The 144,179-nt window shown below is 51.8% G+C and overlaps 1 long non-coding RNA gene across 1 annotated transcript; it reads right to left on the bottom strand.

Annotated features, from left to right (window-relative positions):
* Nucleotides 1–51,209: 51,209 nt before the first annotated feature.
* On the bottom strand, nt 51,210–142,158 carry LOC140407245 (uncharacterized). Its single transcript, XR_011939760.1, has 3 exons — nt 142,066–142,158; nt 136,356–136,440; nt 51,210–52,406 (listed from the first exon to the last, which is right to left on the bottom strand). It is a non-coding gene; the product is annotated as an uncharacterized lncRNA (long non-coding RNA).
* Nucleotides 142,159–144,179: the final 2,021 nt, after the last annotated feature.

Genomic DNA, 144,179 nt, shown 5'->3' with positions numbered 1-144,179 from the left:
TCTGTCCCCTCGTTTGGTGCGTACAAGCGTGAGAGACCGCGAAAAGCGCACAAAATGGCCGCCCTCATCCAGGCTGAGGCCCTGGAGGTGATGAATCACTTGGACCCGATCCGCCTCGTGGGGACCTTGCCACGCTGTTTTAGCCGCTTGTATATGGGAATACCGACTCGTGGCGTTTTCATGTAAGACACAGGTCTCGATGGCGGTCGCTCGGGTGAGTTGCTTTACTTTGAGGAGCTGCTGACGTAGGGGGTCCGACTGAACACCAAAAACAATCTGGTCGCGTATCATGGAGTCGGAGGTGGGCCCGTAGCTGCAAGATTGCGCAAGGATGCAGAGGTGCGTGAGAAAGGATTGGAAAGGTTCATCCCTACCCTGCAAACGCTGCTGGAACATGCAGCGTTCGAAACTTTCATTCACCTCTACGCTGCAGTGAGTGTCAAACTTGAGGAGGACCGTCTTGAACTTCGTCTTATCTTCATTATCTGCGAAGGTGAGAGAGTTGAAAATGTGGATGGCATAGTCCCCGGCCGTGGAGAGAAGAAGAGCAATCTTTCTGGTGTCCGAAGCGCCCTCCCTGTCCGTGGCTTCGAGGAAGAGCTGGAAGCACTGTTTGAAAATGTTCAAGTTGGCCCGAGGTCGCCGGCGATACGGAGCGGCGGTGGCGGGCTGATGTTGTCCATGTCGCAGGATGACGGAATACTGGCGGAAGGCAGATCACTTGCAGGTAGGTCTAAGAAGTGCTAGTATCCCACCAACCTGGTATCATGATGTGTTGGGTGTTCTGGATCACATACAGGTCACCAACACTTGAAATATTGCAACAATATTTTATTGAATCATTAACTGTTTAAACATACTTAAGACTGTAGGTTAATACGATACTAGCTTTAACTAAAGACCTCTGCCTTGTCCTCACCAGTCGATGCACTCAGCACATGGTGAATGTGTTGCAGGCTGTGAGCTCTGTCCTCCTAGCTAGCTGCAACTCGAATGAGTGGGAACTCTGATGCTCCCTGTCTTTATAGTGCGTGTGCTCTCACTGGTGATTGGCTGCGGTGTTGTGTATGTTGATTGGTCCCACTGTGTGACCATCAGTGTGTATCTGCACCATGATATACTGGTGTTTATTATGACAACCGTGCTGCCCTATCAAAAATAGTTTTGAAGAATAATGTGCAATATAAATGTGCAAGTCGGTAATTATATCTGAGCTTTATCAGGGATGGGTGGAGGACCTGGGGCGAAATTCTCCGTTATCGGCGGAAACTCCGCCGATCGGCGCAAAAAACGGCGCAAATCCCACTTGCGTCACGTCATAAAAATGGGCCGATAGTCTGCGGCCCGAAATGGGCTAGCAGCGACGTAACGGGATCCGCGCTTGCGCAGTGGTTCACGCCGTGCAGCGTCAAACGCGCTGCACGGCGTGACGGCTCATAAGGCCGCGCAGCTCCCCCCCACCCGACCGGAACACCCGACCGCAACACCCGACTTGATGGCTGGCCGTCGCTCAGCCCCGAGGTTCGAGTCACGCGATGTGGAGGCGCTCCTGGACGCGGTGGAGCAGAGGAGGGACGCCCTGTATCCCGGGCACGGCCGCAGAGTTGCCCCACGCCACAGCCGGCGTCTGTGGAGGGAGGTGGCAGAGGCCGTCACCGCTGTGGCCCTAACACCACGGACAGGCACCCAGTGCCACAAGAAGGTGAACGACCTCGTCAGAGCACGCAGGGTGAGCCTCCCCCATATCCCCCCATCCCCATATCCCCCATATCCCCCCTCCCCATATCCCCCATATCCCCCCTCCCCCATATCCCCCCTCCCCCATATCCCCCTCCCCCATATCCCCCTCCCCATATCCCCCCTCCCCCATATCCCCCATATCCCCCCTCCCCATATCCCCCCCTCCCCCATATCCCCCATACCCCATATCCCCCTCCCCCATATCCCCCATATCCCCCTCCCCCATATCCCCCCTCCCCCATATCTCCCCCTCCCCCATATCCCCCCTCCCCCATATCCCCCTCACCCATATCCCCCCTCCCCCATATCCCCCCCTCCCCATATCCCCCACCTCCCCCATATCCCCCCTCCCCCATATCCCCATATCCCCCCTCCCCCATATCCCCCTCCCCCATATCTCCCATATCCCCCTCCCCCATATCCCCCCTCCCCATATCCCCCCTCCCCCATATCCCCCATATCCCCCCTCCCCATATCCCCCCTCCCCCATATCCCCCCCTCCCCCATATCCCCCCTCCCACATATCCCCCCTCCCCCATATCCCCCATATCCCCAAGTGAATCCAGCCCTAACCTTAACCTCTGCAATGCACGCGCAACCGATGGCGTGCATTCATATACCTGCCTAACACTGTTGCCTTTTACCCCTGCCACCACCCCCCCCCCCCCAACAGGAGAAGCGCGCACACAACAATAGGGAGCATGTGAGGACTGGAGGAGGGCCCGCTGATGAGAGGCCACTGACCGTACACGAGGAAAGGGCCCTGGAACTGGCTGGCGGACCTGAGGACCGGGAGGTTGCTGATGCAGAGGTCGGGGCCCCACGAGCAAGTGAGCCACCAACAGCCCGTCCCCATATCCCCCCTCCCCTATATCCCCCTCCCCCGTATCACCTGATCACTGCCTGATGTCTAACCATGCATGCTTCATTGTGTGTCGCAGGACCAAACGTCCAGGCACCCATCCCCGCAGATGCAGACCGCCCGCAGGATGCCCCTCGGAGACCACGGGAGACGGAGAGACCCGCACCCTCCAGCATGCGACGCCCGCAGGATGCCCCTCGGAGACCACAGGAGACGGAGAGACCCGCACCCTCCAGCATGCGACGCCCGCAGGATGCCCCTCGGAGACCACGGGAGACGGAGAGACCCGCACCCTCCAGCATGCGACGCCCGCAGGATGCCCCTCGGAGACCACAGGAGACGGAGAGACCCGCACCCTCCAGCATGCGACGCCCGCAGGATGCCCCTCGGAGACCACGGGAGACGGAGAGACCCGCACCCTCCAGCATGCGACGCCCGCAGGATGCCCCTCGCACACCACGGGAGACGGAGAGACCTGGAGCAACAGGGAGACGACACCCCCGTCACGTGCGGGAGCGACCACCCAGCGATGAGGGGGGCAGCCACAGGCCCCCGTCACATCCGAGCCAGGACACCACTACCCAGGACACCACTATCCAGGACACCCCTACCCGGGACACCACTACCCAGGACACCCCTACCCGGGACAGCACTACCCGGGACAGCACTACCCGGGACAGCACTACCCAGGATACCCCTACCCGGGAAGACGAAATACCGGACAGTGACTCAGATTGGATGGGTGGAGACGAACCCCCACCCCAAAGTGCCATGGACTCAGAGTGGGACGAAGAGCACGACACAATGCCACTGCTGTCACCAACACCCTCCACCATCGCAGAAACACTCACCACGGTTGGGCACTTTAGTGATGAGGCGTCTGGTACACTCACTGGTGCGCACAACACAGCCGTCCCGGTACAGCAGGTGGAGGTAGGAGCAGCAGAGGGACCGGGCGGTCGGAGGGCAGCCCAGGCCAAGCGAACATCTGCCGCCCAGATGGATCCCGGGTTCCTGCAGTTACCACACTCACACATAGATCTGATGCAACCACCGACACGGAGACGAGCGAATAGGGTGATGGGTGGCTTGCGGCGGCTGCGGTCGCAGGTGGAGGAGTCCACCCGCGTCCAGGAGCTGGGAGTGGTCCCGGTCATGCGTGCCACCCAGGCTGACACCGCACGGGTGGCGTCCGCGGTGGAGGCAATGGGTGCGACGGTGTCAGACATGGGGAACGGTTTGCGAGGCCTGGGGCCTTCCGTGCAGGCGGCGTCTGTGGCCCAGGAAATGGCTGCCCTCTCACAGGAGGCCATGAGCCAGTGCCAGCGCCAGATGGCAGAGGCGCTCAACGCCATAGCCCAGTCTCAGCAGGCCATGGCCCAGTCTCAGCAGGCCATGGCCCAGTCTCAGCAGGCCATAGCCCAGTCTCTGCAGGCCATGGCCCAGTCTCTGCAGGCTATGGCCCAGTCTCAGCAGGCCATCGCTGAGGGCATCGGCGCCAGTGGCCATGTGCGAGCTGGCGTCGCACTTTCGCAGACAGGGTTCGACAACCCCCTGGGCTCCATGGCTGCAAACCTGCAGACCCCTGTCGATACCAGCACGGGCCTCCAGGACTGGCAGCGCCAGATGTCGGGGGCGCGTCGGATGGCCAGTCCGTTCGCATCCCCCACCCATGTAGAGGCCTGGGGGCCATCGGGCACCCCGAGGGAGGAGGAGGTGGTGTGGTCCGTCCCGGCTCCCTCTGTAGGGGAGGTCCCGGTACACCGCGACACCTCGGACTCCCCCCCTTCCGTCCCAGGTGCATCGGGTGGGCAACGGGCAGGACAGGCTGGCAGCTCGCCATCCCAGTCGCCCGGGCCGCAGCCTGGCCCATCTAGGCCAGGACGCCTCAGGAAACGGCCGCCAAAGGGATCCGGTGTCAGAGGGCAGGAATCACAGGAGTCCACCTCCAGTTCTGCTGTACCGTCTGGGGAACCACGTAGACGTAGTCAAAGGGCCCGTAAGGCCAAACAATTAGACACTGAGTAAGTTGGCACGGGTGCAGGGCACAGATGAGTTTTAGGGGCTAGGGCACGTGCATGAACTCCTTTGGTTATTAAAGTCAATGTTACACCTACCGAAGCTGCCTTTGTGCTCTGTCCAAAGTGTGCGGGCGTGTCATGTACGTTGAGCGCAAGTGTGTGTGTGACGGGTGGTCTTACCTCAGCCCCAGGTGAGTCTGCCCCTTCCCCCTGGGCCGCCATCAACATCCCCCGGGCAGAGGACGGGACCGTGCGCTGCAGTGTCACAGCCGCATGCAGGGATGGTCCGGGTGGATGGTGGTACTGTGGCCATGGGTCAGACATAGTCCAACGATGTAGAGCCAGGAGCTCATCGGAGGCGGGTTGTCATCATCCTCCATGGCCTGCGATAGACACGCGTCCACCCGCAACTGGGTGAGCCCGGCCCGTTGTGCCGCCGGTGGATCGGCAATTGGGGGTGGGGGGGTGGTGTGCATGCGGGTGGGGTGTGTGGGGTTGGGGAGGGGGGTGAGGGTGCTGGGTGGGTGGATGGGTGGGGGGTGTGGGTGGTCGGCTGTTGTCATGGTGTGCGGTCTGTGGCCATACTACCCGATTCCCACGCCCATCTAGTCAGTGAAGCGGGCGTCTATCAGTCTGTCCCGTGCCCGCTGGGCCAGCCGGTAACGGTGGACAGCCACCCGCCTGTGTCTACCCCGTCTGCCCTGACCATTGCCCCCATCCCCCTCATCTGGGGAGGACTGGGCCTCTTCCTGCTGCTCCTCCACTCCGCCCTCCTCTGCCTGCGGCACATCGCCCCTCTGCTGGGCTATGTTGTGCAGGACGCAGCACACCACAATGATGCGGCCGACCCTATCTGACCGATACTGGAGGGCGCCCCCAGAGAGGTCCAGGCACCTGAAACGCATCTTCAGCACGCCAAAGCACCTCTCGATCACTCCCCTTGTCGCTACATGGGCATCATTGTAGCGGTTCTCCGCCTCATTGCGTGGCCTCCGTATAGGCGTCATCAGCCACAATCGCAATGGGTAGCCCCTGTCGCCCAGCAACCAGCCCCTCAGCCGGGGATGGCGTCCCTCGTACATGCCGGGGATGGATGACCGCGACAACACGAATGAGTCGTGTACACTGCCTGGGTGACGGGCGCAGACGTGCAGGATCATCATGCGGTGGTCGCAGACCACCTGTACGTTCATTGAATAGGTCCCCTTCCTATTAGTGAACACGGCCCTGTTCTCTGCAGGTGGCCGCACGGCGACGTGCATCCCATCGATCGCGCCCTGGACCATGGGGAACCCGGCAACGGCAGAGAAGCCCATGGCCCGGGCATCTTGGCTGGCCCGGTCCACGGGGAAGCGGATGTAGCGGTGCGCCATGGCATAAAGGGCATCTGTCACTGCCCGGATGCACCGATGCACCGATGTCTGCGATATGCCGGACAGGTCCCCACTCGGTGCCTGGAATGACCCCGTTGCATAAAAGTTCAGGGCCACCGTAACCTTGACGGACACGGGGAGAGGGTGTCCCCCGCCAGTGCCATGCGGTGACAGGTGTGCCAGCAGGTGGCAGATGTGTGCCACGGTTTCCCGGCTCATCCGGAGTCTCCTCCTGCATTCCCGGTCCGTGAGGTCCTGGTATGACTGCCGGGGCCGGTACACACGGGGCGCCCTCGGGTGCCTCCGTTGCCGTGGGGCCACGACGTCCTCCTCCCCCTCCTCGTCCTGTCGGTCAGGTGTCCCTCCAGCCTGGGCGGCTGCCGCCTGCCCCTCTGCGGCAGCCTGCGCCGCCTCTCTGGCACGCTCCTCCTCCTCCTCCTCCTCATCCAGGGCAACATAGACATGAGCGGCTGCCACCACGGCGGCCAACATCGCTGGATGGTCTGAAAACATGACGGCCTGGTGGGGGGGAGGGGAACGACGACATGTCATCATTGCCCATATCCCCTCCTCCCCCCAGCCAGGTGGCATGGACCGCATGGGTCCAACTGTTGGAGGCTGGCACCTGGCCAGGTGGACCAACTCATTTGCCCTCCCATCACCCACCCCAGCACGGACCCCCTCCCCAACCCCCAACCTCCACCCCAGCACGGACCCCCCCCCCAACCTCCACCCCGGCACGGACCCCCTCCCCAACCCCCAACCTCCACCCCAGCACGGACCCCCCCCCCAACCTCCACCTCGGCACGGACCCCCCCCCCAACCTCCACCCCGGCACGGACCCCCTCCCCAACCCCCAACCTCCACCCCAGCACGGACCCCCCCCCAACCTCCACCCCGGCACGGACCCCCTCCCCAACCTCCACCCCGGCACGGACCCCCTCCCCAACCTCCACCCCAGCACGGACCCCCCCCCCAACCTCCATCCCGGCACGGACCCCCTCCCCAACCTCCACCCCAGCACGGACCCCCCCCCAACCTCCACCCCGACACGGACCCCCTCCCCAACCTCCACCCCGGCACGGACCCCCTCCCCAACCCCCAACCTCCACCCCGGCACGGACCCCCTCCCCAACCCCCAACATCCACCCCAGCACGGACCCCCCCCCCAACCTCCACCCCGGCACGGACCCCCTCCCCAACCTCCACCCCGGCACGGACCCCCTCCCCAACCTCCACCCCAGCACGGACCCCCCCCCAACCTCCACCCCGGCACGGACCCCCTCCCCAACCCCCAACCTCCACCCCAGCACGGACCCCCCCCAACCTCCACCCCGGCACGGACCCCCTCCCCAACCTCCACCCCAGCACGGACCCCCCCCCCCAACCTCCACCTCAGCACGGACCCCCTCCCCAACCTCCACCCCAGCACGGACCCCCCCCCAACCTCCACCCCGGCACGGACCCCCTCCCCAACCCCCAACCTCCACCCCAGCACGGACCCCCCCCCAACCTCCACCCCGGCACGGACCCCCTCCCCAACCTCCACCCCAGCACGGACCCCCTCCCCAGCCTCCACCCCAGCACGGACCCCCTCCCCAACCTCCACCCCAGCACGGACCCCCCCCAACCTCCACCCCGGCACGGACCCCCTCCCCAACCCCCAACCTCCACCCCAGCACGGACCCCCCCCCCAACCTCCACCCCGGCACGGACTCCCTCCCCAACCTCCACCCCGGCACGGACCCCCTCCCCAACCTCCACCCCAGCACGGACCCCCCCCCCAACCTCCAACCCGGCACGGACCCCCTCCCCAACCTCCACCCCAGCACGGACCCCCCCCCCCCCAACCTCCACCCCGACACGGACCCCCTCCCCAACCTCCACCCCGGCACGGACCCCCTCCCCAACCCCCAACCTCCACCCCGGCACGGACCCCCTCCCCAACCCCCAACCTCCACCCCGGCACGGACCCCCTCCCGGCACTCCCCCGGAGCCCAGCCTACTCTAACCACCCCCCCCCCTCCCCCCCCCCCCCCCCCCCGCCGCACACACACACAAGCCGAGACACACCACTCCTCACGCAATCAGTCTGCTGCCACGCCATTTCCTGCCCAGAGCCAACCCCCCAGGCCGTCACTCACCTCCTCGCTGGTCGGCGTGAGCCTGGAGCACCGGGTCACGCCGATGAAAAGGAGGTTTGATTGACGTCGACGTGAACGGTCATCACGTCGACGGGACTTCGGCCCATCCGGAAGGGAGAATATCGGCAGGCCGAAAATCGGCTGCCTTGCGCAGACCCGTGACATTCTCCGACGGCAGCGGCGCCATTAACGCCCCGCCGACTTTTCTCCCTTCGGAGACTTCGGCGGGGGCGGGGGCGGGATTCACGGCGGCCAACAGCCATTCTCCGACCCGGCGGGGGGTCGGAGAATGACGCCCCTGATGTTTGTTTGTCTTAATAGCTCCTGAAATCTACCTTAACTTTATCGTTAACCACTTGTGCCATGCGGCCCTTCCATCCTGCTGCATGAAAAGCTTTGCAAATGTCATTGTAAACTCATCAGTTTTTGCAGTGGCACAGGCCTTAGGTACTGCAGATTGAAATGAATCACAGGGCATTGTTAGGTAATTTGTACATTCTGAATTCGCCCTCAGTGTACCCGAGCAGGCGCCAGACTGTGGTGACTAGGAGATTTTCACAATAACTTCATTGCAGTTTCAATGTAAGCGTACTTGTGACAATAATAATAAAGACGTGTCCACAACTGCCTGTGTTTCATGGCTGGGATTCTCCGAAATCCCGGCCAAGTGTTGACACCGGCGCCAAAATCGGCGCGAGCGATGCCGGCATCAACGGGCCTCCAGGCTTGCATTCACCCCTTCCTTGGGGGCTAGAATGGTGCCGGCGTGCTGTTCACTGCTCTGGCGCCGAAAGCCGGCCCGCCACAGCTGGAACGGGTCCGCACATGCGCCCACCACAGGCGACACGGGTCCGCCATGCGCGCCGTGGGCTTCTCCGTGCTGGCCCCCAGGCAATACGGCGGAACCCTACAGGGGCCCGGTGTGGAGGAACATAGCCCCCCTCCCTGGAATGAGCCCACCCGCCGATCGGTTACCCCCGATCGCGGCCCTGGACACCGTGGAGGAGCCCCCAGAGTCGGCTCCCCCAACCCCCCCCACCAGGACAGCCCCCGCAGCCAGAATGCCGAGGTCCCGCCGGGTAGGACCATACGCAAACGATGGCCCGTCGAGCGCGGAGAATCGCCAGGGTCCCCGTGTCGGAGCAGCGGGAAGGGATTCGCGCACCCCCCCCAGCCAATTCTCCGACCCGGCATGGGATCGGAGAATCCTGGCTGATGAATCAGACCAAGTGGAGAAAGGCAGACATTTTCTAAACAGGAATGGAAGTAAAGTGGGTGGATTGTTAACCGATTGTTAGCTGATCTCTCTCTTCTCTCTAGATGCTTAATGAATTCCATACTTTCCAATCTTTGTACAGGGTGGACCGTACCAACTCCTGACAGTGCAGATGCCTGTGCAGTCCACTTTGTCTTTCTGGCAATGTTATTTTGAAAGAGGAATACTGATTTGGACATTTTCTTTTTCTTCAAATAGTTCCATGAGATCCTTACAGATCCCCACGAGCTGACAAATATGTGTCACTTTAAGTTGGGAAATCGTGTTGCAACTACATAAAACCTTGGTTCGGCCGCATTTGGAGTATTGCGTACAGTTCTGGTCACCACATTATCAGATTGACATGGAAGTTTTGGAGAGAGTGCAAAGAAGTTTCACCAGGATGTTGTCTGGTCTCGAGGGTGTTGGCTATGAGGAGAGGTTGAATATACTAGGATTGTTTTCACTGGAAAGACGGAGGCTGAGGGGAGACCTGATAGAGTTCTACAAAGTTATCAGAGACATAGACAGGGCGGATAGTCAGAGGCTTTTTCCAAGGGTGGAAGTGTCAATTACAAGATGGCATAGGGTCAAGGTGAGAGGGGGAAAGTTTAAGGGAGATGTGTGGGGTAAGTTTTTCACACAAAGAGTGGTGGGTGCCTGGAACGCGCTGGCAGAGGATGTGGTGGACGCAGGCACATTAGCAACATTTAAGAGGCATCTGGATGGTTACATGAATAGGGAGGAAATAGAGGGATACAGACCGAGTAAGGGCAGAAGGTTTCTTTTTTAGTTACGGCATCATGATCGGCACAGGCTTGGAGGGCCAAAGGGCCTATTCCTGTGCTGTACTTTTCTTTGTTCTAATGTCTCACCAGAAAAATAGCAACTCTGACAACGCATTGCTCTTTCGGTATTGCAATGACGTGTCAGCCGAGATTATGTTCTCAAGTTTGTAGTGGCGCCTTGAACACACACTCTCCTGACTCTGAAATAGAATACTGTCACTGAGCCAAGCTGACACTTGAGAAACATCAGATGGGACCTCTTGAGTACATAAGCATCATTTGGGTACTGAATTGTCGTTACATAATTCACTTGTTCATGTTAATGTAACTTATCATGCAAATTAGAAGATGTACATTTAATATACTGCACACCAGTCGTTTTGCACACACCTTCAGTCCTTGCAATTCCCCTTTCTCCCTCCTAAATAAATCTACAAATACCTCATACATATTGCTTGTTAAATGGCCACTACGAGTTTTAGCTGTCATGGGTATGATTCTGCTTGAAATGTCCAGTACACTTTACTGTTAATAGCATGAAAATGAGACCATTGAAGGTGCTGCATAAATATAAATCATTCTTTCTTCTGACATAAATTGGAATGAAAAACTGGCATTTAAGTAAATTTTGTTTTGGAAACTTTTGGTTGTTAAAATTATTGGGGATATAGGTCATGTGAAGAAAGTGTGGCATTTTAATTCTGACAATGGCAACAATTTAGCAAACTCATGCCTGTTTAAAGCTGGCATCCACACAATGAAAAGAAGAGGAGAGAACTTGAATTTAAACCATGCCTGCCATGGCCTCCTGCTTGCCCAAGGGGCTTTACTTTATTTAATTAAGGCAGAAGCACATTTCTTGCAGGGGGATTCTAGTTGAGTGCTTGAATCTTGAAAATGTTTTAAAACTCTGTGGCTTGGGGATATTACTGAAAGCAATTCACTGTGTTGTCTCCTGTACAGGTCTTGTGGAGATTGGCAAAGTAACTGGGTATGAGAGATGAAGCCTGAGACTTTCTCGGGGAACAGATTAAAAATTATGACCAGTAGCTTGGTGAGTGGCCCCGGAAAATCGGCCACTTGCAGCCCTTCCGGAGTTTCTGCAGATCTCTGGTTGAAGTAATAATGACATGTTTTTGGGGAGAAACCTCCCCTTTGCCCATGGGCATTCCACCCTCTAGTTTCTTGTCAACATTGTTTATCATCTGCCTGTCTGTCCCAACACACACACAACCTCTCCCCCACCCCATCCACTTGGTTCCCAGCCCGAATGTAAGTCGGCGTTTGTTCGTCACGAGATTCCACTAAAACTGAATATGTTGCAGTCGAGAAAGGATGGAGTGACGGAGGAGATAAAAGAACAGAAAGACCTTTTGCTGGATACCAGCTGGTGCCGTTTTATGGGTTTACGCTGTTGATAGGGAACCCAAAATGTGGCAGGAAAATATGGCCCAGGAGGTGGCTGAAGATCAAAGTGAGGTTTGTCACGCCTCAATCAAATGAGTCTACGCACATAAATGAGGGGAAATGAAAGGCAAGTACACCTGTGCGCTCAGTGTATGGAATTAGAACATGGGGTTGCAGTATCTGGTGGTACAGGCACCATCTGCTCCAAGAATGCAGCTGATCACTTTATTACCCAAAGATGCACATTATTGCTTGCTTTAGAAGTGAGATGACTGGAGTTGCACAACTACACCATTCATGTCTAATCATTGGTTGCAGCACTGGTGGTTTTACATTTAAATATTGAGTCATTTGAATGAGTGGAATTTGTAGTAATCTTGTTAGTTCATTGGAAACTATTTAAGTAGATTGCTGCCCATGCCACTGTCAGTCCTGTTCAAACCCTCCTTCAATTGCATGTTGACATGGGGTGGACTCAACACCAGATTTTGAAGTGAGTGTTTATTAATTTTTCTGTTTTTCAAGAAGTACCAAAAAATATCAATCATGATTAATGGTCCAGTGTTCTGCACATATCAAAACCTGTTAAGTGTGTTTTCTCCCCCAGGGCGCCAAAGGTCCTTGCTCCTGATAGAGTTCCCTACCTTCCGGGATCCTCGTCCAATTTGCCCATTTTCCTCAATTGCCCCAGGTAGTAAGTGATAGATAAGCAGCAGGAGATTATAAAAAGATCATTCATCGAATGTGGGTTTCGCTGATCAGACCAGCATTTATTGTTCATTCCTAATTGCTCTTGAGAAAGAGGTCATGAGCTACCTTCTTGAACTGCTGCAGTCCATGTGGTGTAGGTACACCCACAGTGCTGTTAGGGAGGGTGTTCCAGGATTCTGATCCAACCATTTCTGCTTGATCCTTTTCACTAAGGCCGTGCCCTGCTCCCCCAAGCACCCATATATATCCCGAATCCTAACATCCCTACCTTATCCGGGAGCAACATTTTCTCCAAAAGCATATAGTACGGTACCTGAGGGAACTAGTGCAGCTCCTTGCGCGCAAAGTCCCACACCTGCCAAAAAGGCCCCAAGCCACTCCAATAAGCCCATGATTCTGCCCATGCTTTCTAACGGGTCCATCACGAACAGCAACAAGTTATCAGCAGAAAGCCTGGTGCACCTTGCCGCCCCCTCTCAATCCCCATCACTCAGCCGACGCACAAAGTGACATCGCCAAGGGCTCAATCATCAAAACGAACAATAGCGGGGACAGTGAACACCCCTGCCTCATACCATGTGCAACCCAAAATACCTTGAGTTTGTCTCATTCGTTCATGTACTTGCCATGGAGGACGCATGCAGCAACCAAACCCACAATACAAACATCGGCCCGGATCAGGACCTCCTCATGATTTCAAACAAATACCTCCACTCTACCCAGTCGAAGGCCTTCTCTGCTCCCATTGACACAATCACCTCCGGCACTCGCACCCCCCCCCCCCCACTCCTTCCCCCCGACAGTGTTATAATTACGTTTAGCAACTTCCTAACACTACTAGAGAGCCGCCTCCCCTTCACAAACCCTGTCTGATCCTCTGAGACCACCTCCAGTACACAACCCTCCAGTCTTCTCACCAATACCTGCACCAGGAGTTTCATATCCGTATTCAGCAGTGAGATGGGTCCATAGGACCCGCACTCCAATGGATCCTTCCCCTTTTCGGTATCAGCGAATATGCCGTTTGTGCCTGTGTAGCCGGCAACTCCCCCTTATCCACCGCTGCATTAAACATGCCCAAAAAGGTGGGGAGGGGGCAACTCTGTCGTGAACTGCTTATAAAATTCCGCTGGGAAGCCACTTGGCCCCAGCGACTTGCCCGACTGCATCATGCTGATGCACTCCATCACCTCCCTAACGGCTTCTCCAGTGCCTGCCTCTTCTCCTTCTCCAACTCTGGAAAGTCCAGCCTATCTATCAACCGACCAACATCAGCCTCCTCCTGCCCCCTTACAGACCCTCATCAAAGGACTTGAACATCTAATTTTTTAATTTAAAAAAAAATTCAGAATACATCACGGTGGCGCAGTGGTTAGCACTGCTGCCTCACAGTGCCGAGGTCCCAGGTTCAATCCCGGCTCTGGATCACTGTCCATGTGGAGTTTGCACATTCTCCCCATGTTTGCGTGAGTTTCGCCCTCACAACCCAAAGATGTGCCGGGTAGCTGGATTGACCACACTAAATTGTCCCCTAATTGGAAAAAATAAATTGGGTACTCTAAATTTATTTTTTTTAATTTAGAGTACCCAATTATTTTTTTCTAATTAAGGGGCAATTTAGCGTTGTCAATCCACATCTTTTTGGATTGTGGGGGTGAGACACATGCAGACACAGGGAGAATGTGCAAACTCCAAACGGACAGTGACTCAGAGCAAGGATCGAACCCGGGTCCTCAGCGCTGTAAGGCAGCAATGCTAGCCACTGCACCACCGTGCAGCCCTTTAAACACCTCATTTTCCTCTCCGGTTCCAACACCACGTCCCCTCCTCCACCTTCACCTGAAGAAGTTCCCGCGCCGCAGCCTGTCGCTTCAGCTGGCGTGCCAGCAGCTTCTCCCCATACTCATACTGCATCACCCCCCCCCGCGCGTGCCCCGCAGCTGACCCACTGCCCTTCCCGTCATCAACCGCTCAAACTGCCTTTGCAACTTCTTTCTTTCCGCCATCAACTCCTTTGTGGGTGCCACAGAGTACCTCCTGCCCACCTCAACTATCTCATCCAGCATTCACCAATGCTCCTACCTCTGCATCCTAACCTTATAGGCCGCGAACAAAATAATTGGCCCCTGGACCACCGCCTTCAAGGCCTCCCAAAATGGGGCTGCCGATACCTCTCCATTGTGATTAAACGCAACATAATTCTTAATCGCCACTGCCACCTTCCCACAGAACTCCTTGTTGGCCAAAAGCCCCAAATCCAATTTCCACCCGGCCTCTGTGCCTGACCCGAACAAAGTCTCACATCTAGTTAGTGTGGGATGTAGTCCAAAATCATTATTCCCGCATATTCTGCCACCATCAGCACCGTAAACCCTGTTTTCTTGTAAACACTGTGGGCGGGATTCTCCGATTGCTGACACCAAAAATCGCATTTGACGGTTGGCCGGAGAATCCCTTTTGACGCTGAAATCGGGGGCAGCGGCTGTTTTTGGATGCTCTGCCCCCTCTAAAGCGGAGTCATCGCTGAGTACAGCGTTGGGACGGCCTAAGGACCCGATGCCCTGCCCCCGATGGGCTGACTTCCTGACGGCGTGCATCACTTGCGGTCTGAGGTTTCATCAACCTCGCGTTGCGGTTGCAGACTGTGTCCAGCGCCGCCACAGTTGGGGGCGAGCCACCAACTTGGAAAGGGTGCCAATCAAGCAGGCTTTTTTGTCCTAGATTGTGTCAGGCTTATTAGGATTGTTGGAGCTTCACTCTCCCAGGCAAGTGGAGAGTATTCCATCACATTCCTGACTTGTGCCTTGTAGATGGTGGACAGACTTTGGGGCATCAGAAGGCAAGTTACTCACCTCAGGATTCCAAGCTTCTGACCTGCTCTTGTAGCCACAGTATTTATCTGGCTAGTCCAGTTCAATTTCTGGTCAATGCTAACCCCAGGCTGTTGATAGTGGGGGATTAAGTGATGGTAGTGCCTTTGAATGTCAAGGGGCAATGGTTAGATTCTCGCTTGTTGGAGATGATCATTGCCTGGCACTGGTTTAGCACAAATGTTGTTTGCAACTTGTCAGCCCAAGCCTACCCATGTCTTGTTGCATTTGGACATGGACTGCTTCAGCATCTGGGGAGTCACAAATGGTGCTGAACATTGTGCAATCACTATTAGGCTATTGGGTTGGATGATCAGCCATGATCGTGATGAATGGCGGAGCAGGCTTGAAAGGCCAAAAGGCCTCCTCATGCTCCTATCTTCTATGTATGTATCAGCAAACATCCCTACTCCTGACATTATGGATGGAAGGTCAGTGGTGAAGCACTAAAGATGGTCGGACCTGGAACACTACCTTGAGAAACCCCGACAGTGATGTCCTGGAATGGAGATGTTTGATCTCCAACAACCACAACCATTTTCCTTTGTGGCAGGTATGACTCCAACTAGCGGAGGGTTTCCCCCCCGATTCCCATTGACTCCAGTTTTGCTCGAGCTCCTTGATGCCACAAATGTTGCCTTGATGTCAAGGATGTCGTGTTGGGTGCTATTAAAGGGTGACATCCCCCCCTTTTTTTACAAAAATATGTGCCTATGTGTTAATAAATATAGATGTGTACTGAACGCAGCTGAATGTGTGTGTGCAATATCTACAACATGTACATGAGGCTAAACTATATACATAGGAAGGTGTCAAGGTGCAAAATAGCAATGAGGTTGTACCATAAACAAAACAAGTGTAAAGATCAAGCATCAAAACGAACTCCTGTAACGACAAAAAGAGAAACATATTAACATTGTGGCATACAACTTTAGTGAGTCCAATGTTCAAACAGGCTCAGAAGTCCAGCCTAGTAGGTGGGCAACGAATTCAGGTTGACCGTTAGGGTGGCACACCATTCATCACCCGGATTGACACTGTTCACTGGCATCGGCTGGTGGGTCCTGCTTGAGGACATCCGGTTCCTGTTAATGACCGCAACATGGAAGGCTACCCGGTCATCTGTATCACAAGTCTGTATATCGTCAGGGTATGACGAGGTGTATGGAGGCTGAATGGTCCGCACGTCCCTGCGAGGCTGGCAGAATTGGGGAGCGTTGGCAGGTTGAGCTGCTCGACAGCAGACAGTGTAGTGGCCCATCTTGCCACAGCGGAGGCATTGTCGGTTCTTTGCTAGACATTGCCGCTTTAAATGTGCGCACGTCGTGACGTCATGGCATTCGTTGCGCCATCGCGCATGTGCAGTTCGGTCCTGCGTAGAGCGCGCCTGCGCGTCATGTCCCTCTGTGTCGACGTTTCTTTTGGCGCGTACAAGCGCGGGAGGCCGCGGAAAGCGTGCGAAATGGCCGCCCTCGTCCGGGCCGCGGGCCGTGAGGAATTTGATCGCCTGGACCCGCTCGGCCTCGTAGGACCCCTGCCTTGCCGATTCGGCCACGTAGGACCCTTGCCGTGCCGATTCGGCCGCCTGGAATTGGGAGTAGTGGCTGGTCACGTTTTCATGGAGGACGCAGGCTTCGATGGCGGTGGCAAGGGTGAGGCTTTTAATTTTGAGGAGATGCTGGTGTAGGGTGCCCGAGGTGACCCCAAAACTATCTGGTCCCGAATCATGGAATCGGAGGTGGCCTCGTAACCGAAGGACTGCGCGAGGATACGGAGGTGTGTTAGGAAAGATTGAAAAGGCTCATCCTTACCCTGCAGGCGCTGCTGGAAGAGGTACCTCTCGAAGCTCTCATTTACATCGACGCTGAAGTGTTGCTCGAGTTTAAGAAGGACCGTCTTGTACTTCGTCTTGTCCTCACCTTCCGCGAACACCAGGGAGTTATAGATGTGGATGGTGTGTTGCCCTGCCGTGGAGAGGAGGAGGGCAATTTTCCTGGTGTCCGAAGCATTCTCCCTTTCTGTGGCTTCTACGAAGAACTGGAAGCGCTGTTTAAACAGCTTCCAGTTGACGCCGAGGTTTCCAGCGATTTGGAGCGGCTGCGACGGGCTGATGGTGTCCATGGCGCAGGATGGCAGATTCCTGAAGATGTATAGGTAGGTCTCACAGTTACTGGGTTCCAATCCTGGTACTATGTCGTGTTGGGTGCTCTGCCACACAGACGAACCAACACGGTTGCAGATGGTACAACTCTGTTTTATTATTATCAATAACAACATCTGTAAACTTGTTACTGTGGTTCATTCATTATCCTTTAACCTGTGGACCTAGCTCTAACACTATCTTGGAGAGGCGCTCAGCACATGGTGAATGGCTGAGTGGCTTGCTGTGAGCTCTGTGCCCTGAGCTGTCTCCTGCTGGAATGAGCGGGAACTGTGGTGTTCCCCGTTTTATAGTGCGTGTTCCCTTGCTTGTGATTGGCTGTGATGTTGCGTGTGTGTTGATTGATCCGTTGATCTGTCCATCAGTGTGTTTGTGTGTTTGCACCATGATGTTTATCTGAATATCATGACAAAGGGCAGTCACTGTTACCTCACCTGGATGGATACAGCTGCAGTAAAACGTAAAAAAATCCCAACCAGAGAAATGCAATCCTCTTCAGTCAGCACTTCACCCAGAAGTCAAAATATCCATCCCTGGCGTACCATGGCTGTTATATGTACTATCTTTCGGTTGTGGAGGTGAGACCCACGCAGGCACGGGGAGAATGTGCAAACTCCACATGGACAGTGACCCGGGGCCGGGATCGAACCAGGTTTCTCGGCGCCGCGAGGCAGCAGTGCTAACCACTGGGCCACCGTGCCGCCCCTAAAGAAAAAAAAGGAAGAATAAGAGGCTTTTCCCCTCCATCTGTCCATATTCTGTATTTCGCTACTGCTGGAGATCTGTCTGTGTTCCCTGGAAGGCTAGAAGTTTGTTCATTTTCAGACAGTTAGTGAAGTTGAGGGAACTCTGTGTCAACATTTTATCAAGGTCTCTGGAGATATTCCCTGGAGATCTAGTGCTTGTGAATCTTGTTACTCTCTGGAATGATTCTATACTGCAGTCATTTGCAGAGAAGTTGAAGCTGTTTCTGTTCCCCAGCTGTTTTATATTAGAGTATTTAAATATCAAATACTCTGACCTAAATTCAAATTATGCATTTTGCTCAGTGTTTAGTAAGTTGCATAATAACAACCCACATAAGTTTAAAGACAATGCAGTTACACTAGTAAAGCTGTATAAAAATTGTGAATATCTTTTGGAAGTATTTCAGCCACAGATTTATCTCCGGTATTGCGTCACAATATGGAACAGAAATACATCTCCTTCCAATGAAGAGTGTTTATTTTAAGGGATTGGTTCTGTATTTTGTATCGCCTGCCACAGACTGTAAAATTAAAAAGGTACACCAGGACTTATTGTCTGAAACAAGAATCAATTATACTCTTCTTGCCTCAAAGAGTGCGACTTGGGTTTTCATTTCATGAAAGGAAATCCATTGGCTAATTTTAAAGTGTTACACGGTATCTTCGTTTGTGAAATTCCTCATTGTGTTCACTTGTCTGGGAAGGGTATGTGGAGACATTGTTCCTATGTAATCTCAGTTAGCAATGTGATAGCCAATTGTTGTCATGCATTAAAGTAAATTGAGTTCTATGTGTGAAAACCTCAGGGATTCTTGAATGCTACAGGATATCATTCCCGTTATTTGTAAGGGGAGATTGTTAAATAATCATTTTAAAACATTCCGCTTCTTCATCAAAAAAACTAAGGGAGATAAAAGTGAAATCTTTGCTTCTTTAGTTGCCGCCAGATTTCTAAAAGATGTCAACCTCCTTCCCTAAGAAACACGCAAAAGGTTTTTAAAAACTTTTATGAGGAGTAAAAGCTCATTCTTGGACAAGCTAGGTATATAATAATAATAATAATCTTTATTATTGTCACAAGTAGGCTTACATTAGCACTGCAATGAAGTTACTGTGAAAATCCCCTAGTCGCCACACCACGGCGCCTGTTCAGGTACACAGATGGAGAATTTAGAATGTCCAAATTACCTATTTTAAATGTTATAGTACTATGCCCAATGCTTGTACCTGATATGCATAAAGCAATCAAATTGATTATCTGAGATCTATAAGGAATCATATGGAATGTTGTCTGCCTCGGAAAAGGTTGTCAGGCAAATCGATCAAGAAGGCATAGTTTTAAAGGTAGCACATTTTAACCTTGCCTTCTATCATTCTCAGCACTGCCCTCTTACTATAACCAGGAATTCATCCACACAACGTAGCTAAGATCCATTCCTACCACTGAATTGCCTCTTCCGATTTTCTGATGTGAAGACTGTGGTTCAAACTGGGATATAGTTCCAAGGGTCCCACCTAGCCTGCCATCCAAATGCCTTTCCACAGTGACAATTCACTTTCCTCTAAGGTCCTCCTTAAAATGTATGGCTTTGACGAAACCTTTGATCATCCCTACACCTTTACATAGAACATAGAACATACAGTACAGAAGGAGGCCATTCAGCCCATCGGGTCTGCACCGACCCACTTAAGCCCTCACTTCACCCTATCCCCGTAACCCAATAACTCCTCCTAACCTTTTTGGTCAATAAGGGCAATTTATTATGGCCAATCCACCTAACGTGCACGTTTTGGACTATGGGAGGGAACCGGAGAACCTGGAGGAAACCCACGCAGACACGGTGAGAACGTGCAGAATCCGCACAGACAGTGACCCAGCGGGGACTCGAACCTGGGCCCTGTCGCTGTGAAGCCACAGTGCTACCCACTTGTGCTACCGTGCTGCCCCCAAGTACCTTGGGACATTTTGTCTAAATTAAAAGTGGTGTATAAATGCAGTTTGTTGCTATTATTGTTAGGCAGTCAATGTTGGTAATATATTTCCTCAAATAAAGGGTCACCTTAAAAGACTGATCTTGTCCTCAGCATTCAACAGGGATCACTGAATATTGAAGAGCTGTTGAAACTCTTTCTATTTCCCCTTATTTAGCTCAATGGTGCTGGGGCCATTTTAATTATTCAAACATTGAAACTGCTAAGATTAGCTAACTTGTCAGAGAACAGGGATCAAGCTTGTTAGCTTCCTGACCTCAATAGTTCAGTTTCATGCTAATCAAAATGTTACTGGAAGCCATTGATGATGTTGGTGATCAAGATTAAATTGTACTGACATCGACCATCTCAATTTCTCTGCTCCTCTCACCCACTCTAATCTGTCACCTTCTGAACATGCTACTCCTCTCACTCAGCTCCAACCCTGACTTTATCATCAAACCCGCTGGTAAGGGTCGGCTGTTGTTGTCTGGCGTACTGACCTCCACCTGGCAGAGGCTGAACGCCAACTCTCAGACATTTCCTCCCACCTCACCCTGGACCATGACCCCACCACCGAGCATCAAGCCATTGTTTCTAGGACTGTCACTGACCTCATCTACTCTGGACATCTTCCCTCCACAGCTTCCAACCTCAGAGTCACCGAAACCCAGACAGCCTGCTTCTACCTCCTCCCCAAAATCCACAAACAGGACTGTCCCGGTAGGCCCATTATGTCAAGCTGTTCCTGTCCCACCGAACTAATTTCTTCCTACCTTGACTCGATACTCTCTCCTCTTGTCCAGTCCTTTCCTACCTACATTCACGATTCCTCCGATGCCCTACATCATATCAGCAGGCACATCTTTGGACTGTGGGAGGAAACTGGAGCACCCAGAAGAAACCCACGCAGACGGGGAGAACGTGCAGACTGCGCACCGACAGCGACCCAGTGGGGAATCGAACCTGGCACTGTGAAGCCATAGTCCTAACCGTTATGCCACTGTGCTGCCCTAGCTCCCTTCCTTCTCCACAGATGCTGCCAGACCTGCTGAGATGGTCCTGTATTTTCTGCTCTTGTTTCAGATTCCAGCATCCGCAGTAATTTGCTTTTAAAATTGCACCAAGTTGAGTTTATAGGAATGTAGTGCCCTCTGCACATTCAAATGATCGTTCTTGTTCAAAACAAGTCTTTGGGGTTACATTGCCTGTCTGGAGTGGTCTTTGTGCTTTCAGATTGATGTCCACAGGGAGCAGTGTAAGAATGCCAGCTACTCATTTCACATGTACTGAAAAAATTATTTCTGTTTACACTGGAAATAAAAATAGATGCCTCATGGGAAGATGCCAAACTTTGGTAGATATTCTGCACAGTCTGGAGCAGTAATTCCAGTCACTCTAATGCAGCATGCACATATAATTACTTAAATTACTCTTGTGATAATGTTTATATGGGCATTTCTGCTTCAGTCATTGCCCATGTAAACATGCCTTCCTGCCCTACATCCAAAGTGCTATAGTTTCACTTACAGTATCAAGCAATTCTGTCCAGGCTTGGGACTGAGGCTACATTTTAACCAAAAAAGATTTCTTTGCAAAGCCTAGAAGCAAATACTACCCACTGGGTTCCTTACCCTTGAACTTTCCGTATTAGTTGTTGTTGCCAAATGTGTACTATCCAAGGAGTCAGAGACACTGAGACTGGATGTTGGAAATGCCCTTTAATTTCTGGGAGTCATGTTAGTACCGTACTGACTGTGGAATGAAGACATCCCTGTACCCAGTACTAATCTTAAAAGAATGATAAACCCAGGGCTTCTGTTCTCCTGATGGGGTACTGAGCTCAAAAGGATTGTAATTTGAAATGGGGCTACAGTGCTGACAGGGATACAGATGGGACTGCAATATTGTCGTGCTGATTATCCGACCCACACTCCTAAACTGCGTGTGCAAAGTTGACCGTAAAATGGCTTTCATGCCATGACCTGAGCATTAGCTGTGGCTCAGTTGATAACCTTCTTACCTCTGGGTCTGGAGGTTGTGGGTTCAAGTCCAGCTCTAGGGACTTAAAGATAAAAATCAAGGTTTTAAAAAATAAATTGAGAGTACCCAATTCTTTTTTCCCAATGAAGGGGCAATTTAGCGTGGCCAATTCACCTAGCCTGCACATCTTTGGGTTGTGGGGTTGAGACCCACGCAGACATGGGGAGAATATGCAAATTCCACGCGGACGGTGACCCGGGGCCAGGATTTAATCAGGGTCCTAGGCGCGAGATGCAGCAGTGCTAACCGCTGCGCCAATGTGTTATCCCGACAAAAATCAAGGTTGACCTTACAGTGCGCTAATGAGGGACTGATAGAGGTCTGTCCTTTTGACGATATGTTCAACTGAGGTCCTATCTATCCTCTCAGGTAGTTGTGAAACATCCCGTAGCACTATTTTGAAGAAGGGCAGCGCTAACCAAAAATATTGACAGCATTTCTACTCTCCTGAGAACCCAATTCTCTCAATTCCAATTTGGCATCCGCATTTCTCATTTGGAACCATTTGTATCAAATTTGATAGTGTGCCCTCAAACCTATCGTGTGAAATGAAATGAAATGAAATGAAAATCGCTTATTGTCACAAGTAGGCTTCAAATGAAGTTACTGTGAAAAGCCCCTAGTCGCCACATTCCGGCACCTGTTCGGGGAGGCTGGTGCGGGAATCAAACCGTGCTGCTGGCCTTATGTGCACTCAATGCTAACCAGGCACGCGCAAATCTGACGTGCACTTAAAGCTATCAAAATGATTTCAAAGCTATCAAATATGCTCAGCAACCTCCATTGGACAATACAAGCAAATTACTTACTTAGAGAATGTGATTTATTCAGTTTGTCATTTATTCCAAGAAGAATTGTTCTGCTATCCAGTAAATGTTTGAGAGAACCACCTGATCTCCATCAGTTACTTCATTTTAGTCTCTGGGTGTAAATTCTCCACCCACTAACCACTCTCCAAGTCTTTGAGTCTAAACTTGCCCCCACCACCCCTTCAATCCCTCCAGCCTGTGCACACTCCCCATTTGCTCCTTTCAGATGCTGTGCCCTCCCCATCCTCCCTCCAGACTCTGTACCCTGCCCCTCCTCCCTCCATCCACCTGCTCTGACCCACCACCCCTCCCGCTATGTACCTCCTCTCTCCCTCCATCTCCTCCCTCGCTTCCTTCACCCATGCCTTCCTCCCTCCTTCCACCTGTCGGAAACGTTGGCTGCATATATTGTCACATTTTGTTGTGATCACTGCAAAATGACAATTGATGGCATTGATGTCTGCTGATAACCTAATTTGACATCGCAAGTGGAAATGATAGCTAAATATTCTATTCTGAGAGAAAATGGAATGGAATGATAGGTGTTATATAATACTAGCCCTGGTCTTTTAGAATCTAACATCTGGAATCAAAGCTAGCATTTCAGGTTGATTACCTTTTACATGACTCGCTGAATATTTCTAGCATTGTCTGTTTTTGTTTCTGATTTTCACCATCCGCAGTAATTGGCTTTTGCTCCTCCCCGGACTGGTTGCCCATAACAAGTTACATTCTGAATAGGTCAGAAAGGGTCAGAATTGGAAAGTATAGACACTGGCATTACAGTGAGTGCTATGATGTAGTATTACAGGAAAATAATAGGGGGGGAGGGAGGCAGAAGAACGGGTTTCCCTCATTTCCGGCTGAATTTAATGGCAAGACCTAATTGACGTTTCTTGTCGGCGAGATGCGTGCAGCCAATGGATAATTGTTTGGAACATGGTCACTAAAAGGGAGAGGAGAGGCAGACGACGGGGTCGGAAAGGGAGGGGATGCTGAGTGAAATTGTACGACTGAGTTTTGGGGGACATTGTAGGCTGATGTTGTGCTGAGGAGGTGGGGTGTCAAAATCGAATGACTCAGTTTTATGGGGGTTATGGAGGGGGTGGGGGGAAGATCAGAAGACAGTGTCAGGGGTAGGGGAGGGTTGGAAGCAAGTTTTGTGAGGATGATGGGAAGCGTCAGTGTTGTCTGGTTTGGGTGGGCGGAGAGATGGGTGGCTGGGATTGGTCGGAGGTAAAGGGCCAGAGTGGGTGAGATGAGGACTGTGTGGGAAATTGGAGACTGCTGTTGGGGTTTGAGGAAGATTGGAAAGTTCAGTGAGTGAGATTGGATGGAAAAGTGGGAGATCAGAGCCCACAGCATGGAGGTACATGGTAGCACAGTGGTTAGCACTGTTGCTTCACAGCACCAGGGTCTCAGGTTTGATTCCCTCTTGGGTCACTGCCTGTGCGGAGTCTGCACGTTCTCCCTGTGTCTGCGTGGGTTTCCTCTGGGTGCTCCAGTTTCCTCCCACAAGCCCCGAAAGACGTGCTGTTAGGTGAATTGGTCATTCTGAATTCTCCCTCTGTGAACCGAACAGGCGCGGAATGTGACGACGAGGGGATTTTCACAGTAACTTCATTGCAGTGTTAATGTAAGCCTACATGTGACAATAATAACGATTCTTATTCTTATTACATTGGAGGGAGGGAGGGATTGGATAGATTTGGTGAAGGGGCATTCATAGTTTGGAGGAAGATCAGATTGCAGAAGGGTGTGTAATTGCAGGGTTGGAGGTGCAGGAAGCAGTTTACTTTGTGGGGTGGGGGGTGTATTTCAGCTCCCCCTGGCCCACAAGCAGTGCTGGAAAGGAACTACCCTCTCCCATGCAGTAGTCCTTGCCTCCGTTTAGTTTGTATTGTTTCTGAGACACAGGAAACGCAGTTGGCAGTGTTAAAGCTAAAATGGAGGAAAAGAAGTACGCAGCCTAGTTAAAATATTTAAATGAGCTACCTGTCTCCTGGGAGCAACTTGGTTGACCCTGTCTCTCTTCCGGAAACACTGGAAGTGTCTGGCTTGAGTTTGCAATGACAGATTTTAGCATTTCTCCCTCACCCTGCTCCCACCCTACATTATTCAACCCCATTTGTTTTTGAGGGTTAAAATTCCCTCCTGTGTAGCTGTCGTACAAAATGGTTCTGTTCCCCACAGCTAAAATCCCTCGACTTCACAATCACAAAATGTCACTATTCTTTTAATTAAGTAATTAGACCTTCTGTGCATAGAACATAACAGCGCAGTACAGGCCCTTAGGCCCTCGATGTTGCGCCGACCTGTGAAACCACTCTAAAACCCATCTACACTATTCCCTTATCATCCATATGTCTATCCAATGACCATTTGAATGCCCTTAGTGTTGGCGAGTCCACTACTGTTGCAGGCAGGGCGTTCCACGCCCTTACTACTCTCTGAGTAAAGAACCTACCTCTGACATCTGTCCTATATCTATCTCCCCTCAATTTAAAGCTGTCCCCTTGTGCTAGACATCACCATCCGAGGAAAAAGGCTCTCACTGTCCACCCTATCCAATCTTCTGATCATCTTGTATGCCTCAATTAAGTCAACTCTTAACCTTCTTCTCTCTAACGAAAACAGCCTCAAGTCCCTCAGCCTTTCCTCATAAGATCTTCCCTCCATACCAGGCAACATTCTGGTAAATCTCCTCTGCACCCTTCCCAATGCTTCCACATCCTTCCTATAATGCGGCGACCAGAATTGCACGCAATACTCCAAATGCGGCTGCACCAGAGTTCTGTACAGCTGCAACATGACCTCATGGCTCCGAAACTCAATCCCTCTACCAATAAAAGCTAACACACCGTACGCCTTCTTAACAACCCTCTCAACCTGGCAACTTTCAGGGATCTATGTAACATGGACACCGAGATCTCTCTGCTCATCCACACTGCCAAGAATCTTACCATTAGCCCAGTACTCTGTCTTCCTGTTATTCCTTCCAAAATGAATCACCTCACACTTTTCTGCATTAAACGCCATTTGCCACCTGTCAGCCCAGCGCTGCAGCTTATCTATGTCTCTCTGTAACTTGTAACATCCTTCCGCACTGTCCACAACTCCACCGACTTTAGTATCATCTGCAAATTTACTCACCCATCATAGCAGAGAAGTAAACACAGGTCTCTGATCCTATCCCCAGTGTGTGCTGAGTTAGTTCACCTCAACAAGATAATAGGACCACAATAATTTGCCTCAGTACCCTGCCCAAGAGGAGAGTCAGTCAGTACACACGTTCTGGATCTATGTCCAGTGACTCCTTGTTAGAAAGTGTCTGATTGTTGTACAAAAACAAGATCAGACTTGGGAATAAGGTTTACCCAGTGGTCTGCTTTACCTTCTCCTTGCTCTCTGTACATTTGGAGCATTAGGGAAATGCAAAGTATTGCTGTATTCCTGCCAACATTCAAATGGGCAGCTTGCACAACAAGGGTGCTGAAACCCAGCTGTGCTGCAATGTGAATCAGCATCTTGGGCATTGAAGGGAGCATTATGATGAACTGAACTCTGAAACTGCTCTTAGTCATACGGGAGTGGGTAACTTAATCAAATAGATTTACTGACAAAAAGTAGAAATTACTGGAATGGAAATACGATAAGATATAATTTAAGTCATTCAACCATGTTCATGCGTATCCAACCAGCCTCCGTGAATTAGTAAGAACTCTAAAGCAACACGCAAATCGCACATTAACGTGGCAATGTGCAGATAATTAGCCTTAGTCATCAAGGGAAGAATAACTCAAGGGACATACATAAATCTGCAATTCAGCATCCTGTGGCCTAGCCGTTGGAGGTTACATAGTATTGCATAGAAAGTGCAACACAGTAATACGTAGGATGGGATTTTCGGGCCCCAACACCAGAGGGCATCGTCTTGGGTGGGACCTGAAGATTTGGAGAGCCATTAAAAGTCAACAGCTCTACAGGTTTTCCAGTCCCGCCCTCGATGATGCCCACCAGCGGCAGGGCCAGAAACCTCCGCCCATTGTTTTCATTCTTGTGTTATGTTCAGTGAAGGCATGTCTTATTCAGAATTTCAATATTGACTGTGCACCTGTGGAAGCCACTAGAACTGTCTTTTTTAAAAAATGGACACTCACCTTGCTATGGTAGCTACCAACGGATCAGGTAATCTTCGCAAATTCAACGCAGACTATCTCAAGCTTCCAGAAAGTTCCCAGTCATGGGTGTTTTCTTTTCCTTTGAATGGACATAGCCGGACAATGCTCCTCTGTGGACTTCAGACCTGCCATTATTTGTGGTTTACTGTAAACACAGAATCAATAAACTCCTAGAATCTTATGGCCTGACTTTTAGGATGGTGAGCAGTTGGTGCCTGCCACCATGAGAGTCGGCGAGGAATGCATCCCTGCCAGCTCTGACAGGCCCACTGCCATCTTACGCACAACTGAGCATTGATTGGCAGCAGGCGGGACTTACGTCCACCCTTGAGTGGGATTCCTGCCTTGGAAAGCTGTTGGCCAATCAGGTTGGGCAATGGCTCTCCAGCCTCTCCATGCACAGCGCTACAGTGGCCAGAAGCGGTACTTCAGTTAAATACCCTGGACTGCACTTCAGTTAAGTACCAGGGGTCCTGAGGGCCCTGGGGAGTAAGGTGGGGAGCGATCTCAGTATCGGGGGACAAGCTGAGAAGGGAGGAAAGGCCAGAGCTCCCAGGTCCCTGAGGGGAGGGTGCCCCAAATCTGAATGGGCCGTCAGATTGAGGCACCCACTTTCCTTCCCTCCCACGGTCGAGAAAGTTCACCTTTTCGATTCAGCGCCCTAATCCAACCGGCGCCCGCGAGCCTAAGATTTGAGGCTGGATGGGAAACAACCCTTAAGTGGCCTTTTAAGGGCCGTAAACCGGCAAGGGCAGGCTTCCCATTCAAGGCCCTGTGTACCCAACTGTGAAATTGCATCTGGGCAGGGGCGGGTCGGATCGGAACCCAATCCATGCAATTTCGAACCCCATCCATGCAATTTTACGCCCCCTTATCACCCCCTTCCCTCCTATGGTTCTCTCCGCAGCCCCCGACCACCCACCCTGCGACTCCGCCCACCCCCTACTTCCCTCTCTTCCCAATGAGTTTTATCTAAAAACCTGGAGACCTGGGCTGTCTGCAGGAGGGCTCCACATGCCGGTGCCACACCAGCTGCAGAAAAGGTAGTGTCACCTTTGTCTTCAAAAGTCTTCAAAAAAGCCTTCCAGCTTGATTCCAAAACTCCAAGTCCATCCCAAAAGAATCTGACCTTCTGATACGAAAACCACAAGTGTTTAGCTTCATGACCCTCTGAACATTCATCTCTCCAAGGCAATCCTGCAACTATCTGGATATCTGGCTTCAACAATTTGACCCCATCTGAACTACTATCCAGGAGTAGAAAGGGACTGCTGGCTCTACTGGGCCTTCAATGACTGATCTACAACAAGCCAAAAATGACAAGGAGTCAGCCAGACTCGAAACATCAGCTCCCTTTTCTCTCCACAGATGCTGTCAGACTTGCTGTGTAAGCCAAAAATGGAAACTGTTAACTATTCTTTTGATCTAATATTTGTAGAAGTGCACTACCTTCTTTAATTGTATCTTCCTTGAATGTGTTGAATGATAGTGTTTAGAATTTCAGGGTGCGTGTGTGAATAAATTATCCTCTTTATTAAAACAGACGGAAGTTTGCTGCTGGTTCCTTAAATTGATCACTTGCTAAAGGGGATTTAGAAGTATACACATCTACAATTCCAAAAAAAGCCATACTGATAACGAACAGGAAGAGAAGTGAATCATGGTGGGGGAAGGGGAGGGGGGGGGGGTGCTCAGCTTCATTTCCTCCCCCATCAGTGGCACTTGAGTTCAAATCCTTCCATGAACCCAACACAACATTTCTCTGTAATCCTCTCCATCCATCCGACCCTCTGAGATCTCTGCTCTCCTCCAATTCTGGCCTCTTGCACATCCTCAATTTTAATCCCTCCACCATTGATGGCTATGCTTTCGGCTTCCTAAATACTAAGTTCTTCAATTCCCTCCCTAAACCTCTCCGCTTTCCATCTCTCTAATTTAAGACATTCTTCAAATCCTACCTCTTTGACCAAGTTTTTAGTCACCTGTCCCAATATTTGTTTATGTAGCTCGTGTCAAGTTTTTGATAACATACAAATTGTTATTGGTCAGGTTAAACGGGTGCTTAATTTTCAAGCAACTTGTCTGTTTTCACGCCCCAGTAACCTTCAAATGCCAATCTATGAGGTCCTGCCATGGGCTTCAATTTTAACTCCTGGGTTGGACTATGGCAAATTGAACAGCTGGCCCTCCCAAGAGCGATAACATACCACATGCAGAGCTTGGTGGGAAGGAACAATCTGGCCATTAAATTCCCTTTTCTTGACGGAATTAAAAATGGAGAGACCTGTAATGAGTTCTTGATACGCTTTAACCCATTTTGCATAATGACACACTCAAAATGACCCCCACTGAGGGGGCTTAAGCATGAAAGACAACCATCTGCCAACCATTCAATTGTAGGGTAAGCAACCACCAAGGAAGGAGGTGGGCTGGGGGCAGCTTTAGCTCAGTTAGTTGGACAGCTGGTTTGTCATGCAGAACGAGGTCAACCGAGCAGGTTCAATTCCTGTACCAGCTGAGGTTATTCATGAAGGCCCCAAATTCTTAACCTTGCTCCTCACCTGCAGTGTGGTGATCCTCAGCTTAAATCACCACCAGTCAGCTCTACCCCTTAAAGGGGAAAGCAGCCTATGATCATCTGGGACTATGGTGACTTTATTATACTCAGTCACCATAATTAAGGGAGAAGAAAAGTATGAGGCAGAAAGGAGAAAGGCAGACATTTATAAACCCTGGTGGTGTAGTGCCACTGTCACTGGACTGGCGATCCAGAGACCCAGGGTAATACTGTGCAGGGATGCGGGCTCAAATCCCACCATGCCAGATGTTTGAATTTGAATCCAATAAATATCTGGAATTAAAACTCTCATGATGACCATGAACTAAAGTCAATTTTTGTTTTAAAAAAATAGCTGGTTCACTGATTTATTTTAGGGAAGGAAATCTGCAGTGTGGCCTACATGTGACTCCAGATCCACTGCAATGTGGTTGACTCTTAAATGCCCTTGGAAATGGCCTAGCAAACCACTCAGTTGTATTAAAACCACTACAAAGTCAATAAAAAGGAAAGAAACAAGACGGACAACCCAACATCGACCTCGGCACTGGAAACGACAATGGCAAACCCAGCCCTGTCGACTCAGCAAAGTCCTCCTGACTAACATTTGGGGGCTTGTGCCTAAATTGGAAGAACTGTTTCACAGACTAGCTGAGCAACAACCTGACAGACTGACAAAATCATACTTTACAGATAACATCACAGACACCACTATTACCATTCCTGGGTATGTCCTGTCCCACTGGCAGGACAGACGCAGCAGAGGTGGTGGCACAGTGGTATACAGTCGGGAGGGAGTTGCCCTGGGAGTCCTCAACATCGGCTCTGGACCCCATGAAGCTCATGGTTTCAGGTTAAACATGGTCAAGGAAACCTCCTGCTGGTTACCACGTATCGGCCACCATCAGCTGACGAATCAGTACTCCTCCATGTTGAACACCACTTGGAGGAAACACTGAGCGTGGCAAAGGTGCAGAATATGCTCTGGGTAGTGGACTCGAGTGTCCATCACCAAGAGTGGCTCGGTAGTGCCACCACAGACCCAGCTGGTCCCGTTCTAAAGAACATAGCTGCTAGACTGGGACTGCAGCAGGCGGTGAGGGAACCAACAAGAGGGAAAAATATACTTGACCTCATTCTCACTAACCTGCCTGCCGCAGATCATCTATCCATGACCGTATCGGTAGGAGTGACCACCGCACAGTCCTTGTGGAGATGAAGTCCCATCTTCACATTGAGGCCACCCTCCATCGGGTTGTCTGCCACTACCACCGTGCTAAATGGGATAGATTCAGAACACATCTAGCAACTGAAGACTGGGCATCCATGAGGCTCTGTGGGACAGCAACAGCAGCACAATTATACTCAGTCACAATCTACAATCTCGTGGCCCGGCATGTCCCCCACTCTACCATCTTTTTAAAAATAAATTTAGAGTACCCAATTCATTTTTTCCAATTAAGGGGCAATTTAGCGTGGCCAATCCACCTACCCGGCACATCTTTGGGTTGTGGGGGCGAGACCCACGCAAACATGGGGAGAATGTGCAAACTCCACACAGACAGTGACCCAGAGCCGGGATCGAACCTGGGATCTCAGCGCCATGAGGCAGCAGTGCTAACCACTGCGCCACCGTGCTGCCCCACCACCATTCTACCATTACCACCAAGCTTGGGGATCAACCCTGGTTCAATGAAGAGTGCAGGATGTCTTGGCAAGAGCAGTATCAGGCATACCCAGAAATGAGGTGTCAATCTGGTGAAGCTAAAACACAGGGCTACTTGCATGCCAGCCAACAAGTGATAGACGGAGATAAGCAATCCCACAACCTATGGACCAGATGCAAGCTCTGCAGTCCTGCCGCATCCAGTTTTGAATGTTGGTAGAGAATTAAACAACTCACTGGAGGAGGAGGCTTCACAAATATCCCCATCCTCAATGATGGAGGAGCCCAGCACATCAGTGCAAAAGACAAGGCTGAAGCGTTTGTAATAATCTTCAGCCAGAAGTTCCAAGTGGATGATCCATCTTGGTCTTCTCCAGAGGTCCCCAGCATCACAGAAGCCAGTTTTTTAGCCAATTTGACTCACTCCACATGATATCAAGAAACGGCTGAAGGTATTGAACACTGCAAAGGCTGCAGGCCCTGACAACATTCCGGCAATAATACTGCACACATGTGCTCCAGAACTTGCCATGCCCCTATGCAAGCTGTTCCAATACAGCTACGACCCTGGCATCTACTCGGCAATGTGGAAAATTGTCCACGTATGTTCTGTACACAAAAAACAGGACAAATCCAACTCAGGCAATTACCGCCCTATCAGTCTACTCTCACTTGTCAGTAAAATGATGGAAGGGATCATCAACAGTGCTATCAAGTGGCACCTACTTAGCAATAACCTGCTCACTGAAGCTCAGTTTGGGTTCCGCCCGGGTCACTCAGCTCCTGACCTCATTATAGCCTTGGTTCAAACATGGACAAAAGAGCTGGGGCGAAATTCTCCGTTATCGGCGGAAAGTCCGCCGATCGGCTCAAAAAACGGCGCAAATCCGACTTGCGTCACGTCGGAAAAATGGGTTGAAAGTCTCCGGCCCGAAATGGGCTAGCAGCGACGTAACGGGATCCGCGCTTGCGCAGTGGTTCACGCCGTGCAGCGTCATACGCGCCGCACGGTGTGACTGCTCATAAGGCCGCGTTGCTCCCCCCCACCCGACCGGAACACCCGACCGCAACACCCGACTGGATGGCTGGCCGCCGCTCAGCCCCGAGGTTCGGGTCACGGGATGTGGAGGCACTCCTGGACGCGGTGGAGCAGAGGAGGGACGCCCTGTATCCCGGGCACGGCCGCAGAGTTGCCCCACGCCACAGCTGGCGTCTGTGGAGGGAAGTGCCAGAGGCCGTCACCGCTGCGGCCCTGACACCACGGACAGGCACCCAGTGCCACAAGAAGGTGAACGACCTCGTCAGAGCAGGCAGGGTGAGCCTCCCCCATATCCCCCCTCCCCATATCCCCCCTCCCCCATATCCCCCATATCCCCCCTCCCCCATATCCCCCCTCCCCCATATCCCCCCTCCCCCATATCCCCCCTCCCCCATATCCCCCCTCCCCATTTACCCCCTCCCCCATATCCCCCCTCCCCCATATCCCCCATATCCCCCCTCCCCATATCCCCCCTCCCCCATATCCCCCCTCCCCCATATCCCCCCTCCCCCATATCCCCCCTCCCCCATAGCCCCCCTCCCCATATCCACCCTCCCCATATCCCCCATATCCCCCCTACCCCATATCCCCCTCCCCCATATCCCCCCTCCCCATATCCCCCCTCCCCCATATCCCCCATATCCCCCCTCCCCCATATCCCCACCTCCCCATATCCCCCCTCCCCCATATCCCCCCCTCCGCCAAATCACCATATCCCCCTTCCCCCATATCCCCCCTCGCCCATATCCCCCATATCCCCCCTCCCCCATATCCCCGTATTCCCCCTTCCCCATATCCCCCCTCCCCCATGTCCCCCCTCCCCCATATCCCCCCTCACCCTTCCCCATATCCCCCCTCCCCATATCCCCCCTTCCCCCATATCCACCCTCCCCAATATCCCCCCTCCCCCATATCCCCCCTCCCCATATCCACCCTCCCCCATATCCCCCCTCACCCATATCCCCCCTCCCCCATATCCCCCACTCCCCCATATCCCCCCCTCCCCATATCCCCCCCTCCCCCATATCCGCAAGTGAATCCAGCCATAACCTTAACCTCTGCAATGCACGCGCAACCGATGGCGTGCATTCATATACCTGCCTAACAGTGTTGCCTTTTACCCCTGCCACCCCCCCCTCCCCCCACCAGGATAAGCGTGCACACAACAATAGGGAGCATGTGAGGACTGGAGGAGGCCCCGCTGATGAGAGGCCACTGACCGAACACGAGGAAAGGGCCCTGGAACTGGCTGGCGGACCTGACGACCGGGAGGTTGCTGATGCAGATGTCGGGGGCGTAGTAGCAAGTGAGCCACCGACAGCCCGTCCCCATATCCCCCCTCCCCTATATCCCCCTCCCCCATATCACTTGATCACTGCCTGATGTCTAACCATGCATGCTTCATTGTGTATCGCAGGACCAAACGTCCAGGCACCCATCCCCGCAGATGCAGACCGCCCGCAGGATGCCCCTCGGAGGCCACGGGAGACGGAGAGACACGAACCCTCCAGCATGCGACACCCGCAGGATGCCCCTCGGAGGCCACGGGAGACGGAGAGACCCGGACCCTCCAGCATGCGACGCCCGCAGGATGCCCCTCGGAGGCCACGGGAGACGGAGAGACCCGGACCCTCCAGCATGCGACTCCCGCAGGATGCCCCTCGCACACCACGGGAGATGGAGAGACCCGCACCCTCCAGCATACGACGCCCGCAGGATGCCCCTCGCACACCACGGGAGACGGAGAGACCCGCACCCTCCAGCATGCGCCGCCCGCAGGATGCCCCTCGCACACCACGGGAGACGGAGAGACCTGGAGCAACAGGGAGACGACACCCCCGTCACGTGCGGGAGCGACCACCCAGCGACGAGGGGGGCAGCCACAGGCCCCCGTCACATCCGAGCCAGGACACCACTACCCAGGACACCACTACCCAGGACACCACTACCCAGGACACCACTACCCAGGACACTACTACCCGGGACAGCACTGCCCAGGACAGCCCTACCCGGGACAGCACTACCCAGGAAGACGAAATACCGGACAGTGACTCAGAGTGGATGGGTGGAGACGGACCCCGACCCCAAAGTGCCATGGACTCAGAGTGGGACGAAGAGCACGACACAACGCCACTGCTGTCACCAACACCCTCCACCATCGCAGAAACACATCACCTCGGTTGGGCACTTTAGTGATGAGGCGTCTGGTACACTCACTGGTGCGCACAACACAGCCGTCCATGTACAGCAGGTGGAGGTAGGAGCAGCAGAGGGCCCGGGCGGTCGGAGGGCAGCCCAGCCCAAGCGAACATCTGCCGCCCAGATGGATCCCGGGTTACTGGAGTTACCACACCCACACATAGATCCGATGCAACCACCGACCCGGAGACGAGCGAAGAGGGTGACGGGCGGCTTGCAGCGGCTGCAGTCGCAGGTGGAGGAGTCCACCCGCGTCCAGGAGCTGCGAGTGGTGCCGGTCATGCGTGCCACCCAAGCTGACACCGCACGGGTGGCGTCCGCGGTGGAGGCAATGGGTGCGACGGTGTCAGACATGGGGAATGGTTTACGAGGCCTGGGGCTTTCCGTGCAGGCGGCGTCTGTGGCCCAGGAAATGGCTGCCCTCTCACAGGAGGCCATGAGCCAGTGCCAGCGCCAGATGGCAGAGGCGCTCAACGCCATAGCCCAGTCTCTGCAGGCCATGGCCCAGTCTCAGCAGCCCATGGCCCAGTCTCAGCAGGCTATGGCCCAGTCTCTGCAGGCCATCGCTGAGGGCATCGGCGCCAGTGGCCATGTGCGAGCCGGCGTCGCACTGTCACAGACAGGGTTTGCCAACCCCCTGGGCTCCATGGCTGCAAACCTGCAGACCCCTGTCGATACCAGCACGGGCCTCCAGGACTGGCAGCGCCAGATGTCGGGGGGGGCATTGGATGGCCAGTCCGTTCGCATCCCCCACCCATGTAGAGGCCTGGGGGCCATCGGGCACCCCGAGGGAGGAGGAGGTGGTGTGGTCCGTCCCGTCTCCCCCTGTAGGGGAGGTCCCGGTACACCGGGACACCTCGGACTCCCCCCCTTCCGTCCCAGGTGCATCGGGTGGGCAACGGGCAGGACAGGCTGGCAGCTCGCCATCCCAGTCGCCCGGACCGCAGCCTGGCCCATCTAGGCCAGGACGCCCCAGGAAACGGCCGCCAAAGGGATCCAGTGTCAGAGGGCAGGAATCACAGGAGTCCACCTCCAGTTCTGCTGTACCATCTGGGGAACCACGTAGACGTAGTCAAAGGGCCCGTAAGGCCAAACAATTAGACACTGAGTAAGTTGGCACGGGTGCAGGGCACAGATGAGTTTTAGGGGCTAGGGCACGTGCATGAACTCCTTTGGTTATTAAAGTCAATGTTACACCTACAGAAGCTGCCTTTGTGCGCTGTCCAAAGCGTGCGGGGGTGTCATGTACGTTGAGCGCAAGTGTGTGTGTGAGGGGTGGTCTTACCTCAGCCCCAGGTGAGTCTGCCCCCTTCCCCCTGGGCCGCCATCAACATCCCCCGGGCAGAGGACGGGACCGTGCGCTGCAGTGTCACAGCCGCATGCAGGGATGGTCCGGGTGGATGGTGGTACTGTGGCCATGGGTCAGACATAGTACAACGATGTAGAGCCAGGAGCTCACCGCAGGGCGGGTTGTCATCATCCTCCATGGCCTGCAATAGACACGCGTCCACCCGCAACTGTGTGAGCCCGGCCCGTTTTGCCGCAGGTGGATCGGCAATGGGTTGGGGGGTGGTGTGCATGCGGGTGGGGTGTGTGGGGTTGGGGAGGGGGGTGAGGGTGCTGGGTGGGTGGATGGGTGGGGGGTGTGGGTGGTCAGCTGTTGTCATGGTGTGCGGTCTGTGGCCATACTACCCGATTCCCACGCCCATCTAGTCAGTGAAGCGGGCGGCTATCAGTCTGTCCCGTGCCCGCTGGGCCAGCCGGTAACGGTGGACAGCCACCCGCCTGTGTCTACCCCGTCTGCCCTGACCATTAACCCCATCCCCCTCATCTGGGGAGGACTGGGCCTCTTCCTGCTGCTCCTCCACTCCGCCCTCCTCTGCCTGCGGCACATCGCCCCTCTGCTGGGCTATGTTGTGCAGGACGCAGCACACCACAATGATGCGGCCGACCCTATCTGACCGATACTGGAGGGCGCCCCCAGAGAGGTCCAGGCACCTGAAACGCATCTTCAGCACGCCAAAGCACCTCTCTATCACTCCCCTTGTCGCTACATGGGCATCATTGTAGCGGTTCTCCGCCTCATTGCGTGGCCTCCGTATAGGCGTCATCAGCCACGATCGCAATGGGTAGCCCCTGTCGCCCAGCAACTGGCCCCTCAGCCGGGGATGGCGTCCCTCGTACATGCCGGGGGTGGATGACCGCGACAACACGTATGAGTCGTGTACACTGCCTGGGTAACGGGCGCAGACGTGCAGGATCATCATGCGGTGGTCGCAGACCACCTGTATGTTCATCGAATAGGTCCCCTTCCTATTGGTGAACATGGTTCTGTTATCTGCAGGTGGCCGCACGGCGACGTGCATCCCATCGATCGCGCCCTGGACCATGGGGAACCCGGCCACGGCAGAGAAGCCCACGGCCCGGGCATCTTGGCTGGCCCGGTCCACGGGGAAGCGGATGTAGCGGTGCGCCATGGCATAAAGGGCATCTGTCACTGCCCGGATGCACCGATGCACCGATGTCTGCGATATGCCGGACAGGTCCCCATTCGGTGCCTGGAATGACCCCGTTGCATAAAAGTTCAGGGCCACCGTAACCTTGACGGACACGGGGAGAGGGTGTCCCCCACCAGTGCCACGTGGTGACAGGTGTGCCAGCAGGTGGCAGATGTGTGCCACGGTTTCCCGCCTCATCCGGAGTCTCCTCCTGCATTCCCGGTCCATGAGGTCCTGGTATGACTGCCGGGGCCGGTACACACGGGGCGCCCTCGGGTGCCTCCATTGCCGTGGGGCCGCGACGTCCTCCTCCCCCTCCTCGTCCTGTCGGTCAGGTGTCCCTCCAGCCTGGGCGGCTGCCGCCTGTCCCTCTGCGGCAGCCTGCGCCGCCTCTCTGGCACGCTCCTCCTCCTCCTCCTCATCCAGGGCAACATAGACATGAGCGGCTGCCGCCACGGCGGCCAACATCGCTGGATGCTCGGAAAACATGACGGCCAGGTGGGGGGGAGGGGAACGACGACATGTCATCATTGCCCATATCCCCTCCTCCCCCCCAGCCAGGTGGCATGGACCGCATGGGCCCAACTGTTGGAGGCTGGCACCTGGCCAGGTGGACCAACTCACTTGCCCTCGCATCCCCCTCCCCGGGACGGACCCCCCCCAACCTCCACCCCGGCACGGACCACCCCCCCCAACATCCACCCCAGCACGGACCCCCCATCCCCCTCCCCGGCACGGACCCCCCCCCAACCTCCACCCCGGCACGGACACCCCCCCAACCTCCACCCCGGCACGGACCCCCCCCCAACCTCCACCCCGGCACGGACCCCCCCCAACCTCCACCCCGGCACGGACCCCACCCAACCTCCACCCCGGCACGGACCCCCCCCCCAACCTCCACCCCAGCACGGACCCCCCATACCCCTCCCCGGCACGGCCCCCCCCCAACATCCACCCCGGCACGGACCCCCCCCAACCTCCATCCCGGCACGGACCCCCCCCAACCTCCACCCCGGCACGGACCCCCCCCCAACCTCCACCCCGGCACGGACCCCCCATCCCCCTCCCCGGCATGGACCCCCCCCAACCTCCACCCCGGCACGGAACCCCCCCCCAACATCCACCCCGGCACGGACCCCCCCCAACCTCCACCCCGGCACGGACCCCCCCCCAACCTCCACCCCGGCATGGACCCCCCCCCCAACCACCACCCCGGCACGGACCCCCCCATCCCCCTCCCCGGCACGGACACCCCCCAACCTCCACCCCGGCACGGACCCCCCATCCCCCTCCCCAGCATGGACCCCCCCCCCCAACCTCCACCCTGGCGCGGACCCCCCATCCCCCTCCCCGGCACGGACCCCCCCCCAACCTCCACCCCGGCACGGACCCCCCCCCAACCTCCACCCCGGCACGGACCCCCCCCAACCTCCATCCCGGCATGGAACCCCCATCCCCCTCCCCGGCACGGACCCCCCCCCAACCTCCACCCCGGCACGGACCCCTCCCCCAACCTCCACCCCGGCACGGTCCCCCCATCCCCTCCCCGGCATGGACCCCCCCCCCCACCCCCCTCCCCGGCACGGACCCCCTCCCGGCACTCCCCCGGAGCCCAGCCTACTCTAACCCCCCCCGCCGCACACACACGCACACACACAACCCGAGACACACCTCTCCTCACGCATTCAGACTGCGGCCACGCCATCGCCTGCCCAGAGCCAACCCCCCAGGCCGTCATTCACCTCCACGCTGGTCGGCGTGAACCTGGAGCACAGGGTCACGCCGAAGAAAAGGAGGTTTAATTTACGTCGACGTGAACGGTCATCACGTCGACGGGACTTCGACCCATCTGGAAGGGAGAATATCGGCAGGCCGAAAATCGGCTGCCTTGTGCAGACCCGTGACATTCTCCGACGGCAGCGGCGACATTAACGCCCCGCCGACTTTTCTCCCTTCAGAGACTTCGGCAACCGGCGGGGGCGGGATTCACGGCGGCCAACGGCCATTCTCCGACCCTCTGGGGGGTCGGAGAATGACGCCCCTGATCTCTAGAGGTGAGGTGATGGTGACTGCACTTGCCATCAAGGCAGCATTTGATTGAGTGTGGCATCAAGGAGCCCCAGCAAAACTGAAGTCAATGGGAATCAGGGGGAAATCTCTCCACTGGTTGGAGTCATATCTAGCTCAAAGGAAGATGGTTGTGCTTGTTGGAGGCAGCCATCTCTGTCCAGGGACTTAACTGCAGAGGTCCTTAGGGTAGTGTCTTAGGCCCAACCATAGAATTTTATAGAGCACAATGAGGCTATCTGAACTCTTACTTTTTTGTTTAAAGGGCAATTTAGCGTGGCCAATCCACCTACCTTGCACATCTTTGGGTTGTGGGAGCGAAACCCACACAAACATGGGGAGAATGTGCAAATTTCACATGGAGAGTGACCCAGAGCCAGGGTAGAACCTGAGATCTCGGTGCTGTTATGCGCCACCGTGCTGCCCCTGGCTGTCTGAACTATGGAGTCTGCACGACCTCAGGGCAGCACGTGATGCAGTGGTTAGCCCGACAGCCTCATGGCGCCAAGGTCTCAGGTTCGATCCCAGCTCTGGGTCACTGTCCGTGTGGAGTTTTCACATTCTCCCCCTGTTTGTGTGGGTTTCGCCCCCACAACCCAAAGATGTGCAGGCTAGGTGGATTGGCCACGCTAAATTGCCCCTTAATTGGAAAAAATGAATTGGGTACTCTAAATTTATTTTAAAAAGGAGTCTGCACAACCTCTAAAAGGGCACTCTACCCAGGCCCCCTTCCCCACTCTATCCCCATAACCTAATCTGTACATTTTTGGATATTAAGGGGCAATATATCATGGCCAATTCACCTAACCTACATGTTTGGACTATGGGAGGAAACCGGAGCACCCAGAGGAAATCCACGCAGACATGGGGAGAACATGCAAACTCCACAATGGGCCAAGACAGGACTCAAATCCAGGTCCCTGGCACTGTCAGGCAGCATTGCTAACCACTGTGCCACTGTGCTTGCCATAAACCATCTTCAGCTGCTTCATCAATGACCTTCCTTCCAACATAAGGTCAGATGTGGGGACATTTGCTGATGACTGCAGAATGTTCAGCACCATTCGCGACTCCTCATACACTGAAGCAGTCCAAGTGCAAGGGTAACAATATTCAGGCTTGTGCCACAAGTGGCAATTAACATTTATGCCACAAAAGTGCCAGGCAATGACTATCTCCAGTAAGAGAGAATCAAACCATTGCCCCTTTACATTCAATGGCATTCAGGCGGTAAAGAAGGCTAATGGTATGTTGGCCTTCATTGCGAGAGGTTTTGAGTACAGAAGCAGGGATGTGTTGCTGCAATTATACAGTGCCTTGGTGAGGCCACACCTGGGGTATTGTATGCAGTTTTGGTCTCCTTCTTTGAGAAAGGATGTTCTTGCTCTCGAGGGAGTGCAGTGAAGGTTTACCAGACTGATTCCAGGGATGGCGGGACTGTCACATGAGGAGAGATTGATTACGTTGGGATTGTTCTTGCTGGAATTCAGAAGAATGAGGGGAGATCTCATAGAGACTTATAAAATTCTAACAGGACTAGACAGGATAGATGCATGGAAGATGTTACCAATGATGGGTGTGTCCCGAACGAGGGGTCACAGCCTGAGGATTCCGGGTAAACCATTTCGGACAGAGATGAAGAGACATTTCTTCACAGAAAGAGTGGTGAGCCTGTGGTACCACAGGAAGTAGTTGATGCTAAAACATTGAATATACTCAAGAGGCGGCTACTTCTAGAACTTGGGGAGAATGGGATCAAAGGCTATGGGGAGAAAGCAGGGTTAGATTATTAAGTTGGATGATCAACCATGATCTTGATGAATGGCGGAGCAGGCTTGAAGGGCCAAAAGACCTCGTCCTGCCCTATCTTCTATGTATCTATGTATTGCCATTACTGAATCTCCCACTATCAACATGCTGAGGGTTACCATCGACCAGAAACTGAACTGGATTAGCCACATAAATACTGTGGCTACAAGAGCAGGTCAGAGGCTAGGAATCCTGCAGCGAGTAACTCGCCTCCTGACTCCCCAAAGCCTGTATGTCATCTACAAGGCTCAAGTCAGGAGTGTGATGGAATACTCCCCAATTGCCTGGATGAGTTCAGCTCCGACAACACTCAAGAGGCTCAACGCCATCCAAGACAAAGCAACCGCTTGACTGTCACCACTTTAACAAACATTCGCTCGCCCAGCAGTGTGTACGATCTACAAGATGCACTGCAACAACTCGCCAAGGCTCCTTAGGCAGCACCTTCCAAACCCACAACCACTACCATCTGGAGGGACAAAGACAGCAGATATCTGGAAACACCATCCCCTGGACGTTCCCCTCCAAGTCACTCACCATCCTGACATGGAACTATATCGCCGTTCCTTCACTGTCGCTGGGTCAAAACCCCCAAACTCCCTCCCTGATAGGACAGTGAGTGTACCTAGACCACATCGGCTGCAGCGATTCAAGGCAGCTCACCTTCACCGTCTCAAGGGCAATTGGGGATGGGCAGGCAATGCTGGCTAGGCAGCGAAGCTTACATCCTGCAAAAATAAATTCAAAAACAACATTTCTAAAATTTACTTTCGAGGGTGTGAAAAGATTTACCATTGTTCTGTAATCATATCTTCTCCAATCTGATTAGAGACAATCTCTGGCTTAATTCAGTATCAGTTAACAATGCTTACAAAGCAATTGGATTGAGAGATGGAGCCTCATCAAACAAATATAAATTGCAACCCAGTCTTAGACATCTCCCGCATCTGACACAATTAAAAATAAGCCTTTTAAGTTTTTATAATTGAGCACTTAGTCATGAATGTAACAAGTGCATTGGTCATTGTAATCCCAGGCCTGCTACATCCAGGGAGGATGCAGGAGCTGAGGAGAGCCCTGCAGGAATATGCTCATTGCAACGGCTGAATCAGAAATTTCTGGAAGGGGCTATTAGCACTGAAGAATCAAGACTTATTTTCTGGAAGGGTTTGGGAACTATTTGCTCCCCACCAAACGTTTACATTTTTGACATGTAATTTGATGCATGTCTCAGCATTTTGGAGTAAACTATAACAATACCGTAATGACCAAAGATAATTTATCTTGGAAGAGTTATAGCTATATAAAAGTAAAATAGTTCCACAGACCTCAATAGAACTTTACAGCGTCCAATTCCTTCTGTTGGGGATTTAACTCATACATGGTAACTTCTCACATTTATTACCAGCAGTTCAGGCCTAACATCCCTGTTTCCCCAGCATGGATTTAAACGTCCCATGCTTATCTGGTGTGAGATCCTTAAGCCATAATGGTTCCATTTTCTGCCATGTGCTCAGTCGTTTCCCATGCGTCAAGGGGCATCTTACCCACCAATAGATGAGGATCCATGTGAGTGCAGCCTGAGTGTCCAGCACCTGACAGAAGACCTGTTCTGCATTTTAAACACTGGGCTGGACTTTCAGGGCAGCACAAGGTTTCACAATGGAAACTTTTAATTGCATTAGTGTTTTATTTGTATCATACTCCATGACTCCAAGACGCTCCCATCTACAAAAGGCAATGCCGCAAATTAAATCTGTTGGGGATGAAGCAGCTTCTTTAGGTGAATGATGGGTGAAGAGACCAATCCGTGGGAAGCAGGCTCTGTCACAAGTGCCGGATGTGAAGTGATTATCCGGTGCCATTGACGATTGTTGTTTTCAATGTTGGAGCCTGTTGCCAAGCTGCTGAAGCCACTGGTTGTTGTGGTGGCACTTGCCGACCCACAGGTAATGTCACCATTTTCCTCTGTCGTCGGCTAGTGGTGTGAAAATCGCTCTTTATGCTCCATTTGCAAGTATCCTCGAAGAGGACATTTGAAAGCCTCTCTGGTTCTTCTGACGCTCCGGCTGGAATTCTCTGGCCATATGCTGGCGGCTGGATTCTCTGGTCCCGCCAGCAGAGCACCCCCACCGACGGGTTTCCCGGCGTCGTGGGGTGATTTCAATGGAAATTCCCATTAACAGCGGTGAGACCAGTGATTCCCGGCACCGGTGAACGGTGCGCCGCCTCCCGCTGCCTGGAAATGTGGGCAGACCAGGGAATCATGCCCTCAGGAATGACTGATCAAAATAATATTGCAGCTATCAGTTCAAACACACCATATCTCTGGCATTCAGGGCTACAGCCATGCATATATCCAGCTCTCTGCCTCACCATCAATGACTCGATCTGTCACACCAAATGCAGGAGCCAAATAGTACAATAGTGCATGTGCAGAAGAAGTAAACCACTGTGTTTCTTTGGGCAGGCTCAGAGGAGCCTGAATCCACATGATTCACTTTGGATGAGCACACAGTGACTCTGAAGTGCTGATGAATGCTTATAATACAAATAACTGGCATAGCCAAATAGAGCATCTTTATTTGTTGGTGAAGAAATTTAAGTTCTTTGATAGAACAGTTTATGATGTGACAATGTAATCATTTTATAAAAATGTTTCCAATTGAGGGTCAATTTAGCGTGGCCAATCCACCTGCCCTGCAGGATTTGGGTTGTGGGGGTGAGACCACGCAGACACTGGGAGAATGTGCAAACTCCACATGGACAGTGGCCCAGGGCCAGGATCGAACCTGGGTCCTTGCCGCCGTGAAGCAGCAGCGCTAACCACTGAGCCACCATGCCGCCCCGTGACAATGTATTCATGATCTTATGGGACCTTTTCATCCCCTGGGCAATATAGTTTGGAGAATTGCTTTGGTTGGCCATTGTAAAGCCTGCCTAATTTTTGTCCCATTGAAATCAATGGAATGAAAACTAAGTGGGCTTTACAATGGGCTGATAATGCCTTCTGACTACCCCATATACAATCAAACAGCACATGAACGAAGGCGTTAAAGTAAATGGGCAACACAGGCCACACCTGAGACACTCCTGGAGTTTTCATAGATTTATAATAGTTCTGGCCCCAAAGGTTCAGCAGGCCAGGATCCTGGCAGATGTGAGAGAATCACTTCCTCCTTTGCAGTCATTGGCATCACTGCAGTTTGCAGGCTCAGTAGGAGAAGTCATTTACATAGGGCCGTCAGATGCCCGTGCCTTCACGGGCACTTCTTCAGTCTCCACCTTCTGCTTGAGACAGGAATATCTGGCGCCTGTTGGAAATTTCAGGGGACCAATCCAAATTTTTAAGAAGCCTCCTCTTTGTGTGTCCCAGCTGCCTTCCTTCGGTTGTCACCCTTTATGAATTCCCAGACTCCCTGCCCCAGCTCCTCCCACGTAGTGTCATTGACCTCGCGAGGGGCAGCCAACCAGGACCTTTAGGAGTCTGCATGAGCTCGGCGTGATGGTTTTCCCTGGAAGGTTCCACCAGACTCCCACTGGAGTTACAGGGGGAATCTGGCAGAACATTTGAGTGAGTACAGCGCTCTCACTGCCAGTGAGCGACAGCTTGTTTCCACATCAATACAATAATAACTCATTTCCTGTTAGTTTCAGTGGACCTGGGATGACATCATTTCATTTCATTTCAGCCCAGGATTTGTGAAATTGATAGTTTCTTGGTTAGATTTCTTGCTCATATTGAGTCTGCTTGGCTCAGCTGTTCTGACTGATGCCTGTGACTCAGAGCTAAATTCAAATTCCATTCCAAGCTGATGCAGTGAAGATTACATTTGGGTCGCAGACTCAGATTTGCTCAATTAACTCCATTCATTGATTCCAACTCTGCTGATTGTGGAGCCAGTGACACTGGTTAAGCATTTGCATTGCAATCCCACAGAAGCATAGTCTCTCCCTTATTTCAATCTGAAAACATGGGCAAGCAGGTTCAAACATGGGCGGAACCTGAAGGCAATGCCAACAAAATAACCTGGCAATACAAGATGCAGTACAACCTTACAAGATCATGGTGGTACAGTAATTAGCTCTGCTAACTCACAGCACCAGCGACTCGCGACCCAGTTTGATCCCAGCTTTGGGTGACTGTCTGTGTGGAGTTTGCACGTTCTCTCCGTGTCTCCATGGGTTTTCTTATCCAAGAGGTGGTTGGACTATATCGAAAAGGTGGCTGTAGTGAAATGCTACCTGCTGGGAACTAGGTTGCCACCTGCTCTAAGTGCTGAAGACTATTTATCTCATCAGTTTGGCCTGGATTCAAACTTAGATCCTGCAGCTGAAAATATAAAGTACAAAAGCACCGTACTGCCCAGCACACCAGGAGACTAATTCAAAACACACATTCATTAAATTTGTGCATAAATTATAGAAGATATCCATTCATTGCTTGCCTTTTTTTTAATACAAAGAAACATTAACTTGCTTGCGCCCACTCTCCCATGGAGAAGTCTCTCAAGAGCGGGAAATTGAAGAGTCATACATGGATCGGGAAACATTCTTTATCATTTTGTCAAATGAACTTGAAGGCCAGGCTCATCACCGACCTTTAGAGGTCGCGGTGCAGTTCAGAATTTTGGCCTCTTTTTGGAACAGTGAAGCCTCACCATTATAATGTGGGCTGATTTATAGGAAGGTGGTGGCAGTATCATGGCTACCACTTGTCTGCCCAGGTAAAGCCCAGTCTGTACAGGGCAAGTTTTCATCTTGAGTTCTTCCAGTGCAAAGAACTGTCTACTGAGAAATGCAGACATTCCAAGGTTCAGGATTTAGTGTGGTGAGGGACACACTAAAGCATGGGCCAGCCACGGCGAAGGTTCATTCAGGTCTAAGGTCCTGCTCCCACTATAGGGGAGGTAATAGCGCAGTAATATTGTCACGGGTCTAGTAATCGAGGATGCTGCTCTGAGTACCTGGGTTTGAATTCCACCAGGGCCAACCACCTTCAGCTGCTTCATCAATGACCTAGCTTCCACCATAAGGTCAGAAGTGGGGATGACTGCACGATGTTCAGCACCGTTCATGACTCCTCAGATAATGAAGCAGTCCCTGTCCAAATGCAACAAGACCTGGACAATATCCAGGCTTGGGCTGACACGTGGCAAGTTACATTTGTGCCACATAAGTGCCAGGAAATGACCATCTCCTACAAGAGAGGATCTAACCACCGCCCCTTGACATTCAATGGCATTACCATCGGTGAATCCCCCACAATCAACATCCAGGGGGTTACCACTGATCAGAAAGTGAACTGGACTAGCCATATTAATGCTGTGGCTATCAGAGCAGGTCAAAGTTTAGGAATCCTACGGTGAGTAATACACCTCCTAACCCCCCCAAAGCCTGTCCACCATCTACAACGCACAAGTCAGGAGTGTGATGGAATTCTCTCCCCTTGTCTGGATGAGTGCAGCTCCAACAACACTCAAGAAACTCAACACCATCCAGGACAAAGCAGCCCACTTGATTGCTCCACCTTCCAAAAACATTCAAACTCTCCACCACTGATGAACAATGGCAGCCGTGTGTATCACTGCAGTAACTCAGCAAGGTTCCTTTGACAGCACCTTCCAAACCCACGACCACCACCATCTAGAAGGACAAGAGCAGCAGATACCTGGGAACCCCACCCCTTGGAGGTTCCCCTCCAAGTCACTCACCGCCCTGATTTGGAAATATATTGTCGTTCCTTCACTGTCTCTGGGGCAACATCCTGGAACTCCCTTCCTAAGAGCACAGTGGGTGTACCTACACCGCAATAACTGCAGTGGTTCAAGAAGGCAACTCACCACCACCTTCTGAAGGGCAAATAGGGATGGACAATAAATGTGGCCTCACCATCATAAGGCCAGAAGTGGAGATGTTTACGGATGACTGCACAATGTTCAGCACAATTCACGTAAATGAATTTTAAAAAGGGCAGTTGGTGGAATTTGAATTCAATAAAAATCTGGAATGAAAAGTTTAATAATGAGGCAGCACGGTGGTGCAGTGGTTAGCATTGCTCTCTCACGGCGCCGAGGTCCCAGGTCCCTGGGTCACTGTCCATGTGGAGTTTGCACATTCTCCCTGTGTTTGCGTGGGTTTCGCCCCCACAACCCAAAGATGTGGAGGCTAGGTGGATTGGCCACGCTAAATTGCCCTTTAATTGTAAAAAATTAATTGGGTACTCTAAATTTTTTTTGAAGTTTAATAACGACCATGAAACCATTATTGTTTTTCATAAAAACCCATCTGGTTTTGGGGAAGGAAATCTGCCATCCTTACCTGGTCTGGCCTACATGTGACTCCAGAGCCACAGCAATGTGGTTGACTCTTAAATGCCCTCAGGGATGGCCATAAATGCTGGCGCGGTCAGCAACGCCCACATCCCATGAACAAATAAAAGAGAGAGCTGAAAGTCCCTCGGGCTGTATGTTTGACATGAAATAATTATTGTAAATATAACATGTAATTGTAAGTATAGTCAGGCATTTTAGAGTGCCACACAATGTATTGAAGGAAACTGATCTGTTTTGCACTTTATTTAAAGTTAAATTTGAGATGTGAGGTAATGTATCATCAAAAACTTTATGAATAACATATGTTATTGGGGAAAAAAGTTTTTCCTGAACAGTGTTCACAGCAAATTAAGTCCAAGCTGCTTATGATTTTCCATCCATTCACTTGAGTTGTGTCTGGTTGTCCAATAATTACACTCAGGTTATCAAACCTCTGCCCCACAAAGTACGGTGGCACAATGGTTAGTACTGCCGCCTCACAGCGCCAGGGTCCCGGGTTCGAATTAGACCTTGGGCGACTGTGTGGAGTTTTCATGTTCTTTCCGTGCTTACGTGGGTTTCCTCCGGGTGCTCCGGTTTCCTCTCACTGTCCAAAGATGTGCAGGTTAGATGGATTGGTCATGCTAAATTTCCCCTGTATGTCCAAAAGATGTCCAGGTTAGGTGGGGTTACAGGGCTAGGGTGGGGGAGTGGACCGAAGGTCGGTGCAGACTCGATGGACTGAATGGTCTCCTTCTGCACTGCATGGACTCTATGAAAATTTGGTAAGTAGTATTTAGTCTCTTCTGGTTTTGTTTTGACTTCTGCCACCTGGAATACAGCATTGTGTTACACAGCACAGCACAGACACACATTACAGTGGATACCACCAATAATCCAGCTGAACAAAACTGCACCCTTTATACTGTCAAGTGGGTGTTTGGCTCCTGTGCTTTTTTAAAAAGATAAATAGTGCAAAGAAGGCATTAACCTTCAATCATATCCTATTGCCAACCAGATATCCTATATATCTACATATATCCTCTCCTACTTACTAGTTATTGTTGCATTTCTCCTACTATAGCTACATATATCCTCCATGTAGCTATTCACATCTTTTCATTGAGTGCGAAAGCATGGTGCACAGTCCTCCACACACATGCTGAGGGCTTCAAAGAGTAAAAATGTTTACATAATTCCATAGCCCATCATGGATGACAAAGCAATGACCTGAAGGTAGCAGCATGTTGCGGTTTACTCTTCCACTCTGATGGATCCCACAAGTGTTTTCAGGTCAGGGGTCACCCGAGGATACATGGAGAGTGAAGCTACTAACAGGCTGGTAAACTTAGAATGAGGATAATGTCCTGCACACGCTGCTGATTGTGGTGTGCAGATCCCCTGATTGCAGTTTACCAATCTTCAAATGAACAGAGAAATAGATTTTGTTGCGACAGACTTCCAACCGTAGATTCACATCCCATTCCAGAAACTGAAGGCATAATCCAGGCTGATTCTCCAGGCGCTGCATTCTTTCGGACAAGATATGAAATCTTGAAAACATTACTTTATTTCTCTCTCATTTGTTTTCATTCCTAGGACACTTTAAACTGACAGGACAAGGAAGTTGGGTGCCCTTACAAAGTACTGCTAACATATTAATGCTGTGGAGAAACACAATGGAAAAGCTCACCAATTCTTCGGTGAAGGAGCAATGTGTTAATTTGGATAGTCATCATGCCTGAAATTTTGTGTTGCCATTGAAAACAATGGAGAAAATTCTCAGAAAGTACTTGGGTTTTTATAAAGCACACTTCACAGACTCAAGCTATCTCAAAACATTGCACAACTAGTTAAATAAACTTAAATAATAAGTCTGGTCACTATTGTAACGTAGGAATGCAACCGCCAATTTAGTCACAGCAATGTCCCAAAAACAATTGTGAGATATTGGGCCAATCAATCTACTTTATCAATTGGTGACTGGGGAGAATTTGCCTGCTCATCTTCAAACTAACATCACAAGGGGCGGAATTCTCTGTCCCGCCAGCCCTGTTTTCCGGCCCGGCGCAGCCACTGGTAGCGTGATTCTCTGTTCCCACAGCCGGCCAATGGGATTTACCATTGTGGCCACGTCACGCCGTCGGGAAACCCACAGCAGAGCGGACGATCCCGCCAACGGAGAATCCTGTGCAAGATCTTTTGTATCTACCTGAGAGGGGAGATGGGGGTGTTAATTTAACACCTTATTAGAAAAAAGGCTCTCCGACAATGTAACATTCTTTCCGTACTACAAGTCTCAGTCTAAATGTTATGCTAAAGTCTTTGGGATTGAAAACATACCCCCTGAGAGGTAAGACCACTAATCCGTGGCTGACACAAAAAATGGAATAACGTAGCTGGTTCAGGCTATTCACATTGGCCCATAGTTTCCTGGTTCTCCAGCATTGGATTTAGGGGGTAGCCCAAAGATGTGCTGGGGAATTCTTCCCAGAGGTTCCCAGAAGGGTTTACTTACTGGACAATTGCAATGCACTGGGACCACCCAACAAAGCAATTTATATCGTTAACTTTGGATGGTTCCGTCAGTGTTACGCTAATAGTAACTTTGAAAAAGTTAGGAGAAATAAAACCTCTTCTAACTTCAGCATAATTATTTCAAACGCCCAAATTGATTCCCGCAAGGTACAACCCTCACACTCCTGGCCTCTACAGGGACTACCCTTCCCCCAATAAGCATCCCCCCAATGGAATTCTCCACACCTGACCCAATCCAACTCTCACCCCCTAACCCTACCAACACCCACCACTTCGCAATATCTGACAACCCCTACCCGATGTCAGACCCCCCGCGAATGTTTTTACCCTGAAGTCTGATCCCCCTTAGGGACCAACCTTTCCCATGTCTGACTTCGCCACCCTCCCATGTCTGACCCTTCCACCCCACAATGTCTGATCCATTCCACCGCTGATACCCGATCCCCCAACACTCATATCTACCCTCTATTCCCTCATATCCGACCACTTCTCAAGATGTGTGACCCCTCGATATCCGACAGGCCCAAACCCCACACTGGTCCAATTCTCCCATCCCACAAATCCCGGCCAGGATTCTCCCGTACCGGGCGGGGCGGGGGAGTCCCAGCGGGATGGAGTGGCGGGAACCACTCCGGCGTCGGCCCGCCCCAAAGGTGCAGATTTCTCCGCACCTTTAAGGGCCAAGCCCTCACCTTGATGGGCTAGGCCCGCGCCGGAGTGGTTGGCTCGCCGCCGGCCGGCGGGAAAGGTCTTTGGCGCCACACCAGCCGGGGCCGAAAGGACTTCGCCTGCTGCGAAAGGATGTCCCGAAGCATGGTAAATTGGCGAGACCATGCAGACGCTGCGACAACGAATGAACGGACATCGCGCAACAATCACCAGGCAGGAATGTTCCCTTCCAGTCGGGGAACACTTCAGCAGTCAAGGGCATTCAGCCTCTGATCTCCGGGTAAGCGTTATCCAAGGCAGCCTTCAGGACGCGCGACAACGCAGAATCGCCGAGCAGAAACTTATAGCCAAGTTCCGCACACATGAGTGCGGCCTCAACCGGGACCTGGGATTCATGTCGCATTACATTCATCCCCCACCATCTGGCCTGCAAAATCCTACCAACTGTCCTGGCTTGACACAATTCGCACCTCTTTAACCTGGGGTTACCCCATCTCTGGATCTGTAAAGATGTAATCACCTGCTAATGCTCGCATTCCAAGCATTGTCTGGCATCTTTGAATTTGTCTATATATTTGTTTCTGGAACATACCTCTTCATTCACCTGAGGAAGGAGCAGCGCTCCGAAAGCTAGTGACATCGAAACAAACCTGTTGGACTTTAACCTGGTGTTGTAAGACTTCGTACTATTCTGAGTAGATCCAGGAGCACGCACTTAAGTGGACGCAAACAGTGAACATGATTACAGTTCAAAATCAAACCCTACTTTCGAAAAAATTGCAAGAACTAAAGATTCAACTCAGCATTCAGAGTACGGTGATGAGCATTTTTTATTTTATTTCCCAAAGGCCACCCTCCCAGTTTTTAAAAGACTTTGTTAAAGCACACAACACATTTCATTAGTATTTCTTCTCAATTAACGTCCTTTGTGACCAAAGGCAAAGACTGCAGATTAAATCTACCCCACCTTTTTCTCTGCAGCTGCTGTGTACACAGGCCCTGTGTGAGCGGGGTGCAGCTTTGTAACTCAATCCTATCCCCCGCCTGCAGTGCTGAAAAAGTATGATTCAAAGCTCACTTTCAGGAGACAACTGGCCCAGCTCGAATGATAGCCTGTGCCAGAGAATGGGTTCATTGTGGTTATCTGTGCTTCATCAGACCCAGTATTTTTAGAGCCCTGATATTCAGGTCAACTGAATAATTACTGCCTTGGAGGATGAAAAAAAATGATTAGGTGAAACAAAGACTGCTTCATGCTTAACCCTTGAAGAACAGGCAGCATTGATTCACAGAAAAGAACACCTTTCACAATGAGGCGCAAAGAATATGATCTGGAGTTGCGGAGGTGAGGTGGGTATGGGCAGCAGTGAGGTTTGCTGCTGTTAATGAGTCGCATTTGCCTGTTGGTTTAAGCAGCTTGGTGTAGGGTTTCCCTCACAGGACACAAAAGGTTAAGTATCACTTGCTTCAGTTTGTTTTAAAAGAAAAGAAAACAAATGTTAGTATTCTGGGATGTGGCCTACTTCAGTCAATACTCTGCTGCGTAAAAACAAAGCAGGTTATGTATTAGCCTCGCCAGCATCTCCTCACGGTTCCTTCTGTTTAGTCCTTTGCTCCCTTTTGAATTTGCTCACATCATGGGTGGGATTTTCTGCCCCGCACACCCCGTGGCATGTTTTGTGTCAGTGGAGCCAGCCTGCCATTGGCTGGCAGCGGATCTTCTGGTCCTGCCGCTGTCAGTGTTGTTCATACTCTCTGCTTCAAGTTCCCCAGCGGCGCGGGGGGGGGGGGGGGGGGGGGGGGGGGGGGGGGAGTGGGGGGTGGAAATTGCTGTCGGCGGGAAAATCCTTTTGCTTTGCAGGTGCCCACCATGTGGGCAATGTTCCGCTGATTTAGCTTCTGGACCATCAACTCTGAAAATTCTCTTCCATGTTCGAGGTTGGCTGCCAGGTACTATCTGGGCTCCCCCTGAACAGAATACAAGAGAAGCATCAGAACAGAGTAGAGAGTGATTTTCTGGCCCCCTCCCCACCCCCGCTCCCCCCCACACCTAAAGGGCAGCGGAGAAGCGGCTGTTGGACATCCCTGGGAACCTCACTCAGGACTCTCCGAGGTTGTTGCCTGGCCCTTCCGAATCTCCCTTGTCTCTGTCCTCTTCAGCTTCACCCCTTGTGACTGCAGCGGGAGCAGCTGTCCCACAGCAGCACAGCCCTCCAGGCTTTGGGTCTCCAGAGGACGGCTGCCAAGGCCATCCAAGACAACAGGGTAAACTGGTCAGCAGGCTGCCTCCAACCCTGTGTCAGGTGTTGGGAGAAAACCTTGAAGAAGTGGTCAGGATGCAAGATGAAGAAGCTTTGATTCACATATGGTTGCATGGGTGTACTATAATTGTTAATGTAATTACACTTATGTTAATATAATACACTTGCCACTTGCACATTACTGAGGTCTGGTATGGTTTATTTATTTGTGATGTAGTCCTCAGACCTGTGTGGAAGCTCCCCCCCCCCCCCCCCCCCCCCCCACCCCTCCACCGCCCGCACTGACCTCCATCATCTGAGGGACAACCCAAGCTGGGTCCATGTAACCTGGAATCATGCATGGGCAACACAGTGTAGACTCAGGAGGCCGAATGGCCTCCTTCTGCACTGTTGGGATTCTGTGATGTGTATTTGCCAGGGCCTTTGTGAGCCATGTGAAAGAACTCTTCCGTGCATGCTCATCTGTCCCAATGCCCTTGCTTTGTAAGCACCACATGCTGGGAATCCCCTGCAGTTGCCCAGTTGAGCTGATCGGTAACTCCGTCCAGCTCTAATGACCCAACCTCCATACAGCATCTCGAGATCTCCATCACGAGGCTCTTCATCATTGTGAGCGGCCATGATGTTTGTTCCTTCGACGTGCAGACACGACTTTCCAGAGCCAGTGAAGAGGAGACAACCTGTCTGCAAAGCCTCACTAGGCACAATTGCCTTGAAGGATTATGAATGGAAGCGATCTCCTCAGGCTGGCACAGTCAGGGTGCCCGGGTGGCAATGCCAGGGTGTCAGTCTGGCAGTGCCAAGGTGCCCAGTAGCCATGGAGAGTGCCGGGGAACTGTCAGGGTGCCACCCTGCCCTATTACTGATCATCTGGGAGTCTCTTATTGCGACTGGTTCACGTTTGTGTGGACGAGTACTAAATGGCGCCCTGCCGAGGTCTCCCAGGCATGGCCATTTAATCCCGTGTGATGAACGGTTACTGCCTTATCATCATGTAAGGTGATGTCCCCTTTAAGACCGGGCTTGGAACCCTGGGGACTCCGCCTCTGGCTCCGCCCATCTGGGAGCCATACATAAAGGCCTGCCTCATGGTCTGTATAGCAGTCAGCTCTCATCCATAGCTGTAGCATAGTTATTAGTCTAATAAAGCCTTCTTTACAGTTTAATCTCTAAGCGTCATTATTGAGGGTACCTCATCCCGAGCGCCGGGTGAATCGGGGCAGGGTAAATATTCAGAACTGCATCAAACCCAGTGAGGGTGAGATCCAGAACATGCTGTGCGGAGCGAGTCGGGTGACTTGTGTGAGGTTTTGGGCTCACAAGTGATTCACCTGTTGTGCCCGGATCTGCGCCGGGTGCAACGGGGTCACTGATACTTTGTTTGTAAGTCCTGTTTTTGTATATTCAGCTTCCAAATTGTTTTCCTGTTTCTGTGTTAAGTTAACAACAAACAATACTGGTGACCTGAGGGTAATAAATGCCTTTGTATTTATGAGAAATAATCTGCTACTACAGGAAATTTGTACTATGTGCAAACATCACCTTTAAATAAAAGTTGCTTTGTCTGAGACTGGTAAGCACACAAGTCCTAAAATTTCTGCAAGTGGAGGGCCATGAGGGGAGGGTGTGGCTGGATGGCATTGTCATTGGATGAGTAATTTAAAGACCCAGGTGAATGGTCTGGGGACCTGGTTTCATTGCCCACCATGGCAGATGGTGAAATTGCACAAATTTAAGATATGTGTGCACTGCCGGCTAGGCACACGTTTATTGCCCATCACTAAATGTGGTGGATTTACTGCCAGTTCTGCAATTAAAATTCTAATGATGCATAACAAGGGATAGCAAATTGCCTCTGATTTGCCCTCCCAGACTGAGCGCAAAGCAGGCGATACATCTCTGGCCGAAGCAGAGGATTTGGGCCCTTATGTCAGGTGGAATGTAAAGTCTCTTATTGTGTGGTCAGCCTGCATTAACCATACTTGTGCAAGAACTATGATGGGAACAAGTTTGACTTTTTTTAAAGAATGCTGTAATTCTTTTGCAGGTGGCTGAAAATAGCAAACTCCGTAACAGAGTGAAGTGAGTGGTACTGACTATCGAGCTAGCAAGCAATAAAGAGGTGGTTGGTTGCCATTTGGAGATCAGGGGACCCGAAACGCTCCACCATTTGAGTCGCACAATTTAGGTCCAACTGACGTCTGCTCATTTTCTAGCCTTTCCCCTCGGGAATGCTGCAAGAAATCCCAGCAATTATTCAGATGTCCAAATGGTGCTCCAGGTGCTTGGATTCGTTTGAAAGTTTATTATAGAATCACAAAATCGTAGAATCCCTACAGTGCAGAAGGAGGCCATTCGGCCCATCGAGTCAGCATCGGCCCTTGGAAAGAGCACCCTACTTAAGGCCAAGCCAACACCCTATTCCCATAACCCAGTAACCCCACCTACCGTTTGGACATTAAGGAGCAATTTAACATGGCCAATCCACTTAACCTGCACATCTTTGGACTGTGGGGGTGAAACCCGCACAAACACGGGGGGGGCGGAATGTGCAAACTCCACACAGACAATGACCCGGGGGCAGGATCGAACCTAGGCCCTCAGTGCCATGAGGCAGCAGTGCTAACCACTGCGCTATCGAGCCGTCCTTGGCCACGCTAAATTCCTCCTTGATTGGATATAAAAGAATTGGGTACTTCAAATTGAAAAAAAAAGAAAAAGTGACCAAAGTAGACACAATTGTATCTTGCTCAAGCTTGCTACTGATCGAGGCAGTTCACCAATGTTCACCAATATGAAGAAGGAAGGCCCAAATATCTGGGGCGTCATTCTCCGACCCCCCGCCGGGTCGGAGAATGGCCGTTGGCCGCCGTGAATCCTGCCCCCGCCCCCGCCGAAGTCTCCGGTACCGGAGATTGGGCGGGGGCGGGAATCGGGCCGCGCCGGTTGGCGGGACCCCCCGCTCAATTCTCCGGCCCGGATGGGCCGAAGTCCCGCCCAGAAATTGCCTGTCCCGCCGGCGTAAATCAAAACTGGTATTTACCGGCGGGACCAGGCGGCGTGGGCAGGCTCCGGGGTCCTGGGGGGGGCGCGGGGCGATCTGACCCCGGGGGGTGCCCGCACGGTGGCCTGGCCCGCGATCGGGGCCCACCGATCCGCGGGCGTGCCTGTGCCGTGGGGGCACTCTTTCCCTTCCGCCTCCGCCAAAGAGACTCTCCCCACTGCGCATGTGCGGGAAACTGTCGGCGGCCGCTGCCGCTCCCGCGCATGCGCCGCTTTTCCGCGCCAGCTGGCGGGGCAACAAACGCCATTTCCTCCAGCTGGCGGGGCGGAAATCCCTCCGCCGCCGGCCTAGCCCCTCAATGTTGGGGCTCGGCCCCCAAAGATGCGGAGCATTCCGCACCTTTGGGCCGGCGCAATGCCCGTCTGATTGGCGCCGTTTTTGGCGCCAGTCGGCGGACATCGCACCGTTGGGGGAGAATTTCGCCCCTGGTCCCTGAGGAAGACTGGGACACTTTTTATTTTCTTTTTTTTAATAAATTTAGAATACCCAATTCATTTTTTCCAATTAAGGGGCAATTTAGCTTGGCCAATCCACCTAGCCTGCAAATCTTTGGTTCGTGGGTGCGAAATCCACGCAAACATGGGGAGAATGTGCAAACTCCACACAGACAGAGACCCAGAGCCGGGATCGAACCTGGGACCTCGGCGCCGTGAGGCAGCAGGGCTAACCCACTGCGCCACTGTGCTGCCACGAAACCCACGCAGACCTGGGGAGAATGTGCGAACTCCACATGGACAGTGACCCAGGGCCGGGATTTGAACCCGGGTCCTCAACGCCGTAGTCCCAGTGCTATCCACTGCGCCACATGCTGCCCAAGGAAGACTAGGACACTTCAATTAAACTGATAGCAATTATCTCCATTCTACATGCTTGCTCGCTGCATGAATACTGACTGGTAGCATTTTAAAATAGGCAGCAACTCCATCCATGTGTTAACATACCAACACTTCCATGGAAAAATCGCTCTTTTCTTCTGGGATTGGAAGTTGTCAGGATCAACCTATAAAATCAGCTGGAGAGTAGATGGAGAGCTATTAGAACCAATTAGATCATCTGGAATAGGGCATCCGAGACTGTCAGAACCAATCATCATATTTTACTGTCTCTCAGTATTGGCATAAACCTGAGGCAGTGTTGTCTGCGATCAAGGGGTGGCAGAAGAGGCTGGGGCCAGGGGGGAGGATATAAGGAATGGAGATTTGGGGAAATGACCGAGTGTTGGGTTGGGAGCAGGGAGATGAGGGAGTCAGGGCCAGGTTGGGATGGTGTCACGAGGAAGGTCTGTTCCTTCTATGTGAAGTTGGGAGGTCTCTGGCTCTTCCTGGCTTCACGCTCATGTAAGTTACATACTTTCTTGGTCAAAAGGCAATGCCTGTGACTGGTTTCCCTGTCAGTGCAGTTGAGTGATGATCTAACTACCTTAGGGAGGGGAGACCTCAAGCAGGTACTTTATTTACATCGAGAAAGGACCTAATGCCTGCTCCAGTTGTGGATAGTGGACACTTATGTTTCTCCTTTCCCATGGTCACAGATTGGCAGACAAAAGGACAAGAATCTTAAATGAAAGATGCAGATAATTAAAGAGTAATATGGCTAACATGGATTGCTGGAGTGATTTTGCTCTTGGCCCTGGATTAGTGGAAAATAAATTCCTCCCTAAGGAAAGAGGTAATTATATCTGTGGTCCATCTTCAATGGGCCTATTGTGAAAGAATTGTCAGCTGATCCCTTGCTTTGTGGCACCAGTTTCTAGCCCCAGGGTTTTATAAGGATTTATATTGTGGGAAGGGATTGTGAACAGATATAGTCCAGGGCAGATTTGCACCATTTGAAATGTACTGTGTCTCTGCTATTTGCAAGAATCTGTGTTTCTTCAAACTCATTATAATGGGCTGGTTTTAACTTCAGGCTGATGCGCCAGGTGTAGGGACTAACTGGGGCCCCCAGCGCTGCACTCCGTCAGGGAGGCAGCCACCTTATTGGCTGCCTCCACGCTCAGCTTGAGGATGATGCACTGGCTCCCGATCCCACCAGCCCAATCAAGAGGGTCCAGATCCAAAACTGAAATTACACCACCAGTGGCAAAATGCTGGCAAGGCTGGCAGACTATCTCCCAATTGGAGGCTTAGTTATGTTAATTGGTTGCCCGTTTCCATGGAACGAGCAGCTGAATCTATTCCGAGTCTGAGCTGTGAAAGCTCCCTGGCGGCAGGAATGCTTCAAGGTGCTGTGTCTTCATGCCTTACCCTTATTTTCCTGCCTCATTCCCCAAGCCCACCACCATGTACAAGGGAAATTCAGCCCCTGGCTCAAGGTCTCGCCATCATTTCCTGTAGGTCACCTCTTATGCTCTGCACTGAACCATTACAGTGCAGGAGAAGTAGCCTGCGATGTGATAGATCTTTCAGCTGCCTGCAGAGCTTCATTTATAGGCCGCTATGTGAATAGGGGTTACAAATGTATTCTGTTGGTAATCAGACCGGTAACTCATCAAGGTGAGAATGTGTCCATTTTTGCAGTACAGGTATAGGCAGCCTGAAGTTTTAATCAACAGCAACTTGCTTCTTGCTTTTGTAAAGCGCCTTCAACATGATAAAACCTACCAATGCACTTCACAGGAAGGTTATCAGAAAAATCAGTTGCAGTATTTATTAAACTGCAGTGTTTATTAGTATGGAGATGTGTGTATGTGTATGCGTACGTGTGTATGCATGCATGTGTGTGTGATACTATGTGTACATGCGTACGTGTTTATGAATGTGTGTGTATGTGCATGTGGGTGTATATGTGTGTGTATGCATGTTTGCGTGTGCTACTGAAGTTTATGTTCGGGATTACATGCTTTATGAAATAAGTTTATTTTGGAGAGCACAATGGAAAAGGCACCTATTAATTGAATGGGTAAAATTAATGCTGCTTTTCCCTTGTGGCTTCGTGCTCATTCTGAAACCTGCAGCTTCTCTACATGTTGTGGTTCTGAGGGGTATCATCAAAGCCAGACCATTCCAGAGATATCACTGCCCCTTCATACAAAAGGGCAGAGATGTGTTCCCCGAGCTTGGCATTCACGCAGATCCTTTACTAATGCAGGTTCCATACCCTGTTTTATATAGCACTGCAAGACAAGGTGCTCTGATCTGCTGGGGCCTCCTGCTGCAGGGTTGCTCTGAGTGAGTCAGAATTGTTTTCTGTAACTTCCTGCGTTTTGTCACCAAACACTCCCATAGTCAGCCTGAGCAGCCATGTGAGATGCATAAACCAGGCTTAAGAAGCTGAACTATGTGCCCCAATTTTTCAATTCCACTTTCCTGTCTGCCCCCCCATAATCTTTGACTACCTCGCTGATCTAGCTAACTCAGTGTGAAACACATTCAATGACCCAGCTACCATTGTTGTCTGGGGAAGAGAATTCTACAGAATAATGACCCTCTCAGTGGAAAATGTTCTCCTCAGTCTTAAATGAGAGAACACTAATTTTTAAGCAGAACCCCCTGTTTCTAGACTCCCCCGCCCCGCCCCAACAATATGCCAGATACTCTGTACTTTTATACTCGTTTCCTCTTGCAATTAATGCCAACATTCCAATTTGCCTTCCCAATTACTTGATGTACCTGAATACCAACTTTTGTTATCTGTGTGACAGGCCACCCAGATTCCTCTGGACTGCAGAGATTTGTAGTCACTCTTCATTAAAATAATATTCTACTTTTCTATTCTTCCTGCTAAAGTGGATAGGTTCACATTATCTCACATTATACTGGATCTGCACTTTGAGTGCTGTAAGGTACATGGCTATGGACAGGGCTAGAAAGGGCACCAGGGCAAAAGATGGGCCAAATGACCACTTTCTGTACTGTAATTTTTCTATGGTTCAATGGTACTCCATCTGCCAAATTATTGCCCACTCACTTACCAGATCCAAATCCATCTGTAGACTCCAGATGTCCTCATCACAACTTTTAATTAATTGGATTTGTTTATTGTCACGTGTACCGAGGTACAGTGAAAAGTATTTTTCTGCGAGCAGCTCAACAGATCATTAAGTACATGGGAAGAAAAGGGAAGAAAAGAAAATACATAATAGGGCAACATAAGGTACACAATGTAACTACATAAGCACCGGCATCGGATGAAGCAAACAGGGTGTACTGTTAATGAGGTCAGTCCATAAGAGGGTAATTTAGGAGTCTGGTAACATCAGGGAAGAAGCTGTTTTTGAGTCGGTTCGTGCGTGTTCTCAGACTTCTGTATCTCCTGCCCGATGGAAGAAGTTGGAAGAGTGAGTAAGCCGGGTGGGAGGGATCTTTGATTATACTGCCCGCTTTCCCCAGGCAGCGGGAGGTGTAGATGGAGTCAATGGATGGGAGGCAGGTTCGTGTGATGGACTGGGCGGTGTTCACGACTCTCTGAAGTTTCTTGCGGTCCTGGGCCGAGCAGTTGCCATACCAGGCTGTGATGCAGCCCAATAGGATGATTTGAGTCGTATTCTGTCGGTATAGGGCACTGTGCCCATGCCCGCGAATGCCTCCTGGTTGTGGGCGAGGAGCGATTGAAGCTGTGCCCTAGATTCTGCATCCGGGAAGTCTGATGTGCCTTCTGGAGACAGAGCGTGGACCCGCTGCACGAGGTGGAGAACCTTGCATGCCTGTGCACCTAGCAGGGAGTCCTTTGATGATCCGACTATTTAGAAGGACAGTGTGGCCATGTATGTGTTGTGTGTCACCTGGAGCTGGCAGGATCCCATGGCCGGGATAACGTTTCCATTGTAGTCGACCATCTTGCAACGGGATGGCCGAATTGATGGGCTGACCTTCAAGGCGTAGAAGACTGACCATGCTATTAGGTTGGCGGAGGCACCAGTGTCCAGACGGAATGCTATCGGAGATCGGTCCTGTGCCGAGCAGCTGCCATACCAGGCTGTGATGCAGCCAGATAGGATGCTTTCTATGGTGCATTTGTAAAAGTTGGTAAGGGTTAATGTGGACATGCCGAATTTCCTTAGTTTCCTGAGGAAGTATAGGTGCTGTTGTGCTTTCTTGGTGGTAGCGCCGACTTGGGTGGACCAGGACAGATTTTTGGAGATGTGCACTCCTAGGAATTTGAAACTGCTAACCATCTCCACCTTGGCCCTGTTGATGCTGACAGGGGTGTGTACAGTACGTTGCTTACTCTCCTCCGTATCTTTGTGCCATCAGCAAATTTAGGTACCGTATCTTAAGCCACTTTATTCAAGTCATTGATATAAATTGTAAATAGTTGAGGCCCCAGCACTGATCTCTGTGGCACTCCACTCGTCACATCTTTCCAACTCAGAAAATACCCTTTTAAACCATGAGCACGGTATGTAGTAACCTTTAATGTGGCACCTTGTCAATCTACGTCCAACATATCCATAGGTTCCCCTTTATTCAGATTGCTTGATATTTCCTTGAATAAATCAGTCAAACATGATTTTCCTTTCACAACCAGCAAATACAGGGATGATAGGGGAACAGGACTTCATGCAAAAGTAAGATACGGGCAAGGGTTTTGGATGACCTTACGTTTACAGATGATAGAATTTGGGAAACAAGCCAGGCTTGTGTTGGAATAGCCAAGCCATAAAGGTAATAATGATATGTCTGGGGGTTTCAGCAACAGATGAGTCGAGACAGGGTGAAGTTGAGCAATATTATGGAGGTGAAAATAGATGGCCTTAGTAATGTAATGGAAATATGGTCAGAAGTCAAGTGTGACACCAAGATTGTAAACCTGACCTGATTCAGTCTCAGATTAAGACCAGTTGGAGGGATGGAGTCAGCAGCTAGGGAACAGAGTTTGAGCAGGGACCAAAACAATGGGCGTGAGTGATTCTGGCTTTGAGAGAACAACCAGGTGAGAGCAGCCCCAACCAGCTGCCTGACAGTGGAGAAGCATTAATGGAAGATGATGTGGTCAACTGTAAGATAGACTGCAGACAATCCAAGAAGCATGAGGAGGGATAATTTACCATTGCCACAGTCACTTTGATAAGAGCCATTTTGCCATTATGGCAGGGGTGGAAACCTGATTGGAGGGATACAAACATGGAATTCTGGGAAAGATGGGAACAGATTTGGAAGGTGATGGCACATTCAAGTACTTCAGAGAGTAAAAGCGGGTTGGAGATGAGGCAGTAGTTTGCAGGGACAGTAGGTGCAAAGGTTGCCTTTTTGAGGGGAGAGGAGAGACGGGATAACATCAGAGGAGAGAAAACCTTTTGCAATATCAGTTAACGTCAGGAACAGGAGGGGAAGTTGAGCGACCAGCAATTTAGTGGGAATAGGATTGAGAAAGAAAGGTGGGTCTCATGGACAAGATAAGCTTGGGGAGGGTATGAGGGGAGATGGGAGAGAGACTAGGCATATGCAGCAGTAAACATTGGAGGAAGAAAACACATTTGATTGTGTAATGACTGTCTGCCTGGAGTTTGCACATTCTCCCCGTGTCTGTGAGTGTCTCACCCCACAACCCAAAGATGTGCAGGGTAGGTGGATTGGCCACGCCAAATTGCCCCTTAATTGGAAAAGAAAGAATTGGGTAGTCTAAAAAAAAATTTAAAAGATTGTGTAATGAAGATTTTTGACATTAATAATCTGGGAAAGTTGGGATATTAATGGCCTGGAGATAAACATTGCCGTCAGGTTTCCATGCTCACATTCAATGAATATTTGGGTGTATGTATGGATTGCAACATTCCAAAAGAGGTGCACCTGGAAACATAACGTTATGTGTCTAAGATGAGATGGAACAGTGCTCAGGGCTTAAATGGAAAGTTTCCTTCGGTTCAACCTTGCAAAAATTGAATTTGAATTAAACTGAAAAGCACGCAGTTTGAAACAGTTCCAACATTTCATTGACATTGGAGTGCTACAATGTAAATGAGGTGTTACCATCGCCCGAGGTAGCTCCAAATTTCAACGAGTCTTTTGTTCCGAAACCACTGAGGACACAAATATAAGCAGCTGCATAAACATTAACGGTAGTTGTAAATAAAAAGAGCAATGCTGCTTTCATATTGATGGAGTGTAGCAGTCTTGTCGTTAGACTGGAGAACGTCCGCAGCCACAAAATGGAAAGTCCCAACCATGATTCTTGCACAGCTCTGCATACAGAATTATTGTTTTCGCAACCAATTCTTATCCCTTTCCTTCCCATCTTGAAGAAACTACTGGAGGATTTGAACAAAATTATGTGCATGTGCTAAGCAATGGAGGGTAAAACCTAATGTGGTCAAGTTTACATATTGCATTTAATTTTGTCTTTGATACACATTCTGGGCCTCATTGAAGTACAAGAGTGTTGTGGTGGCAACTGATCTGTACACTCGGACTTTTATTGTTGTCAACACTTGTTGCTGCAGTTTCTAGAAGGCTTATCTGGGGCAGCTGGTCCATAAGACTTAGGAGCAGAATTTGGCCATAAGGCGCATCGAGTCTGCTCTTCAGTATTGAACCTCCATAAATGGCAGCATTTTCTGAGAGGTGGCTGCCAAGGTATGGGAAGTGCTGTACATATTTTAGAATTGCTCTTTCTACAGATAGGGGAGGTGGGCTATTTGGCTGACCAGGTGTGGGTTGATATATCAATTGTTCAGAATGGTGACAACATGTCCATCAAGCTGTCTCACACTTTGAGTCACAGCGTCTTAATGATGAGGCATAGAGGTGGCAGAGAGGAAAGGAGAGGAAGCAAATCCTGCACTCCAGATCCAACCATCTCATGGGATGCCCTGCCCCATGTGCCCAAGCTTCTGTGGATCGAGAGTTGGCCTCTTGAGTCACATGAAGATCCAAGGTGGAGACTCGTGACCCTGAGTATATGTCATCCTCGAATCAAGGGGCAACAACGACGATAATAGTATTTAAATAGGAAAAATAGGGGACATGCAAGGACCATGTGTGGTGTTGAAATAGCTGCAGATGAAGCTGAAAGAGAGCCAGGAAGTTGTAAAAGGTGTAATCTGAATGGAAGCTCATTTGTTCTTCCTTCATGCAAGTTGCAGTTTCCTTGATAAAAAGGAACAGTGAAATGTACATGAACTGGTTAATAGAAGCTATATGAATTCCTTGCAAGCCTAGATTCCTCTGACTGTCAAGGTGCCATACATTGATCAATTTGAGACACTCTTCCACTTGTTTAATCAATTTCAACCTTCACATTTTCAGTCGCAAAGTTTTAAAAAAGTACAAATAATAGTTCCATGTCACGAACTGACCTTCTAAATGGCTCTCTTCCTAAACTTAGAATTTTCAGTAGGTTACCTTTGCTAAAAAGATCGTGCCTGTGAGCCAGAAGCTCTGGGTTCATGTCCCACCCCAGGATAAGGAAGGCATGTTTGTAATGCGGGCAAACAGGTTGAGTGTCACTCTACAAATTCCTTCCTACACACCAATGACTGGATTTTGGATTTTGTTTATTGTCACATGTACCGAGGTACAGTGAAAAGTATTTTTCTGCGAGCAGCTCAACAGATCATTAAGTACATGAGAAGAAAAGAAAAGAAAATACATAATAGGGCAACACAAGGTACACAATGTAACTACATAAACACCGGCATCGGGTGAAGCATACAGGGTGTAGTGTTAATCAGGTCAGTCCAGAAGAGGGTGGTTTAGGAGTCTGGTAACAGTGGGGAAGAAGCTGTTTTTGAGTCTGTTCGTGCATGTTCTCAGACTTTTGTATCTCCTGCCCGAGTGAAGAAGTTGGAAGAGTGAGTAAGCCGGGTGGGAGGGGTTTTTGATTATGCTGCCCGCTTTCCCCAGGCAGCAGGAGGTGTTAATAGAGTCAATGGATGGGAGGCAGGTTTGTGTGATGGACTGGGCTGTGTTCATGACTGTCTGAAGTTTCTTGCGGTCTTGGGCCGACGACTAACAATAAGAACGGGCGAGACGCCTGGTCAGCCGTGCTTGATGTGGAATGGTGCCCTTCAAGCTATAAGCCTCTGTGACAGACTAATGACTTGCGATGGGAAAAGATGAAAAATCTGCCTTGTGCACCACTTCGTGTGCGAAGCCACAACAACCTTTGCAAAAAAGCACTGATACGTTGAATCAGTGAATGCATCTCTCACACCACGTTCCCCCCAACCCATGTACACCCCGTACTCCAACCTAATATGAAACAGCTTCATAAATACTGAAAACCAAGGGGGCGATTCTCCAAAATGGAGACAAAGTGTTCGCGCCATCGTGAATGCCGTCGCACTTAACAACGGCATGAAACAGGCACGGGGATGACCGATTTTGTCCCCCACAGGGGGCCAGCATGGCGCTGGAGCGGTTCACGCCGCTCCAGCCTCCCTTCCTGGTGCCAAATGGACGCCGCGCCAACCTGCGCATGCACAGTTGGGCCGCGCCAACCTGTGCATGCGCGGGGGACTTCTTCAGCGCGCCGGCCCCTAAGCAACATGGTGTGGGGATTCAGGGGCCGGCCGCGCAACAATGTAGGCCCGGGGGAGACGCCGGCCCGCCGATCGGTGGGCCCCGATCGCGGGCCAGACCCCATCGGAGGCCCCCGCCCCAGTGAAGGAGCGCTTTTCCCCGCACCACAGGCCGCCCCCCCCGACCCTTCGCGCAGAGTTCTCACTGGCAGCGACCAGGGGTGTACGGCACCAGTGGGACTCTGTCGTATCCGCGTGGCCGCTCGGCCCATCCAGGCCAGACAATCGGCGGCCCATACAGCGGCCAGCGCTGCATCAAACGCGCTGGTGCAAATGGCGCCGATTCTCCCCATCTCGGAGAACCGCGCGCCGGCATCGTGGTGCGGTTGCAGCGATTCTCCGGCGCGGGGCTCGGAGAATCGCCCCCCAAAAGTTACACTAAAAATAATAATAATCTTTATTGTCACAAGTAGGTTTACATTAACACTGCAATGGAGTTACTGTGAAAAGCCCCTCGTCCCCACATTCTGGTGCCTGTTTGGGTACACAGAGGGAGAATTCAGAATGTCCAATTCACCTAACAGCACGTCTTTCGAGACCTGCTGGAGGAAACCGGAGCACCCAGAGGAAACCCACGCAGACACGGGGAGAACGTGCAGACTCTGCACAGACAGTCACCCAAGCTGGGAATCAAATCTGGGACCCAGGCGCTGTGAAGCACCATACTAACCACTGAATATAAGCTTATGATGACTTGAAATCTGAAGTGCAGCAGAACTTGTATTTCGTGTAACTTATGCTCCCCCGTAGGTATTCACAACATTTCACCACTTGAGCAAAACAATTATCCACAGCTCCTGTCATAACTTGTGCTCGCACAATTGGCTCTGTCCTGTTCCCTGACCTTTGCCTCAGGCTGAATTAGACTGTTTACAACCTTAGCATCCGATTTAACCACAAACTAAGCTTCTAAACTCATATCCCCTCCCTGGTACCCTGGTTAACATTTATTCCTCAAGCAATATCACTAAATAAAAGCAGATTATCCTGTCCTCCCTAACTCCAGTTCTTTTAAAATTCTGCTACCAATATCCTTTCCCACTCCAAGTCCCACTTACTCATCAATTCTTTGATGACGCATGCTTTAACTCCAGGTCCCTAATGCTTCAAATTTAAAATTCCCATCCTTGTGCTTAGAATTCTTCGGTGACCAATCCCAATCTCTATATCTGTAACATATACCCTCTTCTCTAACTCTTCTTTCCTCTGGTTTGTGTCTTCCCTCCTTTCAGTAATATTCTGTGCGTGCACAGACTATTAGACGTCCAGCAACTACGTGACTTCCTCGGCAAGTGGTATGGCCAGGCTTTCTCCAAGCCCGGGTTTACAAATCCTGAGTTCAACAGAAGGCCTTAGAATCATAAAATCCCTGCAGATTAGAAGGAGGCCATTCAGCCCATCAGGTCTCCACCAACCCTCTGAAAGAGCACCCTAAAAGGCTCCCACCCTCTCCCTGCAACCTCGTAACCACACTTAACCTGCACATCCCTGGACACTAAGGGCAATTTATCATGGCCAATCCACCTACCCTGCACATCTTCGGACTGTGGGAGGAAACCAGAGCACCAGAGGAAACCCACGCAGACAAGGGGGGAACATGGAAACTCCAGACAGACAGTCACCCAAGGCCAGAATTGAACCTGGGACCCCGGTGCTGTGAGGCAGCAGTGCTAACCATCGTGCCGCTCCATCTTTGCAGGCACTTTTGTAGACCATTCCAGGAGAGGGATTAACAACCCAATATTCATAAATGTAAACTGAGTGAACGTTTATGTGAGACGTGTGCCTCAGGAACAGAACGTTAGTTTGTCAACCCCGTGCTCCCTCCAGTTGCCTCTTTTAGGTCGAGGTGCTAAAAATGTGTTTCACAGAGTTAACCACATCTCCCCTTTCCCCCACACCCTCCCAACAGCACTCAACACTCGGTTGATTGTAACTATTTCGATTTGGTGGTCACTTATGCTTACAGGTTTTATGGGCACTAGAAAGACATTCCAGTTTGCTGATAAAAAAAACTGTCTTTTATCTTTACAGCGATTTAATCGTTGTCAGTTCGATGTTATTAGTGGGTAAAAATAAATCTGCTGAATGACAACGTTGTAGTATGGGTTGTTGCTTGATGTTCACTGGCAGCAGAATGAAACTTCCATTTGTGACATTTACAAGCTGCCTCTAAATGCTGGCTCCTGCACTTCATTCCGAGACTGCGGCTGAATTCAGCCCAAACGGAAAAAAAAAAGCTCATCCCCTTTCATTTAATTCTCGCACCTCATATTAATATTGGGTAACCAATCAAGTGGAAACTTAAAGAAAGAATAAATAAATGAAAGATAGAAATGTCCGAATGCAAAAAATTGAAATATTCTGCAGCTATCATATTTTATATTCAGCCTCCAAGGCGGGGGACTTAAATATGAGTACAAAATCAATCATTAATAGGGCTTCATTTTGAGAAAGCAACTTATTTACTTTAATCCCCTTCATGTTCCAATTTTCTCCTCTCCTCTCCTAAAGCGTTTGACTCATATTTAATGGAGTAATAGCAGCCTTCCCATAACTTTCCCTAGCTGTCATTTATTGAGTCCAGGCTGTGTGCAGTATTTTCCCAATGGGCTGCAGGATCTGTACACCATGTGCAAATGGGGATTAGAAGTTTGCACTATGGCGGGAATAGTCACTCGACTGTGATTTTTCCATGGAATGGCTAATTAGTGGTCAGAAGGTCGGTTCACCGTCCTATTATACTCCTTGCTGAGTTGGTCCAAGATGAATGGTTTCATACGTAAAGATCAGAAACTCAGTAGGACTAACAGAGCACGGGGAGCTGACATCCCTCTTCCCTCATGCACTAATCTCTTTGTTAAATTAGATGTAATTGTGTCAATTTGGGATGTGGAGCTAAGAGAAAATTGTAAAATGACCTTATGAATAACCAGGACGCTTGAATTGTTTTCTTGTGATTTATATTGAGTAACACATGAGTCTACATTTGTTTAATAAGAAAAGAAGATCAACAGCCTTGAGGCATCTTCTAAAGTCTGTCAATACAGATTCTAAGTTACAGAACCGGCTGTGAGTGGACTCATACTGCAGTGGGCTGGTGAATAACTGAGTGCTGTCACTGGTGATGACGCCCAGAAGTTCAAACTTAGATAACTCCATAAACTGTGACCGGCTTTTGATCTAGGGACACTGGTGACGTGCAGCGAAAGGGCCTTTATCAACCAGAAGCTTCTCCAAAAAGTCAGCCCTGTTACAGAATACCAAAATTATCCAGCAATTTTGTTTTGCTGTAAACATTGGGCGCTCAATTGTATAGCCCCCAAAAACGAGAGCGGCATTGGGGATTTATAAATAACTCATGTCCGTTCATTGCAACACCGGCAGGAAGTCAACGTCATGCTGCAACCACACTTGATTTCCATGTGCAGCCCGAGCTGACTGCACTGTTGATTAGCTACAAACATCATAGAGGGAGGCTGTGGCGCAGTGGGATTGTCACTGGACTAATAAACCAGAGACCCCGGGCGATGCTCTGTGGACCCGGGTTCGCTTCCTGCCATTTGAGATGGTGACATTTGGCAGCAAGCTAATTTCTTTCTGCAACTACGCTTGATTACCTTGTGCAGCCCATGCTAGTTGCACTGTCAATTAGCTACACACATCAGCCTATCAGCAGAGGAATCCAAAATCATAACTCCATAAAGTGGGCCTGCAGCTCCGAAAAGGGAGGTGTATCGTGGTTAGAATAGCTACTGGCAGTCATATAAGTTATGTATCTGATCGAGGATACAGTGAAGAATAGTGCAACATCCGAGCTACTGGAAGCCTTGGTGGAAGAGGTGAAAAGAAGGAAAGATGCCCTTTATCTGTCGGGGGTCAGAAGGCCCTCCAGGCAGATGCGCAAAAAGGCTGGGGGAACAGATAGCCATGCAGGTCAATGCCAAGAAGTCATGTTCCGAGAATCTGTTCAATGACCTTCCGTGAGTGGTCAAGGTCAGAGAACACATCTTCAAATGCCAAATCCGACCAACTACACCAGAAGCCTCAGCCACTGCCCAAATCTCTACACTGCCGTCACTCACCTGCCACACTCTCTATCAACAGGTCTCATAGGCCTCACATATGGCCTCAACGTTCACACCCGCATCTCACAATTTGCACACACTGCCAACTATTCAGCCACAATAGCAAAATCACCTGAGGCTATTGTATCACACTTTGTCTTGCAGGAGGAAGTGCCACACAACTGGAGGCAAGAGGAACGAACTAGAGAGATAGAGGTGAGTCTCTATGTTCCTACCGTCAGGAAGGAGATGGTGCTGGCCCTTATTAAAAGGGTCACTGCTGAGGACATGGCCAGCAACAGGGTTGAATCCATTGAAGATGACACTCTCCTCTTACCTAATCGTCTTTCTCACATCACACATACCCTTCATTCCACAATATCTTCTGGTTTACAGTTCCTGATGGCAGGAGCATGCGCCTCTAACTTCCGTCCCTGACCTCAACACAACCTGTAAGGGTCCTTCCTGTTGATTCCCTTATTTCTCCTTTCTTTGTTTTTGCCTTTATCATTTTTGATCCATGGATGCTCAATGGACATGTATCTTTAAGTCAAGCAGCAGAGGAATTACAGAAGTTGCAACATTGTATGCGGTGCTGCCAGCTTTGTACAGAAAGGCTCAGACTTCTCGGCATCCGAAAGATGGCGGTAACTCAGTTCGATTGATTGGCTGGTGGCAAATGAATTGGCCAAAAGGCCGTATACTGCCCGGTGACAGGTGGTGATTGGATCCTGCCTGAGTGGAATGATTTCCAGAGACCTAAGGAAAGGCGAGTTGAATTCTGGACACTCAGGGGAAGGACCTGCTCTTCTTCTCTCCCTCTCTTCTGCTCTCCTTTGCCAAATTGCACAGCCTGCAGCCAGGCCTTCTAGTCCAATAGTTGTTCAATGTCACCACCCAAGATCTGCAGTCACTTCCACTGAAAGTCAGCAGCCTTCCATCAACTATACTACAGACCCTGGGATTAACACTGATAGGAGCAATAGACAGACAAAGGTTCATGAAGACAAGAGAATGCACTAGGGTGATGAGTTGATATTTGTATGTAATATGATTTAGGTTCATCTAAGTTCTAAACCATAAATTTGGTTTAGAATGTTCATTTTACGGTGACCTTTATTTTTGTTTTGTGGGCAAGTCGTGACAGAGAGTGGCAGGGATACGTTAGGTGTGGGACTGAATGAAGAATCGGGGTTGTTGTTACAGGTATCGTGCTGAGGTGAGTTCTTCATGGATACCTTGAGAAGAATGGGGTTGCCGATTTGCCTTCTTCCTCCTCAGTCCCCTGCGCTGCTCGCTGAATAGCTGATGCTGAGGGCGGTATCAAATGATGCTGAGATTCATAGAATCTGCAGTGCAGAAGGGGGTCATTCGGCCCGCTGAGTCTGCACTGGCCCTTGGAACGAGCGCCCTAATTAAGATTATGCAGCATGCAGAAGACCACCATGAATCCTGACACTTACAGTGCTGCATACTGCAGAGCTCCTCCAGACCAGTCCAGGCAGTGGAATAAGAGCAACTGCAACCTCCCCACCCCCCCAACACACACACACCATCCCCCCCTCCGTGATTTTCTACCACATTTAGCATGTGTTTCACTGTATGTATACTGTCCATATGTGTGTATGTTGTGAATGGAGTCATCAACCATATGGTCAGTGGATAGCCTTTGCTGCCCAGTAGATATCCTTTAGTTTGCTGTGGTGACTCAAAAGTGGCTGGACAGCTGCAGAATGAAGGCTGCTCCGCTCCTCATCATCTATTGCCATTCACCTCAGGATCTGCCTCACTGCCTCACACGATTAGGGCGATTGAAACCTGTGGAGCTGTACTGAACAGGAAATTGGCACCTTCAGGAGATAGCGCGCGGTGCTTGGAAAGAGAAAATTGGTAAAAAGAACTTAATTTTGCATTAAGCCTGCAAGTATCGAGTGGCTTTAGCACTGAGTCTGAAAGAGTTTATTTATTTCTTAACATGCCTTATAGGCTGGCTTGTAAATTCTGAAAGCTTGTTTATGCTAGCTCCTAATACCCCTCGGTTGTGTTAAAGTCTGCAGGAGCTTTATTATTGAGTCCGCAGGGCCAAATACAGGCTGAATTGAAGCCTGTGAAATGTCACTTGGCATGTGAAAATAAACACATTTCAAGTCTGTTAGGCTAATAAGAGCCGTTGGTGGGACACATAATGGAAGTCAGGCCGTCCAGGATAATATATTACCAGAGGGGAATTGTGCAGTTAATTCCTTGTTCCTGTTGTCTTCAGCCATCCCCTAAATCCTGGCATTTAGAGACCCCATCGGGAATGCCGCAGCCAATTGGGCCCAGCATCACCCAGGTGCGAGTAAATCTCACAATGAGCAGAGACCAGCACTGCGTTAGGTTGAATCATACGGATTTCGATATATTATCAGTACAGTTGGATGTGTTAGTACATGCATGGGTCCCCATCAGAATATCAGATCAGTGAGCACTGTGCCAGCTTTTCATGTATGGCTGCTGGGGATAATTGCTTCACAAAACACAGCTTACACTTGTGTGAACAGGTTTTTGAAATGCAGTGATATTCCGTCCCTCGAATAGGTCAGCACAGCAAGAGGTTACACTCAAGAAACAACAAAGTGCAAAGAGATCCACGGTATGAAGTGGGGTAACTTAAATATGCAGTTAGGAAAAGGCTACTCCCTATGCAACTTATGTCGGAGTTCAATTCTGCATGCCCCTAATGGCTCAATTAACTGATACACTGCCAAACCGTAACCCTAATGAACTTCACAAATTGAGAAGGCCCCGGCCTTGGCTCGTCCTTCGGGCTGAGATGTGAAGTCAGGAATCTAACCATGTCGTAAGAGCACAGGGAATGTAAAATAATAAACACAGCAAAAGCTGGAAAGACTCAGCAGGTCTGGCAACAACGGCGAGGAGAAAAATTGACTTCATGTTTCAGGACTGTGACCTTTCATCGGGACTCACTGAGCATGTAAGGGTTCTGCTTGTGACCACTGAGAAACTGCATGTGCACAGCAGCTCTTGCACATGACAAGCTGGAGCTGGAGCCACCCAGCCGGATAACCACAGGAACTGACTCATCACACATAATCATGTATGGTCTGCATTGAAGTAATGTTTGTATTCTTCATCAGAATTCAGCAGGGAATGATCTCTGTGATCATTTATATCGTGATTTAGCCAATTAATTCCTTTCTGCTGTTTTAAAACATTTTTTCCCCCCGAATTGCCCATTGCAGCACGGGCAATATGTCTGAAGTTAAATTTGGAACATTTCAAAATTGGACTGAAGATGCAGTTCTGTGCGCCCACATAAGGAGCATCTGGAGGAAAGCACAGATCACACTAGGACCCAGGGGAACCTAAATTCGCAATGCCGTCAGAACTCTTGAGACTGCTTTATGAGTGGGAGTGCCATTGATGACAGAAGAACATGGCTGCAGGCAATCCCTTGAGGTTAAAAAACCCCACATATAAGCAAATTGTACATGTGCTTTCACGTTTAACACTTTTGTAAAGCAGATTACTTCTCTTCAGTTCCAAAAAAGAGTCATATTGGACCCGAAACATTAACTCTGTGTCTCTCCCTCCACAGATGCTGCCAGAGTTGGTGAGTTTTTCCAGCATTTTCTGATTTTTATTTCAGTGGTGGGATTCTCTCATTTTGAGACAAAATGCCCGTTCTGGGGGCAGGAACGTTGAGTGTTTCCCACTGTGGATGCTGGCGGGAAAACACACCAAATCTGGCCCTGACTTCATTAATTATGCACTTGGGTATTTTACGCCATATTCAGTGGCGGGGCAGGCCTGGATGGCATCTAGTCTGCCATTGTGTCCGGGTGCCATATTGAAAAGGTGCACAACATCCCTGGCCCACTATTGAAGAAAAGAAGAGGGCCTCCTGAAAATGAAGATAGATGTCCAGGAGCACTATGAGACCAGAAAATGGATTTCCTGAGAAATGGATCTTCAGGAACATAGAACATAGAACATAGAACATAGAAAATACAGCACAGAACAGGCCTTTCAGCCCACGATGTTGTGCCGAACTTTAGTCCTAGATTAAGAACAAATTAATCTACACCCCATCATTCTACCGTAATCCATGTACCTATCCAATAGCCGCTTGAATGTCCCTAATGTTTCCGACTCAACTACTTCCACAGGCAGTGCATTCCATGCCCCCACTACTCTCTGGGTAAAGAACCTACCTCTGACATCCCCCCTATATCTTCCACTATTCACCTTAAATTTATGTCCCCTTGTAATGGTTTGTTCTACCCGGCGAAAAAGTCTCTGACTGTCTAAAACCGAAAGAAGTCAGAGAATGGTGGTGGATGGCAAATATTCAGCTTGGAGCCCAGTTACCATTGGTGTACCGCAGGGATCAGTTCTGGGTCCTCTGGCTGTTTGTGATTTTCATTAATGACTTGGATGAGGGAGTTGAAGGGTGGGTCAGTAAATTTGGAGACGATACGAAGATTGGTGGAGTTGTGGATAGTGAGGAGGGCTGTTGTCGGCTGCAAAGAGACATAGATAGGATGCAGAGCTGGGCTGAGAAGTGGCAGATGGAGCTTAACCCTGAAAAGTGTGAGGTTGTCCATTTTGGAAGTACAAATATGAATGTGGAATACAGGATTTAACGGCAGGGTTCTTGGCAATGTGGAGGAGCAGAGAGATCTTGGGGTCTATGTTCATAGATCTTTGAAAGTTGCCACTCAAGTGGATAGAGCTGTGACATTCCAAGGCTGGTTGATTGTCTTCTGCCTCCAGGACATGGAGATTCGGTCTTGCGGGTGGGTGGGGCGGGGGGGGGGGGGGGTGGCGGGGGGGCCAGGTGCACGTGAATCGGGCCTTCATCTGCATCCCATCAATGGATGCAAATAATGTTCATGCTGGCCTCTGACGGGTTTTCCGATCCGCCGCGGCGGGCACCAGCGGAAGATCCTGCTGCAAACTCACAGCAGCATGAAACCGATTTCATGGGTCTCCCACCATATTGACCACCCCCACAAAGCCATCGAACCCACCAGCGGGGGCTTGGGAGAATTCCACCCCAGATCTCCAGCATGCGCAATATTTTGCTTTTATATTATATTGTAATTCAGATTATGGCTCAGCTATGTCCATGAAGTTGGACTCTTTGCTAAATTTGGTTCCCTTTGAAATGAAAAATGAAAATGAATTTACCCTAATTGAACAGGACACCCAAGATGGTTGTCATGATCCAAACAATAGAAGTGCTGAATGTGAATATGTTTACGAACACAGCCTATTGATGGCACAAGCGCTGCTGAAGAAAACCATTTGATGATTTTTTTTTATTCGTCCATGGGACGTGGGTGTCGCAGGCCGGGCCAGCATTTATTGTCCACCCCCAATTGCCCTTGAGGGGGCAGTTAAGAATCAACCATATTGCTGTGGGTCTGGAGTGTAGGCAGGTAAGGATGGTAGATTTCCTTCCCTAAAGGACAGGAGTGAACCAGATGTTTTTTTTTTACCACAGTCGACAATGGTTTCATCATTAGACTTTTAATTCCAGATTTTATTGCATTCAAATTTCACCACCTGCGGTGGTGTGATGTGTGTCGTGTGGGGTGTTCTGATGTACAAACGATCCAACATGGCTGGAGATGGTGTAACTCAATTTTATTAACTACTCAACTATAACAGCACACTGCTAACTTGGGTATGTGCATTCCCAGCTAATCTGTGGACGCTGTCCTATCACTATCTGGGTGAGGCACTCAGCACATGGTGAATGTCTGAGTGGCAGGCTCTGAGCTCTGAGCTCGGTGCTCTGAGCTGGCTGCTGCTGGAATGAGCGGGAACTGTAGTGTCCCCTGTTTCTATAGTGCGTGTGCTCTCACTGGTGATTGGCTGCGATGTGTGTGTGTGTTGGTTGGTCCTACTGCATGTCCATCAGTGTGTGTGTGATTGCACCATGATATGCTGATCTAAATATCATGACAATATGAACCTGGGTCTCCAGAGCATTACTCTGGGTCTCTGGTTTACCAGTCTGGTGACAATACTCCTACGCAATCGCCTCCCCATAATCCATTATGTTTGAAATCAAACAGCACAGTTCCGAATGGTTGATTAATCTATATGGCTTTGTGACAAGTGTACAGAGGACAACTAAATTACTCAGTCTTTATTTTCAGAAAAAGTACGGATCTGCAAATCCATAAATAAAATCCATTCTCAGGTCATCCTCTTTTTTAACATTTCGATCTGTACTTCTGAACAGGCAGATGTTTAAAGCCACGTTTACATTGAGTGTTGCTTTGTACAAATTCCAGTATGGACTTTTGCACCCGTCAGTCTAGCTGCCTTATCACAGGGGCAGAATCACAGGCCTAGTTCTCAGCTCACTGACTCTGATGTCTCTCAATCCAGCCTAAACAGGCACCAGAAGATTGGCTTAATATCACTAGATCATGAGATAGGTCCGGATGAACAAGGTCTTTCAGTCTTTTTAAAATTATCCTTCCAGGATGCCAACATTACTGTCTTTGTTTCAGCAGCTAGCCATTTCCTACGTACATCAAACGACTGGTCCTCAGACCCCTTCCTCATAACCCAGCTCTGTTGTGCAAATACTCGGTCGCATTTTTTCCTTCATTGCTGCCCTGAATCTATGCTCCCCAGGACAGAAGTAGGCTATTTGTGGGGAAAGTAAAGGCAAAAACTCACCGCCTGCTCCTCTTCCAACTGAGGCTACCCATAAAGGAGCCTATCACTGGGGCCTAAATCTTCTGGCCCTGTCCACCGCGGGAATAAAGTGGCGGCTTGGATCATTTGACAGATAAGCAAATGACCTGTTGACCTCAGGCGGGAATGTCTGGTCCCTGGATGGGTGGATCAGAAAATCCCACCCTGGATGGTTAAAATTCTCATCTGATTTAAGTGCTAGGCCCCTTATATATATACCATTTGTCTTATTCGGCCTTTCCCCCCAGTTTAACCTTATTCCCCAGTTAGCCACTGTGGAATGCCCGTTTGGTTAGAGACCACCCACCTCCGTAGCCTGGTTAGCATCATCGAGTAATGGGACCTGGTTCTCAAGTCGACTGGGCTGCTAATCAACATTATCAGGTAAAAATGTATCCAATCTAGCTCCTCTGGCATAGCTGAATGAGCAACATCGGGTTTAATGAGGGATGGGAATCAGAAAGGGGTTCTGATTTCAGAAAAATGCATATCGTGGACAATTAGGAAGGAATTAAGTTTCGCCGTGTCCCTTTCCACAGTCACTCGGTCTGTTTGACACGCATTGCCAAGATTCAGACATGGTCACCTGGATGAGGCACACAAAGAAATGTCACATCCAATTGGGCAGCATGGTGGCACATTGGTTAGCACTGTTGCCTCACAGCTCCAGGGACCCGGATTCAATTCCGGCCTCAGGTGACTGTGCGGAGTTTGCACGTTCTCCCCGTGTGTGCGTGGGTTTCTTCCAGTTGCTTTGGTTTCCTCCCACAGTCCAAAGGTGTGCAGGTTGGGTGGATTGGAAATGTTAAATTTCTACTTAGTGTCCAAAAGGTTAGGTAGGGGTTACTGGGTTACAGGGATAGGGTCGGGGTGTGGGACTCGGCAGGGTACTCTTTCCGAGGGTCAGTGCAGGCTCGATGGGCCGAATGGCCGCCTTCTGCACTGTAGAGATTCTATGATTCTATAAATCAATATTGCCGTACAAAGTAAAGTAATCTTTATTGTCACAAGTAGGCTTACATTAACACTGCAATGAAGTTACTGTGAAAATCCCCGAGTCACCACATTCTGGTGCCTGTTTGGGTACACAGAGGGAGAATTCTGAATGTCCAAATTACCTATCAGCATGTCTTTCGGGACTTGTGGGAGGGAACCGGAGCACCCGACAACGTGCAGGCTCCGCACAGACAGTGACCCAAGCCGGGAATCGAACCTGGGACCCTGGAGCTGTGAAGCAACAGTGCTAACCACTGTGCTACCGTGCTGCAAGACAACAGGGCAAAAATTGGCATGGACTGCACACATTTCATTCAGCATCAAACTGGCCTCTGCCAAATCTGTGCAGGTGTTGGACCTACCAGCAAATCTGTGGGGGTTTTTGTTTAAGATATCCGGAGCAATTTTCAATCCATTCTCATGCCGATCGATTCGGGCATGTGCTTGTCCATGGGCCCAGGCCGAGGTGAATACCTCCAGGGGAGGAGGCGGGAAAAAAAACCCCAAGAAATAATTTGTACATTCAGCTTCTCGGGTGAATTTCCACAAGGACCTTCTTACACGTTCGCCATAGGGTTTGGCAGGGAAGCTGTGGAAACACTAAAATTAAACACCATAAAAGGTGTTACAGCAGGCAAATGGGAGACCTCATGCATAAATTCACCCTTTAAGCCTTTGTCTCTACTTTCATCTGACATGTCCATTTCCCTTAAAATATCTGCACCTCCGACTCAGTCAATTTCGTCATTTATTTTGTAACCGAATCTAAATTGCAGGCATTAAACATTACGGTGCTCTTAAACTATACAGAAATATAAATGTAAACAGGCGCCAGTTTTCAAAAGATCAAATTTGCTGCTGTTTAGAGTGTGAGAGGCAATGGTTTGAATGGATTCATTGTGTTCTGTACTAAAAACATCAATAATTGGGGGAAATATGCCTGAGTGATGATTATGTGTTTAAGCACTATATGCGGATCAGGAATTCTCTGCAGTAGGATTGGAGATTAAATAACTTGGGACATTGAAATTCTAGGCTTGGTTCTGAAAGGATTTTGTTTGAAGCAGGTATGTGCTTGTCTGGAGCTGCCCGTCAAGTGACTGATATGATATAAAAGCCAAGCTACAGATGTTTTAGTGAGCAGCAGAAGTGATTTCCCCTCCTCCCTCTCCCACCCACCCCCATGATTTTGATCTGTGCAACTATCTGAGATTTGATCTCCCCGGGATTGGCTTTGAAGTTCAGTACCTTCTTATTTTTGGTCACTGTTTATGGCAGATGGGCCATTGGCCTGACTGATTTATGGCAACAGGTGAAAGTCTTCAGGACAAGGTTTTTGGTTTAATGTCACGACTCTGAGTTCTTTGTCAGCAGCGTTCTTGTGCATATTCCTCGACAATACCCAACAGAAATGCACTACAGTTGCTCTGAAATCTTTGAATTTAGATACCCATAAATGCGGCTTTAGAGGCCAATGTAATAATCCCCCAATGGAAGTACAATGTTGGCAAATGAGGGCGGCACAGTAGTACAGTGGTTAGCACTGTTGCTTCACAGCACTAAGGTCCCAGGTTCGATTCCCACTTAGGTCACTGTCTGAGCGGAGTCTGCACGTTGTGACAATCATAAAGATTATTGTTAAATGACTTCTGCGTGTCACCAAATGATGGGCTGGATTCTCTCAGCCCGGGGCTGGGCCGGAGAATCCCCGCGACCGGCGCGAATCGCGCCACGCCGCCCCGACGCCGACACGCGAATCTCTGCAGAGCGGAGAATCAGCGCCATTGGCGCTGGCGTGAGTGGCGCAGCGCCGGTCGGGGGCCGCTCTACGCGGCCGACCCGCCGATTCTCGGCCCCAGATAGGCCGAGCGACTGTGGTAAAAATGGCGAGTCTCGGGTCAGGGGGCGGCCTGTAGTGGGTGAGGGGGAGTCTAACCCCGGGGGGCCTTCGACGTTGCCTGGCCCGTGACCGGGGCCCACCAATCGGCAGGCAAGCCCCTCTGGCTAGCGGCCTCCTTTCTTCCGCGCCGGCCCCTGTACTCCTGCGCCATGTTGCGTCAGGGCCGGCGCATTGAAGGAAGTCACTGTGCATGTGCGCGTTGGCGCCGGTGCCACTGCGCATGCGCGGATCCCGAGGCGCCCAGTTGATGCGGCGTACCTCTCCAGTTCCGTGCTGGCCCCCTGTAGGGACCAGAATTGCTGATCCTGAGGCCGTGTTGACGCCGTCGAGAAACGTGAGGGCGTTTACGACGGCGTCAACACTTAGCCTCAGGATCACAGAATCCCGCCCGATAAGTTTTAGACATAATTTATTTATCTATTCATACTATTTTTCCAGGTTCTCTTCCACATGGGCTTAAAGGGGAACGGAAAGGACTTAAGAATTTTTCTGACTGTTGTGAGTGATGATCTGCAATGCGTTTCAGCAGGATTCCTTTGTCAACAAGGTCATTAATACGTCAGCTCTGCTGCCCTCAGGTGAGCTCAGCTCCCAACCTCACCAAAGTGTTTTAGCTTTCTCAATGCCACAGTTGTTAATGTTCAAATGCAACTCATTGCATAGACATGAGACAACCTCATGTTTGATTCCTTTTCTTGCTGATCTCAGTCAGGGTGTCAGCTGACTTGATATGAAAAGTACAAAGATAAAAGCAAATTACTGCGGATGTTGGAATCTGAAACAAAAACAGAAAATCCTGGACCATCTCAGCAGGTCTGACAGCATCTGTGGAGAGAGAACGGAGCTAACGTTTCGAATCTGGATCACTTTGACAAAGAGTCAACCAGACTCAAAATGTTGGCCGCGATTTACCGGCCTCTCGATAGATTTAACGGCCTCATTACACCTCGTGAGATCTTGCGAGGTGTCGCGATCTGGATCCTGCCACAATGCGCGAGGTCCAGATTTGCATATTCAAGTGAGCAGTCAGGCTCACTTGAATATGTTCGCACTGGAGTTACCCAAGGCGCGGGATCTAACGCCCGCGCCTTGGCGTCCCCAAGCGAGCGCTGTTTAGCACTGGTCTCCACCAGCGTGGACCAGGTGTACTGGCATTTGGCGGGGTTTCCCAGGTGTTCATGGTCCCCAGGGTTGTTGGATTCTGGGCAAGGAGGTACCCTGGCGCCATCCAGGTATGTGGCACTGCCAGCCTGGCACAATGGCAGTGCCACATTCGTGCCATCCTGGAACTGCCAGGGCACCAAACCGGAAGTGCCAATGTGCCTGGGTGGCATCTTGCCTGTGCCAGGGATTAGGCTCGTGGATGTCCTGCCCTTATGATTTGGGATGAGTGGGGCTTGAGGACACCCTCATTGTTATGATGGGGCGTTGGGGGATCTGGAGACCATGGTGCAGAATTCAGAGATTTTAAAATGGTGCTCGTTCGTGCAGAAAATGGACTAAGTACGGCCTCGACAGGGCATTCCGTGCCAACGCCCAGAAATGAAGCGGAGTCCTATTTATTTGTGGGGTTATTCTTGGCACTGCCAGCGCCGGGAAACACCCGGCTAAACTGGCCCGACACGGAACTCTGCTTCATTTCTGTTAAATCGTGCCCGTTCCCTCTCCACAGATGCTATCAGACCTGTTGAGATGGTCCAGCATTTTCTGTTTTTGTTTGATATGAAAGGTTCCTCACTGGACTCGGAAAGGGACATTGAATCAATTTAATCAATAGTGTAGAATGTACTGGCTGATTTGCAAAGAATTTGAACAGAACTCTTCCAACAAGAAACGAGGGGCTTGGACGCAATGCTTTTTATAGACCCTAGCTGAAGTGAATGGAGAGCAATGTTGGCTACATTTGCAGCTTGAGTAAGACTGTCTGTGAGAGAGTATGGCCTCACAACTATTCAGAATTATACAGAATTCATTTACCATGAAGCGTGGACATGCATCCTATCCTTCCAGCAATTCAGTTTGGATTTAGTTTTCTGAATAATCACTTGCAGAAGCTTTTAGAGCTATCCCAAGTACTTTCTCTGTTCTGTTCATACAGTAAGCAAGCTTTGTAGCTTTGCACCTATATCCCCATTTGGATTATATCCATTTTGAACTGCCTTTCTTGAAATGATGCCCAAATTCTACCCTCCGTCGAGTGATGGGAACAGTGGCTGGTAAAATACTGGCTTCATGATGAAGACCCAGTGCCTGGAAGGTTTCCCAATGGTTGGTGCTGGGGTGGAGGTGAGCAACCATTTGAATAATTAATGCTAACATTCATTAAGGCCCATTTACTGGTCACCGACTTTTTGCCAGCACAAGGCGAAGCTGCAATCTTCGTGAAGGTGAGCTCCCTGCGATAGTCCAGGGATTTGATTTAATGTCATATGTACCGAAGTACAGTTAAAAGTATTTTTCCTAGGCCGGGGGAATGTACACCGTACGTACATAGTAGTCAAAAAGAATAATCAACAGCGAACATTGACAAATGGTACATCGACAAACAGTGATTGGTTACAGTGTGGAACAAGGGGCCAAACAAGCAATACATGAGCAAGAGCAGCATAGGGCGCCGTGAATAGTGTTCTTACAGAGAACAGATCAGTCCGAGGGGGCGTCATTGAGGAGTCTTGTAGCTGTGGGGAAGAAGCTGTTCCTATGTCTGGATGTGCGGTTCTTCAGACTTCTGTACCTTCTGCCTGATGGAAGGGTCTGGAAGAAGGCAATGCTTGGGTGGGAGAGGTCTCTGATAATGCTATCTGCCTTCCTGAGGCAGATTGAGGCTCAATGTCCCTCAGCGAGGACTACAAGCATGAAAGGCAACCCAAGCATGCCCCTCCTTCCCGCCCACAAAGAGAGTTCTGTGATCAACGACTCTCCCCCTGAATTAGAATTTGAATTTACCTCCACGAGGCTGCTTCCAGCTTGTGGCGCCCCCGAGATCTTCAAACTACTTTGGCAGTACCCACCTCTCCCATTGGTTTTGATAAGGCTTCAGAGCTTCCAGTCCCTTGAGTGGGTCATCAGATCAGGAGCCTTACTCACCATCCTTAATTTGATGGCTGTAAAATTCCAGCCCAAGAACACTAGCAGAATCTCCATGGTACTCTTGTTGGACACTTTCTCTTAAACTCATAGATGTTCCAAATCAATGCCATGTACAATTTACTCATTCTACCATTGTTCAGATTCCCATATACAGTAAAATCTAATGCACCGGGCAGGCGGTGGCGCAGGGTATTCTCACTCGGACTAGTAATGCAGACAACAAGGGTACTGGGTTCAAATCCCAGCATGGCAGATGGTGAAATTTGAATTCAATAAAAATCTGGAATTAAAAATCTACTGATGACTGAAACGATTGTTGATTGTCGTTTAAAACAGATCTGCTTCACTAATGTCCTTTCTGGAAGGAAATCTGCCATCCGACCTGGTCTGGCCTACATGTGTCACCAGACCCACAGCAATGTGGTTGACTTTTAAATGCCCCCATTCCAAGGACATAAGAACATAAGAACTAGGAACAGGAGTAGGCCATCTGGCCCCTCGGGCCTGCTCCGCCATTTAATGAGATCATGGCTGATCTTTGTGGACTCAGCTCCACTCTCCGGCCCGTACACCATATCCCCGAATCCCTTTATTCTTTAGAAAGGTATCTATCTTTTTCTGAAAAACGTTTAAAGAAGGAGCCTCAACTGCTTCACTGGGCAAGGAATTCCAGAGATTCACAACCCTTTGGGTGAAGAAGTTCCTCCTACACTCCGTCCTAAATCTACTTCCCCTTATTTTGAGGCTATGCCCCCTAGTTCTGCTTTCCCCGACCAGTGGAAACAACCTGCCCGCATCTATCCTATCTATTCCCTTCATAATTTTATATGTTTCAATAAGATCCCCCTGCATCCTTCTAAACTCCAATGAGTACAGTCGCAGTCTACTCAACCTCTTGTCATAATCTAATCCCCTCAACTCTGGGATCAACCTAGTGAATCTCCTCTGCACTCCCTCCAGTGCCAATATGTCCTTTCTCAGGTAAGGAGACCAAAACTGAACACAATACTCCAGATGCGGCCTCACCAACACCCTATACAATTGCAGCATAACCTCCCTAGTCTTGAACTCCATCCCTCTAGCAATGAAAGACAAAACTCGATTAGCCTTCTTAATCACCTGTTGCACCTGCACACCAACGTTTTGCGACTCGTGCACCTGTACACCCAGGTCCCTCTGCACAGCAGCATGTTTTAACATCTTACCGTTTAAATAATAATCCATTCTGCTGTTATTCCTCCCAAAATGGATAGCCTCACACTTGGCAACATTGAATTCCATCTGCCAGACCCTAGCCCATTCACCTAACCTATCCAAATCCTTCTGCAGACTTCCGGTATCCTCTGCACTTTTTGCTTTACCACTCATCTTAGTGTCGTCTGCAAACTTTGACACATTGCACTTGGTCCCCAACTCCAAATCGTCTATGTAAATTGTGAACAACTGCGGGCCCAACACTGATCCTTGAGGGATCCCACTAGTTACAGGTTGCCAACCAGAGAAACAGCCATTTATCCCCACTCTCTGCTTTCTGTTAGTTAACCAATCCTCTACCCATGCTACCACTTTACCCTCAATGCCATGCATCTTTAGTTTATGCAGCAACCTTTTGTGTGGCACCTTGTCAAAAGCTTTCTATGATTCTATGATTCTATTCTATTCTGGAAATCCAGATATACCACATCCATTGGCTCCCCGTTATCTACTGCAGTGGTACGTCCTCAAAAAATTCTACCAAATTAGTCAGACACGACCTACCCTTTATGAACCCATGCTGCGTCTGCCCAATGGGACAATTTCCCTCCAGGTGCCCCGCTATTTCCTCCTTAATGATAGATTCCAGCATTTTCCTACAACCGAAGTTAAGCTTACCGGCCTATAATTACCCGCTTTCTGCCGACCTCCTTTTTTAAACAGTGGTGTCACGTTTGCTACTTTCCAATCCTCTGGGACCACCCCAGAGTCTAGTGAATTTTGATAAATTATCACTAGTGCGTTTCCAATTTCCCTAGCCATCTCTTTTAACACTCTGGGATGCATCCCATCAGGGCCAGGAGACTTGTCTACCTTTAGCCCCATTAGCTTTCCCAATACTGCCTCCTTAGTGATTACAATCATTTCAAGGTCCTCACCTATCATATCTTTATTTCCATCAGTCACTGAAATGTTATTTGTGTCCTCCACTGTGAAGACTGACCCAAAAAACCTGTTCAGCTCCTCAGCCATTTCCCCGTCTCCTATTATTAAATCTCCCTTCTCATCTTCCAAAGGACCAATATTTACCTTAGCCACTCTTTTTTGTCTTATATATTTGTAGAAGCTTTTACTATCTGCTATTATGTTCTGAGCCAGTTTACTTTCATAGTATACCTTACTCTTCTTTGTGGCTTTTTTAGTAGCTTTCTGTTGTCTCCTAAAGACTTCCCAGTCCTCTAGTCTCCCACTAATTTTTGCCACTTTGTATGTTTTTTCCTTCAATTTGATACTCTCCCTCACCTCCTTAGATATCCACGGTCGATTTTTCCCCTTTCTACCGTCTTTCTTTTTTGTCGGTATGAACCTTTTCTGAACACTGTGAAAGATTGCTCGGAAGGTTCTCCACAGTTCCTCAACTGCTTCACCATGAAGTCTTTGCTCCCAGTCTACCTTAGCTAGTTCTTCTCTCATCCCATTGTAATCGCCTTTGTTTAAGCACAAAACGCTAGTGTTTGATTTTACCTTGTCATCCTCCAACTGTATTTTAAATTCCACCATATTGTGGTCGCTCCTTCCAAGAGGATCCCGAACTATGAGATCATTAATCAATCCTGCCTCATTACACAGAACCAGATCTAGGACCGCTTGTTCCCTTGTAGGTTCCATTACATACTGTTCCAGGAAATTATCCCGGGCACATTCTATAAACTCCTCCTCAAGGCTGCCTTTACCAACCTGGTTAAACCAATCGATAAGCAGATTAAAATCTCCCATGATAACCGCTGTACCATTTCTACATGCATCCGTTATTTCTTTGCTTATTGCCTGCCTTACCATATTGGTAGGGCAGGCAATCAAATGAATTTTAAAAAGTCAAAGCTCTTACACATGTCTTATGGTCATTTTGCTTTTTTCCACCAATGTGCTAACAGAAAACAAGTTTAAGATAATCCATGCATGTTTCTGCAAAGTATCACACTAAAACAAATAAGCAGGCATGGTTGCAGAATTACATTACTGGCACTGATTAAAATCTTTCCAGGATATGGTAAATTATGCAATCTCAAAATGGATATACAATGGGAGTTGGGTGGATTCCAACAAAGTCAAAACAAAAACAATGACGCACTTACAAGTGTAGCGAGGTATTTATCTATCTCTTGTAAAACAATTTGGAGGTGCATTCTTTCCCATTATTTAAATACTGCATTATTAGCCAATTTTTGGTTAATAATACATATTCAGCCCCTTTTTTCTTTCTCTCACGACTATCTCCAATTATCTAGGGTGGCTGCAAATTCATAGATCTATGCTAGATAAACTCTAATGTTTGACTTCACTGATTACATCTCGTGTCCCCCTACAATTAGAAGCGTATATTTGCTATCCCATGACAGTATACCTTTAAATCTGTAAACGTTGACCATACATTATGTGCAATGGAAATTCATAGAGTTTTACAGTGCAGAAGGAGGCCATTCGGCCCATCGAGTCTGCACCGGCTCTTGGAAAGAGCACCCTACTTAAGACCAGGCTTCAACCCTATCCCCGTAACCCAGTAATCCTACCTAACCTTTTGGACACTAAGGGGCAATTTAGCATGGCCAATCCACCTTAACTGCACATCTTTGGACTGTGGGAGGAAACGGAGCACCCGGAGGAAACCGACACACACACGGGGAGAACGTGCAAACTCTATACAGACAGTCACACGAGGCCGGAATTGAACCCGGGACCTTGGAACCGTGAGGCAACAGCGCTAACCTTTGGTACCGTGTGATTATGATGTGATTTTTGGAAGATAGCAATCCAACGAACCAACTAACTGATTTATATTTGCTGATATATCTCAATCAACAGAAAATAGTTTTTGTGTTATACACGTGTTATAGAATACAATCAACACTATGGCCAGGAGTTCCTGCTAGATTGCATTGCTTTTTTGCCATAATATCTCCAAAACAGGATAATTGGCCCAAATGATGGGGCAGGATTTTCCGCACTCCCCGCAGCTTGTTTTCCAGCAGGAAAGGTGGCTCGACATCGGCTGCTCGCGGGATTTCCCAATCTCAGCGATGTCTACGCCGCTTTGCGTGGCTCACCCATCCCGCCGCCAGGGAACCTGCCACGTGGGGTCACCCTTTGGCGGGAATGGAAGATCCCGCCGGCAGGAAGGGTTGGAAAATTCCACCTTACGGAATGTGAAGTGCAAAATGTGTTCAGCGCAACCTGTGATATTTTGCACTAGTTTAAAAAAGATTGCCCTACAAGGAGGCCCTGACAACACAGCTGTCCAATTGTGGATTAATCACCATCAAGTTCCCACTAACTGCATATGTTTGTGGCTTTCAAGGAGGCTCCACAAATTAAGCTGGAATTTCTGGGTGGGTGGATACTGAAAGGTTTGTTTTAAAAGATCTTGAATTATATTTTTAATTTATTAAGGAACTCACTACAGTGCCCCAATCTATGTGGACATTTGTTTTGTATAATTTTACAGCTCATTTCCAGTTATTTAAACTCAGATTGTCACAAGGATTTAAAGTGCTTATTTTTTCATGATAGGCACGGTTTGCAGACATCAAATTGCATGAAGTAACCATTCTTAAAAACAGAGAGGGCTATTCTCTGGCTGTGTATCTCGCTATGTCTGGAGAAAAGCCGGGGAGGCACAAAACGGGATCTGTGCCAGGTGCCAAACAGTGTGCGATGCTCCCGGCCCGCTTTTCCTTTATTTGTTCCTGGGACGTGGGCATCGCTGGCTGGGCCGGCATTTAATGCCCATCCCTAATTGCCCTTGAGGGGGCAGTTAAGAGTCAACCACACTGTTGTGGGTCTGGAGTCACATGTAGGCCAGACCAGGTAAGGACGGCAGATTTCCTTCCCTAAAGGGCATTAGTGAACCAGGTGGGTTTTTACGACAATCGACAGTGGTTTCATGGGCATCATTTGACTTTTTAATTGCAAATTTTTATTGAATTCAAATTTCACCATCTGCAGCGTGGGATTTGAACCTGGGTCCCCAGAGTATTACTCTGGGTCTCTGGTTAACTAGTCCAGTGACAATACCACTATGCCACCGTCTCACCACTGCAGTTGACGTAATCTGGTTCGCACCCTCGCTGAGCGTGAACCAGATTAGCATATCCACCACCGGAGACCAAACGAGATGAGCATGTCATGGATGGTCTGGTGACATGGTAGCCCTTGGGTGATCAGGCACATGGCAGGCAGTGCCATGGTACTGCCCCCTGGAGCCCTGGCAGTGGTGAGGGGGGAAGAGGGGTTGATGCCAGCGAGGATGGTGCTGAGAGGTTCCCTGAGGCTCCAATGCTGGCGATGGTGGGGTGAGGGAGGCACTGAAGTCCCAATGATGGCAATGGTGGTGGGGCCCCCGCCTCGATCTTTGTGAAGCCGGGCTTCCCAGCATGTTTAGGCCACACTTCTCAGAGTCGGTGCAAAACTGGACCCCCTTCAAAGAATTTTGAAGCGTGGGTGGATTGCGATCTGGATTGTGCTGACCTACCTGATGGGAATCGTACCGCATTTCCCACAGTTAGAAATGTTGGGGGAGAATAGCGCCCAGAAAGCTTCAAAGTAATTTTTAAAAATGCGACCAGGGGCGTCATTCTCCGACCCCCCAGCGGGTCGGAGAATGGCCGTTGGCCGCCATGAATCCCGCCCCCGCCGGTTGCCGAAGTCTCCGAAGGGAGAAAAGTCGGCGGGGCGTTAATGGCGCCGCTGATGTCGGAGAATGGCACGGGTGGGCGCAAGGCAGCCGATTTTGGGCCTGCCGATATTCTCCCGTACGGATGGGCCGAAGTCCCGTCGACGTGATGACGGGTCACGTCGACGTAAATCAAACCTCCTTTTAATCGGCGTCAACCTGTGCTCCAGGTTTACGCCGACCAGCATGGAGGTGGGTGACGGCCTGGGGGGTGGTTAGAGTGGGCTGGGCTCCGGGGGAGTGCTGGGAGGGGGGGTCCGTGCCGGGGAGGAGGATGGGGGGGTCCGTGCCGGGGAGGGCCGGAGAGGAGGATGGGGGGCCCGTGCCGGGGAGGAGGATGGGGTCCGTGCCGGGGAGGAGGATGGGGGGTCCGTGCCGGGGAGGAGGATGGGGGGGGTCTGTGCCGGGGAGGGGGATGGGGGGGTCCGTGCCGGGGAGGGCCGGGGAGGAGGATGGGGGGTCCGTGCCGGGGAGGAGGATGGGGGGTCCGTGCCGGGGAGGGCCAGGGAGGAGGATGGGGGGGTCCGAGCCGGGGAGGAGGATGGGGGGGTCCGTGCCGGGGAGGAGGATGGGGTCCGTGCCGGGGAGGAGGATGGGGGGGGTCCGTGCCGGGGAGGGGGATGGGGGAGGTCCGTGCCGGGGAGGAGGATGGGGTCCGTGCCGGGGAGGGGGGGTGCGATGGCAAGTGAGTTGGTCCACCTGGCCAGGTGCCAGCCTCCAACAGTTGGACCCATGCAGTCCATGCCACCTGGCTGGGGGGAGGAGGGGGTATGGGCAATGATGACATGTCGTCGTTCCCCCGCCCCCCCCAACCAGGCCGTCATGTTTTCCGATCATCCAGCGATGTTGGCCGCCGTGGCGGCAGCCGCTAATGTCTATGTTGCCCTGGATGAGGAGGAGGAGGAGCGTGCCAGAGAGGCGGCGCAGGCTGCCGCAGAGGGGCAGGCAGCAGCCGCCCAGGCTGGAGGGACACCTGACCGACAGGACGAGGAGGGGGAGGAAGACATCGCGGCCCCACGGCAACGGAGGCACCCGAGGGCGCCCCGTGTGTACCGGCCCCGGCAGTCATACCAGGACCTCACGGACCGGGAATGCAGGAGGAGACTCCGGATGAGGCGGGAAACCGTGGCACACATTGCAACCTGCTGGCACACCTGTCACCGCGTGGCACTGGCGGGGGACACCCTCTCCCCGTGTCCGTCAAGGTTACGGTGGCCCTGAACGTTTATGCAACGGGGTCATTCCAGGCACCAAGTGGGGACCTGTCCGGCATATCGCAGACATCAGTGCACTGGTGCACCCGAGCAGTGACAGACGCCCTATATGCCATGGCGCACCACTACATCCGCTTCCCTGTGGACCGGGCCAGCCAAGATGCCCGGGCCGTGGGCTTCTCTGCCGTGGCCGGGTTCCCCATGGTCCAGGGCGCGATTGATGGGATGCACGTCGCCGTGCGGCCACCTGCAGATAACAGGGCCGTGTTCACCAATAGGAAGGGGACCTATTCGATGAACATACAGGTGGTCTGCGACCACCGCATGATGATCCTGCACATCTGTGCCCGTTACCCGGGCAGTGTACACGACTCATACGTGTTGTCGCGTTCATCCATCACCGGCATGTACGAGGGACGCCATCCCCGGCTGAGGGACTGGTTGCTGGGCGACAAGGGCTACCCATTGCGATCGTGGCTGATGACGCCTGTACGGAGGCCACGCAATGAGGTGGAGAACCGCTACAATGATGCCCATGTAGCGACAAGGGGAGTGATAGAGAGGTGCTTTGGCGTGCTGAAGATGCGTTTCAGGTGCTTGGACCTCTCTGGGGGCGCCCTCCAGTATCGGTCAGATAGGGTCGGCCGCATCATTGTGGTGTGCTGCGTCCTGCACAACATAGCCCAGCAGAGGGGCGATGTGCCGCAGGCAGAGGAGGGCGGAGTGGAGGAGCAGCAGGAAGAGGCGCAGTCCTCCCCAGATGAGGGGGATGGGGGCAATGGTCAGGGCAGACGGGCTAGACACAGGCGGGTGGCTGTCCACCGTTACCGGCTGGCCCAGCGGGCACGGGACAGGCTGATAGCCGCCCGCTTCACTGACTAGATGGGCGTGGGAATCGGGTAGTACGGCCACAGACCGGACACCATGGCAACAGCCGACCACCCACACCCCCCACCCATCCATCCACCCAGCACCCTCACCCCCCTCCCCAACCCCACCCACCCCACCCGCATGCACACCACCCCCCCCATTGCTGATCCACCTGCGGCACAACGGCCGGGCTCACACAGTTGCGGGTGGACGCGTGTCTATTGCAGGCCATGGAGGATGATGACAGCCCGCCCTGCGATGAGCTCCTGGCTCCACATCGTTGGACTATGTCTGACCCATGGCCACAGTACCACCATCCACCCGGACCATCCCTGCATGCGGCTGTGACACTGCAGCGCACGGTCCCGTCCTCTGCCCGGGGGGATGTTGATGGCGGCCCGGGGGAAGGGGCAGACTCACCTGGGGCTGAGGTAAGACCACCCCTCACACACAAACACTTGCGCTCAACGTACATGACACCCCCGCACGCTTTGGACAGAGCACAAAGGCAGCTTCTGTAGGTGTAACATTGACTTTAATAACCAAAGGAGTTCATGCACGTGCCCTAGTCCCTAAAACTCATCTGTGCCCTGTGCCAACTTACACAGTGTCTAATTGTTTGGCCTTACGGGCCCTTTTAACTACGTCTACGTGGTTCCCCAGACGGTACAGCAGAACTGGAGGTGGACTCCTGTGATTCCTGCCCTCTGACATGGGATCCCTTTGGCGGCCGTTTCCTGGGGCGTCCTGGCCTAGATGGGCCAGGCTGCGGCCTGGGCGACTGGGATGGCGAGCTGCCAGCCTGTCCTGCCCGTTGCCCACCCGATGCACCTGGGACGGAAGGGGGGGGAGTCCGCGGTGTCACGGTGTTCCGGGACCTCCCCTACAGGGGGACCCGGGACGGACCACACCACCTCCTCCTCCCTCGGGGTGCCCGATGGCCCCCAGGCCTCTACATGGGTGGGGGATGCGAACGGACTGGCCATCCGACGCCCCCCCAACATCTGACGTTGCCAGTCCTGGAGGCCCGTGCTGGTATCGACAGGGGTCTGCAGGTTTGCAGCCATGGAGCCCAGGGGATTGGCAAACCCTGTCTGTGACTGTGCGACGCCGGCTCGCACATGGCCAATGGCGCCGATGCCCTCAGCGATGGCCTGCAGAGACTGGGCTATGGCCTGCTGAGACTGGGCCATGGCCTGCTGAGACTGGGCCATGGCCTGCAGAGACTGGACCATGGCGTTGAGCGCCTCTGCCATCTGGCGCTGGCACTGGCTCATGGCCTCCTGTGAGAAGGCAGCCATTTCCTGGGCCACAGACGCCGCCTGCACGGAAAGCCCCAGGCCTCGCAAACCGTTCCCCATGTCTGACACCGTCGCACCCATTGCCTCCACCGCGGACGCCACCCGTGCGGTGTCGGCCTGGGTGGCACGTATGACCGGCACCACTCCCAGCTCCTGGACGCGGGTGGACTCCTCCACCTGCGACTGCAGCCGCCGCAAGCCGGCCGTCACCCTCTTCGCTCGTCTCCGGGTCGGTGGTTGCATCGGATCTATGGGTGGGTGTGGTAACTCCAGGAACCCGGGATCCATCTGGGCGGCAGATGTTCGCTTGGGCTGGGCTGCCCTCCGACCACCCGGCCCCTCTGCTGCTCCTACCTCCACCTGCTGTACCGGGACGGCTGTGTTGTGCGCACCAGTGAGTGTAGCAGACGCCTCATCACTAAAGTGCCCAACCGAGGTGAGTGTTTCTGCGATGGTGGAGGGTGTTGGTGACAGCAGTGGCGTTGTGTCGTGCTCTTCGTCCCACTCTGAGTCCATGGCACTTTGGGGTGGGGGTTCGTCTCCACCCATCCACTCTGTGTCACTGTCCGGTATTTTGTCTTCCTGGGTAGTGCTGTCCTGGGTAGGGGTGTCCTGGGTAGGGGTGTCCTGGGTAGTGGTGTCCTGGCTCGGCTGTGACGGGGGCCTGTGGCTGCCCCTCTCGTCGCTGGGTGGCACACGCCTGCGTCGTCGCACCCGCACGTGACGGGGGCGTCGTCTCCCTGTTGCTCCGTCTCCCGTGGTCTCCAAGGGACATCCTGTGGGCGTTGCATGCCGGAGGGTCCGGGTCTCTCCGTCTCCCGTGGTGTGCGAGGGGCATCCTGCGGGCGTCGCATACCGGAGGGTCCGGGTCTCTCCGTCTCCCGTGGAGTGCGAGGGGCATCCTGCGGGCGTCGCATGCCGGAGGGTCCGGGTCTCTCCGTCTCCCGTGGCCTCCGAGGGGCATCCTGCGGGCGTCGCATGCCGGAGGGTCCGGGACTCTCCGTCTCCCGTGGCCTCCGAGGGGCATCCTGCGGGCGGTCTGCATCTGCGGGGATGGGTGCCTCGATGTTTGCTCCTGCGATACACAATGAAGCATGCATGGTTAGACACGCAGGCAGTGATCAGGTGATATGGGGGAGGGGGATATACGGGAGGGGCGCTATGGGGACGGGCTGTCGGTGGCTCACTTGCTAGTACGCCCCCGCCCTCTGCATCAGCAACCTCCCGGTCCTCAGGTCCGCCAGCCAGTTCCAGGGCCCTTTCCTCGTGTTCGGTCAGTGGCCTCTCATCAGCGGGGCCTCCTCCAGTCCTCACATGCTCCCTGGTGTTGTGTGCACGTTTCTCCTGTGGTGGTGGGGGGGTGGGGGGGTGGCAGAGGTAAAAGGCAACAGTGTTAGACAGGTATATGAATGCACGCCATCGGTTGCGCGTGTATTGCAGAGGTTAAGGTTAGGGCTGGATTCACTTGGGGATATGGGGGATATGGGGGAGGGGGGTATATGGGGGATATGGGGGAGGGGGGATATGGGGGAGGGTGGGATATGGGGGATGGGGGATATGGATATCGGGCAGGGGGGGGGGCTCACCGTGCCTGCTCTGACGAGGTCGTTCACCTTCTTGTGGCACTGGGTGCCTGTCCGTGGTGTCAGGGCTGCAGCGGTGACGGCCTCTGCCACCCCCCTCCACAGACGCTGGCTGTGGCGTGGGGCAACTCTGCGGCCGTGCCCGGGATACAGGGCCTCCCTCCTCTGCTCCACTGCGTCCAGGAGCGCCTCCACATCCCGTGACTGGAACCTCGGGGCTGAGCGGCAGCCGGCCATCCGGTTGGGTGTTCCGGTCGGGTGGGGGGGAGCAGCGCGTCGTTATGAGCCGTCACGCCGTGCGGCGTGTATGATGCTGCACGGCGTGAACCACGTGAGCAAGCGCGGATCCCGTCACGTCGCTGCTAGCCCATTTCGGGCCAGAGACTTCGCGACGATTTTTGCGGGGTGACGCAAGTCGGATTTGCGCCGTTTTTTGCGCCGATCGGCGGACTTTGCACTGATAACGGAGAATTTCGCCCCTGATATGAAATTAAATTGGAACAGAAACTCATGGAAAAAATATTTCATTTTGGTGATAATGTGTGTTGAATATTGCCAATTTCAGCCCAAAGCTCAAGCTTTTAACAGCCGAAAGCATGACTTTACAAAGCAAGATCCAGACCATGGGCGGGATTCTCTCAGCCCCGGGCCGGGCTGGAGAATCCCCCCCGACCGGTGCGAATCGTGCCACGCCGTCCCGACGCCAGGATGCGATTCTCCCCAGAGTGGAGAATCGGCGCCATTGGCGCCTGCGTGGTTGGCGCGCCACCGGTCGGGGGTCGCTCTATCCGGCCAGCCCGCCGATTCTCGGCATGGGATGCACGAGCAGCCGTCGTAAAAAAGCCGAGTCCACCAATCGGCAGGCGTGCCTCTCTGGCTGGTGGCCTCCTTTCTTCCACGCCGGCCCCTGTCGTCCTGCGCCATGTTGTGTCGGGGCAGCACGTTGAAGGAAGCCACTGCGCATGGGCGCGTTGGCGCCGGTGCCACTGGCATTGCACGGATCCCGTGGCGCCCATTTGACGCCGGGATCAGAAGCTGGAGTGGCGTGAACCGCTCCGGTGCCGTGCTGGTCCCCTGTAGGGGCCAGAGTTGCTGATCCTGAGACCGTGTTGACCCTGTCGAGAAACGCGAGGGCGTTTCCGACGGGGTCAACACTTAGCCTCAGGATCACAGAATCCCGCCCCATATTCCACAATGAAACACAAATAATTACCCATTCTTCCAAAAGCACTAAATGATTCTAATATAGTTTATTCAAATTAACTACAATTGCCTCAGTAATGGATATAATTAAGGTAGTTTTATTGGGAATTGCTGCTCATGTGGTATCAACAGCCTTAATTCTCCACTTCTCTCATTCACACTAATCTTCCTCTCTCATCTGAACTTGCAGCCTTCAGTTATTTTGCCACAACATTGTCATTAAGTCTGCCACGATCGGCTTGAATAATGGAGAAGGTTCGCAGAGGCTGAATGGCCTAATCCCTGTTTCACATTCCTGGCTTTTACTTTGTGAAGCATGGTCTGGAGAACTTGCTTTGCAAAGCCATGCTTTTGTCGATGTTCTCCATTTTCCCCAGGAATAGCACAGTTGACAGATACCTTGCTCAGCAGCAGAGTGCTGCTGTTTATATTAAGTGTCTGTTTAGCTCAATCAGCCTTCTTCCTCATTGGTGCTTTCTGACTGGTCATTTAAGTGGAGAATTACTTTTATTGCAGCGCCAGTCTCGGAAACACACTTTCTTCCAAAAGGACAAAGAGAAAAAGAGCAAAAGTCTTGATTCCCATTCAACAGAGAAGACATCTGTAAGATGAATTTCAGTACCTCGTGTTTAGAGACTGGATCGGGGGGGAAACGCAAGTGTTATCCTTCCTGACTAAATCTAAATGACTCTTAATAATGTATACACAGATACCAGGTAACAATTACTTTAGAACCTATTATATATCCTTCTTGTAACCAATTAGTGTATGTAAAGCATGCTGAACACCTCCCGATTTTCCAGGTTGACATGGTTGAACAATTCCCTCCCACTCCCACAACATGATTTAGAATCAATGACCAGACAAAGGTCAGCAGCACAACAGGGAGTTGAAGAAAAGCACACCTTACTGGGCCATTCATTGTACCGTGAAACAACAGGCTGAAAGCTATTAGGCATTGCCCCTTGAGGCACGATCAATTTGGCTGGAGACAAAGTTGAATTCAAACTGAGGCTTTATTTATTTTATTTTATTTTCAAAAAATATACTTTATTCATAAAATCTATCATAAACATTACAGAACATTTCGAATTGTCTTGACTGTACATTTCCATCAGAGTTGCACATTCCCTTGACTTTCTTCCATTCAATTTTGATAACCGTACACACATATCGCTCTTTACGTTACAATTCCTTCTTAAACATTTACATTGTCATGTTTCTTTTATACATTGGAGTGTTAATGACCCAGACCGAGGGGGGTTTACACTGTTACCCGCCCCTCGGTGTATATTTGCTGGTAAGACCTTACAAAGTGGTCTTTCCCCATTGCACCTTGGCGGCAGCTGCCCCAAGCTTGAGTGCGTCCCTCAACACGTAATCCTGGACCTTGGAATGTGCCAGTCTGCAACACTCGGTCGAGGACAGCTCTTTGCACTGGAAGATCAGCAAGTTTCGGGCAGACCAAAGAGCGTCTTTCACCGAGTTGATGACCTTCCAGCAGCAGTTGATGTTTGTCTCGGTGTGTGTCCCTGGAAACAGTCCGTAGAGCACAGAGTCCTGTGTCACAGAGCTGCTCGGGATGAACCTTGACAAATACTACTGCATCTCAGTATCTGATGTGTGACCTCCTACAGCAGCTGACGAAATGGCTGCGAGCTGATGGCCACGCATATTTATAACCCGGCTCGTGGGCGGAGCTAGCATGCAGGGGCCCAGGTGAACCTGTAGCGCAGATTCTACCGTACAACCCTTAATATAAGAACACAGTGGTTTACCACATTCACCCCCTGTTAAAATTGAGTCCGGCGGGGATGGTGGATAACTATATACAATTCGCAATCTTTAATATTTACAGAACAGTAAAAAAAAATATCTCTGGTCATCCGTGGGCCGGTCAGAGGTTCAGCCAGTCCGGCGCCTTGACCGTCCTCTGGGATCGACGAAGTGGAGCCGGCGATGTTGGTGCTGTTGTGGTCGAAGTTGACTCCGGGAGCATGCCAAAATCCTCTTCATCAACGATGGTGGGCAGGGGGAGGACGGACAGTCCTAGGGGGGTGATGGGGCGGCAGGGGAGGGGAGGGATGCGACGGGGGTGGTGTGGGGGTGGAACCTGCTGGTACCAGGTCCCTGAGGGAGACGGTATACTCGTGGCCATCAGGGAACGCCACATAGGCGTTTGCGTGGAGCAGGTGCACCCTTTCCACCAATGGATCCGCCTTGTGGAGCCGCACATGTTTACGGAGAAGCACGGTTCCCGGAGCTGTGAGCCAAATTGGGAGTAATACCCCAGATGTGGACATCCTGGGGAAGGCAAAAAGACGTTCATGGGGTGTACTGTTAGTAGCAGTGCAAAGTAATGAGCGAATGGAATGTAGTGCATCGGGGAGGACCTCTTGCCAGCGGGAGGCCGGGAGATTTCTGGACCATAGGGCCAGCTGGACGGCCCTCCATACCGTCCCATTCTCCCTTTCTACCTGTCCATTTCCCCGGGGGTTGTAGCTCGGCGTTCTGCTGGAGGCGATACCCCTGCTGAGCAGGAACTGACGTAGCTCATCACTCATGAATGATGATCCGCTGTCACTGTGGATGTAGGCGGGGAAGCCGAACAGAGTGAAGATAGAATTAAGGGCTTTAATGACGGTGGCAGACGTCATGTCGGGGCATGGGATGGCGAAGGGAAAACGGGAGTATTCATCGATCACACTGAGGAAATACTTGTGTCGGTCGGAGGAGGGGAGGGGGCCTTTGAAATCCACACTGAGGCGTTCAAAGGGGCGGGAGGCCTTCACCAGGTGCGCGCGATCCGGCTGGTAGAAGTGCTGTTTGCACTCCGCACAGACCTGGCAGTCCTTGGTGATCGTCCTTACTTCCTCGATGGAGTAGGGCAGATTTTGTGCCTTAATGAAGTGGTACAACCGAGTGGCCCCTGGATGACAATGGCTGTCGTGCAGGGTCCGGAGTCGGTCTACCTGTGCGCTGGCACATGTACCTCGGGAGAGGGCGTCTGGGGGCTCGTTGAGTTTGCCAGGGCGATACTTAATCTCATAGTTATAGGTGGAGAGCTCGATTCTCCACCGCAAGATTTTGTCATTTTTGATCTTGCCCTGCTGTGTGTTGTTGAACATGAAGGCAACCGACTGTTGGTCAGTGAGGAGAGTGAATCTCCTGCTGGCCAGGTAATGCCTCCAATGTCGCACAGCCTCAACGATAGCCTGGGCTTCCTTTTCGACGGATGAGTGCTGAATTTCGGAGGCATGGAGGGTGCGGGAAAAGAATGCCACGGGCCTGCCTGCCTGGTTGAGGGTGGCGGCAAGGGCGACGTCCGATGCTTCGCTTTCTACTTGGAAAGGAAGTGTTTCGTCTACAGCGTGCATCCCAGCTTTGGCAATATCAGCTCTGATCCGGGCGAAGGCCTGTTGGGCCTCGGCCGTCAGGGGGAAATGAGTGGACTGTATGAGTGGGCGGGCCTTGTCTACATAGCTTGGGACCCACTGAGCGTAATACGAGAAGAACCCCAGGCAGCGTTTGAGGGCCTTGGGGCAGTGGGGGAGGGGAAGCTCCATGAGGGGGCGCATGCGGTCGGGATCGGGCCCCAGAACTTCGTTCTGGACCATGTAGCCGATGATGGCTAAGCGATTTGTACGGAACACGCACTTCTCCTTGTTATACGTGAGGTTGAGGAGAGTGGCAGTGCAGAGAAATTTAGCGAGGTTGGCGTCGTGGTCCTGCTGATCATGGCCGCAGACGGTCACATTGTCTAGGTACGGAAACGTGGCCCGCAAGCCGTACCGGTCGACCATTCGGTTCATCTCCCTTTGGAAGACCGAAACCCCATTGGTGATGCCGAAGGGGACCCTAAGGAAGTGATATAGCCGGCCATCTGCCTCAAAGGCGGTGTACGGCCGGTCCGATTTACGGATGGGGAGCTGGTGGTAAGCGGATTTCAGGTCTACCGTTGAGAAGACCCGGTACCGTGCAATCTGGTTAACCATGTCAGATATGCGTGGGAGGGGGTACGCGTCGAGCTGCATGTACCTGTTGATGGTCTGGCTGTAGTCCACGACCATTCGTTTTTTCTCCCCAGACTTAACCACTACCACTTGAGCTCTCCAGGGGCTGTTGCTGGCCTCGATGACTCCCTCCCGAAGCAACCACTGGACGTCGGATCTGATGAAGGCCTTATCCTGGGTGCTGTACCGTCTGCTCCTGGTGGCGACGGGTTTGCAATCTGGAGTTAGATTGGCAAAGAGGGAAGGAGGATCGACCTTTAGGGTCGCGAGGCCGCACACAGTGAGGGGTGGTAAGGGTCCGCCGAATTTAAGGGTCAGGCTCTGCAGGTTGCACTGAAAATCCAAGCAAAGGATAAGTGCAGCGCAGAGTTTAGGGAGGACGTAGAGGCGAAAACCGTGGAACTCTACGCCTTGGACTCTGAGCGTGACCATGCAGTACCCCCGGATCGCTACGCGATGGGATCCGGAGGCCAGGGAGATATTTTGATTGGTAGGGTGTACTTTAAGGGAGCAGCGCCTTACCGTATTTGGATGTACAAAGCTCTCGGTGCTCCCGGAGTCCAGTAGGCAGGAGGTCACGTGGCCGTTGATTTTCACGCTGGTTGTTGCATTGGTCAGAGTGTGTGGTCAGGACTGGTCGATTGCCATCGATGCGAGTCGTAATTGATCGTCGGGTAGTGAGTCGGCCGCTGAGTCGGGGTCCTGAAACGCCGTTGGTCTCCATATGCTGCGGGGTGGACAAGATGGCGGCGCCCGGAGGTCCTGGAGGTCACAAAATGGCGGCTCCCATGGAACGCACGTTGCGGGGGTGGAGCAAGATGGCGGCGCCCATGAAACGCACGTGTTGTGCAGGGGAGAAGATGGCGCCGCCCATTGCTCGCACATGGCCTGGGGAGGATAGCGGCGCCCATTGTCCGTGACCGGGGGGGTGGGGGCGACCACTGCCGCTGAGCGGGCCTGGCACACCGCTGCGTAGTGGCCCTTCTTCCTGCAGGCCTTACAAAGGGCAGCGCGGACCGGGCAGCGTTGGCGGGGGTGTCTTTGTTGGCCGCAAAAATTGCATCGGGGCCCCCCAGAGATCACTGGTTGGCGCGTAGCGCAGGCGTATTGGGTGGGTAGCGCCCCTGCTGGGGCGGCATCCTTTGGGGCCCATGAAGCGTAGGAGGAGTGAGCCGTGCGGTTGGGGGCGTAGGGCTGTACATTGCGCAGGGCGACCGTCATGGAAAGCGCTAGTTGTTAGTCTCTGGAAGGTCCCGCGCCAGTGGCCCCTTCTAGGAGCCGCTGCCTGATAACATCGGTCCCAATCCCAGTTACAAAAGCGTCCCTCATTAGGAGATCTGAGTGCTCCTTAGCTGTAACGTCCTGGCAGTCACAGTCCTGAACTAGTGGGATCAGGGCCCTCCAGAAGTCCTCGATTGACTCACCAGGTAGTTGAGTACGTGTTGCGAGCGCGTGTCTGGCGAAGAGGGTGTTCGTCTTCTGTTCATAATTTTCTTTGAGTCGAGTCATAACATCAGCGTAATTGGGCGCATCCTGGATCAGCGGGAAGATTTTAGAGCTGAGTCTGGAGTCCAAGATTTGAATCTTCTGAGCCTCTGGAACAGGGGTTGGCACCGCTTTGATAAACGCTTCAAAACAAGCTAGCCAGTGCTGGAAGTCCTTTCTGGCGTCGCTTGCGTGCGGATCCAGCTGCAGTCGATCTGGTTTAATCTGGAGGTCCATCTTCTGAATCAGATCCTAATAAATTGAGGCACGATCAATTTGGCTGGAGACGAAGTTGAATTCAAACTGAGGCTTTATTAGTACCAGATGTGTGGCCTCCTACAGCAGCTGACGAAATGGCTGCGAGCTGGAGGCCACGCATATTTATAACCCGGCTCCTGGGCGGAGCTAGCATGCAGGGGCCCAGGTGAACCTGTAGTGCAGGTTCTACCGTACAACCCTTAATATAGGAACACAGTGGTTTCCCACACCCCTGAGAAGGCAACCAGGCTTAGTGTGTCAAAGCTGTTTTCTTACGACAATACATCATCTGTCCCGTGACAGCTTGTTTACCAGGAAAACAGGCTGCCCAATTGCAAAGAAGGCCAGATTAGCTTTTCTAAACTGAACGTTATTAGCAGCCTGAGAGCAACCAGTTTTTTTTTAATGGCAGGTCGTTGCTGGTTAAGCCACTCTTAACTGTTAAAATCTACAGCTTGGAACCGGATAATTCAGTTTCTTTAAGCCACTCCGCCCGAAAGTATGTTGTTGAATTGCTTCCAATGGGAGTCAATCCGCAATGGAGGGAAAGCAAAATACTGCAGGTGCTGGAGATCTGAAATAAAAACAAAAAGTGCTGGAAAAACTCAGCATGTGTGGAGAGAAAACACAGTTAACCTTTTGCGCCCAATCTGGCTCGTAGTCTGGCAGAATCTGTGGAGGAGCAGAGTTTTTTCAGAAGGAGAGTCACATTGGACTAAAAACGATGGGTGAAATTTTCCAATAAAATGACAGCGTCAGGTTCTGACTGAAAACCGTCATGTTTCTCTTCAGTAACACAGCCAGCTCAGTGAGGAAAAATTGGGCGGCGCGGTTGTTCCGCCACTCTAGCGGGGTGGGGCCTGATAGAGCCAGCGAGGCCGACTACACAGAGATTGGAGTACCATCTTTAAAGAGCGCCCTAATCAGCGAGAAAATTGAACTCCCACCGCCCCACTCCCCACGGCCATGGAGGAGGCTCCACACAAGCTTCGGGGTGAACCCACCACGGAAGTATCAGGGTCACTCCCACCTCCCCCACCTCCCTGTGTACGCTAGCATGCACACTTCTCCCCCCACCACACATAAGGAGAAGCCCCCAATGGAGAAGAGTAACCCCTTGATATTGCCCCTGGCAATGCCCAACTCATGGCTCATCTCAGTGCCGAGGGTAACGCCCAGCCTCGGCCCTTAACCCTCCAGACACCCCTGGCGTTGTCAGCTCGACTGGTTTTTGTTTTGAAAACCAATAGTGGCTCGTGCCAGCGTGATGCAGGCCTGGAAGTACGGCATAAAACCACCTAATGATATTATAATCCAGGAAAATTCACGGAAATGAGGTTACACCCTTTTACATCACCACCAGGGGATGGAGAAGTTCTCAAACCAATATCTCCCCGCCGCAAATTCCATTATGGCTCTCTCATAAGGTTTAGCGGCCATAACGGGATTTGCTCCCATGGTGAACTAACCCGAAAAATCACGCTCGTTAGCTCTGTTTCTTCCTCCTGCTGCGAGACCTGCTGAGCTCTTTCCAGCATCTTCCATAACATAGCGAGTCTGCTTTGCTCCGAATGTACTTATTCTGTTAAGGATGTAATGAATCCACTGGGTGTCTGTGCAATCACAGATGTTCCGAATAGATCTATATGTTTCTGGCTACAGGGCTTTCCCCTTGTCAGGAATGATCCATTTCACCTTTGCCCATTCTCTTTTATAAAAAATTTAGACTACCCAATTATTTTCCCAATTAAGGGGCAATTTAGCGTGGCCAATCCACCTAGCCTGCACATCTTTGGGTTGTGGGGACGAAACCCACGCAAACACGGGGAGAATATGCAAACTCCACACAGACAGTGACCCAGAGCCGGGATCGGAACTGGGACGTCGGCGCTGTGAGGCATCAGTGCTCACCGTGCTGCCTACCTTAGCTCGCTCTCAAGGATTTCACTGGGATCTCCCAGCGCTGAAGCTGAATCTCGTGGACACTGCTGTAAGAACCAGCGAGGAGGCTCTCAGGGTTGTTTAAATTCTGCATTTTAAATTTGTTTTCTTTGAAGGTTTTTGCTGCTTCATTATCAAAAATGTTGAGAGATGGAAGAATAAAGCTCCTTGACTGGGTGTTTGATGTTGGATGCGGTAGGTCGTCGATATGTCCTGACCTCCCAGAACATGCATGTCCAGCCAGAGTTGGCGGCCCTGACATAAGCCGTCACCATGAAAGTTGTATTGCTGTGTCACATTTGCTGGTCAGGTACATCCACAATCAGAACAAAATTGTAGCAAGGTCAATCGAAAGAGAAATGTGACATTGAAGAGAAGCTACTTGCTTACTGTTTAGCTTTAGAAATCATTGAATCCCGACAGTGCAAAAGGAGGCCATTTGGCCCATCAAGTCTGCACTGACCCTCCGAAAGAGCACCCGACTTGTCCTATTCCTGTAACTCCACCTAACCTGCATATCCTTGCACACTAAGGGGCAATTTAGCATGGCCAATCCACCTAACCTGCACATCTTTGGACTGTGGGAGAAAACCTGAGCATCACGCAGACACAGGGAGAACGTGCAGACTCCGCACAGTCACCCAAGGCCGGAATTGATCCCGGGCCCCTGGCGCTGTGAGGCGGCAGTGCTATCCACTGTGCCACCAAGCTTTTATTGCCGTTGTGGTGGCATGTTAGAAATCTGTTCCACAATATTTTTAACTGCTACTGATGATGTTGAAAAGAATGCCCAACGTGTGAGTACATTGCCTCATAGTTACCCAGGAGTACCAGGACAAGGAGGGAGGATCGCAGGAGAGAAATCTGAAATTCAGATGCCGTCTGACCAGTTGGTACTCATTTAACCAAGCAGAGGATTTTCTGTTATGTGCTTAAAGCACTAGATTTCGCACAAATGAATGGAACACCTCTGCAATACATGGAAACTGTCACATTTGACATGTGGCCAACATTTTGCAGCAAGGTGAGTGATTATCCTCAAAGCAAAGAGGAGCCGTTCTCCCCATTGCAACCTGCTCCTTTCAATGGCAGTGAGTCACTGTTCTCCGGGCCTATTCACTTTGAAAAGAAGTGTGAATTCCTTTTGTTCTCGTTCCAACAGTGGAAAGAGAGATTTAGGAAAATGCTATTGAGAAGGTGAGGTTATCCTAAATAGCTTTGGTGCTTAACAAATACAGTTTTCATTGTATTTTAAAGAATTTGGAGAACGATGTTAAAATCAATGATATACCTTGGGATTAAAAAGCTTTGATGAAATGCTCAAACTCTTCTCTTTATTGTGCCTAACATCATCTAAATTTGTTTTACTGGAGCTGTTTTCCCTGTCACTCCCTCGCTCCTAAAGGTAGAGTTCTGCAAGCTTTGGTTACCTTCTATTGCCTTGAAAATGGACGGCAACATTCTCATTTTAAAGTGTATTTATTTGGATTTTACATTTTTTCAACAACGCAACAAAATTACAAAGTAAAAACATCGCAATAAGCAAGGAAGAAAATGACTCAACATACATGAATACAGAGGGGAACAGCAGAACAACATTGTCACAGGCTCAATACAATCATTAGATGCAGCTAGATGCCTCTGTAAGACCCACGAGAGACCTAGCGAGTAACAGGATGAAGCCATGAAAACATGGTATAAATGGTGTACAGACTCCCACGATGCCTGCAATTACCACAAGAGTTCAGGATAAATTGTACGCTCCATATTTGGGTGCGCACCAACATACATCTCCCTTAACTATAGCAGCATCAAAGGCACCAATGACACACCTCTCGGCCTCCTCTCCTTGGATACCAACCCATGCACGTTCCAGTCACGGAAATTAAGCAAAAACCACAGGAATAAAGGGGAGTTACCACACAACACAACTTAACCCCACTGCCAGGCCTGGTACAGAACCAACATCATTCCATATATTAATACAAAGAGGACCGGCAACGGGATGTTCGGATTTTGATCAAGCCTTTAGGGCCTCCCGAAAACGCAGAGTGGAAAGAGAGATTGAGTTATCAAACGTAATAGGCACCTTCAAGAAGGGACATACCAAGCTCCAGGGCCCACAGGGATACCAGCCACAGCACCAGATCCTGCCTAGCCCAGCATCTTCAACACACAGGAATTAATACCTCCAAGATCTCCAGCACACCCAAACGCCCACGCCCCAGCCTGACCTGCACATCTACAACCATACCCAGGGCATTTATATTGAGAAGGAGATAGGATAATTATGGCAGTCCCAGCCAGGGAGACTCCATCGCCGAAAAGAAGAACAATTGGGCGCCTTGGGAGGGGTGGGCTGGGGGCGGTGGTGGGGAATTTTTTCTTCCTCAGTACAAACAGGGGAACCTCCCCGAAACCACCGGACTGGGCGAGGATTAGCAACAGCACCCTGCTCACGCAGAGGAAAAAAGGAAGGGGAGAAAAAATAAGGAAAAACCCTCCTAAGGGAAGAATGCCCATCTAAAAATATCGACCATTACCCAGCACTGTCCGTGATCGCAGAAGGGATACCAAGAATGTCATGATATTCAGGTAAACATCATGGTGCAAACATACATACACACTGATGGACAGATCAACGGACCAATCAATACACATGGATGGCAACATTCTCATTTTAAACACCACAGCCAATCATAGGCAAGAGCATACACACTATAAAATGGGGAACACGACACTTCCCGCTCTTTCCAGCAGGAGACAGCTCAGGGCACAGAGCTCACAGCAAGCCACTCAGACATCCACCATGTGCTGAGTGCTTCTCCAAGATAGTGTTAGGGCTGGGTCCACTAGTTAGAGGGTAATGAATGAACCACAGTAACCAGTTTATAAATGTTAATATTGTAAGTAATAAAACTGAGTTGTACCTTTCGCAACCGTGTTGGTTTGTCTGTGTAGCAGAGCACCCAACGCGACATAGTACCAGGATTGGAACCCGGTAACTGTGAGACCTACCTACGAATCCTCAGGAATCTGCCATCCTGCGCCATGGACACCATCAGCATGCCGCAGCCGTTACAAATCGCTGGAAACCTCGGCGTCAATTGTAAGCTGTTCAAACAGCGCTTCCAGTTCTTCTTGGAAGCCACCGAAAGGGAGAGCGTTTTGGACACCAGAAAAATTGCCCTCCTCCTCTCCACGGCAGGGCAACACGCCATCCATGTCTACAACTCCCTGGTGTTCGCGGAAGGTGAGGACAAGACCAAGTACAAGACGGTCCTTCGCAAACTCGAGCAACACTTCAGCGTCGAGATAAATGAGAGTTTCGAAATCTCTTCCAGCAGTGCCTGCAGGGTAAGGATGAGCCCTTTCAATCTTTCCTAACACACCTCTGCATCCTCACGCAGTCCTGCGGTTACGTCACCACCTCCGATTCAATGATTCAGGACCAGATTGTTTTTGGGGTCACCTCGGGCGCCCTACGCCACCAGCTCCTCAAAATTAAAGGCCTCACCCTAGCCTCCGCAATCGAAGCTTGTGTCCTTCATGAAAGCGCGACCAGCCACTACTCCCAATTTCAAGCGGCCGGATCGGCAAGGCAGGCGTCCTACGAGGCCGAACGGGTCCAGGCGATCGAGTTCCTCCCGGCCCGCGGCCCAGATGAGGGCGGCCATTTTGTGTTGCATTCCTATCAATGACTGCAACACGGAAGGCGTCCCGGTCGTCTGTGTCACTTGTTTGGATATCGTTTGGGCACGACTCGTAGTAAGGAGGCTGAATGGTCCGCACGTCCCTGCGGGGTTGTCAGAATTGTGGAGCATTGGCAGGTTGAGCTGCTCGACAGCAGGCAGCGTAGTGGCCCATCTTGCCACAGCGGAGGCATTGTCGATTTTTTGCCGGACATTGCCGCTTTAAATGTGCGGCTCCGCAGTTGCCGCACGTTGTGACGTCATGGCGTTTGTGCGCGCCAAAAAAGACGTTGACGCAGAGGGACGTGATGCGCAGGCGAACTCGAGGCAAGACCGAACTGCGCATGCACGGTGGCGCAACGAACGCCATGACGTCACAACGTGCGGCAACTGCGGAGAAGCACATTTAAAGCGGCAATGTCCGGCAAAAAAACGACAATGCCTCCGCTGTGGCAAGATGGGCCACTACGCTGCCTGCTGTCGAGCAGCTCAACCTGCCCATGGTCCCCAATTCTGACAACCCCGCAGGAACGTGCGGACCATTCAGCCTCCTTACTACGAGTCGTGCCCAGACGATATCCAAACAAGTGACACAGACGACCGGGACGCCTTCCGTGTTGCAGTCATTGATAGGAACCGGATGTCTCCAGGCAGGACCCACCAGCCGATGCCAGTCAACAGCGTCAATCCGGGTGATGAATGGTGTGCCACCCTAACGGCCAACCGATCACTGATAACATTCCGCCTGGACACTGGTGCCTCCGCCAACATAATAGCATGGTCAGCCTTCTACGCCATGAAGGTCAGTCCACCAATTCGGCCATCCCGTTGCAGGATGGTCGACTACAATGGAAACGTTATCCCAGCCATGGGATCCTGCCAGCTCCAGGTGACACACAACACATACACGACCACACTGTCCTTCGAAATAGTTGGATCATCAAAGGACTCCCTGCTAGGCGCACAGGCATGCAAGGTTCTCCACCTCGTGCAGCGGGTCCACGCTCTGTCTCCAGAAGGCACATCTGACTTCCCGGATGCAGAATTCAGGGCACAGGCCCAATCGCTCCTCGCCCACAACCAGGAGCCATTCGAGGGCATGGGCACACTGCCCTATACCTACAGAATACGACTCAAACCGGACGCCACCCCAGTCATTCACACACCTCGCAGGGTCCCAGCGCCACTCAAAGACTCCAGGACCAGGGGGTGCTATCCTGGGTCACGGAGCCCACGCCATGGGTCAGCTCCATGGTGTGTGTTAAGAAGCCGTCTGGCGAACTCCAGATCTACATTGACCCGAAAGACCCGAACAACAACAGAATGAGGGAACACTACCCCATACCCAAACGGGAAGAGATCACGAGCGAAATGGCCCGGGCTAAAATCTTTACAAAGCTGGATGCCTCGAAGGGTTTTTGGCAGATCCAACTGGACCAGTCCAGTAGGAAGCTGTGCACCTTCAACACCCCTTTCGGCAGGTTCTGCTATAACAGAATGTCGTTTGGCATCATCTCGGCATCCGAGGTATTTCACAGGATCATGGAACAGATGATGGAGGGTATCGAAGGGGTGCGCGTCTACGTTGACGACGTCATCATCTGGTCCACCACACCACAGGAGCACATCAATCGTCTCCAGCGCGTCTTTGCGCGGATACGGGAAAGCGGCCTGCGCCTCAACCGAGCCAAGTGTTCTTTCGGCCAAACCGAGCTGAAGTTTCTGGGGGACCACATATCCCGGTCAGGGGTCCGTCCGGATGCAGACAAGGTGTGTGCCATTACAGCCATGCCGCACCCGGCAGACAAGAAAGCAGTGCTACGCTTCCTAGGCATGGTCAACTTCCTGGGGAAGTTCATTCCCAACCTTGCCTCCCACACGACGGCTCTTCGCCACCTAGTCAAGAAGTCCACGGACTTCCAGTGGCTGCCCGCACACCAGTAGGAATGGGAGGAGCTCAAAATTAAGCTCACCACAGCCCCGGTATTGGCGTTTTTCGACACATCTCGTGACACTAAAATTTCGACTGATGCCAGCCAGTCCGGCATTGGGGCGGTACTCCTACAGCGGGATGACACTGCCTATGACTCGCGGGCCATGACCCCCACAGAACAACGCTACACGCAGATCGAAAAAGAGTGCCTGGGTTTGCTAACCGGAATAGACAAGTTCCATAACTACGTGTATGGTCTCCCCCAGTTTACCGTTGAGACTGACCATCGCCCCCTGGTCAGCATCATACATAAGGACCTGAACGAGATGACCCCTCGCCCCCAGCGCATCCTACTCAAACTCAGGAAGTACAACTTCCAACTGGTCTACACCCCGGGAAAGGACCTTATCATTGCGGATGCCCTATCTAGAGCAGTGAGCACACCGCCCGACTCGGAGGGGTTCGTCTGTCAGGTCGAAGCGCAGGTGGCCTTCACATCGGCAAATCTGCCAGCCGATGACTCCAGTCTGACCCTTATTCGCCGGGAGACTGCGGCTGAACCCCTTCTACAATGTCTGATGCGCCACATGACGGGAGGGTGGCTCAAAGCACAGTGTCCGCAGTTCTACAATGTCCGGGACGACTTGGCCGTCATTGATGTCCTCCTAAAGCTGGACCAGATTGTGATTCCGCACAGCATGCACAAGCTGGTCCTCGACCAACTACACAAAGGCCATCTGGGGGTTGAGAAGTGTAGACGGAGGGCCCGAGAGGCGGTATACTGGCCGGGCATCAGTGATGACATTGCCAATATGGTGCTCAACTGCCCCACCTGCCAAAGGTTTCAGCCGGCGCAACCTCCTGAGACGCTTCAGCCCCATGAGCTGATGACGTCCCCCTGGGCGAAGGTGGGTGGGGACCTTTTTCTCGCGCTGGGCAGGGACTATGTGATCGTTATAGATTACTTTTCAAACTATCCAGAGGTCATACGCCTGCACGATTTGACATCGTCCGCTGTCATAAGGGCCTGCAAAGACACCTTCGCACGCCACGGCATTCCGATTGCTTCCATGTCGGAAAATGGGCCCTGTTTTGCCAGCCAGGAAAGGTCTTCCTTTGCTGCTTCGTATGGCTTCACACACATGGGGCGAAATTCTCCGTTATCGGTGGAAAGTCGGCCGATCGGCGCAAAAAACGGCGCAAATCCCACTTGCGTCACGTCATAAAAATGGGACGATAGTCTCCGGCCCGAAATGGGCTAGCAGCGACGTAACGGGATCCGCGCTTGCGCAGTGGTTCACGCCGTGCAGCGTCATACACGCTGCACGGCGTGACAGCTCATAAGGCCGCGCAGCTCCCCCCACCCGACCGGAACACCCGACCGCAACACCCGACTGGATGGCTGGCCGTCGCTCAGCCCCGAGGTTCGAGTCACGCGATGTGGAGGCGCTCCTGGACGCGGGGGAGCAGAGGAGGGACGCCCTGTATCCCGGGCACGGCCGCAGAGTTGCCCCATGCCACAGCCGGCGTCTGTGAAGGGAAGTGGCAGAGGCCGTCACCGCTGTGGCCCTGACACCACGGACAGGCACCCAGTGCCACAAGAAGGTGAACGACCTCGTCAGAGCAGGCAGGGTGAGCCTCCCCCATATCCCCCCTCCCCCATATCCCCCCCTCCCCCATATCCCCCCTCCCCCATATCCCCCATATCCCCCCTCCCCCATATCCCCCATATCCCCCCTCCCCCATATCCCCCCTCCCCCATATCCCCCATATCCCCCCTCCCCCATATCCCCATATACCCCATATCCCCCCTCCCCATATCCCCCAAATCCCCCATATCCCCCCTCCCCCATATCCCCCTCCCCAATATCCCCCCTCCCCCATATCCCCCCTCCCCATATCCCCCAAATCCCCCATATCCCCCCCTCCCCATATCCCCCTCCCCAATATCCCCCCTCCCCCATATCCCCCCTCCCCCATATCCCCCATATCCCCCTCCCCCATATCCCCCATATCCCCCCTCCCCCATATCCCCCCTCCCCCATATCCCCCATATCCCCCCTCCCCCATATCCACATATCCCCTCCCCATATCCCCCCTCCCCCATATCCCCCATATCCCCCCTCCCCATATCCCCCCTCCCCCATATCCCCCCTCCCCCATATCCCCCCTCCCCCATATCCCCCCTCCCCCATATCCCCCATATCCCCCATATCCCCCCTCCCCCATATCCCCCCTCCCCCATATCCCCCCTCCCCATATCCCCCTCCCCCATATCCCCCCTCCCCATATCCCCCATATCCCCCCTCCCCCATATCCCCCCTCCCCCATATCCCCCATATCCCCCCTCCCCATATCCCCCCTCCCCATATCCCCCCCATATCCCCCCTCCCCCATATCCCCCCTCCCCCATATCCCCCATATCCCCCCTCCCCCATATCCCCCCTCCCCCATATCCCCCATATCCCCCCTCCCCCATATCCCCCCTCCCCCATATCCCCCCTCCCCCATATCCCCCATATCCCCCCTCCCCCATATCCCCCATATCCCCCCTCCCCCATATCCCCCATATCCCCCCTCCCCCATATCCCCCTCCCCCATATCCCCCTTATCCCCAAGTGAATCCAGCCCTAACCTTAACCTCTGCAATGCACGCGCAACCGATGGCGTGCATTCATATACCTGCCTAATACTGTTGCCTTTTACCCCTGCCACCACCCCCCCCCCCCCCACAGGAGAAGCGCGCACACAACAATAGGGAGCAAGTGAGGACTGGAGGAGGGCCTGCTGATGAGAGGCCACTGACCGTACACGAGGAAAGGGCCCTGGAACTGGCTGGCGGACCTGAGGACCGGGAGGTTGCTGATGCAGAGGTCGGGGGCCCACCAGCAAGTGAGCCACCGACAGCCCGTCCCCATATCCCCCCTCCCCTATGTCCCCCTCCCCCGTATCACCTGATCACTGCCTGATGTCTAACCATGCATGCTTCATTGTGTATCGCAGGACCAAACGTCCAGGCACCCATCCCCGCAGATGCACACCGCCTGCAGGATGCCCCTCGGAGACCACAGGAGACGGAGAGACCCACACCCTCCAGCATGCGACGCCCGCAGGATGCCCCTCGGAGACCACAGGAGACGGAGAGACCCGCACCCTCCAGCATGCGACGCCCGCAGGATTACCCTCGCACACCACGGGAGACGGAGAGACCCGGACCCTCCAGCATGCGACGCCCGCAGGATGCCCCTCGGAGACCACGGGAGACGGAGAGACCCGGACCCTCCAGCATGCGACGCCCGCAGGATGCCCCTCGCACACCACGGGAGACGGAGAGACCTGGAGCAACAGGGAGACGACACCCCCGTCACGTGCAGGAGCGACCACCCAGCGATGAGGGGGGCAGCCACAGGCCCCCGTCACATCCGAGCCAGGACACCACTACCCAGGACACCACTACCCAGGACACCACTACCCAGGACACCACTACCCAGGACACCACTACCAAGGACACCCCTACCCGGGACAGCACTACCCAGGACACCCCTACCCGGGAAGACGAAATACCGGACAGTGACTCAGAGTGGATGGGTGGAGACGAACCCCCACCCCAAAGTGCCATGGAGTCAGAGTGGGACGAAGAGCACGACACAACGCCACTGCTGTCACCAACACCCTCCACCATCGCAGAAACACTCACCACGGTTGGGCACTTTAGTGATGAGGCGTCTGGTACACTCACTGGTGCGCACAACACAGCCGTCCCGGTACAGCAGGTGGAGGTAGGAGCAGCAGAGGGACCGGGCGGTCGGAGGGCAGCCCAGGCCAAGCGAACATCTGCCGCCCAGATGGATCCCGGGTTCCTGCAGTTACCACACCCACACATAGATCCGATGCAACCACCGACCCGGAGACGAGCGAAGAGGGTGACGGGCGGCTTGCGGCGGCTGCGGTCGCAGGTGGAGGAGTCCACCCGCGTCCAGGAGCTGGGAGTGGCCCCGGTCATGCGTGCCACCCAGGCTGACACCGCACGGGTGGCGTCCGCGGTGGAGGCAATGGTTGCGACGGTGTCAAACATGGGGAACGGTTTGCGAGGCCTGGGGCCTTCCGTGCAGGCGGCGTCTGTGGCCCAGGAAATGGCTGCCCTCTCACAGGAGGCCATGAGCCAGTGCCAGCGCCAGATGGCAGAGGCGCTCAACGCCATAGCCCAGTCTCTGCAGGCCATGGCCCAGTCTCAGCAGGCCATGGCCCAGTCTCTGCAGGCCATGGCCCAGTCTCAGCAGGCCATCGCTGAGGGCATCGGCGCCAGTGTCCATGTGCGAGCCGGCGTCGCACTGTAACAGACAGGGTTTGCCAACACCCTGGGCTCCATGGCTGCAATCCTGCAGACCCCTGTCGATACCAGCACGGGCCTCCAGGACTGGCAGCGCCAGATGTCGGGGGGGCGTCGGATGGCCAGTCCGTTCGCATCCCCCTCCCATGTAGAGGCCTGGGGGCCATCGGGCACCCCGAGGGAGGAGGAGGTGGTGTGGTCCGTCCCGGCTCCCTCTGTAGGGGAGGTCCCGGTACACCGCGACACCTCGGACTCCCCCCCTTCCGTCCCAGGTGCATCGGGTGGGCAACGGGCAGGACAGGCTGGCAGCTCACCATCCCAGTCGCCCGGGCCGCAGCCTGGCCCATCTAGGCCAGGACGCCCCAGGAAACGGCCGCCAAAGGGATCCAGTGTCAGAGGGCAGGAATCACAGGAGTCCACCTCCAGTTGTGCTGTACCGTCTGGGGAACCACGGAGACGTAGTCAAAGGGCCCGTAAGGCCAAACAATTAGTCACTGAGTAAGTTGGCACGGGTGCAGGGCACAGATGAGTTTTAGGGGCTAGGGCACGTGCATGAACTCCTTTGGTTATTAAAGTCAATGTTACACCTACCGAAGCTGCCTTTGTGCTCTGTCCAAAGTGTGCGGGGGTGTCATGTACGTTGAGCGCAAGTGTGTGTGTGAGGGGTGGTCTTACCTCAGCCCCAGGTGAGTCTGCCCCCTTCCCCCTGGGCCGCCATCAACATCCCCCGGGCAGTGGACGGGACCGTGCGCTGCAGTGTCACAGCCGCATGCAGGGATGGTCCGGGTGGATGGTGGTACTGTGGCCATGGGTCAGACATAGTCCAACGATGTAGAGCCAGGAGCTCATCGCAGGGCGGGTTGTCATCATCCTCCATGGCCTTGCGATAGACACGCGTCCACCCGCAACTGTGTGAGCCCAGCCCGTTGTGCCGCCGGTGGATCGGCAATGGGGGGGGCGGTTGTGTGCATGCGGGTGGGGTGGGTTGGGGTTGGGGAGGGGGATGAGGGTGCTGGGTGGGTGGATGGGTGGGGGTGGTCGGCTGTTGCCATGGTGTGCGGTCTGTGGCCATACTACCTGATTTCCATGCCCATCTAGTCAGTGAAGCGGGTGTCTATCAGTCTGTCCCGTGCCCGCTGGGCCAGCCGGTAACGGTGGACAGCCACACGCCTGTGTCTACCCCGTCTGCCCTGACCATTGCACCCATCCCCCTCATCTGGGGAGGACTGGGCCTCTTCCTGCTGCTCCTCCACTCCGCCCTCCTCTGCCTGCGGCACATCGCCCCTCTGCTGGGCTATGTTGTGCAGGACGCAGCACACCACAATGATGCGGCCGACCCTATCTGACCGATACTGGAGGGCGCCCTCAGAGAGGTCCAGGCACCTGAAACGCATCTTCAGCACGCCAAAGCACCTCTCGATCACTCCCCTTGTCGCTACATGGGCATCATTGTAGCGGTTCTCCGCCTCATTGCGTGGCCTCCGTATAGGCGTCATCAGCCATGATCGCAATGGGTAGCCCCTGTCGCCCAGCAACCAGCCCCTCAGCAGGGGATGGCGTCCCTCGTACATGCCGGGGATGGATGACCGCGACAACACGAATGAGTCGTGTACACTGCCCGGATGACGGGCGCAGACGTGCAGGATCATCATGCGGTGGTCGCAGACCACCTGTACGTTCATCGAATAGGTCCCCTTCCTATTAGTGAACACGGCCCTGTTATCTGCAGGTGGCCGCACGGCGACGTGCATCCCATCGATCGCGCCCTGGACCATGGGGAACCCGGCCACGGCAGAGAAGCCCACGGCCCGGGCATCTTGGCTGGCCCGGTCCACGGGGAAGCGGATGTAGCGGTGCGCCATGGCATAAAGGGCATCTGTCACTGCCCGGATGCACCGGTGCACCGATGTCTGCGATATGCCGGACAGGTCCCCACTCGGTGCCTGGAATGACCCCGTTGCATAAAAGTTCAGGGCCACCGTAACCTTGACGGACACAGGGAGAGGGTGTCCCCCGCCAGTGCCACGCGGTGACAGGTGTGCCAGCAGGTGGCAGATGTGTGCCACGGTTTCCCGGCTCATCCGGAGTCTCCTCCTGCATTCCCGGTCCGTGAGGTCCTGGTATGACTGCCGGGGCCGGTACACACGGGGCGCCCTTGGGTGCCTCCGTTGCCGTGGGGCCGCGACGTCCTCCTCCCCCTCTTCGTCCTGTCGGTCAGGTGTCCCTCCAGCCTGGGCGGCTGCCGCCTGCCCCTCTGCGGCAGCCTGCGCCGCCTCTCTGGCACGCTCCTCCTCCTCCTCCTCCTCATCCAGGGCAACATAGACATGAGCGGCTGCCACCACGGCGGCCAACATCGCTGGATGATCTGAAAACATGACAGCCTGGTGGGGGGGAGGGGAACGACGACATGTCATCATTGCCCATATCCCCTCCTCCCCCCAGCCAGGTGGCATGGACCGCATGGGTCCAACTGTTGGAGGCTGGCACCTGGCCAGGTGGACCAACTCATTTGCCCTCCCATCACCCTCCTCGGCACGGACCCCCTCCCCAACCTCCACCCCAGCACGGACCCCCTCCCCAACCTCCACCCCAGCACGGACCCCCCCCCCAACCCCCAACCTCCACCCCGGCACGGACCCCCCCCAACCCCCAAACTCCACCCCAGCACGGACCCTCCCCAACCCCCAACCTCCACCCCAGCACGGACCCCCTCCCCCACCTCCACCCCAGCACGGACCCCCCCCCAACCCCCAACCTCCACCCCGGCACGGACCCCCTCCCCAACCTCCACCCCAGCACGGACCCCCCCAACCCCCAACCTCCACCCCAGCACGGACCTCCCCAACCCCCAACCTCCACCCCAGCACGGACCCCCCCCAACCCCCAACCTCCACCCCAGCACGGACACCCTCCCCAACCTCCACCCCAGCACGGACCCCCCCCCCCAACCCCCAACCTCCACCCCGGCACGGACCCCCTCCCCCAACCTCCACCCCAGCACGGACCCCCCCCCAACCCCCAACCTCCACCCCGGCACGGACTCCCCCCCAACCCCCAACCTCCACCCCGGCACGGACCCCCCCCAACCCCCAACCTCCACCCCGGCACGGACACCCTCCCCAACCTCCACCCCAGCACGGACCCCCCCCCAACCCCCAACCTCCACCCCGGCACGGACCCCCTCCCCAACCTCCACCCCAGCACGGACCCCCCCCAACCCCCAACCTCCACCCCGGCACGGACCCCCCCCAACCCCCAACCTCCACCCCGGCACGGACCCCCCCCAACCCCCAACCTCCACCCCGGCACGGACCCCCTCCCGGCACTCCCCCGGAGCCCAGCCTACTCTAACCACCCCCCCCCTGCCGCACACACACACACACAAGCCGAGACACACCTCTCCTCACGCAAGCAGTCTGCGGCCACGCCATTTCCTGCCCAGAGCCAACCCCCCAGGCCGTCACTCACCTCCTCGCTGGTCGGTGTGAGCCTGGAGTACCGGGTCACGCCGATGAAAAGGAGGTTTGATTCACGTCGACGTGAACGGTCATCATGTCGACGGGACTTCGGCCCATCCGGAAGGGAGAATATCGGCAGGCCGAAAATCGGCTGCCTTGCGCAGACCCGTGACATTCTCCGCGGCAGCGGCGCCATTAACGCCCCGCCGACTTTTCTCCCTTCGGAGACTTCGGCGGGGGCGGGGGCGGGATTCACGCCGGCCAACGGCCATTCTCCGACCCTCTGGGGAGTCGGAGAATGACGCCCATGACGTCCAGCCCTCTGCATCCCCAGTCCAATTGAAAGGCGGAGAAGGGCGTTCACATCGTCAAGCGGCTCTTCTGCAAGGCTGCTGCTGCCGGATCGGATTTCTGCTTAGCCCTGCTAGCCTATCGCTCGGCCCCACTAGCCACTGGCCTCTCACCAGCCCAGCTGTTGATGGGTCGCGCCCTCAGGACCACTGTGCCGTCCATTCTGGTCCCCACAACCAACCATGCTCCAGTACTGCACAGGATGCGACAGCAGCGCGTCCGCCAGAAAGTGGCACATGACACACGGGCAACTGTTCTTCCCGCCCTGACGCCTGGGACGGCGTCCGCATCCACCTACTAGAAGGCGGCTGGTCAGCACCTGCCGAAGTTGTCCGACGCGTGGCTCCCCGCTCGTTACTAGTTCGCATGCCTGATGGCTCCATTCGCAGGCGCAATCGCCGGGCTCTTCGCCTGCTTCCGCGCTCGCTACGGGAACTTACACCGGTGCCACGCCCTCCTGTTGTTCCTGATGTCGACTTCGTGGAGCTTCCTGCCACCATGCCTATTCTGTCGTCGCCCATGGCCAGGCCCATTCCTCAGCTGGTGAATCCTGACCCACCCTTGAGTCGGTCAACCCAAATTCGTCGCCCACCTACTAGGCTGGACTTATGAGCCTGTTTGAACATTGAACTCACTGATGTATCATACCATTGTGTTAATATGTTTCTCTTTTTCCTTGTCGTTACAGGAGTTCATTTTGACGTTTAACATTTCCACATGTTTTGTTTATGGTACAACCTCGTTGCTATGGCGCACCTGACATCGTCCCATGTATATAGTTTAGCCTCATGTCCATGCTGTAGATATTACACACACACACATTCAGCTGCACTCAGTACACATCTATATTTATTACCACATAGGCACATGTTCTTGTAAAAAAAAGGGGGGATGTCATGATATTCAGGTAAACATCATGGTGCAAACATACATACATACTGATGGACAGATCAACTGACCAATCAATAGACACACACCACAACCAATCACAGGCAAGAGCATACACACTATAAAATGGGGAACACGGCACTTCCCGCTCATTCCAGCAGGAGACAGCTCACGGCACAGAGCTCACAGCAAGCCACTCAGACATCCACCACGTGCTGAGTGCCACTCCAAGATAGTGTTAGGGATAGGTCCACGGGTTCAAGGGTAATGAACGAACCACAGTAACCAGTTTACCATTGTAAATATTGTTCGTAATAAAACTGAGTTGCACCATCCGCAACCGTGTTGGTTCATCTGTGTAGCAGAGCACCCAACATGACAAAGAACAGTCCCACTCTTCAACAATCCGCCAAGAATTAACCAAACTCAGCTCAGCACCCGCCAGCACTCACACCCTCCCACTCTGAAAGCTCACAAAACCGGTTCCAGAGGAAAAACTCCACCCACAAGGAAGAGTCAGAAGAAGCACAGTCTTTCCGAAGAATACTTAATCTGTCCCGACCATCGAAGGAGAAAGGCATGGATTCTTAAATTCAAAATAACAAAAAAGCAAGTAAAAACCCGATACAGTTAGCTCCAACGGGGGTCTATCCTCAATCTTAGTGAGGGCTTAACTAACCTTATCATCAGGGTGGCACGGTGGCGCAGTGGTTAGCACTGCTGCCTCATGCCGCCGAGGTCCCAGTGTCCACCTATCTGCACATTCTCCCTGTGTCTGTGGGTTTCTCCCCCACAACCCAAAGATGTGCCGATAGGTGGATTCGACTCGCCAAATTGCCCCTTAATTTGAAAAAAAAAGAATTGGGTACTCTAAATTATAACAAAATTAACCTTATCATCACCATCCACCCATCTTGTTTATAAAGGAGATAATGGATGTCAGAAAAGACAGGTGTCGAAATGTGACGACTAGGGGCTTTTCACAGTAACTTCACAGTAAATAAATTTAGAGTACCCAATTCATTTTTCCAATTAAGGGGTAATTTAGCGTGGCCAATCCACCTGCACATCTTTGGGTTGTGGGGGCGAAACCCAGGCAAACATGGGGAGAATGTGCAAACTCCACACAAACAGTGAACCAGAGCCAGTATCGAACCTGGGACCTCGGCGCAGTGAGGCAGCAGTGCTAACCACTTCATTGCAGTGTTAATGTAAGCCGATTTGAAAGAGTAAAGCTCCCCCAGGGACAGAGCACAAGACATATATCTCAAGAAAAGGCAAATATGAAATGTGCACGAAGATCAAATAAAGGATCAAATAAGTGATGGCCATCTATTCAGCCAAGCAAGAGGTCACACCTCAAGAGTTAATGTTTCGAGCCCGTATGACTCTTCTTCAGAGCTGAAGAGAAGGGGAATTTAAAAAAATTATTCATTTATGGAATGTGAGTCATTGACTAGGCCCACATTTATTGCCCATCCCTAAGTGTGATGGATTTACTGCCAGCAATTATTCACTTTGGGTACTTGAAGCAGAGATCTGTGGCTGGTGATCATGAACACAAATCCTTATCTATTTTGCACCCAATCTGAGAGATGCTAAGGGAAATTGCAGGGACCCTAAAATTCACTGGCTAGGATCAGATCACTCAGTGTCAAGCCTCTATAAAAATGCTGCCATCCGAGGGGGGTCACGTGCTGGGAGCACGGGAGCAACTACGTTTGCATGAGCTCTAGCTCTGCTCATCCTGGAATCCCTGATTTGATCTTCGTGCACATTTCACATTTGCCTTTTCTTGGGATATATGTCTTGCACTCTGTCCCTGGGGGAGCTTTACTCTTTCAAATTGGCTTACATTAACACTGCAATGAAGGGACAGCACGGTGGCGATCAAAGGCATCACAATCTTGATTCAGTGAGCCACTCCATAATCAGAGGGGTTTTTTGAAACCCCAGTGCTTTGTAATGTGTTTCCATTGAACCATCATTCTATGTACTACTATTTTAAAGTGGTACAAAATTGCTGTGCGGATAGATAGAGTGGACGTTCAGAGACTATTTCCTCGGGCGGATGTAGCTATTACAAGGGGGCATAACTATAAGATTCAGGGTGGGAGATATAGGAGGGATGTCCGAGGTAGGTTCTTTACTCAAAGAGTGGTTAGGGTGTGGAATGGACTGCCTGCTGTGATAGTGGAGTCGGACACTTTAGGAACTTTCAAGCGGTTATTGGATAGGCACATAGAGCACACCAGAATGACAGGGAGTGGGCTAGCTTGATCTTAGTTTCGGACAATGCTCGGCACAACATTGAGGGCCGAAGGGCCTGTTCTGTGCTGTACCGTTCTATGTTCTATGTTCTAAATGGCACAGTCTCTACATGATGTCTCTACTTCTGCATCGGCTCTCACAAACTTCTACAGATGTGCCATAGAGAGCATCCTATCCGGCTGCACCACAGCCTGGTATGGCAACTGCTTGGCCCAAGATCGCAAGAAACTGCAGAGTGCGGTGAACTCGGCCTAACGCGTCACACAAGCTTGCCACCCTCCCATTGATTCTGTCTATGCCTCCCGCTGCCTCAGGAAGGCAGACAGCATTATCAGAGACCCCTCCCACACAGGCATTGCCTTCTTCCAGACTCTTCCATCAGGCAGAAAGTACAGAAGTCTGAAGACCCGCACATCCAGACATAGGAACAGCTTCTTCCCCACAGCTACAAGACTCCTCAACGACTCCCCCTCGGACTGATCAGTTCCCTGTAAGAACACTATTCACGACGCCCTATGCTGCTCTTGCTCATGTATTTGCTTTGTTTGGTTCCTTTTTCCACACTGTAACCAATCACTGTTTGTTGATGTAACCATTTGTCAATGTTCGCTGTTGATTATTCTTTTTGTCTACTATGTACGGCCTCAAAAAATACTTTTCGCTGTCCTTCGGTACATGTGACAAATCAAATCAATCAATCAATCAAGTGAATGATTTTCACTGTTACTTGTACACAAACACTACAGTAAATTCAGTGTAATGACAAGTGTGCATTTAAACACAGAAGACAGAAAGCATGGGCGGGATTCTCCCACAATCGGCGGGATGGCCTGACACCGGCGGCAAGAACGGCGAGATCCGCTCCGGCGTCGGGCCGCCCGGAAGTTGCGGAATCCTCCGCACGTCCGGGGGCGAGGGCGGCGCCGGAGGGGTTGGCGCTGTGCCAACCGGCGCAGAAGGGCCGGCGCGAGTTCGTGGATGCGCAGAACCGCCGGCGTGTTCTGGCGCATGCGCAGGGGTTTGTCCCGCCATGTGGACTGGCCGAAAACGGCCGGCCGCTCGGCCCATCGGGGCCCGGAGAATTGCCGGGGCAGCCGCTGCCAACGGCCCCTGACCGGCATGGCGTGATCCCCTCCCCCACCTGAAAAACGGCACCGGAGAATATGGCAGGTGGCGTCGGAGCGGTGGAACCAGTTTCACACCGACACCCGGGGATTCTCCAACCCGGCGGGGGGGTGGGAGAATCCCGCCCCTGATATCCAAAATGTCTCATTCTGTTCCCCAATCCATTAATTCTCCCTTTCTTTCTGACATTGAAATCTTGGAATGGTCCATGTTTCAATCACTACCTCTCCAGTAGTAACTCCACGGCCTCTCATGCTGTGTGTGAAAGTTTCCACTGGATATACACAGGATCTGCAAGTGTTCAAATGGTATCATTGGTTCTGACTGTGCTTCTTCCAGTGTAGAAATGCCATATGGTAGAGCTTGTTAGGTTTTCCAACTTCTGGATCGACTGCATAAAGTGTTTAATCTAACATCCAAAGGTCATTAACCGAAAATATTATTGTTTCTCTCTGCGCAGATACTGACTAATCTGCTGAGTACTTCAATAATTTCTGTTTTTAAAACAGCAACAAGTTTAGTGCCTTGTGGAAAATTAACCTTGAGGTGCTTCACAGGAGAGTTCTCAAACAATATTTGACTCCAAAACACATAAGGAGATATTAAGTCAGAGAGGTAGGTTTTTAGGAGCATTTTAAAGAAGGAGAGATAGATAGAAATGTTTCAAGATGGGAATGACGGCCTTCCAGAATTTAAGACACTGGCCATAATCTCCATAGATACAAGGGTTTTGCCAGATGAATGGACAATTGCAAATGATAGTCGGGAAGCTTATAGAGTAGCACAGTGGTTAGCACAGTTGCTTCACAGCTCCAGGGTACCAGGTTTGATTCCCGGCTGGGTCACTGTCTGTGCGGAGTCTGCACGTCCTCCCAGTGTCTGCGTGGGTTTCCTCCGGGTGCTCCGGTTTCCTCCCACAGTCCAAAGATATGCAGGTTAGGTGGATTGCCCATGCTAAACTGCCCTTTGTGTCCAAAAAAAAAAGTTAGATGGGGTTACTGGGTTACAGGGATAGAGTGGAAGTGTGGGGTTAAATAGGGTGTTCTTTCCAAGGGCCGCTGCAGACTCAATGGGCCGAATGGCCTCCTTCTGCACTGTAAATTCTATAAAAACAATAATCTGGGACAAAATTAACACGCACTTGGACAAGTGAGGATTAATGAAGGAAAGGCAGCATGAATTTGCTGGAGGTAAATTGTGTTTAACTAATTTTTCTGAAGAGTGGATTGATCAGGACAATACAGTTAAAAAAGGTTTGATGAGCACTTCCGGTTGTGGCTATGCAGAGCTAAGTTGCACATTCGGCGGCTCCCGCAAAAACGAACTTTTGGGCTCTTTTCAGGGCCTCCAACGGCACTTTTTGGACGTTTCCCGGTGTGGGAAGGAGATTATAACAGCTCCCCGATAGTATATGTCTTTTACCAGGAGCGGGGCGACTAAAAAGGTGGTGGTGGACCCGAAGAAGGTGCGAGGAAGAAAAACAAAATGGCTGTGGGTGGAGACCAGGCAGCGTGGATGCAGTGGGCGGAGGAGCAGCAGGAGGGTATTCAGCGCTGCTTTAGAGATTAAAGCGGACCTGCTAGAGTCGATGAAGGCTTCTATTGATAAGCTGCTGGAGACACAGACGGCCCAGGGGGTGGCGATCCGTGAGGCTCGACAAAAGATCTCCGACAATGAGGACGAGATCTTAGACCTGGCGGTAAAGGTGGAGGCGCATGAGGCGCTCCACAAGAAATGGCAGGAGCGGTTCGAGGAGATGGTGAATCGGTCGAGGCGGAGGAATCTGTGGATTCTGGGCCTCCCGGAGGGGCTGGAGGGGCCGGACGTGGGGGCCTATGTGGTCACCACGTTGAACTCGCTGATGGGAGCGGGGTCCTTCCAGGGGCCCCTGGAGCTGGAAGGAGCCCATAGAGTGCTAGCGAGGAGGCCCAAGGCTAACGCGCCTCCGCGGGCGGTGCTGGTGCGGTTCCATCGGTTCGTCGATCGGGAGTGTGTGCTCAGGTGGGCCAAGAAGGAGATGAGCAGCAGGTAAGAGAACGCGGAGGTTCGAATATACCAGGACTGGAGTGCGGAGGTGGTGAAGAGGAGGGCCGGGTACAATCGAGCGAAGGCGGTGCTGCACAGGAAGGGGGTGAAGTTTGGCATGTTGCAGCCGGCGCGATTGTGGGTCACCTACAAGGACCGGCACCATTATTTTGAGTCTCTGGAGGAGGCGTGGGCCTTTGTTCAGGCCGAGAAGTTGGACACAGATTGAGGGTCGGGATGGGCGTTTGGGGACTGCGGTTGATATGTTTTTAAAAAAAAACCTTTGCTTTGCTCCTGGTTTCTTTTTCTCTGTGTTTTTCTCTTTCGAGTTGGTGAGGGTGGTTGCGGCGGGTTGGGCACTGTTTTGGTTGGGTTGGTCGGGGGGGCTCTTGGAGGAGGGTAGGTAAACGGAACAGGGGTGGTGGCCGGCGGTGAGATGGGGCCCCGGGGAGGGGGAGGCCCGAGTCGGGGGTGAGGGGACTGGGCCTATAAAAGGAGGTGCGTTAGAGGTGGCGGGGCGGGTAGGTGGAAAGCGCGGGCTTTTTCCCGCGCTGAAGACTGGTGGGGGCAGGGCCGGGGCGGGGAAGCAAGGGATGTTTCCCACGCTTAGGATGGAAGGGGGAGGGGGAGAGCCTGCGGATGGGGAACAGGAGAGGAGGGTGTGCCACACAATGGGAGGAGTCGAAGGAGAGGCGGGAGTGGCGGGGTCAGCAGGAGTCAGCTGACTTGCGGAAGTGCAATGGGGGGAGTAAATCAGCTAGGATGGGTCCTGTGGGGGGGGGAATCGAGCTGCTGCTGCTATGGTCAAGGGGGAGCTGGAGCGAGTGGGGGGGGGGGGGGGGGATCGTGACGGGGGGGGTGCCGCCGTGGGGAACGGGCCGGGTGTGGGGTGCGGGCACGTGGCTGGCCGAGGAGGGGTTATGGCTAGTCGGCGGGGGAGGGGGGCGGGTAGCCCCCTGATCCGGTTGATAACCTGGAATGTAAGGGGACTGAACGGCTCGGTTAAGCGGGCCCGGGTGTTCGCGCACCTGAAGGGGCTGAAGGCGGATGTGGCTAAGCTCCAGGAGACACACCTGAAGGTGGTAGACCAGGTAAGACTGAGGAAAGGGTGGGTAGGTCAGGTGTTTCACTCGGGGCTGGATGCCAAAAGTCGAGGGGTGGCGATCTTGGTGGGAAAGAAGGTGTCATTCGAGGCGTCGAGCATTGTGGCAGATAATGGCGGTAGGTACGTAATGGTAAGTGGTAAGTTGCAGGGAGAGAGGGTGGTACTGGTCAATGTGTATGCCCCGAATTGGGACGATGCAGGCGAATGTTGGGTCGGATCCCAGACTTGGAAGTGGGGGGCCTGATAATGGGGAGGCTTTAACACGATGCTGGATCCGGCACTGGATCGCTCCAGGTCTAGGACGGGTAGGAAGCTGGCGGCGGCTAGAGTGCTGAGGGGTTTATGGGCCAGATGGGGGGGGGGTGGACCCTTGGAGGTTTGCAAGGCCGGGGGCTAAGGAATTTTCATTCTTCTCACATGTCCATAAGGCTTATTCCCGAATCGACGTTTTCATTTTGAGTAGGGCGCTGATAGCGAGAGTAGAGGATACCGAGTATTCGGCAATAGCCATTTCGGACCACGCCCCGCATTGGGTGGACTTGGAGATGAGGGAGGAGAGGGACCAGCGCCCGTTGTGGCGCTTGGAGGTGGGGCTGTTGGCGAACGTGGAGGTGAGCAAGCGGGTCTGAGGAAGTATAGAGAGGTACTTGGAGACCAACGACAATGGGGAGCTCCGAGTGGGAATGGTATGGGAGGCGCTGAAGGCGGTGGTGAGGGGAGAGCTGATCTCCCTGAGGGCCCATAAGGAGCGGAGGAAGCGGGGGGGGAGAGGGAGAGGCTGGCGGGGGAGATGGTGAGGGTAGACAGGAGGTATGCGGAGGTGCCCGAGGAAGGATTGTTGAGGAAGAGGCGCAGCCTCCAGGCCGAATTCGACCTGGTGACCACCAGGAAGGCAGAGGTGCAGCGGAGGAAGGCCCAGGGGGCGATTTACGAGTATGGGGAAAAGGCAAGCCGGATGCTGGCGCATCAGCTTCGGAAGCGGGACGCAGCTAGGGAGATCGGGGGAGTTAAGGACAGGGAAGGGAGTGTGGTGCGGAGTGGGGTTGGCACCAATGGGGTCTTCAGGGACTTTTACGAGGAATTGTACCAATCCGAGCCCCCACGGGAGGAGGGAGGGATGGGCCGCTTCCTGGACAAATTGAGGTTTCCAAAGGTGGAAGAGGGACTGGTGGCGGGATTGGTGGCCCCGATTGGGCTGGAGGAGCTGATCAAAGGGATAGGAAGCATGCAAGCGGGGAAGGCACCGGGGCCGGAAGGTTTCCCGGTCGAATTCTACAAAAAATATATAGACCTGTTGGGCCCGTTGCTAGTCAGGACCTTCAATGAGGCAAGGGAGGGGGAGCTTTGCCCCCGACGATGTCCCGGGCACTGATCTCCTTGATCCTGAAGCGGGACAAGGATCCCCTGCAGTGTGGGTCTTACAGACCGATTTCGCTGCTAAATGTAGATGCCAAAGTGCTGGCGAAGGTCTCAGCCACGAGGATTGGGGATAGTGTGCCGCAGATCATCCATGAAGACCAGACGGGGTTTGTGAAGGGGAAGCAGTTGAACGCGAATGTGCGGAGGCTTTTGAATGTTATCATGATGCCGTCGAGGGAGGGGGAGGCGGAGATAGTGGTGACGATGGACGCTGAGAAAGCCTTCGATAGGGTAGAGTGGGGGTACCTGTGGGAGGTGCTGAAGAGGTTCGCGTTTGGGGAGGGGTTTGTCAGGTGGGTTAGGCTGTTGTATGAGGTCCCGATGGCGAGTGTGGCCACAAACAGGAGGAGGTCTGAGTACTTTCGGTTGCACCGAGGGACGAGGCAGGGGTGTCCCCTGTCCCCCCTGCTCTTCGCTCTGGCAATTGAACCCCTGGCTATGTTACTAAGGGAGTCAAGGAACTGGAGGGTGTTGGTGAGTGGTGGGGAGGAGCATCGGGTGTCGCTGTATGCAGACGACCTGCTGCTATATGTGGCGGACCCGGTGGGGGGAATGCTGGAGGTAATGAGGATTCTTAGGGAATTCGGGGACTTTTCGGGGTACAAGCTCAACATGGGGAAGAGCGATCTGTTCGTGGGCCACCCAGGAGACCAGGAGAGGGGGATTGGCGAGCTCCCACTAAAAAGGGCGGAGAGGAGCTTCAGGTATTTGGGGGTCCAGGTGGCCAGGAGCTGGGGGGCCCTGCATCGGCTTAATTTCACAAGGCTGGTGGAGCAAATGGAGGAGAAGTTCAAGAGGTGGGACATGTTGCCACTGTCCTTGGCGGGTAGGGTGCAGTCAATCAAAATGACAGTTCTCCCAAGGTTTTTGGTCCTGTTCCAGTGTCTCCCCGTGTTCATCCGAAGGCTTTTTTTAGGCAGCTTAACAGGAGCATAATGGGGTTTGTGTGGGCGCGAGGGACTCCGAGAGTGAGAAGGGTGTTCCTGGAGTGAAGTAGAGATAGGGGGGCACTGGCACTGCCCAACCTCTGTGGGTACTACTGGGCCGCCAATGCGACAATGGTGCGTAAGTGGGTGATGGAGGGGGAGGGAGCTGCATGGAAGAGGCTGGAGACGGCGTCCTGTGTGGGTACGAGTCTGGGGGCGCTGGCAACGGCGCCGCTGCCGCGCCCTCCAAGGAGGTATACCACGAGCCCGGTGGTGCAGCCTGCCCTCAAAATCTGGGGGCAGTGGAAGCGGCATAGGGGGGAAGTTGGGGCCTCGGCATGGACCCCCATATGGGGAAACCACCGGTTCGCCCCAGGGAGAGCAGGTGGAGGGTTTTCGGGGTGGCACAGGGCAGGGATACAAGTTGGGGGACCTGTTTGTGGACGGGAAGTTCGCGAGCCTGGGTGAGCTGGAGGAGAAGTACGGGCTCCCCCCGGGGAACACCTTCAGGTACTTACAGGTAAGGGCGTTTGCCAGACGGCAGATGGTGGAATTCCCGTGGCTACTGCCACACACAGTACAGGACAGGGTGCTCTCGGGGGGGTGGGTAGGAGTGGGGAAAATCTTGGAAACTTACCAGGTGATGCAGGAGGAGGAGGAGGCCTCGGTGGTGGAGGTGAAAGGTAAGTGGGAGGAGGAGTTGGGAGAGGAGATTGGAGATTGAGGAAGGGACGTGGGCAGATGCCCTAGGGAGGGTGAGCTCTTACTCTTCGTGCGCGAGGCTCAGCCTCATACAGTTCAAGGTGCTGCACAGGGCACACATGACCGGGACAAGGATGAGCCGGTTTTCTGGGGGTGAGGACAGATGTGTTAGGTGCTCAGGGAGCCCAGCAAATCACACCCATATGTTCTGGGCATGCCCAGCGCTGGAGGAATTTTGGAAGGGCGTAGCGAGGACGGTGTCAAGGGTGGTAGGATCCGGGGTCAAACCGGGCTGGGGACTCGCAATATTTGGGGTGGCAAAGGAGCCGGGAGTGCAGGAGGTGAAAGAGGCCGGTATTCTGGCCTTTGCGTCCCTGGTAGCCCGGCGAAGGATTCTTCTTCAGTGGAAGGAGGCCCCCAAGCGTGGAATCCTGGATCAACGACATTGGAGAGGGTGAAATTCGCCTTGAGAGGGTCGGTACAAGGGTTCTTTAGGTGGTGGCAACCGTTCTTAGACTTCCTGGTAGAACGGTAGACATTGGTCAATGGCAGCAGCAACTCGGGGGAGGGGGGTGGGGGGGGGGGGTTATTTAAAATTTTAAAAAGGGTTTGATGAAGTGTCACATAGACTTGCCAGCAAAGTTGAAGCCTGAGGAATTAAAGGGAGATTGGCAGAGAGAATACAAAATGAATTAAAAGACAGGAAACAGAGAGTAATGATGGGCATTTATTTTTAAGGTTGGAGGAAGGTATACAGAGGTGTAATCCAGGGAGGACTACTTGGTACAGAAACCACTGCTTTTACTGAAATATATTTATGATTTGGATTTGTGTACACAGGACACAATTTCAAAATTTGTAGATGACACAACACTTTGAAGCATAGTGAACAGTGAGGAGGATAGTGATCGACCTCAAAAGGGCATAGAAGATTGGTGGAATGGTCAGACAAGTGGCAGATGAAATTTAATGCAGAGAAGTGCAATGTAATTCATCTTGGTAGGGTGAAAGAAGCGAGGCAGTACAAACTAAGTGTGCAAGGGTAGGGGGGGGGCAGTATATGGGCACACATTGTTGAAGATGGCAGGTTGATAAAGTGGTTAAAAAGTATATCAGATTATGGGTTTTACAATGTACCAAAGCAAGGAAATGATGATGGACCTTAATTTCAAAAAGTGATTTGGTCATTAATGGAGTATTCTGTTCAATTCTGGGCCCCACAGTTTAGAAAGGATGTGCAGGGACTTCCGATGGAGGCCATGGAGGAGTGGATCGCACACTTGGAAGCTCCCGCCTGTGACGGACATTTGGACCTTTTTCCCTCGTTTTTTTTTGATTTTATGGGATAAATCAGTGAAGAGTGAGACAGTAAGGAGAAATCCCCCCTCCGGTGTATGGAGAATTGGACCAGAAGTGGCCGTGTGAGAAGACAAAGTCCTTTAAGGAAGATGCGAGCAGAGCTGGTAACGTGGGAAAGCATGGCGGAGAAGGCACAATGGTCGACGGAGCAGCTGGTGAAGGTTTTCGAAGATTGCTTCGCCAAGCTGAAGAAGGACACGCTGGACCCGATTAAGGCTTCGATTGATCAAGTTGTGCTGAATCAAGAGACCCATGGGAGAGCGATCCAGGAGGTGGAGTAAAAGGTGTCCATGCACGAGGAGTACATAACCGTGCTGGAGACCAAGGTGGAGATGATGAACGACCGCCAGAAAAGAATGCAGGAGAAGCTGGAGGACCGGGAGAACAGGTCCAGGAGGCAGAATCTTAGAATTGTCGGCCTCCCAGCAAGCAGTGAGGGATCGGATGTGCGGACTCATGTGACGGACATGCTGGAGAAGTTGATGGGGGCTGAGGCGTTCCCTCGGCCCCTGGAAGTGGACAGAGCGCACAGAACCCTCACAAAGGAGCCCCGAGTGAACGAGCCACCGAGGGCCATGGTGGTATGCTTTCACCGTTTCCTGGACAAGGAACACGTTCTGCGATGGGCCAAGAAGGAACGGAGCAGCAAATGGGAGAACTGTGAGCTGCGCATTTATCAGGATCTGGGCGCAGATCTGACCAAGAGGCGAGCTGGGTTCAATCGGGCAAAAACGGCCCTCTTTAAGAAGGGGGTGAAGTTCGGGATGCTGTACCCAGCCCGACTGTGGGTTACACATGAGGAACGGGACTTCCACTTTGAAACGCCAGACGAAGTACGGACTTTTATTAAAGAAAAGAGGCTGGAGGCGAATTAAAAGACACTGAAACCTTGGAGAAGTACTGTGGCCGCAATTTGTTGTGCTGGGTTATATAAATATAAGTAGTGTTATGTGTCATCAGGGGCTGTTTGGATGGCGAAAGATTACTTTGTCTTGCAGGGAGCTGGTTAGAGGGTGGATGGGCTATGGGGTTGGTTCTGTTTTTTGGGTGATTATTTTTCTAAAATGGCTGTTTCTTCACTGTTTTTTCTGATGTTTGTTTACTGGGGAATTTGATGCTTTTAATATGTTTGTCCATGTGGGGGGAGAGGGGAGAGAACAATGGGTAGACAGACTGCTTGTTGCTGGGGCAGGCGCTATTAAGTTAGCATGGGTCAGCTGACTCTCGGAAGCGCAGTGGGGGGTGAGCAGGTGTTAAGCTGGAGCTTGACTTGGGGGGGGGGTTGGGTTTCTAGTGTTGTTGCTCGGGGGGGGGGAAAGGGGGGGTGTAGCTGCTTTGCTGGCGGGGAGGAACAGTTACTAGGGGACAAATGGGAGGTTGGGAACGGCGACTGCCCGAGTGGGGACTAGAGGAAGCGGAGGGCGTGAGCTCGAGGCTGGCCTAAAAAGGGTGATGGCTAGTCAGCAGGGCAGGGGGGGGAGGCTGGAAGCCCCCTGACCAGGCTGATTACATGGAACGTCAGAGGGCTAAATGGGCCGGTCAAGAGGGCTCGCGTGTTTGCGCATTTGAGGGGGCTGAAGTCGGACGTGGCAATGCTACAAGAGACACACCCAAAGGTTACAGACCAGACGAGATTGAGGAAGGGGTGGGTCAGCCAAGTGTTCCATTCAGGTCTGGACTCAAAGACCGGGAGTTAGCAATCTTGATCAACAAACGAGTGGCATTCGAGGCAGGGAGAATCGTGTCAGACAAGGAGGGTAGGTACATAATGGTGAGTGGGAAGCTGAAGGGGGTGCGGGTGGTACTCGTGAACATATATGCTCTGAATTCGGATGATGTGGAATTTATGAGGCGGGTTTTAGGTTAGATCCCAGACTTAGAGTCACATAACCTGATTATGGGAGGAGACTTTAACAGTCATTGATCTGGAATTGGACTGGTCAAAATCCAGGACAGGGAGGAGGCCGGCTGAGGCAAAGGAATTGAAAGGGTTTTATGGAACAGATGGGGGGAGTAGACCCATGGAGGTTTGCATGGCCAAGGGCGAAGGAGTTTTCCTTTTTCTCACCTGTCCACAAGGTATACTCTCGCATCGACTTTTTTGTTCTGAGCAGGGCGCTATTACCGGAGGTGGTGGATACTGAGTACTCGGCAAACGCAGTGTCGGACCATGTCCCGCATTGGGTGGATCTACGGGTTAGAGTGGAGAGAGGGCAACGCCCACTGTGAAGACTGGATGTCGGGTTGCTAGCGGACGAAGCGATCTGTGGGCGGGTTAACAAGTCCATCCAGAACTACCTGGAAATAAATGATACGGGGGTGGTCTCCGCAGCGATGGTTTGGGAAGCTCTGAAGGCAGTGGTCAGAGGGGAGTTAATCTCGATACGGGCCCACAGAGAAAAGGCAGAACGGGCTGAGAGGGATAGATTAGTGGAGGAGATACTCCAGGTGGACAGGATATACTCGGATGCCCCGGACGTGGGGCTACTGAGGGAGCGGCAGAGGTTACAGGTGGAGTTTGGGCTGTTGACCACAGGGAAAGCGGTGGAACAGTTGAGGAACGCAAGGGGAGCGATTTATGAGTATGGGGGAAAGGCAAGCAGAATGTTAGCGCACCAGCTCAGGAAAAGGGAGGCGGCCAGGTAGATAGGTAAAGTAAAGAGTAGAGGCGGGAATATTGTCCTGGACCCAGCGGGGGTGAACGAGGTGTTTAAGGACTTCTATAGTAAATTACATGAGTCGGAACCCCCGGCTGGGGTGGAGTGGATGAGGCAGTTTTTGGATCAGTTGAGGTTCCCGAGGGTAGATGAGGATCTGGTGGAAGTGCTGGGAGCCCCAATTGAGATTGAGGAAATAATCAAGGGGCTGGACGGCATGCAGTCGGGCAAGGCCCCAGGGCCTGATGGCTACCCGGTGGAATGCTATAAGAAGTTTTCAGAGATATTGAGCCCACTGCTGGTGAGGTCATTTAATGAAGCAAGAGACAAGGGAGTCCTCCCCCCAACAATGTTGCAGGCCTCGATTTCATTGATCCTGAAACGGGAGAAGGATCCGGAGCAATGCGGGTCATACAGGCCAATTTCTCTACTGAATGTGGATGCCAAACTGCTGGTTAAGATATTGGCCACAAGGACAGAGGACTGTGTCCCGGGGGTGATAGGGGAAGAGCAGATGGGATTTGTTGAGGGCAGGCAACTCAAGGCCAATGTTCGAAGGCTTTTAAATGATATGATCATCAAAAGCCATCAGAAGGAAAGAAGGTGGAGGCGGTGGTAGCGATGGATGTGGAGAAGGCATTTGATCGGGTGGAGTAGAATTACCTGTGGGAGGCGCTGGGAAGGTTTGGGTTTGGTGAGGGCTTTATTGACTGGGTGTGGTTGCTCAGGCACCAGTAGTGAGTGTTCATACGAACCGGCTGAGGTCGGGCTACTTTAAACTACACCGAGGGACGAGGCAAGGGTGCCCCCTCTCCCCGTTACTGTTTGCTCTGGCCAGAGAGCCATTGGCCATGGTGTTAAGAGCCTCTAGGAACTGGAAAGGGCTGGTTCGGGGGGTGGGGGGGTGGAGCACAGGGTCTCGCTTTACGTAGATGACCTGCTCTTGTATATTTCAGACCCGTTGGAGGGGATGGGGGAAGTAATGCGAACCCTGGGGGAATTTGGCAATTTTACGGGGTATAAATTGAACATGGGGAAAAGCGAGATGTTCGAGATCCAGGCAAGAGGACAGGAGAAGAGACTGGGAGAGCTGCTGCTTAGAATGGTAGGGAGGAGCTTTCGGTATCTGGGAATCCAGGTGGCCCGGAAATGGGAGGTACTGCACAAGTTAAACCTATCCCGGTTGGTAGAACAAATGGAAGGGGACTTTAAGAGATGAGACATGCTCCCACTATCACTGGCGGGGAGGGTACAGACTGTGAAAATGACGGTCCTCCCTAGATTTCTGTATGTCTTTCAGTGCCTCCCCATCTTCATCCCAAAGGCCTTTTTCAAGCAGGCGAATAAGGTTGTTTCGGGCTTTGTGTGGGCGGGTAAAACCCCGCGAGTGAAGAAAGTGTTGCTGGAGCGCAGTCGGGGGGAGGGTGCGTTGGCGCTGCCGAACATCTGCAATTACTACTCGGCGGCTAATATTGCCATGGTTAGGAAGTGGGTAGTGAGGGAGGGGTCGGCATGGGAGCAGATGGAGGCGGTGTCATGCAAAGACACCAGTTTGGGAGCACTGATAACGGCACCTCTTCCGTTCTCGCCGGCCCGATACTCCACATGTCCGGTGGTGGTGGCGGCTCTGAGAATCTGGGGGCAATGGAGGAGAGAGAAGAGAGTGGAGGGAGCACCGGTTTGGACCCCAATTTATAATAATCATCGGTTTGTACCAGGTAGGCTAAATGGTGGGTTCCGGAGTTGGCAAAAATGGCAGCAGTTGCAGTATTCGGGGTGGGGGGGTGGGGGGGGTTCGAGAAAATAAAGTTTGCCTTAAGAGGGTCAATGGCCAGGTACACCTTTTTATTTTTTTAAAATTTAGTGTACCCAATTCATTTTTTTTCACTTAAGGGGCAATTTAGCGTGTTCGATCCACCTATCTTGCACATATGGCCGGGTTCACCTGAAGGTGGCAGCCGTTCGTCGACTTTCACGGGGAAAATTAAAAATATCAGCAGATGCAGTATTCCGGGGGGGGGTGGGGATTGTTGTTTTATGGTTGGGGTGTGTGAAGATTGAGACGGGGGGGGGAAATATTTATTATTTATGGCCAAATTTCCCGGGTTTCCCAGCAGCATTCAATGGGAAATCTAGTTGACAACAGCGGGACCAGTCAATCCTGCTACCAGCCGTTGGTGGGCCCTCTCCGCCACCACAAAACACACAGTGGGTTGCGTGGAAAATCCCGCCCACTGTTTTGAATCCAAGGGCGCAGTTCGGCAGACAAAAGTTAAAGTCCGCTTTTGGGCATGTTTGCCGGGGTGTTTCTTGGGATTGCAGTGCCAAGAATTACGCTGCTATTGAACCCACTGGGTTTTTTGGGCCTTGGGAAGTTTCTCCCCACTGAGGCCACAGAGATTTCCTGCTGGCGAGCTGATCTCACCAGCAGGAACAGCTCCTTGCAGATCGGGCAGCCATTTTGAATGGTAGCCCCAATTTTCCCTCCCCCCTTTCAGGCCCCCTGCTTTATTGACTTTGTCCATTCATCCCCCCAATCTTGTTGAGGCCCCTGGAAACTTCCTTAATCCCCCCTCCAATTGGCAAGGCTATCCCCGGCCCGACCCTGGCAGGGTGCCAGGCTAGCAGTGCCAAGAGGCCCAAGGGTACTAGCCTGCCTTGTCTCCATCCACCCAGGGGTCTCCAATTGCCTGCAAGACTCCCCGACGTGCCATTATGCCTGGTCCACCTTTGTGGAAACCAGTGCTAAACAGCTCACTAGTGAGGTCTTTTCGCAGGTGGGGCCATTGACTCCCCGGCACTGGGTGAATCTGGTATCCCAGTATTTAAATGAGCCTAATGGTGCACACGTGGTCGCTGAATTGCGCCCCATAAACTCTTCTTCAGATTTCTTAAAATATTTGGCAATTAAGAACCAAAGATGAAATGAGACGTTTTTCGGTTTACCCAGCGAGTGAATGCACTGACTGAAAGGATGATGGAAACCGATTCAATGATACCTTTGTGAAGTTAATTGGATAGATACATGAAGAGTAAAGATTTACAGGGCTATGAGGGAAGGCCAGGGAAATGGGATTTAATTGGATAAATCTATCCAAGATCAAAACAGGCATAAGCAGGGTGGCCCGAATGGCCTCCATCCGTGATTCTCTTGTCACCCAACATTTGAGAACTGGGACTATCCAGAAAGAAGCTTGCTGAACAGGGTCTTGGCTGATTTCACTTCTCCTTCCCGCCAGTTCAATGTAGGAGTTGCACTTCGCGCATTTTCTCTGACCACATGGGCGGCACTGTGGCGCAGTGGTTAGCACTGCTGCCTACAGCGCTTCCGCGTGGAGTTTGCACATTCTCCCCGTGTCTGCGTGGGTTTCACCCCCAAAACCTAAAGATGTGCAGGTTAGGTGGATTGGCCACACTAAATTACCCCTTAATTCTCTGCAAGCCTGAAGAGCAATTTTTCAAACTGTGTGGTCGTGCGCACACATCACCAATTGAAACAGATTATTTTCACCTTTAATTCAGCAGATCAAATTAGTCTCCACTAATTTCTGTAGGTTATAACACTTTTTTTCTGTAGCAAAATCCCTTCCACCCAAACATACTGGTTGATTTGTTGATTCTATTGAATCATAAAACGCTGAAGCTGATCTGTAACGGACTTGTGGCTGGATGAACTTTAGTGTGTCCTTCATGATGTATGTTTTGTACGTGAGGCAACTCTTGGCTGCTTGGGGTCAGCCAACAGAAAGCACACAGATTTAAGCTGTGTATTTGGCACAGTGCTGCACTTAGGAAGCTGTCTATCTACAGTGTGTTTACTTTATTTGACGGGCGAGACTGATTAACCACTACAAAATCAATATGACAGAAAAAATAACCCACATGCAGAGTGGTGCGTTTATGCCCCCCCCCCCCCCCCCCCCTCACCCCCAAGTTCTTTCTCCAACATTATATCCCAGTTGGCTACTGGCAGGGAATAGTTGACTTATTAACTGAAGGCCCTTTTATAGGCCGGAAGGAAAGAGGTGATATTTTACAGATCTAATAAAACTTCTGTGTCAATCTAGCATTAAAGGAACCATCTATACCTTTCAGAGAGAGAAAAAAAATTGGCAGGATACATATTCCAGAATGATCTCACTCTAAGAGAGCTCCATACACAAAGTTAGCTGTGTTCTGTTTAGTCAAAGTAAAATGGTGATTTGGAAAAAGAATGCTTAGCTGTTTTTTAATTTCTCACTTGTTGCGATTGAACAATTTTACACTGAATCAGGATCTAGCGAACGTTTTTAATAAACTAGGTGCAAATTAATCACAGCAAAAAATGTACTTCGACTCTGGGAATATTTTCCAGTTGGCACATTTCCATAATGTTGGAAATGTCAGGCAAAGCATTTTTGTCAATGATTAACGCTGATGAAACAATTTTATAGACTTATGAAAATCCCCCTTGAGCAGTGCTAATACTGGTTGAATTTAACTTTGTTGAAGTTTCAAACTATTGGATGAGTGGGTAAAATTTTGTACTGAGCATTTTCACTTAAGCACATGACTGTGTACTAAAGATACATGATCTTAGGGCAGCACGGTGGCGTAGTGGGTTAGCCCTGCTGCCTCACGGCGCCGAGGACCCAGGTTTGATCCCGGCTCTGGGTCACTGTCCGTGTAGAGTTTGCACATTCTCCCCGTGTTTGCGTGGGTTTCGCCCCCACAACCCAAAGATGTGCAGGCTAGTTGGATTGGCCACGCTAAATTGCCCTTTAATTGGAAAAAAATAATTGGGTACTCTAAATTTATTTTTAAAAAGATAGATGATCTTCACCCCCACTTCCCCAAGCCATTTCTATTGACTATAATAGAAGTGAATAACGAGTTCTAAGTTTACTAGGTCCTTTTTTTCCCTTCTGTTGCTTGTTCATCTCCAACTATTTACCTTCTTCCCCCAAAGGCAGTATTTCCTGCTGTGGCAGGTTCCACAGGTATCAAAATCATCCCTGTACCTTACGGAAAAAAAGCAGTTAGGGGTCACCACTAAATGGTACATAGATACATCGAAGATAGGAGCAGGAGGAGGCCTTTTGGCCCTTCGAGCCTGCTCCGCCATTTATCACGATCATGGCTGATCATCAAACTCAATAGTCTAATCCCGCTTTCTCCCCATAGCCTTTGATCCCATTCACCCCAAGTGCTATATCCAGCCGCCTCTTGAATATATTCAATGTTTTAGCATTAACTACTTCCTGTGGTAATGAATTCCACAGGCTCACCACTCTTTGGGTGAAGAAGTTTCTCCTCATCTCTTTCCGAAATGGTTTACCCTGAATCCTCAGACTGTGACCCCTTGGGCGAAATTCTCCGGAAACGGCACGATGTCCGCCGACTGGCGCCCAAAACGGCGCAAATCAGTCGTGCAACGCGCCGCACAAAGGTGCGGAATGCTCCGCATCTTTGGGGGCCGAGCCCCAACCTTAAGGGGCTAGGCCCGCGCCGGACAAATTTCCGCCCTGCCAGCTGGCGGAAAAGGCCTTTGGTGCCCCGCCAGCTAGTGCGGAAATGACATCTCCGGGCGGCGCATGCGCGGGAGCGTTAGCGGCCGCTGACGGCATTCCCACGCATGCGCAGTGGAGAGAGTCTCTTCCGCCTCCACCATGGTGGAGACCGTGGCGGAGGTGGAAGGGAAAGAGTGCCCCCATGGCACAGGCCCGCCTGCGGATCGTTGGGCCCCGATCGCGGGCCAGGCCACCGTGGCGGCACCCTCCGGGGCCAGATCGCCCCGCGCCCCCCCTAGGACCCCAGAGCCCACCCGCGCCGCCTTGTCCCGTCGGTAAGGTAGGTGGTTTAATCTACGCCGGCGGGACAGGCATTTTGGCGGCGGGACTTCGGCCCATCCGGGCCGGAGAATCGCGGGGGGTGGCCCGTCAACCGGCACGGCGCGATTCCCGCCCCCGCCAAATATCCGGTGCCGGAGAATTCGGCAACCGGCGGGAGCGGGATTCACGCCAGCCCCCGGCGATTCTCCGACCCGGCGGGGGGTCGGAGAATCTCGCCCCTGGTTCTAGACACACCCATCATTGGGAACATCTTCCCTGCACCTACCCTGTTTAGTCCTGTTCTAATTTTATAAGTCTCTATGTCCCCCTCATTCTTCTGAACTCCAGCGAGAACAATCCCAACCTAGTCAATCTCTCCTCATATGACAGTCCCGCCATCCCTGGAATCAGTCTGGTAATGATATTTCAGGAAAAGGCAACACGCACAGATATAATTTGGAGACAGGATTTGAATGAATTCATCCACATAAGGGAATATATTACTCAAACTCACCATAATCGCCTTCATATGGAGAGTAACCAGTTGGGTGAGGGGATGTAATGGAGCAGCACTGTAGGATCTGTATCCCACCGAGAATCTGAATTTTCAAGACAGGAAAAAAAACAGAAAAGAAAATGCATTATGTTGGATGGCAGCCCATTCTATGCAAACCACTATCACTGGTTATCAAAATAAGAGTCTGCTTTGCAAACTATTTTTACCAGATTGAAATAGGCAAATAGTGCAAAATGGATGCCTGACCATTAAAAACGTTAATATGCAACGCAACACATATCTGTATTAAGTTCAAAAACAGAGAATGCTGCAAAACCTCAGCAGGTCTGCCAGCATCTAGCATCTATCAGGAGAAAAAGTTGATTTGTAATTTTCCTGTAATGCAACAGAACCCAGTTTTCTTCACGCTTGTCCTTCACATCGTCCATGAAGGTGCTGATCCATTCTTGGATATAATCCTGAGCTTCAAGTTTACCTTGTCCAAATGGCCTGGATGGTGAATATTGGCAGACTTTTCAAACAACTGTAGCTTCAAAGAATTGTGGTTAAAATGTAGAAAGAGGCCATTTGGGTTGTTGTATCTGTGCTGGCTCTCTACAGGTGCAACTTAGCCAGTCTACCTCCCCGCTTCATATCTCTGCATTAAATTTAATCTGCCAGGCCTTTGCCCATCCCAACAGCAAATTCCTCTTGAAGTCTATCACTATCCTCCTGATTGCTCCCAATACTTCCAGATTTGAGCATTTGCAAAATTTGAAATTTTTCTCTCTGCATGCCCAAGTCTAGGTCATTAACAGATATCATTCACCATGCAAACAATAGGGTGTCACTGAGTGGCAATGAAGAACTTTGATTGAAAGGGGCGGCACGGTGGCGAAGTGGTTAGCAGTGCTGCCGCACGGCGCCGAGGACCCGGGTTCGATCCCAGCCACGGGTCACTGTCCTTGTGGAGTTTGCACTTTCTCCCCGTGTCTGCATGGGTCTCACCCCCACAAAACCCGAAAGATATGCAGGGTAGGTGGATTAGCCACGCTAAATTTCCCCTTAATTGGAAAAGAGGAATTGGGTACTCTAACTTTATAAAAACATAACATTGATTGATTCCCCCCCACCACCTCCAATGTAAGCGCAATCATCCTGACGAAGATCAATTAATTCAGTTCAGACTCGGGGTCAAAGTTGAGACCTTGTATGGCTCGGCTGATCACTGGATAAATGTGCTGAGCATTAGCGGACCTCATTTTCCATTTTCAGAATGTGGTCATTGTTAACGAGGCTGGCCTGGCACTTATTGCCTATCCTTAGTAGCGCCAAACCATTAGTGGTTCAAGGTAACTGAGCAGCTAATTACATTATTTAAGTGGGCACTTAATATCAACCATGGTGGTGTGGAACCGGAGTTACATTCAAGCCAGTCTGACCAAGGATGCTCTCGTTCCCCTGAAGGACATTGGTGAAGCAATAGGTTTCTGACAGCACCCTGGCGGCAGCGTTTTTATTTCCAGATTCTTAAATCTGAATTCAAATTCTCAAACAGCTATGATGGGATTTGAACTCACGGACTCTTATTAGTTACAAATATGGTTGACAAAACGCATGCGATAATTTGGTACACAATGTTCTTTTGGCCAGGCAGTCATTATTACTATTCATTTCGGGGGCACTGAAGTAGATTTAAAACTTAAAACAAATACAAATAGCTCCCTCACTCCCTCATTTGTATAATGTTTCAGGGCCCCACAACATGTCCCAAGAAGGCAGCTCACCATCACCTTCTCGGGGGCAATTAGGGATGGGCAATAAATGCTGGCCGAGCCAGTGACGCCCACAACCCAAGAATTAATTCTTTAAAAATGTTCCATTGAATCATCAATAGAATCATCTCACCGAACCCCTCGGCTTCTTCTGATACCTCTCCTTCTTTGAGATCGTCCATAAGCCTTGACTCTTTGATTAGATTTTGTGTCATTCCTCCGCGTACCTCATTTAGTGGCTCAGCATCGATTTCCATGCCTAATGGAACAACCTGGGAGGTTTTCCCAAGTTGAAGGACCTATGTTGTTATTATTGTATGTAAAGAGCGACAAGGCTGCTGCTCTCTCCCTGGTTTATTGCACGGCGCTAGCTGATCTCGTCTGGCATGGAGGGCATTAGCTATGAGGAGAGGTTAGATAAACTCGATCTGTTCTCACTGGAACGACGGAGGTTGAGAGGCAACCTGATAGAGGTCGACAAGGTTATGAGTGGCATGGACAGAGTGGATAGTCAGATGCTCTTTCCTAGGGTAGGAGAGTCAAGTACGAGGGGACATAGGTTTAAAGTGTGTGGGGAAAAGTTTAGAACAGATGTGCGAGGCACGTTTTTTACAGACGGTGGTAAATATATGCACGCTGCCTGGGGAGGTGGTGGGAGCAGGTACGATATTGGCATTTAAAGGACATGTAGACAGATATAAGAATAGGGTGGGAATGGACTCCTGGAGCGTCATTCTCCGACCCCCCCGCCAGGTCGGAGAATGGCCGTTGGCCGCCGTGAATCCCGCCCTCGCCGAAGTCTCTGGTACCGGAGATTGGGCGGGGGCGGGAATCGGGCCGCGCCAGTTGGCGGGACCCCCCGCTCAATTCTCCGGCCCGGATGGGCCGAAGTCACGCCCAGAAATTGCCTGTCCCGCCGGCGTAAATCAAAGCTGGTATTTACCGGCGGGACCAGGCGGCGTGGGCGGGATCCGGGGTAATGGGGGGGGCGCGGGGCGATCTGACCCCGGGGGGTGCCCCCACGGTGGCCTGGCCCGCGATCAGGGCCCACCGATCCGCGGGCGTGCCTGTGCCGTGGGGGCACTCTTTCCCTTCCGCCTCCGCCATGGCATCCATCATGGCGGAGGCGGAAGAGACTCTCCCCACTGCGCATGCGCGGGAAACTGTCGGCGGCCGCTGACGCTCCCGCGCATGCGCCGCATTTCCACGCCAGCTGGCGGGGCACCAAACGCCATTTCCGCCAGCTGGCGGGGCAACAAACGCCATTTCCGCCAGCTGGCGGGGCGGAAATTCCTCCGGCGCCAGCTTAGCCCCTCAATGTTGGGGCTCGGCCCCCAAAGATGCGGAGCATTCCACACCTTTGGGCCGGCGCGATGCCCGTCTGATTGGCGCCGTTTTTGGCGCCAGTCGGCGGACATCGCGCCGTTGGGGGAGAATTTTGCCCCTTAAGTGCAGATGGTTTTAGTTTAGACAGGCACCATGATCGGCGCAGGCTTGGAGGGCCGAAGGGCCTGTTCATGTGCTGTATTGTTCTTTGTTCTTTGACAGACAACATGGATGCTGCAAATGACCACAGTCATTTTAGCCCCTTGACTAATAACGAACTGTGCCTAGGATCTTACTTCTGATTGGCCTCCAGGGGCTCCTGCTAGAGAATTAGTATGCTTTGAAGAGTGACCATTTGGTGAGCACTGGAGGTTTCTCAGTGCCCATAGAATGAGACCCCAAATATGTTGATGACATTGGAGAGTCGGGGAAAGGGAAAAGTGGCTGTTTTCCAATGAATATGCACAGTAAACTATTGTCCATTGTTCAGCTCAGGGTTCGGATGTCCCACTTATAATGGTATCATCACATTATAATTATTTAGAACATGTTCTACTTGCTTCAAAAAGAAAGTCTGAAAACAGAATTTTGCTGCTTTTTTCCAAATTTTGCACAAAACTCCCTTTGGCTTAGATTACAACGAGTCAGACAAGATGTGCAAGAGCTGAGTATTTCACTTTTCCAAAGTCAGAGTTAATTTTTCTCCTCTGCTTCACTAATATCATTTATACACTTGAGTGGCCATCGTTTCCACAGGATACATGGCAGTGGAAATCTAAACCTCATTCCGAAGACAGCACATTGTAAACAGTCCGCAGTCAGCACATTCAGACAGGGGAGACAAGATTGGAGGGGACATTCATAATGCTGATTCATACTGGGTTGAAAGTTCAATTGGCAACCTTCCAACTGCCCAAGCGATCATTCGTCACATGTGAGCGTTAATGTTTTTAAATATTTTTTTAATTTTTCCAATTAAGGGCAATTTATCATGGCCAATCCACCTAATCTGCACATCTTTGGACTGTGGGAGGAAACTGGAGCACCCGGAGGAAATCCACGCAGACAGAGGGAGGATGTGCAGACTCAGCACAGACGGTGACCCAAGCCAGGAATCGAACCTGGGACCCTGGGGCTGTGAAGCAACTGTGCTAACCGGAGCACCCGGAGGAAACCCACGCAGACAGTGCAAGCTCCACAGTCACCCGAGGCCGGAATTGAACCCAGTTTCCTGCCACTGTGAGGCAGCAGTGCTAACCACTCTACCACCATGCCTTTTAATGCTGTGACTCACTGCAACGTGCGACAGAACTCCCATCTAATGAATGAAGACTGCATCAATCCACAAGACATATCAGATCTTCCATCAGCTGCCTGAAACATGCTCCGGTGATATTTCTGACTATTACATGATATGGATGCCCTGATACAGATGTTTATACAGACCTGGGCCAGGATTCTCCCCTACCCGGCGGGGCGGGGGGTTCCGGCGTAATGGAGTGGCGGGAACCACTCCGGCGTCGGGCAGCCCCAAAGGTGCAGAAGTCTCCGCACCTTTAGGGGCCAAGCCCTCACCTTGAGGGGCTAGGTCCGCGCCGGAGTAGTTTCCGCTCCACCGGCTGGCGGGAAAGGCCTTTGGCGCCACGCCAGCCGGGGCCGAAAGGTCTTCGCCGGGCGACGCGGGTCCGCGCATGCACAGGAGCGTCAGCGGCTGCTAACGTCATCCCCACGCATGCATAGGGGAGGGGGTCTCTTCCGCCTCTGCCATAGTGAAGACCATGGCGAAGGTGGAAGAAAAAGAGTGCCCCCATGGCACAGGCCCGCCTGCGGATCGATGGGCCCCGATCGCGGGCCAGGCCACCGTGGCGGCACCCTCCGGGGCCAGATCGCTCCGCGCCCCCCCCAGGACCCCGGAGCCTGCCCGCGCCGCCTTGTCCCGCCGTTCAAAAGGTGGTTTAATCCACGCTGGCGGGACAGGCATTCCAGCAACGGGACTTCGGCCCATCGCGGGCCGGAGAATCGGCGAGGGTGGGCCCGCCGACTGGCGCGGTGCGATTCCCGCCCCCGCCGAATCTCTGGTGGCGGAGACTTCGGGACACGGCGGGGGCGGGATTCACGCCAGCCCCCGGCGTTTCTCCGACCCGGCGGGGGGTCAGAGAATCCCGCCCCTGACTATAGACAATTAATTATTGTCATTTTTTAGAATGTGGAACTGAGATGTTTGTCAAAGATATGCATTTTTAGAAGTGAAATCAGTATTTGTTTCCTAAGTTAAAATGTAAAATAATATTTACTTCAAACACTTGACTACAACACATGAATTGGGACCCAAACTGGACACAGACAGAAAGCTACTATACTATGGTCTATAAAGCACTACAAATGGCCATCTTAACAAATAGTTCTTAACAAACAAGTGGGACATAAAGCTTAATGAGTGGTATCGAAAATCCTGAGGGACTCAGCAAAGAGCGGGTTAATGAGAGGGTTCATTTGGTACAACTGCTGAGCTGCTAAACAGCCTGAGAATCACTTTGAAGTAAACTGTCAAATGTCTAACAAAGGGAAAAAGCTTTTCACAGAAGGATAAGGAGCATAGCAAAAGTTGAACTGCCTTGGCACCACACCTTAACACCACGTTTACACCTATTGGCATTTGGCTGGCATCACTCACAGCTCGACACAGCTGCTCTGGCCTTGTTGATAGGATGAGTATCAAAGAACAAACAGGCCAATGTGTGACTTCCTATTGTCTGTGCTAAAAGCCATCCCCCATTTTTAGAGCAGGAATTTTCTTCTCTGCCATTTAGATTTTAAATCTTTCCGTATACCCTTATTTTGGGAGAAAAGACACCCATTAGGATAAATTGAGTTTAGAAATTATTAAAGTATACCGTTTCCTGGGTTGTGATTGCAGAAGGCACCAACAAGTGCAATATGATGAATTGATTGCTTTTACAAATTAGTTTTGAAACTTATAAGAATTACATGTCCTCCAGATGCTTAAAATAAGTTACACTGTGAGTCACATTGATATATTTAAAGGGACGAGGGACGGAATGCCTTATGGGAAAATGGCTACCACAAGTTGTACCACAGTGGAAAATACAGGAAATATATACTACATGTGAAATAGTTTAACATTTAAGTTAAAGATTCTTTATTAGAATTATACGTTACCAGAATTGGCCATTTCATTTCCCTCTGTGACGGCAGTAACTGCTTTTCAATTGCTTGTGAAGCACTTTGGGGTGTTTTGAGGTCGTGAAAGGCGCTATATAAATGAAAGTTACCTATTTCAACCACATGGACAATTTGGCCCCAGGTTTGTCTTTAATCTGCTCTGTCTTGGGTTGTAGGTGGGACAATTGGAACATTGTTATGCAGTGACCCCTGCTGGAAAGTAAGTTTATATGAACATTGGAGGAGTGCATGCATAAGCCACTATGTTTCTCCCTTCGTGTTCAAACATTCAATGCCAAGGTTTACAATAGCCTCTTGGATGATCTACGGCAGGATAGCTAACATCATGGAACCAAACCAGCCTCCAAGAAATACAGCATCTCCATGAGCAGAGGGGAAAAATAGGAAGGAAAGCAAAAAGTTTAAATAAAGCGCTGCCATGATGGATTTCTGAAGAATATATACTGAACTGAAGCACAGGGAATCATAAAGAGGCAGATCACTTCTTATTTACTCATGGTACAGAATCGCTCATCCCAACATAACATTTAAATACATGTTGATCAAGTCTAAGTGAGTCAAATGATCAATTTTGGAAAAAGCACTACAAATGTGTCCAGCTGCTGAGTCTACATCCAAACTGATCACACTTGGAAATGTGTAATTACTTTTATGTAAAACAGAAGATTTCATTCTCTGCTGTTTTCTCAACAGATTGAATCGTAGGATGAATGACTGAATGGGCCGCGGTGGCAAAAAAAAAAATGGAAACTATTTTCTATCCGCAGTTGTTAGAAATCTTGATCCAAGCACAATTCCTGACTCCGGCCAAACATTTCCTGGCAAAGTAGTTGTGAATTTAACAGAACTGGAATGGACTGCTGAGAATTGCTGGTGCCCAGCTGTGGGGGGGGGGGGGGGAGGGGGTGTGCAGTGTCAATTTTTGTCCACCCCTCCCCCTCCTTAAAGTAAAGGCTTTGCGAATCCTGAGAACTGAAAGGATGAAACTAGTGACCCCAGTGGGGCTGGAGGCGGGGGGGGGGGGGGGGGGGGGTTCCTCATGTGACAGTCCCAGGACTTGAACTCAAAACCATCGGTTTGTTGATTTTAGAAAGTGCTTTGTTCTGTGGACAGAGTTTAATTTTAGGCAGTTCTGCTGGAAAGTGTTGAATTGTAAAAGTGCAGCCGTCATATTATAGAAGCAAAAGACTGGTCGGAAACATAAATCCCCTTTCTAGATTTCAGTTGCTGCTCAATCTGTATCTGACACTGCCATCTTCTGTTTATGAGTGAAAATGCAGCTGTAAAAAAAAAGGAATCTTCAGAGTGGATTAAAGTAGCTTATTTTGTAGGCCATTCATCAAAAAAAGGGGAGAATGAGTAGGGGAGTTTTGTGAAGGGAAGGGGCGGGGGGCTGTGTTTTTGGGCGGGGGGGGGGGGGGTGGCATCTCAGAAATCTGAAAATGTACCTATCCTTTCTTTTCTTTTAATAAACATTTTGAGGTATTTTTGGTATTGTAACAACAACAAAATAAACAATGTACATGAAACTATAAAC

The sequence above is a fragment of the Scyliorhinus torazame genome, chromosome 1 (genome assembly GCF_047496885.1).
Source record: "Scyliorhinus torazame isolate Kashiwa2021f chromosome 1, sScyTor2.1, whole genome shotgun sequence".
NCBI lineage: Eukaryota > Metazoa > Chordata > Chondrichthyes > Carcharhiniformes > Scyliorhinidae > Scyliorhinus > Scyliorhinus torazame.
The sequence above is the reverse complement of the archived record's forward strand: the minus strand, read 5'-3'. Positions and strand labels throughout refer to the sequence as shown.